The 101,390-nt window shown below is 45.4% G+C and overlaps 1 protein-coding gene and 1 long non-coding RNA gene across 5 annotated transcripts; one reads left to right on the top strand and one right to left on the bottom strand.

The window, feature by feature from the left end:
* Positions 1 to 5,682: 5,682 nt before the first annotated feature.
* LOC100910424 (uncharacterized) lies at positions 5,683 to 10,134 on the bottom strand. 3 transcript variants are annotated; one of them, XR_015628081.1, is made up of 4 exons: positions 8,907 to 9,982; positions 7,350 to 8,082; positions 7,067 to 7,100; positions 5,683 to 6,313 (listed from the first exon to the last, which is right to left on the bottom strand). It is a non-coding gene; the product is annotated as an uncharacterized LOC100910424 (long non-coding RNA). The 3 variants fall into 3 exon arrangements; XR_015628080.1 differs by lacking the exons at positions 5,683 to 6,313; positions 7,067 to 7,100 and adding an exon at positions 10,088 to 10,134 and having other exon boundaries at positions 7,148 to 8,082; positions 8,907 to 9,012; XR_015628082.1 differs by lacking the exons at positions 5,683 to 6,313; positions 7,067 to 7,100; positions 8,907 to 9,982 and adding an exon at positions 10,088 to 10,134 and having other exon boundaries at positions 7,148 to 8,082.
* On the top strand, positions 9,506 to 65,282 carry Pdcd6ip (programmed cell death 6 interacting protein). 2 transcript variants are annotated; one of them, NM_001029910.3, is made up of 18 exons: positions 9,506 to 9,846; positions 16,675 to 16,729; positions 19,070 to 19,139; positions 24,561 to 24,688; positions 26,397 to 26,550; positions 28,375 to 28,475; positions 30,710 to 30,826; positions 36,516 to 36,738; positions 38,169 to 38,292; positions 40,055 to 40,232; positions 43,172 to 43,283; positions 44,278 to 44,447; positions 54,442 to 54,690; positions 55,864 to 55,998; positions 56,960 to 57,054; positions 59,978 to 60,098; positions 61,004 to 61,194; positions 62,072 to 65,282. In NM_001029910.3, exons 1-18 carry the CDS (start codon positions 9,638 to 9,640, stop codon positions 62,244 to 62,246), a joined length of 2,607 nt encoding a protein of 868 aa, NP_001025081.2. In that variant the 5' UTR covers positions 9,506 to 9,637; the 3' UTR covers positions 62,247 to 65,282. The 2 variants fall into 2 exon arrangements, with proteins under 2 accessions (NP_001025081.2, XP_087419568.1); XM_087563442.1 differs by having other exon boundaries at positions 9,529 to 9,846; positions 30,695 to 30,826; positions 62,072 to 62,704.
* The last annotated feature ends 36,108 nt before the right edge of the window (positions 65,283 to 101,390 follow it).

Raw genomic sequence — 101,390 nt, 5'->3', positions numbered from 1 at the left:
CAGCTGACTGATAGCCATGTGGTGGGAGCTAGATGATGCTAAGTTCAACTCCTTGGTCGAATATTCCCTATTACCCATATGCCATGGGTCTCTCGGGTCAGGGCCGAGGGATGGAGAATGGACAGCTGCTGGTGTGGTTAGGCTACCACTGCCCTACACCATGTGGTCCTCAGGAAGATGTTTTTCTAACTGGATAAAATTGTCATGGAGGGTCTTGGAGCTGAGTTCACTACGAGCAAAAAAGTAACTGTGAGGCTTTATTGTCATTTTGGCTAGTTACCTCATCGTTATGGTCTGTATGTGCTCGGTCCAGGGAGTGGCACTGTTAGAAGGTGCACTGTTGGAGTGGGTGTGGCCTTGTTGGAGTGGGTGTGGCCTTGTTGGAGTGGGTGTGTCACTGTAGGTGTGGGCTTTAAGACCCTCATCCTGGCTGCCTGGAAGTCAGTCTTCCACTAACAACCTGCAGATGAAGATGTAGAACTCTCAGCTCCTGCTCCATGCCTGCCTGGATGTTGCCATGCTCCCACCTTGATGATAATGGACTGAATCTGTAAGCCAGTCCCAATTAAATGTTGTCCTTATAAGAGTTGCCTTGGTCGGGGTTGGGGATTTAGCTCAGTGGTAGAGCACTTGCCTAGCAAGCGCAAGGCCCTGGGTTCGTCCCCAGCTCCAAAAAAAAGAAAAGGGAAAAAAAAAAAAGAGTTGCCTTGGTCATGGTGTCTGTTCACAGCAGTAAAACCCTAACTAAGACAATCATCAAAACGGCAACAGTCATGTGACATGGCCACCATCTTGGTTAGTCACATTTTCAAGAGGAGGAAGGCCATGTCATTTTACCACTGTGAGGTATCAAGTGTAAAGTTCTCTGTGTAGGAACTTGCATCTACAATATATGAAAGATGCATAGAAACGAACAGGACAAATAATTTAAGAAAAGTCATGGGACTGAGTAAGCACTTCCTTAGGACTAGAGATGGCTCAGTGGTCAGAGGACTCGCCGACCTTCCCTAGGACCTGAGTTCAGTTCTTAGCACTGAACTTGAGGCTTTCAATTGCCTCCAACTCTGGCTCCTGGGCATCTGACCCCCTCTTCTAATTTCCATATGTTATGGCGCTGAAAACCAGGAGCCAACACCAAGATGCTGCAAGGCAAAGTTTGATCTTTAAGCTAGGCCAGACTTACATGCTCCTTTGGCAGGAAAATGAAGCAGCACAAACCAGAAGCAAGAGGACCCTTTTGTAACAAGCGAGCAAGTGATTAAAAAAAAAAAAAAACAACCCAGATTCTCACAGTTATTTTTATGATGGTGGGGAAGGTATATTTTACAAGTTTGTGGTCAGTTAACAAATCGTGAAACATTTTATGGCCAATCAATTCTTGGGACAACGAAAACAATTTACAATGTGTAATTCACAAGGGTATTGACAAAGAACCCATTTAAAAAGCAAACAAACAAGGGGACCACTAGCTAAGGGCACGATCAAAGTCCGACAATGTTTAACTAAAAGAAAAATGGAGCCAACAGTCCCTTAACCTACAGTGCCTGAACATGTGTGCACGAAAATCACACACAGACTACATGCACATAGACACATAATTCTAAAAGCTTTTTAAAAAGAAGATAAAATGGTCATCATGGAGACTGACAAAAGTGCTCAACATGTTTAGCCATCAAGGAAATAAGCAAACCCACACATAGTGGGAGACACCACTGACAGGAATCAGGACGGTGGTAATGGAAAGGTCAGGGTGGAGGAAGAGACTGAAGATCACTTTCACTTTCGGCTTTGTGATGAGTTCAAGGCCAGCCTTCGATGCACTTGACCCTGTCTCCAATCAAATAGAAAAAGTAAAAAAACCAAAGGAACCCGCTGATTGAATAGTCGGTGTATGAGGTATACACATATAACATGTTTGTATGTGTACATGGCATGCATGTGCAGGACAGAGGTTGATATCAGGTCTCTTCCTCAGTTACTTTCCACCTTATTAATTGGCATGCATTTCCTTTGTGTGCACAGACAGAAGTCAGAGGACAAGTTGGGGATGTCTGGTCTTTCTTTCGCCATTTGTTCCCTGGGTCTTGAGCTCAGGTTACCTTTGACTGTCACTATGGCAGTGGGTAGAACCACCTGGACATCGGGCTGGATTGTGTTAATCGGTGGGAAGACCAGTGTGTTGTGAGAGACAACGTGCTCTGGACAGGGGGGGTCCTGAACTGTGTGAGAAGGGAGACATCTTGATGAGCGCCAGCGTGCAGGTATTAATTAGTTGCTTTGACTGCTGTTGTTATAGAACTAGCTGCTTCAATTCTGCTACCTTGACTTCCCCACAAGGATAGACTGCGACATGGAATTGGGAGGGAAAATAAACCCGTTCTCCCCTATGCTGCCTTTGTCAGGGTATTCTATCACAACAACAGAAAAGAAACAAAGGTGCCTGGGTAACAGGAACCCCCTGGATGGCGGGAAAGAGAGGGTGTCTTGTCATCCGGGGTTTAGGTATTGTTGAAGCTTGGCCAACCCAAGAGTTGCATTTCCATGCAGGGTTAGGACACTGTGGCATGAGCGTCCCTCACAAACCCAGACAAGCATACGTCATCCTCTTGGCCCAGCAAAATGTGTACCCGGCCTTCCCACCCCACATCACTCCTTACCAAGGTCACTTACCCTCCTTCTCCTCCTGGGGAGATTCTGTTCTGCTTGTCTCAGTGTTTAGAAACAATGCTGGCCTTTCTGTTGGGGAAGGAGGAGGATGTTGATGCCAGGGAGCGTCAGCTGTTCCTTTAGAGCCACAGCTCCAGAGACTGCAGAAGTCTAAGACAATCTTGGTCATGCTAATCTTTCTACGTGTTCCTGGGCCTCTGCTCCCCCTTGTGGTTCAGGGGATATAGGACACACAACAAGAAGAATTTTCGCTGTTACTAAGATCTCTTAAGTACTGGTAAAAAGATGAACACCAATGGTTCAGGCTCTGAGATCAACAATTGATAAATAGGACCTGATGAAACTGAAAAGCTTCTATAAGGCAAAGGACAGTGTCATTGGACAAAACGGAAGCCTACAGATTGGGAAAGGATCTTCACCAACCCAACAACTGACAGAGGGCTAATATCCAAAATTTTAAAGAATTCAAGTAATTAGACAACAACAGCCTAAATAACCCAATTAAAAATGGGGTACAGAGCTAAACAGAGAATTCTCAACAGAGATGGCTGTGAAGCACTTAAAGAAATGTCCTTAGTCATCAGAGAAATGCAAATCAAAACAACTCTGAGATTCTATCTTACGCCCGTCAGAGTGACTAAGATCAAAAACTCAAGTGATAGCCCACGAGGATGCAGAGTAAGAGGAAAGCACCTTCATTGCTGGTAGGAGTGCAAACTTGTACAGCCACTCTGGAAATCAATTTGTCAGTTTCTCAGAAAACCAGCTCTACACCAAGACCCAGTTACACCACTCCTGGGCCTATACCCAAACGATGCTTCACCCTTAAGGACACTTGCTCGACTGTGTTCATAGCAGCTTTGTTCATAGCCAGAAACTGGAAACAACCTGGACATCTCTCAACTGAAGAATAGGTAAATAGAATGTAGTATGTCTACACAGTGGAATACTACTCAGCTATGAAAAGCAAAGACATCAAGAACTTTGCAGGCAAATGGATGAAGCTTGAGACTATCACCCTGAGTGAGGCAACCCAGACCCAAAAGGACATGCATGGTATGTGCTCACCTATAAGTGGATATTAGCCATAAAATATAGGTACCATATCCACGCTCCACAGACCCAGAAGCTAAAGAAGAAAGGAACAAGTGAGGATGCTTGAATCTCACTTAGAAGGGGGAATAAAATAGTCATAAGAGGCAGATGGATGGAGGGAGGGACCTGGGTGAGAGAGGAGATGGGGAGGGGATTAGGAGTGAGGAGGGACAGGAGAGATGGCCAGATGGCCATGAGAATGAATGGAAATCTGCAACTGTCAGGGGGGTGGGAAGGTGGGGAGCATCTCAAGGATCTGTCAGAGACCTGGGATAAGGGAGGCACCCAAGAATCAATGGGGATGACCTTAGTGTGCCTCACAGCATTGGGGATATGGATCCTGAAGGGGCCACCTCCTGTGACCAGGCAGGAACCCTGGGGGAGCTATAAGGTCACCAGCCCACCCACAAGGCTTTTGCCCCAAAACTCACCCTGTCCACAAGAAATTCAGGGGTGGAATGGAGCAGAGACTGAGGGCAATAACTGGCCCAACTTCAGACCCATCCCAAGGGCAAGCACCAACCCCTGACACTATTAATGATGCTCTGTTATGCACGGAGACAGAAGCTAGCATGGCTGTCCTCTAATCCTCTAAAGGGCTCCACTTAGCAGCTGACTCAGATGGATGCAGAGACCCACAGTCAAACAGTGAATGGAGCTTGGGGACTCTTATATGGAAGAGCTGGGGGAAGGATTGAGGGGACAGGAACTCCACAGGAAGACCAACAGAGTCAACTCACCTGGGCCCTTGAGGATCCCAGAGACTGAACCACCAACCAAAGCGCATACATGGGCTGCACCTAGGCCTCCCTGCACATAGGTAGTAGATGTGCAGCTCAGTCTTCATGTGGGTCCCGAACAGCTGGAGCGGGGTGGGGGGGTATTCCTAAAGCTGCCGCCTCTCCGTGGAATATGTTCTTCTAGCTGGGCTGCCTTGTTTGGCCTCAGTGGGAGAGAATGTGCCAAGCCCTGAAGAGACTCGATGTCTCACTTTCTCAGAGGAGAAGGGAAGGGGGATGGGGGCAGGATTGTGGGAGGGGGGACTGGAGTGGGAGGCAGTGGTCAGGATGTAAAATGAATAAATAAAAATAAATAAAAAATCATTACCGAGATGGGTGGGTGTGGCCTATGATCCCAGCACCCCTGTGGAGGCAGGAGGATCAAAGATTGGGGGTTATTTGCCAATGCAGAGCAATTCCCAGGCCCTCCTTGGCTACCTAGAGAAACTTTGTATCAATCTTACTTTCCCAAGGGATAATCAAATGGATTGGCTTTTTAAAGTTAGTTTTTTTTTTTTTTGGTTCTTTTTTCGGAGCTGGGGACCGAACCCAGGGCCTTGTGCTTCCTAGGTAAGTGCTCTACCACTGAGCTAAATCCCCAGCCCCTAAAGTTAGTTTTAAAAATCAGAATGTTTTGATGCTTGTGGGGATCTATGAGAGAAGCCAGATGCTGCAGGAGTTCCCCTCCTAGGTCTAGGGTCACAGTACCCCTTTGTGAATTCATGCCTGACTCTGTGATAGGCATGTTTTAAGTGCCTCCTTTCAATCTGGTCCCAGTAGTACTTCAACTCTTCCTCTTGGCACTCCAGGTGCGCTTTCTCGTGGGCTTAGCTGGGCAATCACATTTTGACACTGGTTGATCTCTCAAAGCGGCAGGCCTTAGAGCTGCCCCAGCAGCACGACATGTGTCTTGCTGGAACACTTTGCAAACTGCAACTTCTTTTGTAATCTTGCTTCTGTGCCCTTGTCTCATCTCGACCTGCATCACCCCAAAGCAAGTAGAAGAGAACGCTTTTGGTGGTGCACCCTTTATGCCAGCATCTGGGAGGCAGAGGCAAGTGGTTCTCTGTGAGTTCGAAGCCAGCCTGGTCTACAGAGAGAGAGAGAGAGTTCTAGGACAGCCAGGGCTACACAGAGAATTTCTGACTCAAAACATATTTATTTTCATTTTGTGTGTATTGGTGTTTTGCCTGCATGCATGTCTGTGTATCACATGTACACTTAAATAAGGGTTCTCAAATGCTTTGATCTCCACCACCCCCCCCCCCGCCCCTTCTAGGCCACTATCTAAAGGCAGGGGAGAAAAGATGGTAAATAGGGGATCTTTAGACCTATTTAAAACTTGCTCTTGGGGTTGGGGATTTAGCTCAGTGGTAGAGCGCTTGCCTAGCAAGCACAAGGCCCTGGGTTCGGTCCTCAGCTCCGAAAAAAAAAAAAAAAACTTGCTCTTGGCGGGTGATTCCAGGGTGTCATCAGGATACCAACAGTTCAGTTCAAAGAGTGTCACCAAACACGAATCAGTGGCAGCAGTCAGATCCAGCCAGGCCTTTACCAGATAGGCACAAGTCCTCGGAAGCAACCAGACCCAGCTGAAATTCAAGGCAGTTCTCTGCTGTGCCTCTCTCAAGGAAGTGAAGATCACCAAAGACGTGAGATTGAGGAAGCGTTGCATGGCTAGCAGTGCGAGCATCCTGTCACTGTCTGTCGGGCCCTCCTTATACCTTATACACATCACGTGTCCTCTCAGGGGTTTGCTTCAGCATCACATGAGTCTGCTCCAGCAAAACACCATGTGAGTCTGCATTACATTACTCAACCAGAAACTTCCAGTTCAACACACACACATACGCACACGTACACCCTCCACACACACACCCCACATACCACACACATACACACCACATACCACACACACTCCACACCACCCACCCACCCACTCACACACACACACACCACACACACACTATACACATACAGACACACACACACCCTCACACCACACCACACACACACACCCCACACACCACACCACCCACCCACCCCCACACACACATACACACATACACACCACATATCACACCACATACACACCACATATCACACCACATACACACACAGACACACACATACACCACACAGACACACACATACACCACATATCACACCACACACACACACACACACACACTCACACTTTTCAAAAATACAATCAATCTTTAAAAAAATATAAACAGGTAGATCTGGTGAGATGGTTGAGCAGGTAATGCAGTTGTCTCCAAGCCCAATGACCCGAGTTTAATTCACAGAACTCACATAGCAGTAGAACTGAGTCCCCCAAGGTGTCCTTGACCTCCACAGGCCAGACTGAAGACCTGAGCTGGGCCAGAAAGATTCCTACAAGTCGTCCTTTGACACACACACACACACACACACACACACACACACACACACTCGTTTACTCGTTTCCCCCCGAATTAAAAAAGTAAATGCGGGCTGGGGATTTAGCTCAGTGGTAGAGTGCTTACCTAGGAAGCGTAAGGCCCTGGGTTCGGTCCCCAGCTCCGAAAAAAAAAAAAAGTAAATGCAAATGAATAAATAAAATAAACTTTCATAAAATAAATTTCATTGTTAATGAACAAATGTAATGTATAAAGCAAAAATATTACATGAAGATAAATATAAGATAAAAAAATGTATGATTTTACTTCCAAAGATTGTAATCAGCACAACCTCAGGGTAAATCCTGTTTCATAGTCTGTAAACACACACATTTAACTTTTTAAAACCGAGATACTACTGCACACACACCATTTTGTGACTTGCCGTTTTCTTAATGACCTCCAAGGCTTGCATGGCAACACAACTTCATCTTATCAAATATTCCATGCTTTCGTTCCTCCTTCAATTGTGCTGAAAGGTGTTTTATAGCTTGTCTGTTCAGAATAGGATCTGGGTCAGGCTGTAATGTCCCTTAGATTTTTTTTTTCCCCACACAGCCATTGTTTCTTCCAGGATGATACATTGTTGAAGCTTATACACCAGTTATCCTCCAGAATGGCACAGAATTTGTTATTTCACCTGTTGTATTTCTTATAAATGGTGTGTTTGGCACTGGAGAGGTGTTCAGCTGTTAAGAGCACCAGCTGCTCTTCCAGAGGACACAGGTTCAATTCCCAGCCCCCACCTGCAGCTCATCTTTCTGAAACTCCAGTTCTAGGGGATCTGATTCCTTCTTCTGACTTCAGGGGGCACCGGGAACAAACATGGCACACAGACATACATGCAGACATAACACACAGACATCAAAAAATAATAAAACAAATTAAAAAAATTGCGTGTTTGATGGGAAGGCTTGATGGATTCAAGTTAGTTTTGTTTGGAATGTTTCATAGATGATATTGTTCATCTACATCTGCTCCATCAGGAGTGCTGAGGTGGGTCAGCAGGTAAAGGTGCTTGCTGCCAATCATGACCAACTGAGTTCCATCCCTGAGACCCACATGGTTGACAGAACTGACTCCAGAAGTTGTCTTCTGCATACCTGTAAATAAATGAAAGATAAGAAAAAATATAAACATTAAAAATATCAGACTTGGGGTTGGGAATTTAGCCCAGCGGTAGAGCACTTGCCTAGCAAGCGCAAGGCCCTGGGTTCGGTCCCCAGCTCCAAAAAAAAAGAAAAGAAAAAAAAAATATCAGACTTGTCCTCTGGGTGGCCTTCAAAAAACGTTTTTTGTATGTGCATTTGGAAGCTGGTCCCAGAGGAGGCCACAAGAGGGCGATGGGTCACCTTGAGTTATAGGTGTTGAGCGCAGTGCCTGAAGAGGGTGCTGGGGTCCCAGCTCAGGCTCACAGGCAGAGCGGCAAACAATCTTTTTTTTTTTTTTTTTTTTTTTGGTTCTTTTTTTCGGAGCTGGGGACCGAACCCAGAGCCTTGCGCTTCCTAGGTAAGCGCTCTACCACTGAGCTAAATCCCCAGCCCCGCGGCAAACAATCTTTAACTGCTAATCTATTTCTCCAGTTACAGAGGGAGGCCTTTTTAAAATATAAAAATAAATTGCCTAAGTACCACTGAGCGTGCTAAACAGATTCTATACATTGACTACAAGTTCCATAATGAACTTGTCAACTTCCTTTCATTCTAGTCTCTACTTCCCTTTTAAGTTCTAGATATGGGACACACGAGCTTTAGTCTGGGGGGCTCTTTCCACTTAAGTCCTCTACACCCGTGCCCTGCTTAAATGTCAAGGCATCTTCTCAAACTGCGAGTATTCTTCTTCTGCGAGTTCATCTTCTGGAAGAATGTATCTTAAATTATCTCGCTTATGCTATGTTCTTATAAGAGACTCCCATCTGTGTCCTTACCTGGCTGACTGCACGAAGTAGACTTTGCCTACTTTGGACTGAAGAGCTGCACACACAGTGGACCTTCAACGGTACATCACAATACCCCCAGGGCCCCAGAGTCTGACTTCATACGAGAAAGCATAACAAAGGAGTATTTCACCACAGGGCAGAATATATTGATCTAAAAATTAATTTTAAGTACTAAAAAAGGGAAAAATATAGTTAATTAAAAATATTTAAAAAATAAAAGCAGAATTTAAAGACAAATTAAAAAATATCTTTGAGCCAGGTGGTAGTTAGTGCAAGCCTTTAATTCTTGCATTGGGGAGGCAGAGGCAGGAGGATCTCTGAGAGTTCGAGGCCGGCCTGGTCTGCAAGTGAGTTTCAAGACAGCAGGGGTACACAGAGAAGCCCTGTCTCGAACAAATCAAGCAGACCAAACCACAACAACCAAAAGAATCTTCTTGAAAGTTTAATCATCGCAGGAAGCTACTGCCTGATCGCACCGCGCAGGCGCCACACTGGCTAGACCAGGTGAGCGACGCTTTGGTGGCACGGTCACGTGACCGAGCGGCGCGCCCCTCTGACTGCGCCTGCGTGGGGGCTCCCGGAAGTGGCCGGCTCCAAGCGCTGGCGGCCCAGTCCGTCGGCCCGTCGGTCCGCTCGTCCGCTGCCGGTGCCGAGCGCGCCTAGGCCGTCGTCGCTGTCCCTTCGTCTGTCCGGCCCGAAGCGGCGGCCGGGCGCTCACCATGGCGTCGTTCATCTGGGTGCAGCTGAAGAAGACCTCGGAGGTGGACCTGGCCAAGCCGCTGGTCAAGTTCATCCAGCAGACGTACCCGAGCGGCGGCGAGGAGCAGGCCCAGTACTGCCGCGCGGCCGAGGAGCTCAGCAAGCTGCGGCGCTCGGCGCTCGGCCGCCCGCTGGACAAGCACGAGGGCGCGCTGGAGACGCTGCTGAGGTGGGCCCGGGTCGCGGGGCTTCCTCCCAGCTCCCTTTCCTATCCTCCCCTCCCAGCGTCCTTCCTTCCCAGCTCTGCTTCCTCCCTTCACAGCCTCGCTCCGTTTCCCTCTCCCCGCGCCTGGCCTCTCCACTCTGACTCAGGCCAGCGGCGTAGGTGTGGTCAGCATTCTTTCCTGGTGAGAGGACTCTCGTAACCCTGTCCTCCCTTCCGGGTGGCTTCTGTCACCTAGACGCCTTACCTGGGAGGACGTCTGCCATGTAATGGTCTGTCTGGTTACAGCTGTTTGACCGGTTTTCACTTTTTGGGTGTTATAACTGAAGTCTTCGTTTTACAATCCCTCTTCGTGACTTGATTGGGCCACGTCTAGATTTCCTAATAATAGTTATGTAAGGGAAGGGAGAGAATTGGCACACTGAACCAAATGTCGGTGACTTATTACATTGTTCACTTGAAATAAGTCATCCTATGTTCAAAATAATCAAGTGACAGATTGACAGTTGTAAAAGTTAGGAGCTACAGTCATTTGAACGAAAACTTGAATGACATAATAGACCACTCAGACTGGCTACTTAAACTCTTTTGACCCGGGGGGGGGGTGTTGGGGGGATATGCACATGTGTAATACATTGGTTCTTTTTGCAATTGGTGAGAACCCCGGTACTTAATGATGAGAACATTTCCGTGGTAACTTATGATCCAATTTCCGGTAATCTGATCTTGTTTCATGCAAGAGACGCTGGTGGATTCGGGTGCAAGGTGCAGAAATTCTGGGAACCGTGATGACCAGAGACATCCCTTAGTTTTGTCATCATCTTAACCCCATGATGTTTCCTTCAGAGATGAGCTTTCTGTGCTGCGAGATGGCTGGCCGCTAACAGCCCTTAGCATAGGCATAACGGCTCCCAGCACTGAGTAAACTTTATCTGTTGACAGACAGCGGAGCCAGATTTCAAACAGTTCTCCCATTAGAGTTTTAAAGTGGATTTGCTTCAAAGTGCCTGGCTTTTGTAAAACAGGAGGGAAGTCAGCATAGTGCTTGTCCCTATGGGTGGTGTGTGTGGCCTGTGTGAGCTGCTGTCTCAAGGGCTCCATGCAACATTGTATCATTTGTTCCTCTAAGGCAGTGGTTGTCAACCCGTGAGTCACAGCCCCTTTGGGGTCGAATATCAGACACCCTAGGAGTCAGATATATACATTACCGTCCATGACAGTAGCAGAATTACAGTTAGGAAGCAGAGGGTAGCTAGTCGCTGGTGTCTGCTTGCTCTCGGAAGTACATAGCTCTTGTATCTGTCTCTCCAGGAGCAGCAGTTTTGCCTGTGGTCTAGTTAGCTTTGTGGCTCTCTCTCTTGGAGAGCTATAGCTGATCTTTTTGGAGTTTGCACCATGCTGGTCAGAAGCTTTTTGATTTCCACTGACTGATTGCTCTTCCCGTCACCTCCTATAACATGTTCTAAGGCAGCCATCTCATACCTCGTGATCATGTCAATGTGGAATATACCCGGTTTCTTCTCCCAACTAGCAACTCTGGTTTTGCTAGTGGACCTCAAGGAGGAAGAGGCTTGGGACAAAGGTTTCAGTATATTCTATGCAGTTATTCTTTCATATTTTCTTCTTTGCGTACTTTCTAGCAGGGGTCAGGATTAGGACTGATGGGTTGCCTGTTATTGTATGGCCTGCAGACAACACTTGGTTAGTTCTGAGTCTTGGTGGCCTAATGGTGTTCTGTGCTTACTCTGCGCTTTGCTTCAGTGCTTTTCCTGAGTTGGCTGGTGTGCCCACCAACCACGGCTATCTAGACTTACTGTGCTGCCACTCATATCATTGGTTACTCAGCTCAGCCATGCCTGGCTCCCCAGTGGACCCCCAGTCTGGGAGTTCACAGTTTCGTTCTCCTAGAGGAGAGGAGAGTGCACTAGAATTTGGGTATTGTTTGTTGCTGTGACAGACTACCAAGAAACACAAAGGGAGAAAAGTTTGTTATTGCTCATGATTTCAAAGGTTTTTGATCTGTGGCTGCTGGTTCAGTTGCTTTGTGCCTGGAGTGAGGCAGCCTGAGTGTGAGATGGCAGCTAGGAAGTTTCAGGGGATGGGGTACCCAGAGAGGAGATGTGCCCTCCAAAGGCATGCTGCCCGTGATCTTCATCCAGCGAAATGATACTTCCTAGTAGCCCATAGAACTCACCAGTGGATGAGCATTTCCTAATTCAGGCACCTCTCTAGAGTACCACTGGCAGGGGGCTAAGCCTTTAACAAGTCAGTCTTGGGGTGACACTGAATAGCCAAACTACAGCGGATGCTGGCTGTGTTGGCCACTTCCTGTCTCCTTTCCTGCAAACTGTCACATTTCAGAGAATGTATCTAGTTGACGAGACTTGACCAGCTGTGTGTCTTTAGGCTTGGGGTAGAGGTGGAGGCAGGGGCAGGGGCAGGGGCAGGGGCAGAAGTTTCTTTCTTGTACTTACACAGGTTTTGCATTTCCCTTTCACTAGCAGTCTAGAATATCCCTTTTCTGAAAAAGTTTATCCAGCTTGGCCTTACTGTGTGGCAGGTACGTCTTCAGGCCCTGTTGCTCCAGGCCTTGCTGTAGCCTCAGTAGGATCTAGTGAAGGCAGTATAGGCCCTGAGCCAGAGAGAAGGTAATTTATTGTCTTGGATGTATAATTTGTAGCCTGATGTTGAGCCCGAGAGTTGATTGGTGGCCAGATAATGCACAGCATCATTAAACATTCTGAACGTCACTTTAAGTATACTGGGGTTACTTTTTCGTTGCTATGATAAAGCACCATGCCAGAGGCAGCTTGGAAGGATTTATTTGAACCTATAGTTCTAGAGTAGTGGGTTTCAACCTGTGGGCGGTAACTTCTTTGGCAAACCACTATCTCCAAAAGTATTTACATTAAGATTCATGACAGTAGCAAAATGACAGTAACGAGGTAACATCAGAAATAGTTTTATGGTTGGGGTCACCACAGCCTGAGGAACTGTGGTAGAGGGTCTCAGCAATAGGAGGCTGGGAACCGCTGCTCTAGAAGGGTGAGTTTATCACCGTTATGTGGAAGCATCAGACAAGGCAGCTGGAGCAGCAAGCTGAGGGCTCACATCTTGAACCACAAGCTGGGACAGAGCACATAAGAAATGGTGAGAGGTTTTGAAGTCTCAAAGCCTACCCGGGAGACTTACTTCCTCCAGCAAAGCCACACCTCCCGGTCAACACCATCAGTGGGGACCAAGTGTTCAAATGCCTGAGACCATAGAGGACATCTCATTCACTATCACAACAGTAATCCCCCAAAGGTTTTAGTACTTAAAAATGTTTCCTAGGGATATGTAATCCAGCGTGTCTTTCCTAATCAGGAAGCTTGCTGACTTTATTTAATCTGTTTAATTCAAGTTTTGCTGGTACTCCATTGGTGAGGTTTACAGGTCCAGGGTCTGGCTTCCACCAGTGCATTGCTTCGGTTACGAATGCCTCTTTAATGTCCTTCAGTCCGAGTAGTTCTCCTCTTGTCATTTGAGCCTTGGCTTTCCTTCCCTTTTATGGTTGCTGGGAATCAAATGCAGGGGCTCAGCCATTCTACTCTCCACCTATGACTTTGGCATTTTTGAAGAACTCAGGCTAGTTTTTTTGTGAATGTCTCTTGATAAAGTGTTTTCTTCCCTTTTTTTCTTTTTTATAAAAAGACATGCTCTCTATGTAGCTCTGGCTGTTCTAGAACTTACTGTATAGACGAGGTTGGCTTTGAACTCACAGAAATCCTGAATGTTTTGACTGAAGGTATGTGCTACCATATCTGGCTCCTCTGGCCCCTTTGGTAAGGTTTTGTATCATTCCCTCGTGGCTTAGGTGTTTGTGCTAGGTGGACCGTGCTGTTTTCAGGGCATATTAGGGTGTGGTGCCTGCCATTCGATGACTTGGCTTTTTATGACTTGGTTGGGATACGTTTGGCAGGTCCTTGACCGTATAGTCGATGAGTAGGTTATATTCCTTAATAAACATTTGTAGAGAAACCACATCAAACTTTTATTATTACCGCTTTGTTCTGTTGAAGCTGGCCTCAAACTCTCTGTTCCTCCTGCCTCTGCCTCCCCAGAACTGTGATCACAGCTGCAGAGCACTTCCCCTAGCTCATAGCGATGACAGATTGTGTCCTGGGCTCTGTGTGTACAAGCTTTGACCATTGTTAGTGTCTACTGATGAATATCACCGCAGCCAGCCAGATAGGTACCTACCGTGGGAAAAGATTTACTACTTGTCATTACATGGTATGTGGCGCTAACTCCAGACACCTGCTTATTTACTTCACGACACTGTTCTTCTCCTCAGTGAATTGTGATTTGTCAGTGTGACTTATTTAGTGTGAGTGTGTTCATCAGGATGTGGTCGCATGTGTGCATCGGTCTGTGTGCTTGTGTGTACATTCATGTGGAGGCCAGAAGTCAACCTTGGATGCCATTCTTCTGGTGTATCCACTTGTTTATTTTCCTTAAAATTTGTCTGTCTGTCTGTCTGTCTGCCTATTTAACGCATATGGGTGTTTTGTCTGAGAATATGTCTGTGCATCACATTCATGCCTTGTGCCTGTGGAGACCAGAAGAGGACATCGGATGCCCTGAAACTGGAGTAAACGATGTCTGTGAGCCACCTTATGGGTGCTGAATCAAACCCAAGTCCTTTGGAAGATCTTCAGTACTCAGCTGTCGAGCCTCTCTCCTGACTTCCGCTCAGTTTTGAGACAGGGTCTCTCATTGATCTAAAGCTCATAGAGTAGGCTAGGCTGGACAGAGCTTCAGGGTACCTGTGCTGAGGTTATAAGTATGGGATCAAATTCTCCTATTTGCACAGCAAGCACTTTACTGACTGAGACATCTCCTCAACTCTTGTTAGATTATTCTTGGTGTGGCTACTAGGAGCTCCTTAAGACTAGTTTAGTTGCTTGTGGTTTGGTTGGCTTCACTCTTGGTTTTTCACATCCTCATCACTTTCTGGCCTGGTTCTTGTTTTCCATCCATTTCTTTCCAGTTAGTGTAGGAGATTATCTGGCCACTAAGTGTTCTTGTTCTGGTGAGGTGTCATTGCTTCAAGGCCCTCTCAGTGAATGTAATGTATTGTTCTTTTTGTAGTTGTTCTTGTTTATCTCTACAGTGTTAAGAAAATGAGTTCACATTGATACTTCCAGTCCAGTCCATAATTACAGTTTGTTCCAGCCCTGCCCCCTCCAGTATTTGGGATTCTTTCCTTTGATAGTGAGATAACTGGCCCCCATTAGCTTCTGTGTGCATTTAAGTACAGGCTCAGTTTGCTCAGTTTGCAGGCAAACATATTGTCATGCATGTTGCTCTCTGTCTCTCTTGCTTGCCTTCTTGAAACCTTCCCCGCAAGTATTCATTGGAAAGTTAGTCATGATGAAGGTGGTGGGGTATGGACAGGAATAAAGTGAAGGAGGAGGCCAGCCAGCAAGTCTAGCTTTGACCCTCTATCCTCCAGTTACTGGTTAAAGGCTCACCCTGAGTGTGGTGGCTTGGGTAAGGGTTGATTTACTGCATTATATGAAATACCGATTACTCTGTGAACCAAAGAACAAGAAGTGAGGACTTTGGGTTGGTGGACCTGAAATACATGTCATTTGTGAGCTTTTTGGGAGCTGTGTGTGTCAGTAATGATATGCCTAACCCGTCTGAAAGTCGATAGATGAGTTATTAATGGGTTGACTAGGGATGTGAACTTAGACATAGTGAACCTTTTTAAAATAGTGAGACAGGCTCTTACTATGTAACCACAGGTATTCTGGAACTTGCTGTGTAGAAAGAGCTGGCCTCACAGAGCTCTGCCTGCCTTTGCCTCCCCAGTGCTGGGATTAAAGGTGTGAGCTGTCATACAAGGCCAAACATAGCCATCTTAATAAAGTATTTTAAGAAATACAAAGTTTTCACGTAGGTGTTTGCTGACTTGTACTGAATAATGTGAGGTGAATATTTGTTCGTGGTGGTGAGGGTCCTTTTTCATTTTAGTCTAGCTCTTTAATGTGCATAATTTAGTGTGTGGTTTAAGGATTGCATCTAGTAACCTTAAAACAAATGATTAAGTTGGATTTGTGGGCCACTGTAATTGGGGACAAGTAGAGTCTTAGTAATAACCTATTACTGTGAAGAGATGCTGTGACCAAGGCAGCTCTTATTAACCATGGCTTGCTTGTAGTTTTAGTCCCTTATCAGCGTGGTGGGAAGTATTGCAGAAAGCAGGCAGCCGTGGTGCTGGAGAGGTGGCTAAGAGTTCGACATCCAGATCCACAGGCAGCCCGAAGAGAGACTGTGGCTGGCCTGGACTTTTGAAACCCCAACGTCTATCCCAGTGACACCACAGGGCCACTCCTCTTCCAACAAGGTTACACTTCCTAATCTCTGTCAAGTAGTGTCACTACTTAATGACCAAACATTCAAATCTATGAACCTATAAGAGCTGTTCTCATTTAAGCCACCAAAAATAGTTTTGGTTTATTCTTTTAATTTATTATTTTAATTTTATGTGTATGGGTGTTTTGCTTGCATGTATGTGGACCGTATGCATACCTAGTGCCCACAGAGACCAGAAGAGGATGTAGAGTCTAGAAGATCTGCTGGAACTGAAGTTAGAGATGGTTGTGAGCCACTAATTGTGTTCTGGATGGAACTCAGGTCCTTTGGAAGAGCAGCCAGTATTCTTAACCTCTGAGCCTTTTCTCCAGTCCCTCTCTCTCTGTCTATATATAAATATAGTTGGATTTATATAAATTCATCTCATTTTACTCTGCTAATAATTAGTCTTTCTATCTTTTTTTCTTTTAGATATTATGACCAGATTTGTTCTATTGAACCCAAGTTCCCATTTTCTGAAAATCAGGTAAGCTGTAAATTTTGCTATCAAATTGTGGTTGCAGATCACCCATTTCCTTCCCCTCTGAGTCTGTTTCATTGAAGTCAATGATGTGTCTTTACTATGTTTAGCCCTCTATGGCTGTTTTATATAAATCATAAGTTTTGAGTCTGTCTGATATGAATATTGTCCTTCTGAAGATTCTCCTGAGTTTTCTTCATGTCCTCAGTCAGTTTTGAAACTTGTATAGAGTGTTAGTCTGTATTTTATACTAATGGGATCTGTTCATAGATGAAAATAATCTGCTATTTTCACCCTTGACTTTTTTTTTTTTTTTTTTTTTGAGGAGGGTTGAGACAGGGTCTCTGGCTGTCCTGGAATTTACTATGTAAACCAGGGTAGCCTTGAACTCATGAGATCAGTCTGCCTCTGCTAGGATTAAAGGCCACCAAGTCTGGCAAAGCCTTTATTGTTTGTTTGCTTGGTTTTTGGTTTTGACACAGGGCTTCTTTGTGAATCTCTGACTGTCCTGGAACTAGTGCTGTAACCCAGGTGCCTGGCCTCTTCTTGTACTAATAGTTTTGCAGATGAAGTTATCATTTGTTGAGACTCCCTTTAAGGAAGTCCAGGGTGAAAGTGTGTGCATGTGTGGATGTGTTTGTGTGATGGCGGGAAAGGAGCCTGGAGTAGGTGAACTCAGAAGAGTCAAAGGCAGAAGCTGCTGGGAGCTTGGGGAATGGAGATGGGTGTGTGGTAGTTGTGTGTGTTAGGAAGTTATAATTCAGCTTAAAGATTTTTGTGTTGTATTTTGATGAATGATTTAAGTGAAACTAAGATCTTTCAAAGTTCCATATGGGTCAAACTTACTTTAGAATTAGGAAGAAAGCTAGGTGTGGTGGTTGCATGCCTTTGATCCCAGCACTTGGAAGGCAGAGGCAGGTGGATCTCTGTGAATTCAAAACCACCCTGGTCTACAGAGTTCAAGGATAGCCAAGGCTGTGCAGAGAAACTCTGTCTAGAAAAACAAAAAGAAGAGAGATAAGGAGAGTTGTAGCAGCTCCTCGTGCGCCCTCCCCCCCCTTTTTTTGGAACTGTCAATTGAACCTGTGGTTCCCAGACACTCTACCACAAGTTACATCCCCAGCCCTCTTTCTGCCTTTTATTTTTTTTTTTAAAGATTTACTTATTAAAGTATGTGGGTACACTGTATCTGTCCTCAGACACACCAGAAGAGGGCATCGGATCCCATTGCAGATGGTTGTGAGCCACCATGTGGTTGCTGGGAATTGAACTCAGGACCTCTGGAAGAGCAGTCAGTGCTCTTAACCACTGAGCCATCTCTCCAGCCCCCTCTTTCTGCCTTTTATTTTGAGGCAGGGCCCCACTAAATTGTGGAGGCTGGCTTCAATTTATGTAGCCCAGGTAGACCTTGAACTGTGATCTTCCTGCCTTCTGAGTAGCTGGGGTTGTAGGCCTGCACTCAGAGGCCCAGCTAGTCTTCTGTTAGGTGAAACTTTTGTTCTTCTCTATCATGTGTAGCTGACTCTCTACAAAGGAAGTATACTATATAACTATTACTCAGATCAAGAAATAAAATACTGCCTTATTGCATTTTCCCCCAAAAGCCATTGTCTTATGCCTTTAAAAAATATTTCATTAGTGTAAAATTTAAGCTTCACAGCTAGCATTTTGAGTGCTATTTCTAACTGTAGTAAGTTCATTAAGCTGTGTGGTCTTTGAGTCTGGTTAATTTTGATGTGCTATTTTTATTTATTTCCAAGTTTTTAAAAATAATGAAGCAAAATAAAAAATATGTATTTTAGGCCAAATGTGGTGTCATACACCTCTCACCCACACATAGGAGACAGATGTAGACAGATTTCTGTGGGTTTAAGACTAGCCTAGTTGTAGGGCTACATAGTGAAACCTTGCCTCACAAAACCCCCAAACGGACTGTATTTATTAGTGGTATGTGTATATATGATGTGTGTGGATGTAATGGTCTGCATGTGGAAGTCAGAGGTCACCTCTGGGAGTCAACTCTGTTCCCTCATCTTTGCATGAGTTCTAGGGCTTGACCTCATCTCGTAAGGACTGTGTGGCAAGCTCTGCCTCTGGTCCACCAGGAAACCTCACAGTGCTTTATTTCCTTTCCTTCTCTTTGTTCATAAAGACCACATAGAATAATGTTCTGAAATAACTTAGGTTTAGTACTTCACATGGGAAAAAAAGGTTCATAAGAAGGAAAGGGGTCGTTGGCTAGAGGTGGCAGCCACACAGGTTGGACTCTGTCCTCCTTACTGGAATTTCTTCAGGATTTAACCAAGTCCAAAGAGGTAATGTTTTGTTTCCTCTCCCTCATCCTAGATCTGCTTGACATTTACGTGGAAGGATGCTTTTGATAAAGGTTCCCTTTTTGGAGGATCTGTAAAATTGGGTATGTAATGGTTAATAAAAATTATAGACTTGATAAACATTTTTGCTGCTTTTAGATTTTTTTAAAAGTCTTCCTAGTAACTCCTTGTGAATACTGCAGTTTTTAAAAAAATCTCTTTTTCTTTTTTGACTTCACCTTCTAATCCAATGTAATTTCAAAATATTTGCAGAGCCCATGCCTTGCCAGACACTGTCCTAGTTACAAAGATGCATAAGGCAGTTGTGTCCACTTTCTTGTGAAGACAATTATCTCACTGAAATGTACTATGTACACATATGTATAGAATGCAGAATATGATGTTTTGTTCCATGAGAGACTACATGTATGATGGTGGTCACGTCTGATTGTTGTCTGGTGATGTTGTACCTGTCTTATTTCGTGTAACTATGTACATAACAACAAAGTGCTTAAAGGCTTATTTTTCACAATGTCTAGAAGTCATTGAGGTATGGCTGTAAAATCTCATGGGAGCCTGGATGAGCAAGAAGTTAACTTTACTTCTAGAAAGCAAGCACCGAGTTAGGTCTTGAAGGAGGAGTTTGTACAAGCATTATAACCACGGTCAGAAGGTGAAGGTGTTTAGATCAGTCAGCCTTAATTTCCTCATTTGAAAAATGGAAGCAGTATTTAGTTTATAGAGTTACTGTGTAGGTTAAAAGAGTGAAAACATTTAAAATCTTTAAATGTTTCATTTAAAAAAATGTTTGAGTGTTCATTAAGTATTAGCTATAATGAATGAATAATAAATAATAAATATTGTTACTATGTGTAAACTATATTTATATGCACACATATGATGCATATATTTTTATGAATGTTATATGTGTGTATTTTATATAGTAGATATACATTATATAAGATACAATATATGCTAATATTTTGTAATATATATATAATATGTACATAGATACACTTAAGTAAATATATGTGTAAACCTTTATAGGTGAGGAAGTAGGACTATTATATAATATTGTATACTATATGTTCTGTATAAAATGTGATCAGTGTGACAGTTACTATGGCGTAAACTGTAAGCTGACTGGGATTTTGAAGGCGATGGTGATGGAGCATAGATTGTAAGGAGTGTAAGGAGGTATAGATATCCTCTAGAATTTGCACCTTCCCTCTTTTCCTATTAATAGCCAGTTACTATCATACTGTGGACGGGGCTTCTTATGTATTATGGTACTGAATTCCCAGTAACAAAAATAAGGACAGACACTTTCATGGCTAGTTGAGTATATTAGCTTAGAAAAGTTAAGTGACTTGTGAAGGGTGTGTGGCTAGGATTTAAAGGAGCTGGGAGGGATGCAGAGAGCCTGCCTCTGAGACCAGGGGAGCAGACCACTGGGAGATCTGAGAGACGGTGAGTGAGACTAGGCAGTGTGGGTGCTCACAGAAGAATTGGCTTGGAAGAGCTTTTGCAAAGTGAAATTGACTGGCTTTGCTGCGTGTCAGAGGGAGGAGGAGGAGGAACAGCGGCTCGGCTGAGATTTGACTGGTCGGATCTTTAGTTTATGATAGATCTAATGTGGCTTTTCTGTTACCACCTCTGTGTAATCTTCTCTGACATCTGGAAATAGTAGATTTGAAGCTCAGAAGAGAGAGTTGTAGATTTGGTAACAGTTAATCATTAGTGGTAAAATTCATCCCCTCTGACTGATTATAGGCAAGAGCACATAAGAACCAGAACTGGAGTGAAGTTGACAGAAAGCATTTGGGCCGTGGAGGACCCAGGAAATGAAGTGTTCTCAGGTGGTGCTGTCCAGTGCTTCTGACACTTGGTTGTGTGTTAGAACAATCGGGGGACAGTCTAGTGTGTCGGTGCCACAGAAGGATTGATGGGTGGGACACGTGAGTGACCTGTCTCCAGCTGGCGGTTGTGCAGCCTGAGTTGGGTTGACTAAGTGGGGTTGAAACAGGTTGGTAGTGGAACGTCTGGAAGAATCGAGTGCTCTTCAGCAGTATCTTACTGCACACTTGCTGCTCGTGTGTCCACTTAGATGAGTAAGTTTCCATGCTGACATGTATGTGGTGGCGTGTTAAACTGCCCATAGAGCACCGAGTTCAGTGACCTACACCATAAGGGCCCTTTGCGTTGGGCTGCTAGGGATACTTGTAAAGAGCCTCTTCCCACTCCTCCCTGGGGCTCGCTTCCATGCCACAGGCTGAACCACATGCAGTGGGCGTCTGTGAAAAGATGTGTGCGAGTAGGAGTGTGCCCATAGTTATTGTGCAAACAGAAAAGTTTATTTCTAAGAGGTATGATAGTGGGTGATTTTAATTTTCCTTTCTTTTGTAATTGTAGTTAGTTTTTTTAGCTGTTGCTTGAACTTTAGAGAACAGTTATTATTTATCACTAGTTCTTTCCTTAACGCACACTTAGTAGAAGGAGAGAATAGTCAGTGCTTTCAAAAGCTGGTTTCAGGTTAGATGCTATAGGAGAAAAGTAATCAGAAATCTCTCAGATATGAAATAGTATGAAAATAAAATGGCAGACGACAGCCTGGGGTAATGATAGTTATGAGAAATTCAACAGCATTTATTGCTGGTCCATTCAGTTGTAACACTTAATTCTTCAGCTCTTGGAAGTTTTAAAAAATATTTCTTTGATCTCCCCAATCTGCCTCTCGGATTCTTTATTTCTCAGATGTTGATGGTTCTGAGTCCAGGCACACCGTCTACATTTTTTTTTTTTTTTAAAAGAAAATGCTAGTATGGGGCCGGAGAGATGGCTCAGCAGTTAAGAGCACTGACTGCTCTTCCAGAGGTCCTGAGTTCAAATTCCAGCAACCACATGGTGGCTCACAACCATCTGTAATGAGATCTGATGCCCTCTTTTGAGATGCAGGTGTGCATGTAGATACAGCACTCATACATAGAATCAATAAATAAATCTAAAAACAAAAAAGAAAATGTTAGTACCAATAACCTAGAAAACATCCTGCTTGGATTTTGTCCTGGCTACTACTCTGTAGCCCTAGGTCTTGGGAAGGGAAGGCAGGATGATGAGTAGCTTGGCCTTGGCTATCTAGAGTGCTTGGCAGCCTGGGTACCGAGTGTGTAAGGTGACAGCAGCCATAACCCTGTACTGTTGGATGCATCTTCTGCCTTCAGCTTTACTGCCTTAGAGTTTCTTTCAGGATGCCAGCTCTGATCTTTGACTTCTGGAGTTTTCTACACTTATTCTGGGCTCACTTTTTAATTGCCTTTGTTTTGAGATAGTAGTGCCTTATGAGAAGCCATGATCCACCTGCCTCCGTTTCCCAAAATGCTGGGATGCAGGTGTGCACCTCCCCACTTCCTTGAGCATTCATTCTTCTTTAGGACCCTCACACTATTTACTCTCGGTGTTACCTTGCTTCTATGCTCTTATTTAGAATTCAGTTGGCACAGTTAGTGTGTCTGCTGAGTAAGGAGGGTTGGGGACAAGTAGAGAACTGGCTGCCTTTGGAGAGATGCTGACTACTTCATGGTCCTCCTGTGTAGAGAGCTGTTATCCCTCTGGTTTGCTGTGATGGGTTTGCAGTGTTCTGTGTAGGCAGCCCTCTGAGAGTTTGACCTGATGATCAGTGTCTGGTAAACTATATATAAGATGTTGAATTACACTGTGATTAAATTTTACAAATAACTGAGCTATCGTAGATTAAAAGAATTGCTTTAAATTTTGATAAAATACACAGTCTACTGTCTTAATCATGGTAAGCATACAGTTCCAAATCGTATTAATCATTCTTACTGTTCTAGTTAGGGTTATTATTGCTGTGGTGAAACACCAAAGAAATTTGGAGAGGAAAGAGTTTATTTGGCTTATATTTCCAGGTAACAAGCCATCACAGAGGGAAGTCAGGATAGAAACCTGGAGGGAGGAGCTGATGCAGAGGCCGTAGAAGGGTGCTGCTTATTTGCTTGCTTCCCGTGGCTTGCTCAGGATCCTAGCCCAGAAGTGGCTTTACCCACAATGGGCTATGCCCTTCCTCATTAATCACTAACTAAGAAAATACCGTATAGGCTTGCCTACAGGGTGATCTCATGGAGATATTTTCTCAGTTGGGGTTCCCTCCTCTGATGACTGTAGCTTGTGTCACGTTGGCATAAGACTACTGAGCACCTTTCAGTGCTGTGCGGTCATCTTGGTCTAGACGCCCTCTCATCTGACGGACTGAAACCGTACTCATTAAACAGTAACTTCCCATCCCTCTCTTCTTGCTGGCTTCTGGCAGACCTGTTCATCCTCTTGTCTTTGAATCTTACTCTTGTAAGTACTGCATATTAAGTAGACTTACACGTCTGTCTTTCTAAGAAGTTGGAGGAAACAATGCATGGGATTGTCTTTTAACCATTTTGAAGTACATGGTTTTCATACTCCAAGGTACATTCACATTGTAAAACAAATCTCCAAAACTTTATCTTGTAGTACTTTATTCATTAAACTACAAACCTGCTGACCCCCATTGGTACTTTTGTACTTTGTGTCTCTAAGACTTGGACTCCCTTAAGTATTTCCTTAAGTGGAATCTTCAGTCTCTTTGTGACTGCTTATTTCATGTAAGGTTTGTCTTATGTTGGAGTATGTAGGTTCCTATCTTGGTGGTTGACTGATAAATACTTGGTGTATGAATATACATTATTTCATTTACACATCCATTGGTTGATGGCCACTCAGTTTGCTCTGAGTGATGCTGCTGTGAACATAGGTGTAGAAATTCCTCCATGAGACTCTGTGCAGTTCTTTTTGGCATATACCCAGGAAGGGGATTTCTGAGTCGCATGCAATCTATTTTTAATGTTTTGAGGCCCCACACACTGTTTGCGTAGCACCTGCAGCATTTCCAGCAAAGGCTGCTGCTCATTTCTGTCGTCATCAACACTTGTTCTTTTCATCTTTAAATTAAATCGCTCTATTGAAGCTGTGGGTTGTGTAGAGTTTTCATCAGAAAGGGGGGAGTTGGGAAGGCCATCCAGGAAGCACTGGCATTGACCCAGGATTATATGGAGGAAGGGGCTTGTTTAAAGTGTGTGAGTATGTGCATGCGTGTATGTGCACGCACAAACACGTGTGTGTGTGTATGTGTGTGTGTGTGTGTGTGTGTGTATGGGGTGGGGATAAAAATTTGAAAGGTTATGGAAAAATGAAAATGATTTATTTGAATTTAAGAAATAACATAAAAATAAGTTTTAAATTTTGAACTTGGCAATTGTAAAAATATGGGGACAAACTGTAGGAGAAAAATAATAATTTATCCATCCTTTGAGTTTTTGATGACAGATATAATGTGGGGATATGCAGTCAGCCTGCAGTAGGAGAGCAGGCAGGTCTTGGGAGAGTCTGTGGGATAGAGGCCATGCTATTACTCATTTAAACATAGTTTTCTTTAGAAAAAAATAATGATACACTTTTCCTTTTCACTTTTTTTCCAGCTCTTGCAAGCTTAGGATATGAAAAGAGCTGTGTGTTGTTCAACTGTGCTGCCTTAGCTAGCCAGATCGCAGCAGAGCAGAACCTGGATAATGATGAAGGACTGAAAACCGCTGCTAAGCAGTACCAGGTATGCAGAAAAGCAGTTTCTACACAGGGAGAACTGGGTTCAAGCAGTGACTGGCACTTAGGTGCTAGTTCTGCTTCTTCGTGACTGATGCGTCCGGAAAATGTGCTCTAAGCAACCGACCCTTGCTGTTGAAGAACACGTCAGCACTAACGCAGCTGCTCTCCAGCCCATGTCTGTTTTCCTCCCTGTGCACACCCACCCAGCACCTAGCACAGTGCCTGGCATGTAACAGAGGCTCAGTGAGTGGTGATTGGACAGCAAAGATGAACATGTGGAAAACCTCTTATAAATCGATGACTTCATTCAAGAACGGTTAGATATTTGTGTGTTTACTCAGGGCGAGTGAGGCATATCCAGACTCTTAAGTGGTGTGACAAAACTAAGAACTTTTGGCAAGGAAATAGTTAACTGTAGACTGTGGAGAAATCATGTTTGAATGTGGTCAGTGTGGTCAGGCCTGGAATGTTTTTAAGATGCTATCTTAGGGCCAGTCCTAGGCGAATATGACATGCTGTTTGTGACTTTATTATGCACTCAGTATTTATTTTTTGTTTCAGATAAAAGAACAATAAGTGATAGTTCCTAAAGTTTCATTTTAAAAAGTGTGCGTGCATGCATGCCTGTGCGTGCGTGCGTGCGTGCGGGCGTGTGTGTGTGTGTGTGTGTGTCTGTGTGTGTGTCTGTGTGTCTCTGTGTGTTTGAGCACGTTTATGGAAGTCAGAGTACAACTTGGGGGACTTAGTTTCTCTTTTCACCATACGGGTCCGGTGGCTTGAACCCAGGTTGTCAGGCTTGGTGCAGGCATTTTACATACTGAGCCATCTTGCTGGCCTCATAATAGTTTTGTTAATACCATGAATTTGAGTTTTGTCTGTGTAGCCTAGCAAGCTAACTCTCTTTAAAAATTCCAGAGTGATATTTCCTTTTTCTCAGCTTAATTTGTTTTATAAAAAGTAATTTTAGTAGTAACCCCAACAAAATAAAATTGGGAAGAAAAATATAAAGGGAAACATTCAGTAGAAAGTTCTGAAGGCCAGATAGAATGTCAGCACATTGCTGGCCCTTAGAGTGACATTGGAAAAGTCTCCTAAGCCTGCTATGCTTATTTGAAAGATGACTTGGCATGAAGACAAGAGTATTTCCATACTAAAAACATTTGTGTAGAAGCTGGGGGAATGCCTCAGTCATGAAAGCATTTGCCTTGTAAGCTCAAGGACCTGAGTTTGATCTCACACAACAAATGCTGGGCTTGGTGGTGTATACTTGTAGTCCTGTTCCCTGAGGCTAGCAGGCCAGCCAGCGGTCTAGCCTAATGGATGAGCCCTGTCAGCTCGCTCACACACACACACACACACACACACACACACACACACACACAGAGAGAGAGAGAGAGAGAGAGAGAGAGAGAGAGAGAGAGAGAGAGAGAAAGAGAGAGATTTGAATAGTGTTTTATCTTTCATCTGTGAAGACATGTGCCTAGTAAATTCTTTGATCCTCATTTACATTCACTTACTTTGCTCTCCCAAGTAGTCTTCTTTGAATCTTTGTTAAAATTTTGCAAAGACCCTATCAATGAATTGGGATGTATGGAATGTATGGAAATGTACCTATAGTTACCATCCTTTCAGTTGGTATGTAGATGATGTTTGTGTATGACAGTAGAAAATTAAGTCTCAATGTTAAAGAATCCTTTTTCTTCTTTTTCTAGTTTGCTAGTGGTGCCTTTTTACATATTAAAGACACAGTTTTATCTGCCTTAAGTCGAGAGCCTACTGTGGACATATCTCCAGATACTGTGGGGACCCTCAGTCTTATTATGCTGGCCCAAGCTCAAGAAGTATTTTTCTTAAAAGCCACAAGAGGTAACTCTAATTTCTTCTTTACTGCGTTACATGTGAAAACAAGTGCTAGGCTTTTATACCAAGATAGTGACTGGAACACCCAGCATGTTCTAGGTAGGTAGGATGCTAAGAGGTCGTTGGGTTCTGGAGCTCACTTCAGAGGGAGTTACCTGGAAGAAGATAGAAAGCTTCATGTGGCAGTGGCTGGTGCTCTGCCTGAGGGATGGCTGTGGGATCCCTGCATTATCAGGTTAGTTAAGAATGGTTTCTTTAAGAATTCTGTTCAAGTGTGAATGCAAGTGTCAGTGCTCTGCAGGTGAAAAGAAGGGACCAGACTCCTGGGGCTGGAGTCACAGGCACTGGGAGCAGTGCAGGGAGTTTTTCTCCATGTTTGAGTAGCAGATGCTCTTAATCATGGAGCCTTCAAGGATGGCGTCTTGAAGTAGTCCTGTTTAAACTAGATGTAGATGATAGGGAGCTATTCAGTGTCCTTGGTGAGCAGGAGGATAAGAACAGTCCTTGTAAAGGTGTGCTAGTCAATATGAAAGGTAGAGTAGAGACTGAATGTCTACAAACAGAGAACCTGAAAGTGCACAAGTACAAACACATCTTAGTTTTGTCTTAAAATGGCTGCTTAGTTAGATTTGGTGGCTCATGCCTGTAACCCTACACCTTGGAGGCTGATTGAGGGGAATGCCGTGATACTGAGGTAATGCCACGTCACCTAGTGTGTTCCAGAGTAGCCTGGCCAAGTGTCTGGAACTGTGTCCACAAACAAAACACACAGAAAGTTCCATATGTGGTGATTCATTTGTATAATCATAGCTGTTTGAGGCCATTCTGGACTACAGACTACTTTAAAAACTGAGCAGCTAGCAGTCATGGACCTTAACATGGCTTTACTTGGTAAGGCAGTGTTTTCTGGAGTGTTCACAGAATGTTATAGCTATCACCACTACCGTCTGTTAGGGCACTGTGTCTCCGAGAAGGACTGTTGGGACTCACTCCTTGCCTTGTTCACCAGTGTCCTTGACTTGTTCACGGAATTACTTGTTTACTTACTTGTTTAGAAACAGGTATTTATGGAGCCTTGCTGGCCTGGAACTCGCTATGTAGCCAAAGATAGCTTTGAATTTTTGATTTTCCTGGCTCTGTGCCCAGAGTGCTAGGGTTCTGTAAATTGGCATCATCATCATGTTTTGCTACCTATGGAATATTTTTTGTGCAGAAGACTAAATTTCATCACTATTGATTTCTTAGATGTATAAATTTTACTTTTGTCTTTTTTTCGTTTAAATGCATCTGTATATTGTAGATGATTTCTATCTATGCATCACTAATATGCTTGGTACCATTGGGTCCTAGGCAGTTAGGAGCTGCCATGTAGCTGCTGGAAACAGAAACTAGGTCCTCTGGAGGAGCAGCCAGCCAGTGTCCTTAACTGCTGAGCCATCCTTCCAGTCCCAAATGTAGACTTTTTTTTAAATAATTTGTGTCTATGTCATGGGGTTATGTCATTTATTCATTTATTTTGTTTTATTTGTGTGTGTGTGTGTGTGTGTGTGTGTGTGTGTGAGAGAGAGAGAGAGGGGGGGGGAGAGGGAGAGAGGGGGAGAGGATGAATATGTTGGAAAGGGGAGAGGATGTAGGCACATGTGTGCCATGGTGCTTATGATGTGGAGGCCAAAGGAAACTCTGAGGAGTTGGTGTTCTCCTTCACTGTGAGCTCTGGTGTGGAGTGCTGACTGTCAGAGGTGAGCAGGGCGTCCTTACCTGCTGAGTTTTGTTGCTGGCCCTTGTCTCATTTGTTTTAGTTGTAATGATCAGTTTAACATTTTATTCCAGATAAGATGAAGGATGCCATCATAGCGAAGCTGGCCAATCAGGCTGCCGATTACTTTGGCGATGCTTTCAAACAGTGTCAGTACAAAGATGCCCTCCCCAAGGTCAGTTACCGCCCTCGTGGATGGTCGGCGGTCGGGCATGTGGGGATATTTATGTCTGAGAAACAAGTTGAAGAGTATGTTCTAACAAATGAATGTGGTGTTTCAATGGAAACATTTGAAGAACAGCTTTTAGAATGCTGTTTAAGGTGCATGAGCTGCTCTGTTGGGGGACACCTTTCTATTTGCTCTTTACTGAGCTGCTTTTCCTGAGCTGAAGCTCTTTCTGGAAAACTCTGGCCACCTGTCTCCATCTTATTATCATTCTGGTTGTTGATAGTTTTGGGAGAAGCTTGGAGGTGGAGCATGTTGGTGACTCACATTTTAAATTATTATCCTGTTTTCTTAGGGATGAGCCTTAAAGCACAAAAACAGACATAAAGAAAGGAAAGAAAGCCTAAATGCATCTGTTTCCTTGGTTAGAGTTAGGTTTTCCCAGCAGGGATAGATGGCAGGTTTGGTTGCTAATGAACAGTGAAGGCAGGGCAGCTGTCCTGACCACACACTGCAGGAAGCATTGCTTCACTGTAAGCCTTTCTAGGGAGTGGGGAAGACTGTTCCCAGATGGCCTGTAGGTGACAAAGTGTGTACCCGGATGTGGGCATGAAGGATGTTTCAACTGCTCTTCTTCATAGTTGGGCAAGAACTTGGTTATCTGTGGTATTGGTGGTGTCTGTAGGAGAATCCGTGAGTTGATGTTATTCAGGAATCTTTATAAATTATGAAACCGCAGAAAACATAGGGTACAGTTCAAAGTAGACCTAAGGTGCTGAGCAGTAAGTACGTGAGCAGAGGAGGGCGAATGTCAAGATCTAGGGACTTAAGGCACACCAGGCTTGAGGCTGTTGCTAGGCACTTCCCAGCACTTACGATACATGAGGTGCCCCAGTTTAGAAGTCTGTCCAGGATCCTCCTGTGTTGCTGCCATTACTCAGACCCTCTCACTATGGGTAGTTGCTCAGTGCACTGTCACATCCTGTCGCATCAATAATTCAGTCCTGTTCCAGTCTGACCACGGTCCTGTCATCTCAAAGACTTGGACGCCACTTCTGCAGCCTGCCTGTGTCTCCTGAAACATCTTTACAGAGATGCTCCAGCCTTCTTGGAGTGCCGGCAGTTTTAGTCTGCAATGTCTGAATTTCTCTCTTCACTGAGTCTCCGTGGTATTTTATTATCCAGTTCTTATTGGATGTCCATAAGCAGCAAGTCAGTTCTGGTTCTAACTGGATGTCTGCAAGCAGTGGCTCAGAGTGCTGGGGTTTTTCTTTAGCAGACAGAAAACACGGTAGTAACTTGGTTCTTTTTTTTTTTTTTTTTTTTTTTTTGGTTCTTTTTTTCGGAGCTGGGGACCGAACCCAGGGCCTTGCGCTTCGTAACTTGGTTCTTAATAGAACACTTATATAGTGTATTCATTGGTTTTTAAAAATACCATGTATTTAACGAAAACAGTGAAATTGCAGGATAGGACTCGACATTTTGGAAGAGCCCCTAACAATATCATGACTTTCTTGATTTACGTTTGGATTTAAGTATATCAGATTATAGTGATTTCAAAAATAAATTAGGGCAAAGTTACACTGTATCATCACAGTAATTAGTGTATTTGTATGTTTGGGATATATTTTTGAGTCTGTAATACTGAAATGTTAATATTCATATGATACTAAGTCATTTTTTTATTGGCTACCATATCTTTATTCTAGTATCCTGGCATGTGAGTTTGTGTGAGAACTTACCTTACTGTCTTTTGTCTTTTAACCATGATGGCACAGTCAGCTCTAGAGCAGTTCATTAGTGTATGTGAGTAACGGTGCTGTAGGGCCTGAAGGCTGGGTAAGGGGCTAAGAAAGCATCTAAAGCTGGGCTTGGGATTCATCCCCACGAACTTCCCAACTTTCTAGTGCATGCCTTTCTTCCTGTAAACAAAATGCTGATTTTCTGACTCCATAGAATGAGCTTTAAAAAACCTGAATTGGCTTCATTTAACAGCTTAAAACAAATAAACAAACAAACAGACAGATAAACCCTAATTTTTTAACTGACAGAAAATTGAATTCACAGATGGCAATTCCTGCAAAACCAGGAGGTCTTCTCTGCTCACACCTAATGACTAACTGTCTAAACCATTACTGGGTGATTGTAATTTCTGTCTCCTTCTCCTTTCTCTTCCTGCATCCTTGTTGTCTGTGATGGTTTGTGTGGTTGGACTTTCCCCTGGTCAGTATTTTTATTTCCAGGAGGTATTCCCTACCCTGGCTGCAAAGCAGTGCATCATGCAGGCTAATGCTGAGTACCACCAGTCCATCCTGGCCAAGCAGCAGAAGAAGTTTGGGGAAGAGATCGCAAGGTTGCAGGTGAGTCTTCTGGCGATAAATGTTTAGGTGACATCCTTCTCCTGATTCTGCTGAGTGAGACCCAGGTTTCCCATATATTGTCTTTATCAGCAGAGGCAAGTGATGGCTTTATCTTTGTATTTTACCCACAAACATGCTTTGTAAAATCTTACGTGTTATCTAAAAATTGCATTTAAATTTTTATCCCGTTTTATTTTTTGTCCATGCTTATTTTAATGTAAAAGTATTCTAAATTAATTACTTGCTTAGCTTGTGTGGTAGGCTGGTAAACTGGAGGTTGTAACCCCACAGTTTTAGAGGGTGTGGGGTTATGCATTCTGGTCTTTTCCCTGTGAGATTCTTTTTTGCTTCTACACTGTGTGTATGGGGCAGGTGCCCTTGCTCTTGCTCTTGCTCGTTTGCTTGCGCTCTCTCGCTCTCGCTCTCGCTCTCGCTCTCGCTCTCGCTCTCGCTCTCGCTCTCTCTCCCCCCCTCCCACTCTGTGTCTGTGTCTGTGTCTGTGTCTGTGTCTGTGTCTGTGTCTGTGTCTGTGTCTGTGTCTGTGTCTGTGTCTGTGTCTGTGTCTGTGTCTGTGTCTGTGTCTGTGTCTGTGTCTGTGTCTGTGTCTGTGTCTGTGTCTATAAGCCAGAGGTCCATGTCAGGTGTCTTCTTCAGTTAAATTTTACCAAAAGGTGAAAAGAGAAGCACACAGCAAAGCCCTAAATAGGTAATATGCAGGACTGATGTCTTTCTGTCGTCTTCAGGGTAGCTGCTGTTAGGGACAGTAGCTGACTGATGGTTGCACTGACTGTGGATTGGACAAGTGTCAGCTTGCGTCCCAGCTGCCTTCACTAGAGTCGCTTTCCTCCTTTTCCTATGAGGGTATCTGCCATGTTCTTTGAGCTCTCGAGCTATGTATTGGGCAGGTTCTATCTGCCAGCCTGAGATTACCTAGTTCCCCAGCCCTCTGGTGTCTGACTGTCGACAGTGTGGCAAGTGAGCCCCGCTGAGCTCTGTACTGGGGTAGTGTGGTCAGGTTCAAACCCACTGAATGTTAAGTACTTTGGTAGGGGCATGTGGCCATGGATGGCAAAAGTTTGCTGGAGCATCAGAGTTTAGCTGCTAGGTCAGTGTCCTTGTGGGCAGGTACATGGCTCCAGAGAGTGATCACATGTGACCTCAGACCCAGGGCCATTCTCAGATGCTGAGTCAGCGTCCACCTCCCAGTACACTTCTGCCTGCAGGCTTGGACATAGCCTAGTGGTCTGGTTCTTTGGGATTACCTCTGAGGGTTGTGTCTCACTCTGTGGCAGCTTGACTTTAGGCTCTAACCTGTTGCTTCTTGTTCTCAGGCCTCCAGGGTAGCTCAGCTCTATAGTAGAGTTCTACTCAAGGTGGCCGCCAGCCATCATGGGTGTTGTCAAATGAAAAACTGGAGCTCCTCCCTCTACTGCTGACCTGTTCTGCTTGGGAGAGCTACTTTGTCACCAGATCCTGTGTCTGCATTTGAGACATTTGACAAGTGTGGGCTCCTTCTGAGGCAGGATTGGCAGTCTCTTTCACCAGGGTCCAGTCTGTCCCTGAGACCCCAGGACAGGAGTGGCATACTGTCTGACTTTTCTTGCTGCCCTTGAGTCCATTGGTCAGTTTCTGATACATTTCTTCTTTCTCTCTTTGGAAGAGCCTGTCTGTTTTTGACTTTTTAGAACACAGCAGCACTTTCTTTTTTTTTTTTTTTTTTTTTTTTGGTTCTTTTTTTCGGAGCTGGGGACCTAACCCAGGGCCTTGCGCTTCCTAGGTAAGCGCTCTACCACTGAGCTAAATCCCCAGCCCCACAGCAGCACTTTCTAACTGCCTTGCCTAGAAGCTTTGTCTATGTGTTTTGCTACTATGGTTGCACACTTAAAATTTTAGTTCTTCCCTCCTTCCCTCCCTCCCTTCCTCCTTTCTTCTCTCAGTCCTTCTCTCCCCATCCCCTCTCTTTTTTTGAGGCAGTTTTTCTCTGCATAGCCCTGGCCATTCTGGAAAACTCCTTTTAGATCAGGCTGGTCTTGAACTCAAGAGATCTGCTTGCCTCGTCCTCCTGAGTGCTGGGATTAAAGGCATACACCACCACTGCTTGGCTTAATTTAGTTTCTTTAGCATGGAATTTTCAATATTTTTGGGCAGTACTTCCTTAGTAAATTTGGAAAGTTATAATACACATTTGTTGTTATTTATTTATTTTGAGACATAGTCTTACATAAGGTTTACTTCACACTCACTATGTAGTTGAGGATGACTGTGAACTCCTGATTGGCCACTTTCTACCTCCCAAGTGCTAGGGCTAAGGTATTCCTCCTCTTCCCTTCCTGCTTAAACAGGGCTTGATTCGTGTTTCCTTATGAATGGATGGTTCAGAGTTGTCTCTGTGAGATACTTTTTATTTACATGTGTTGGAATATGACTGGCTTTCCTGGGTGGCCTTTGGTGGCTCTAGCACAGGCTCCTCTGCTTGATGGTGTGGGAAGGAATTGTCCTCTACACCCGTGCTTCCCATTCGAGTCTGTGCTGTGTTCTCCTGGTGTGTGCTCCTCTGCCTTCTCCCGCTTCAGTCCTTCTCTTCACCTCTGTCATCTGCTAACTCTACCTTCAGGACTGGGTAGGCTGACCCTTGCTCAGTGCACGAGGCCTTCAGTATCCCATCTTTTTTATGGATTCCTGTTAGGTTAATCAGTTGGTGTTGCTTTTGTCTGGGCTGCTTGTGTCTTACGGTGCCATCCATCCATTGTTTCTGACTTGCTCTAAGCAGTTCCCACTAAGGACGATGCTCTGTGCTCCATTCTCCATGTTTTCGGGATGCCTCGAATTAAGGTTCTGTTTGAGGAGCTGTTCAGTGAATTTGCAAATCAAATTTGATTTGCATGTAAATTTGTATTTTTCCTAGGCTATACCTCAGATCTTTGTATGTCAGTCCTCCTTTCTCTGTAGTTTCATATTGATCTTAGATGCTTTAAAGTGTAGCCTACATTTTGTGTTATTAAGAGTAGATCTGTTTCCTCTGTTGCTTCACATTTGGGGTCGTGCGCTTGTACTTGCTGTATGTATTTGTGTCAAGCACTACTTACGGGATATCAGTTTAGTAACTCTGAATGCGTCACCTATAACTGAGTTCTTTTTTTATACATGTGATTACCTGCTTGTCCAATTGCTTGCTGTGTCTGGGACCATGGTGATACTGGTGGCTTTCACTTTTCTGCTTCTAGGAATGTTACATGTTTATATTAAGCATAGTACCAACTTAGGGGGGTGAAGATTTTTTTTTTTTTTTTTGGTTCTTTTTTTCGGAGCTGGGGACTGAACCCAGGGCCTTGTGCTTGCTAGGCAAGTGCTCTACCACTGAGCTAAATCCCCAACCCCGAAAGGGCATCATCAGATCTTATTACAGATGGTTGCTGGATTTGAACTCAGGACCTTTGGAAGAACGAAGATTTTTATTATGTTTAAAGAACCGTGTGTCTGTTTCTGTTCTACTAAGATAACAAAAGGAAAGGGAACACCCAGCCAGGGTGATGGTACTTGCTGTCGAGCCTGTTGACCTGAGTTTAAGTCCCAGAGTCCATGTGGTAGAGGAAAGGACTGACTCCTGGAAGTTGTCCTTTGACCTTCCGGTGCACCTGTATGCATACACACACAAAAATAAATAAAAAATAAAGCTGCCAGGAGGTGGTGGCACACACACCTTTAATCCTAGACTCAGGTGGCAGAGGCAGGCGGATCTCTGAGTTTAAGGCCAGTCTGGTCTACAGAGCGAGTTTTAGGACAGCCAGGGCTATTCAGAGGAACCCTGTTATTCTCGTTGGGGTGTTACTGCTGTGAACAAACACCATGACCAAGGCATTTCTTATAAGGACAACATTTAATTGGGGCTGGCTCACAGGTTCAGAGGCTCAGTCCATCATCATCAGGATGGGAACATGGTGGTGTCTGGGCAGACATGGGGCTGGAGGATCTGAGAGCTCTACATCTTCATCCAAGGGCAGACAGGAGAAGGCTGGCTTCCAGGAAGTTAGGAGGAGGGTCTCAAAGTCCACCTCCACAGTGACGCACTTCCTCCAATAAGGCCACGCCCACTCTAAGGCCACACCCCTAATAGTGCTACTCCCTGGGCCAGGGACCACCATACTGCCATGAAAAACTAGAGAAAAAGGAGAGAGAGAGAGAGAGAGAGAGAGAGAGAGAGAGAGAGAGAGAGAGAGAGAGAGAGAGAGACAGAGACAGACAGGCAGACAGAGACAGACAGAGACAGAGACATACAGACAGACAAATGAACAAACCATCAGTCAGTTTTCTTGTCCTCCAGTTTTGAATGCTTTACCCATGAGTATTTCCTTTGGTCCTGCAATGAGTCAGTACCTCATGGTGCAGTGTGCAAACCATTTCACCTATGGCCAAGATGCAAGAGAGGGCAAGTAAGGAGCTGATCTCTGCGTCCTTCATGGAGCACTTCAGTGTCTGGACACCTTCTATGAAGCTGCCCTTCTTATGTTGGCCTCCCATGCTGAGGCCCAAGCCTTTGACTTCCTGAGATATTTGTCCCAATGATGAAAATGTGGTGCTTTATCTAAAGCCTTGACATTTTTAAATTTAAATTAGAATATTTCAGAGAATTATGTAAGCAAATAGTCTAGTATTAAACCACCATTTTATGTAGGGTAGTTTTGGTGTTTTAGGCTTGCTGTATCTCAGCATGGATCAAGTTTACACAGTTCTCTATGAGCCGAAAGGTCTGGTAAATTACACTGATTGTGCTTTTCAAGTCTTTTATCTTTTTTTTTTTTTTTTTTTTTTTTTAAAGATTTATTTTATTTATTATATATAAGTACACTGTAGCTGTCTTCAGATACACCAGAAGAGGGCATCGGGTCTCTTTACAGATGGTTGTGAGCCACCATGTGGTTGCTGGGAATTGAACTCATGACCTCTGGAAGAACAGTCGGGTGTTCTTAACCACTGAGCCATCTCTCCAGCCCCCCTTTTTTTTTTTTTTTTTTTTTTTTTTTAAACTTAGTCCCAGTATGGACCTAAACATTCAGCCAGGAATGTTAAAAATCTTTGACATGGACTGAGTTACCAGTAACTTATGATTTTTTACATGGCTAGTGTTTTATATGCAGAATTAAGAAGTTTTGTAGCTTATGATGGCAGGTGTTAAAACAAGTACTTGTTTCATCCCTGACAATTCTTTTATCAGAATTGTCAGTGTGGAGGGGCTGCATCTCTGATTGCTTACTCTGTTTTTGTTTTCTTCCGGAGCTGAGGACCGAACCCAGGGCCTTGGGCTTGCTAAGCAAGTGCTCTACCACTGAGCTAAATCCCCAACCCCTTGATTGCTTACTCTGTAGTTTGAAGACCTTTGTCTTAGGGCCCCATAAAGGTGTTCAGTACTTCTTAATTATCCTTAACGGTTGTACAGCTTGTGGGAATTACTTAATATCCAGCCTTCATTAGTGTCAGTTTATGTGGATTGGCCTACCTTTCCTTTCCTGCCTTGGCAGCTCATTTGTGGATTTACAGGGGCGTTTGCCCCTCTCTAGTCTTAGGTACTTACTTTGTCATGGAATTTCCAGGTTGTCCTGTCAAGCACAGCACTGGAAATCCTGGGAGCTTAAAAAAGCTTGGTAGAGAAGCCTTCACCTGTAAACAGCCTCTCTCTAATGCTTACTTTCAGCATGCAGCAGAACTGATTAAGAATGTGGCCTCTCGCTATGATGAATATGTCAATGTGAAGGATTTTTCTGACAAAATCAACCGTGCCCTGGCTGCAGCAAAGAAGGATAATGATTTTATTTATCATGACCGTGTTCCGGACCTTAAGGATCTGGATCCTATTGGCAAAGCCACGCTTGTGAAACCCACTCCAGTTAATGTACCCATCAGCCAGAAGTTCACGGGTATGCTGTTTTCCACATACACTGTAGTGCATTTGTGTTTTCTCCAGGTCTTTCCTTCCCTCCTCTCTCCTTTCTCTTTCTTTTCTTTGCACTCATAGACCCTAAAAGTTACTTATTTTCCATTTTTTTTGAGTTGGGCTTTCTCTGTAGCCCTGGCTGTCCTGGGATTCACTCTCCAGACCAGGCTGGCCTTAAACTCTGCCTGCCCCTGCTCCCCAAGTGCTGAGGTAAAGTGTGCACCACCACCGCTTGGCTTTATCTTCCCTTTTCCATGAAGAAAATGATGCTTTGGTGCGTCCTTCTTTTTTGTCTAGGTTGACCTGTGTGATTCATGTAAAGTCTTACATTCTCTTTCTAACAATTAGAGCATAACATTCATTTATGTTGTTTAAAAGAAATGTGGGAATAGACATGGTGCTGTGTACCTGAAGTCCCAGCACCTGGGAGGCTGAGGCCGGGGGCTGAGTTTGAGGCCTTGCTTGGCTGTAGGATGAGTGAGACAGGCAAACAAGCTACCAGCTACTGGACAGGAAAGTGTAGGAAAGTTAAAGGTGGTGTCTTCTGTGAGGTTTCTAAGGGGACAGTACGCGGTGAAGCATCTGTCACGTACAAACCATGTGGGATGTTTGAGACAGTTTTGGTAGGAGTAGGACTGGAGACAAGCCAGGCCATTCTGCTGAGGAGCATTTGTTATATCTGAAATACCGTCACTGTAATAAACACATGCTTGTTTATTCACTTCTCACCTGAGATCGAGGTTGCATGTCGTCCAGCCTAGCCTGCCTTCAGCTCACTGTAACCTAGGCTGTTGGCGTGGAACTCCCAGTTCTCCAGCTTTAGCCTCCTCGGGGTTGAGATTACAGGCATGAGCCCCCATACTTGGATCAATAATTTTTAAACCAGTATCTTTCTAGGGTAGGATTTGCATTAGATCAATGTTCTTCTAGCCATCTTTTGATAGTGTGAATATGTGTAGTGTATTCCTGGGCAGTGGCTGTTGAACTTATTTGTATTTAGTAGACAGAAAGCGTGCACCACGCGCATTGATTGCTAAGCATCCTAAGATGAGTGTTTGTCTCTCACGTCAGCCGTGTGGCACGGGAACTATGACTGATTTCCGTGCCACTGATGAGGATGCTGAGGCCCAGAGGGGGCTCTTCCCCAAGGCTGCAGGGCTGGGAGATGATGAACTGTGACCACAGTCTGCCTGTCTAATGGCAAGTGGGCAGTGCCACCAGATCCCTCATATGAGGACTTAAAACCTTAAGGGAAACAAAGGTTCAAAAGGAAGCGGTCACGGCTTCTGCCCACAGCGTGGTCTAGACGTCTTTCCATGGCTGCTGTTCAGTGTGGTCTTACTCAGAAAGTGAGTGGTCATTCTGTAGTTTGGGTCGGTTCTGTATCATTTACTTGGATCTTTCTTGTTTTAGATTTGTTTGAGAAGATGGTGCCTGTGTCTGTGCAGCAGTCCCTGGCTGTGTTTAGTCAGAGGAAAGCTGACTTGGTTAACAGATCAATCGCTCAGATGAGAGAAGCTACAACTTTGGCAAATGGGTAGGTGAACCTGGCTTTCAGAACTACTTAAAGGTTCTCAGGATTGTGTTTTGAATAATTTATGAACTGTTTTTTTTTTTTGTTTGTTTGTTTGTTTTTTTTTTTTTTGTTTTTTGGTTCTTTTTTTCGGAGCTGGGGACCGAACCCAGGGCCTTGCGCTTCCTAGGTAAGCGCTCTATCACTGAGCTAAATCCCCAGCCCCTATGAACTTTTTTAGTTGTTAGTTTTTTCTTTTTAGTTTTATGAGCTTGGAAATGAATCATGCGCGCGCACACACACACACACACACACACACACACACACACACACACACACACACACACAGTCACTCTTTCCTCTCTTGTAGTCATTTTATTAAAAAGCTTAGGTAATCTAGAGTTGGAAGGAATGGAATTACAGAAAAAAAAGTGAGAATATTTCACTCCTGTTTTGTATTTCAAGAGATTGATTGAGGCAAAAATGGGTGGAGATGAGCCCTTTAGGAGGCATGGTCCGGGCTGGTGAGACGGCTTAGCAGGTAAAGGTACAGGCTGCCAAGCCTTCCGCCTGCTCCTGGGACCATATACTGTGGCCGAGACTGTCCGCGTGCATACCCAACAAAATAAATGCATGTAATAAAAACTCGTGGAACTGGACTGTAACCCAATTTTTATATTGGATTAAGAAAACATTCCATGGGTTAAAAAATTAGGTATAATTTTCATATAATGAAATGTACTCATTTAAAATGTAGTTTATTCAGTGTGCTGAGTGCATGTGTAACTACTACAGAAAGAACATGACCTAAGTCAGTCCTCACGCTTCCCCCTCAGTGCCTCCGTCCTTAGTTCATGGCTACTCTCACATGCCTGTGTGCTCTGCAGTTTGTCATATATGTAACACTGTAGTGTGTATATCATGTCGTTCTTGTTTGCCACATTATGCACCACCTGGGCCACTAGAGCGCATGCAGCTGTCGCTGTGTGCAGCAGTCATTCTGTCCATTGCTGCCACATAGTACCTACAGGGTGCATCCCGGGGAGGAAGTCTTCGTTTTGGCTCATGGCTTGAGAGGATGTGGTAGGGCAGGTTTGAGGGTGGGAGCAGTTGGCCATGGTAGCAGGAACATGGGGTGACTGGTTATGGCGTGCTCACGAGGTGGAGTTGGGCCATGACTTCTGTAGCCTGTCCTCCACTGATCCACTGCCTTCACGTGGGCCTCACCTGGAAAGGGCCCCGCACTCCAAAGCACCTCCAGCTGGGATCAAGTGCTGAGGACAAGACCCAGGGAGGACTCAGCCCATAATACTCAGTATTTTATCATGTGACAGAATACTGTGGAAACTACCCGAGGGGGTGTCTTGGTTTCTGTTCTGTTGTTTTGATAAAGTACCTAGACAACAAAAGCAATATAAAGGGTTTATTTTGCTTCAGAACTACAGAGGGACAAGGGTGGGTAAGAGTATGGAGGGTCCCCGGGACTGATACCAGCTTTTATATGCTAGGTGCACTCCTACCACTGGGCTTCTTTCTACCACCCTTAGTCATTTATTGCCTTTTCAAAATTTAGGTTTTCCTGACATAGATCAGTGGGTGCAGGCATTGATCACTTGAGTTTGATCCCTCTGGCTATCTTGGAAATCACTCTGTAGACCAGCCTGGCCTTGAATTCAGAGATCACCTGCCTCCCAAGTGCTGGGATTAAAGATATGTGCCTAAAGTGACTGCTATTTTAAAGGCAGTGTAGACTTGCACATGACACAACTTGTTTCCTATTTTGCAGAGTACTGGCTTCCCTTAACCTTCCAGCAGCAATTGAAGATGTGTCTGGAGACACTGTACCTCAGTCTATACTTACCAAGTCCACAGCTGTAGTCGAGCAGGGAGGCATCCAGACTGTCGACCAGCTGATAAAAGAGCTGCCTGAGCTGCTACAAAGAAATAGGGAAATATTAGAGGAGGTACGTTTGGAAAGACACCTTCTCAAGTAGAAACTGTTCTCATGGCGTCCACTAGGGCTCATGGGTTTCCGGGGCGGGGAGCGCTCCGTGCCTGTAGGATTAGGACTCATGGGTTCCAGAGGGGAGCACTCTGTGCCTGTAGGATTCAGACTCATGGGTTTCTGGGGGGGAGCACTCTGCCTGGTTGAGTCACTGTGCCTTATTTGCCTTTTAGCTTCAGGAAGAATTCCACTGAGGAACAGTGAGCCATTCTTACGGGAAAATACATGCGTATTAGCTTAATTAATCATACGGCCATTGATTGGTGCATACTGGTGGGAATCAAACAAACTGTTTAGGCTTAACACTTCATAATTAGTCATCTCTTTTGTGTATAAACATTAGGCTCTGTATTAGATATCAGGTTTTGTTTTTGTTCATGGTTTTTTTGTTTTTGTTCATGGTTTTTTGTTTTTTTTTTTGTTTTTTTTTTCGGAGCTGGGGACCGAACCCAGGGCCTTGCGCTTGCTAGGCAAGTGCTCTACCACTGAGCTAAATCCCCAACCCCCTGTTCATGGTTTTGATTCTGCTATCCAGGCTGGCCTATGTAGCCAAGGATGACTTTGAACTTCTGATCCTCCTGCTTGCACCTCCTGAGCTCTGTGATTACAAGTGTGTACCCTCACACCCAGCTTATGCAGCGCTGGGGACTGAACACAGTGCTAGGCAAGCACTTTACCAACTGTGCTGCAGCCCCAGACCTGGACTTCAGGTTTCTTAGTAAATGTGGAATCACACTTTTCCTGAGTTAAGATTTTAAACTAAGAAGTGAGACTACTGTAGGTTTTACACATGCACTCATTCATGTGCACTCGCACCCTGTCCTTGTATCCCATGGCCCATGTTGTGTTTAATGTTGAATGAGGTTTGACCTGAATTCATGTTCCCTGTGTCCTTCTTTGAGCTCTGGGTTTAAAGCGAATTTTTCTAGGTAGGGTTTATGGCGTTTTGTTTTGTTTTGTTTTTTAGCTATTAGAAAGGTATTAAACACCCGACAACTCTTACACTCAGTGTTTTCTTTTTGTGGGTATTTTTCTTTCTTTCTAGTTTAAAATAATCTCATGAAATTTTGGCAGGCCTAGGAGTAGTTGGGGATGATGACCTTGAGCCTGATACCCCTCCCCCGACTCCTGCCAAGGGCTAGAAGGACAGATGTCCATCACTGACCCTGGTTTATGACATCGAACAGGCCTTTGTGCAAGCTAGGCTAACATCTTCCAGCTGAGCTACTTTTTTATTTTAGTTTTAGAATTTAAAAACTGTATTCTTTGCCTGTTTCATACATGTATGTCATGTTTTCAACCCCAGCTCCAGTGCCCCTCCAACCTCTCAGACCACTCCCATACTTACCCTTCCTACCTTCACGTTCTCTTGCTCTCCCCATCCTCCAGTAAGTCCAGTTAGTGCTGCTAGCATGCACATGGATGCTATCCGTGTAGACAGCCCATAAGAGCCCACACCACAGAAGGAAAACACTGCCGCCCCCCCCCCCCCCCAGCAGCCACCAGCTGCTGGTTAGGGTGGAGCCTGGCGAGCTCCTGTCTTGGTCACTGTTGTCTCGCTGTGAAGAAATGCCTTGACTAAGGCAGAGAAAGCATTTGGTTGGGGGCTGCTTACAGTTCTTGAGGGTCCGCTCGTTATCGACTTGGTGGGGAGCTTGGTAGCACTTGTAGTGCTAGAGCAGCAGCCGAGAGAGCTATCCTGATCCATAGAGAGCCAACTGAGGTCTGTGTGGGCTTTTCACACCTCAGACCCTTGTGACACACTCCTCCAACAAGGCCACACTTCTGAGTCCTCAAATAGTGCCACTCTTTGATGACTGAGCATTCAGATATGTAAGCCTTAAGGGGCCATCCTTGTTCAAACGACCCTAGCCCCTCTCCTCTCCATGTGGGAATGTTGACTTTGAACTTCTAATCCTCCTGCTTCCATTTCCTGAGTGCTGAAGTTACTGGCGCTTGACACTATACTTGATTGCTGTCCTGTGGGGTTGTTGTTGTTGTTGTTGTTATTGTTATTGTTGTTGTTGTTTTGAGACAGGGTTTCTCTGAGTAGTCCTTTTCTGGAACTCACTCTGTAGACCAGGCTGGCCTAGAACTCAGAGATCCGCCTGCTTCTGCCTCCCAAGTGCTGGGATTAAAGGCTTATGACGCCACCACCATGCTTACTATACCTATTTTTTATGTGGTGCTAGAGACTGAAGCGATGGCTGTGTGCGCTCAGCAGGCACTGTATCCATCGAGATACAGTTTTCTCTCACCGAGAAAGAGAATAGCTACCCTTAACCCTGACTCTGACACACACACACACACACACACACACACACACACACACACACACACACACACACACACACACACACCCCATCTAGTACTTTGCACCTGTTAGGCAAGCTCTCCACTACTACTGAGCTACCTCCCCAGATCAAGTTTCTGTCATGTTGTGACTCAGATTTCTGCAACAGAAATGTACCATTTTGTGTACTAAGCTGATGTGGTAGCTCACAACTATAATGTCAGCACTTAGAAGGCAGGAAGATAACAGATCTGAGGCTAATAAGGGTTGTATTCTGAGACCATTTCCAACAGAACAAAATCTGCACAGCAGTCAGTTAGTGGTATTGAAATACTTCCTCCTCATTAGTTGTCTTCCTTTACTGGATATGATCATTAAAAACAATAGCAGGCCTGGTGGCTTATACCTATAATTCCAACTCAGGGAAATGAGTTTGAGGCCAGCCTGCTCTACATAGCCAGTTCTGGACTAGCCAGGTCTATGTAAGAGACACTCATAAAACCAAACCATATGAACAACCCTCTCAGACCTTATAAACAACAACAAAAATGTTTGAAGTTTCTTTTTTTAAAATGATAACAATGATTTTTGTTTACTTTCCTAAGTCACTAAGATTGTTGGATGAAGAAGAAGCAACTGATAATGACTTAAGAGCAAAATTCAAGGACCGGTGGCAAAGGACTCCATCCAATGACCTGTACAAGCCTTTACGAGCAGGTAACCATGGCACAAATGAGCTGCGTGAGAGGAAGTTCCCCTTTATCCAAATAGTTTTTAAAGTTAGACTCAGTTGTAAACTCATCTTTTTACTTGTGTGTGAATAAGGAAAACCCAGGCACTTATCCTTAGCAAAGACAAACAGTAGTGAGTAATGACGCTCACGTAGGTTCACTGACAGGCGCAGTTAAGCTAATCACAGAAATCTCGGGCTTCTCCAAGCACCATTTTAAAGACATGTGTGAAGTGATATTTATGATCTGGTAATTCCCTTTTGACTTAGTAGTGAATTCTAGGTGATTAAAAAAATGAGCCTTAACAGCTACTTTGAAATAAATTATGCTTTTTAAGAATTTGATTATCAGACTGGAGGGATGACTCAACAGTTAAGAGCACTGACTGCTCTTCCAGAGGTCCTGAGTTCAATTCCCAGCAACCACATGGTGACTCACAACCATGTGTAATGAGACCTGATGCCCTCTTCTGGGGTGTCTGAAGACGGTGACATTGTACTTATGTACAATAAATAAATAATCTTTAAAATTTGATTATTAAGATTTGTGCTTACAATAAATGTCTTCATTTTAGCTAGAGATTTATATTTCTGTTAGGTATCTCTGAAAGTGATCCTATTTTTCTTTGAAGTGAGAGCATTCCTTGAGAGAGGAGTACTTTTTCAGTGAGTTTTACCCTATTTTGGCATGAATGATTTTTTTTTTTCTGTATTTATGAGTTCTAGAAAGAAACTGGACAAATGTCTGTTTTCTTTCACTGGGCAAATGTTAACCAAGTGACTACAAATTACTGTACCCTCGCTTCGTAAGTAATTGTGTCTTTTATCCTAAATCACAGCTGCCCAGATGGATAGAAGTTGAGGTCTGTTGTCTAGTGAGTTAGGGCCTACAGAAGGGAAGGAAGAGCAAACTGAGGACCAGAGCTTTAGTAATCTAATCAGCCCTGTCAGCCTGCTGAGTTCTTGAAACTCTTTCTCCAGAGGGAGCCAAGTTCAGAGCCGTTTTAGATAAAGCGGTGCAAGCGGATGGACAGGTGAAGGAGCGCTACCAGTCCCACCGAGACACCATCGCCCTTCTGTGTAAGCCAGAGCCGGAGCTGAATGCCGCCATCCCTTCTGCTAACCCAGCAAAGACCATGCAGGGCAGTGAGGTGAGAAGGGAGAGCTTGAGAAGGCGGGTGGTCCTGTGTTCATGGGACTGTGTTGAAGCTGCTGTGTAGAGACCCGCCGGGGTCTTACTGCCACTCTAACACAGCCGAAGGGGGCTTGAGGTACTGCTTCATGGTAGACCACTGCTTAGCTTGGACCAGGCTTTGGGGTTGAATCCAAGTACCAAACACTCATGTCCACTCACAGGCACATAAACACACATAGAAGTAAATTAGGGTCATTATTCAAAACTAGTGATCTATGCATCGAGTGGTATGGAGTTATTGATTAATCCCTGTTGGGATTTTCATTTGTTGAGTTACTTTTGTGAGCTGGTACTTCATATGCTAACAGTGTTTAATTCGGGTTTTGTAAAAGGGGGGGGGGGGCTTGGAAAGGACAGAAACTTCTTGGGGTGAAGAAGACGGGCCTTCCAACCATAATTTCTTTGTTCTTTATGATTTTTCTTTTGGCTCCCATCATGTTCCACATGGGGCTGGATTGAAGGGGAAAGTGGCAAGGTGTGCATGTTAGTAAATGGGCAGCATCGGGATGACATTGCTAATGATGGTGGAAAGAGAAAACCCCCAGATCCTCTGCCTGGGGAAGTCTTAGAGAGCAGAGAAAACGCAGGCAGAGTGTAGTGGTGGCCGTTGTAAGGTAGGTTGCATTGCACTAGGATAGACGCTCCCCACTCCATAAGAAATAAGTCCAGGCAAGCAAGGAACACAGTGTATTGAAAGGTCCATTTCTAGACACAGTAGATTTCTAGAGTTGTTAATAGTGTTCTTTATTTCTCTTTGTATAGAATAATTTTATATATTCTAGCAAGACTTACTGTGTGATATAATATGTTAAGTGCTTCATAAAATTAGCAAACGAATCTAGCCTTTATTTATTTCAACTTGTTGTCCAGCACGGAACATTAGTAATATACAAGATGACAATGATTGGCTACAAGTTTATAAACTCCGCAGGAAAAGCATGAGGGCTTGCTGTTGGGGTTTAGACAGGAGTTGGGAGTCTTCTTGGGATGTTGGCACACTTGTGAGAACAGAGGTAGAATGTGATCACATGTGAGGCTCCTCCATGGCTGAGTTTGTCTGGTGTATGAGAAATGGTAACGGGTGGAGAGCAGAGCAGGCCCCAGGCAGCAGCGCTCACCAGCAAGCTCAGCAGAGAGGAAACCAGGGCGGCAGGAGTGGTGACCAGGAGTGCTAGCTGCATGCGAGGGCAAGGAAGCTGAAGGAGGATAGCGCAGGGTACGGCAACAGACTGAACCAGGGCCTGGTGCGTATTACACGGGCATTCTACCACTGAGCTGCGTCCCCAGCTTACCCCCAACCCCTCTTTTTTGAGACAAAGCCTTTCTAAATGCCCAAGTGAGTCTTTAACCTGCAACCCTTCTGTGTCTGCCCTGGCAGAGGAGGGGATTGAATTTCGGGCCTTGTGCATGCTGGGTAAGCGTGTTATTACAGAGCTACAGAGCGGCATCTCCAGCCCTTTGCAGCTTTTTTTTTTTTTAAATTTTAGAGAAAGCTACTTGTGAGACATACCTTCCTTATTCCGTTTGGTGTCCTTTTTTTTTTTTTTTTTCCTTTCCATGCTGTGATTGAAACCAAAGGTTTGTTAAGTTCTACAGTCCCAGCCCATTGGCGTTGTATTGATAAATTTATATGGCTTGATTTCCCTTTAATGGAAAAATAAAATCGTTTGTGCTAAGCAAAATCAGAACTAGTAAGCCTTCATTTTTTGGCATTTTAGTTTGGTTTTTTTTTGGTAATTTAAATTGTTAATTTATATTAAGAGGCCTTTTGATATTCTTTAATGCCATCGCACACAAAAGTAAAGTCTTTTATAATCAACATTAAATTTTTGTATTGAAGCTGGATTTCCTGACAGAGGTGGCAAGAAAATCTTTAGCACTCTGCTAATTAAGACAAGCATCATGTGCTATCAAAGCTATTTCAGACTTTTATCATGAAATTTGATGATAGTTTACCCAGAGTGTTCATGGTAAAACTTTGCCATTTGAAAGCCAGGCATGGTAGTGCATGCCTAGGTAACGACTTAGGTAGAGACTTGTGATCTCTCTGAGTTCAAGGTTAACCTGGTCTACAAAGAGGGGTTCAGGTTAGCCAGGATATATGATGAGACTCTGTCTTAAATATGTGTGTTTCTTGCTCTTTTTCTTTGCTCTCTTTTCTTTGTTTATTTTGACTTATTTCAATTTGGTTTTGTTTGATTTTATTACTATTCCTTAGATGCCTGTGTTTTTAAGGAGAAATAGAAAGGATATGGATCTGGATGGACAGGGAGGTATGGAGGAACCAGGAGGAATTGGGGGAAGGGAAAAAGTAATCAGAATACATTGTATGGAGAAAAAAAATCAATGTTTTTTAAGTCTTAGAAATATTTATTAGCTATTTCTCTTTTTTGGTCTTGAGAATTTCATAGATGAGTACAGTGCGTTTGATCCTATCTACAGCTCTGTCTACACGCCAATCCTTCTCATGTCCCTCCCCAAAGCACCTTCTCAAATTCATGTTGTCTTCTGTAGTTAGCATCACAAATATGCATATATATAATTAATGTTTCTAATTAGTGTTTTCTAATCCATGTAGTTCATGTAAGACCGAAAATGTCGGGCAGATACACAATAGCGTTCTTTTTTCCATTTTTTTCTTTTATTAAAAAGACTCTTTTCGGAATATATCCTGATTACAGTTTCTCCCCTCTATTCCTCCCAGTTCCTCCCCACCGTTTCTTCTTCTTTCTCTCTCACTAGAAAACAGCAGGCTTTAGAGACAATAGCCAGGCATGACTGACAAACAGATACAGTGAAGTCAGGCAAGGACTGTTATGACAAATAGATACAGTGAAGTCAGGCAAGGACTGTCGTGTTGAAGTTGGTCACGCAGCTCACTAGGAGGGAAGATTCCTAAGAGCAGGCGCCCGGTCACCAGGGTCACCGATCTGCTTGCCTCTCAGTCAGGAGTCCCAGGGGTCGCTGTGCTGAGGGCTGGGCTGAAGACCTGTGCAGACCCTGGGGCCTGTGCTTGCTGCTTCTCCCTGAGCTCACATGCACCGTGCTCTGCTGACTTGAGGGTCTCGTTCTCCTGGCGTCCTCCATCCCCTCTGGCTCTTAACAGTCTTCCCCTCCTCTTCTGAGGGAAGGGAGGGATTTGATGGCTTTCTCCACATAATGTCTGGCTGTGGATCTCGTATCTACTCTCCTCTGCTGCCAGAGGAAGTCTCTGATGATGAGCGGATAAGGTACCCATCTATAAGAATAGCATAATATCATCAGGAATCACTTTAAAAATCTATTTCCTTTCTTAGAAACTTTTGATTCTTGATCAGTTTCACATCATGCACCTCAGTCCCACACAGCTCTCTGTCTTCTCATATCTGCCCTTTGCCCTTGCACCCCCCCCATAAAACACACACACACACACACACACACACACACACACACACACACACACACACACACCCCAAAATACAAAGCAAAGACAATATCTTTGTAAGGGTAACTTTAATATAAATGTACACAGTAAATATAGCAACTATGTTTCCTATCCTAGCTGATTCCCCAATCATGACACACAGAGTCAAAAGATTTATTTAATCAAGTTTTATCTGGGCAATCATTGATCATTTTTGATCCTCTAAACTAATCTGGCTACTTCCCAGCCAAAGTCCTGAGATACTTGTATTTCAGTATTGGTCTGGCCCTCTGGGCTTCAGTTAGCTTCTGCCTTGCCGTCCCTCTGGACCCCTTCCTCATGGCTGAATCAGCCTTCTTCTTCTCTCTCCTTCCCTCTCCTGGCTGGTAGAAGTCCCACCCTATCCTCTCTTCTGCAGCAGTTGCCTGATCAGCTTTGATTGGCCAGGCAGAGGGTAAATGAAAAGTCTCTTCATCAATGATCACTGGGGCCTTGTCATAAAGAGCTGAGCATAAGTCTGGAAGAGGCCTCTCTACCAGCCCCTCCACACTTTCGGCACTCAATCCAACAGACCAGATTTTGCCCCATCCTGGGCTCAGCCACCCCCTTCCTGCCTGATGTGTAGGGGAAGTGTGGGCCTGCAGACCCTTGTTCATTGCGGTCCCCAACAGCGCCTGGGTGTACAGGAGGCTGGGAACCACCATTCTCAACTCCTTGAGGTCCCTGGTGGTGTCTGGGTACACAGGAGATAGAGAACCACAACATCTGTCCCAACTTCCCGGCTGTTTCTCCCTGGGGAAACAGAGACTGGGACCCCATCTCGGATTGTGTTCTGCCTCCCCTGAGCAACATGCTGTCGGTGCTCCAGCATCACAGGGAGAGGCAGGCATGCCGCCCACACGTGACCATTATGGAAGGACCATTAAAAATACAAATTCCTGGTGTTTTTAAACCTGCTTCAACCTTACCAGGAATTCTGTCTGGCGCCACGGTGTACCCCCCCACTCAAGCTGTTCCGCTTCCCTCTCTCTTCATCTGTGCACCACACACTTTCCCTCTGCAGTGGCTCCCTCTGCAGGCTGCCACATGGCTGCTGGACCTCTAGGTGACATCCTCTGTTCTTGCTGGAAGGCCAGGTCTGTGGGTGACATCATAGACTGCAGGTCTATCTTTGTTCTGTGCTGCACTGTCTGGATTTGATTTGATTTGACTTGATTTTTATGAGTCCTAGGCATAAAAGAGCTTTGGCCACCAAGCCAGGCACCAGGCTAAGATAAACAAAGGACTCTGTCTCTAACTGATATAAAAAGACCACCAAGGTGTCTCTTATTGTTAGGTTTCTATTTTCTTAAAAGAGAAAAACAAAAAACAAAAACCTAACCATTTGAAACAGTTATTGAATTGATAAAGTTTTGTGACATATACTTTTTCAGAAGCCAAAGTTTGCTGATGGAGATATTTTTATGTTATCATGAAGAAGCTTGTTGTCTGAAAAGTGTTCAAACTGCCGGGGCTGTACTCAAAGGTCCTTCCGCTGGATGCTTGGGGCTACCACCTGGCCTTGTGCATGGGAGCCTGAGACTTTGTTTTGGGCCTGCCAGGCCTCACCCAATGGGATTCTGGCCAGAGGAGTGGGTATCTCATTAAAACAAAACAAAACAAAACAAAAAACAAACCTTCATGGGGGAGTACTGCCTAAGCTATGCTTTCTGAGCGGCTTTTCTCCTGTTCCCCTTCCTCTTTTAAGACGGTGTCTCATGTAGCTCAGACTTGCTGTGTAGCTGGAGAGGACCTTGGACTTCTGACCCTTCCGCCTCTCCTTCAATCCTGGGATTACAGTTGTGCTCACCACTGCTGTGTCTGTGGGACCTGAGCCTTGCACATGGTGCCACGGAAGTGCAGATGCCACTGGAGGCCAAAGGCATTGGAGCCCCTGGAGCTGGAGTTGGAGACAGTTGTGAGCTGCCCTGTGTGGGTGCTGGGCACTAAACTCAAGTCCTATGGAAGAGCAACAAGCACTCTTAGTTTCTGAGTCATCTCTCTAAGAGAATGTTTATCAGCAGACATTGAGAAGGCTGACTGTAGACCAGAGGTGTCTTGTGTACCCGTAGCTGTACTGAGCATGGCGGCCCTCATGCAGGCAAAGCTTCCAAGTTAGCTGTGCTGAGTCCTGTTTCTCTGTTGCTGTTTGTACCTTATATTACCTTCTTTGAAGTAAAGTGACAGACTGAGTCTGAGAGCTGACTGGGAAGCCGATAGCTCCTCATGCCGCTAGTGTATTTAGTGCTGTTAAGGCCATAAAGGCTTCCATAGTCTGAGACCCAGTCTGAGACAGACCTTGTGGGCCCAGTCACCTCTTGGTTTGATATAACATGTAAGCTAAGAATGGTTCTTATGGGCTTCTTTCCATTCATTCATTCATTCATTCATTCATTCAGTTTATATTCTGAACACAGCTGCCACCTCATGTGTTGCCTTGTCCCTACCACCCCCCATTCTTTTTTTTTTTTTTTTTTTTTGAGGAAGATGAAAAGGTTTATTTCTCTCTTTTTTTCTTCATTGTTTAATGGATATTTCTTATTTACATTTTAAATGTTATCCCCTTTCCCGGTTTCCCATCATTTAAACCCCCTATCCCATCCTCAACCACCTGCTTCTATGAGGGTATTCCCCCACCAACCCACCCCTTCCTACCTTCCTGACCACCCCCCATTCTTACAAGCTTTAAATGATCATGAAAATGGAGACTAATGGTTCATGATGTATGGACATTATGTGATATTTAATTTCAGTGTTCATGAGTGATTTTTGTTGTTTGTAAAACTTAGTCAACTCAGTGATTTATCTGCTTTCTGAGCCTGCGTCTATTCCTCACCCGTCCCATAGACTTTATTACTCTGTAGAGGCTGGGACCTCTTGAGCCTGTTGCCACAAGTCACTGTCTCCTTACGTCGAGAGGAGCACTGGCAGCTTGTGGGGATTCCTCCTAATCCTTCTGCTTCTTGGTTCTGTGCTGTGGCCCTGACCTGTTAACTCCATCCTATCCAAGGACTTGTTTACATTTGTATTTTCTTTAAGGACTTTTTACCCTACCATGCCTTTTCCTTGTCTCAGATCCCAGCCATTCCTCCGTCCTTGCCGGATCAGTCTGTTGTCTGCTTATCAAGTGAAGGGAGTCACTAACTGGAATGGTAGTTAGCGTAATTGACACAGTAGCTCAGAAAGCTGTCCCACATTTGATGGAACAGTAACTGCTGGCAGCTTAATTTAATAAAGTAATTCAGGCAGTTCTTTTAAAAGCTGATTACATGCAGATGTATTAGTAACGACAAACTTAAACACCTATAATATCAGCACTCGGAGGCTTGAGAGTTAAAGGCCATCCTGGACTACATGGGACCCTGTTAAAGAAAGATCATATAATGGCAGCTACTGAAAAGAGAGAACTAAGTAAGTGCATTAGACCTCTGTGTATTTTGATATGATAATGAGTGTGAGCCTCAAATTAGAGTATCTGAGAGTATTTAGACAGTGGTGGTTGTTGTGGTTGTTGTGGTTGTTGTGGTTGTTGTGGTTGTTGTTGTGGTTGTGGTTGTTGTGGTTGTGGTTGTTGTGGTTGTTGTTGTTGTGGTTGTGGTTGTTGTGGTTGTGGTTGTGGTTGTTGTGGTTGTGGTTGTGGTTGTTGTGGTTGTGGTTGTGGTTGTTGTGGTTGTTGTTGTTGTGGTTGTGGTTGTTGTGGTTGTGGTTGTGGTTGTTGTGGTTGTGGTTGTTGTGGTTGTTGTGGTTGTTGTGGTTGTTGTGGTTGTTGTGGTTGTTGTGGTGGTTGTGGTTGTTGTGGTTGTGGTTGTTGTGGTTGTTGTGGTTGTGGTTGTTGTGGTTGTTGTTGTTGTTGTGGTTGTGGTTGTTGTGGTTGTGGTTGTGGTTGTGGTGGTTGTGGTTGTTGTTGTGGTTGTTGTTGTGGTTGTGGTTGTTGTGGTTGTTGTGGTTGTGGTTGTTATACTAGCCATTCGTCTGTGCAAGCACTTCAATCCATTTTTCTCGTTATCCACTTTCTTAAAATTAGGGCAGGATCAGGCAGACTGAACTGTAGTTAAGCTAGTGTGGGCGCCCGTTAATCACCGGGATAGCACAGAGGCCCCTGTGACACGAGACCAAGAGCCGGCTGTCTTGGTCTGTATGTGGTGTTCACACAATCATAAATCAGTTGTTTGAAACGATATATTTCAGAGACTTGGGACCATGGCATTTTGAAATAACACAAGACTTGCCAAGTGTAGGAACTTGTCGTTATTTCCATGGTTAGAAAGTGATGTGCATGAAAACCAGGAGGTAGGCTGGCTTTCTCGGTAAATAGAGCTGGTTTTAGACCCATTCTGAGAAACCCTAGGGCTCTTCCCACAATCTTCACTGCTTGTGTGCAGTTTGTCACTGGGGAGGAACCTGTGTCCATATGTGTCCCTTCCATCAGCTCTTACTGGTAGCTCATAGTGGGGGTGATTCTCGCCATCATTTAGACCTGCTGTTTGGTGAGAGGATCTAAGTTGAAGTTTCTGTGCTGTGTCCGAGACACACGGTTAGTCATCAGACAGTGGTGCTCCAGCTGTGGGTCCTAGCTGGCTTGCCCTTCTGCAAATTTCCTTTTCTCTCCAGCTTACTCCTTTTTGGCTGATGAGATGTGGGAACTGGGATCAGGAAAGGGTAAGGGAGGCAGAGTCATGGACCTAGGGACACAGATTCCGGAGACCATCATCGACAGCAGCAAGCATTTTATACAGCCTTTTGACCAATGGGCAAACTACATGAGTTCTAGAGTAGCCAGCCATTCCATTGGCTCTGTGGGGAGGTAGTGGGCTGTCAGCACCTGAGGGGACTTTCTTTTTTTTTTTTTTTTTTTTTTTTTTTGGTTCTTTTTTTCGGAGCTGGGGACCGAACCCAGGGCCTTGCGCTTCCTAGGTAAGCGCTCTACCACTGAGCTAAATCCCCAGCCCCCTGAGGGGACTTTCTTAAAGAGGGGGAACAGCCACTGCCTAGTTCCGGGCCTATTCTGAGGTTCCACTAGTTTGCTAGGACTCTCTGTTTTGTGTCACTCAGTGTGCCAGTGGACATGGGCAGTTATACTATTACAGTGGTGGGGAGGCCTCCCTCATTGCCCACCGGACCCCATCCGCAGTGAGACCTGAGGATGGTACCAGCTCGCCTTTCCTCCCTCCTTCATTCTCATTTCCTGTTAGTCATGCAGTCTGTACAGAGATCTAAAATCAACTTAGTCCATTATCAACTTTAGTGTGCTAATAGGAAATTCAATAATTTTTTGTGGTGCGTGCGTGTGCAAACACATGCTCACATGTACAGGAGCACGCGCTTGAGGTCAGAGGTTGCCACTGGGTATCTTCTCTATCATTTCTCCTCATTCTTTGAAAGAGGACCTCCCAGTAAGTCTACAGCTTGGCATTGTTTGGCTTGACCGTTAGCCCCATAAGTCCCTGTGTTCCTCTTCCGGTTCCTCTTCACTTCCTGCTGGGGTGGGGTAGGAGCCGAGAGTGGTCACAGGCTGTGCTACTGCTTCTCACCTTTTCTTTTTAAACATGGCACTGGGGATCCAAGCTCAGGTCCTAATGTTTACCCACTGAGCCATCTCCCCAGCCCTCCCACTATATAGATTTTCTAACATTTTAAACTTACAAACCCTACTTCACTTTGCCAGATAAAATTATGGCACATAATTAGAGAGGTAAGTTTAAATTCACTAAATAAACAGAACTTTAAGTCCTGATCTGTTTCTGATTTTTATCTTAGATTTCCAAGCTTCTATGTAGTTCAAAATGTGTGCAGTTTGCTGTCAACCGTAAAGCTCGGGCGCCAGCCTGCACAGTGGGCTTGGCTGGCCCTGTGTGGGGAATCACAAATGTCGAGTGCCAGGGAGTGGTGGGTGCGTGGTGCAGATGCTTGGCCATCCGCAGGGAGTTCTGTTGAACACTTTGTATGGGTCCCCGTGGTCTTTACAGTGGCCCTAAAAAAGGACTATTTCCATCTTGCTGTGGACCTTTCAGGGACTTACCTTCCCTGGTCATTTTTTCCCCCTTTCTCTCTTCCTCCCCCTCCCCCTCCCCTTTCCCCTTCTTCCCCCTTCCCCTTCCTCTTTTCCCCCTCCCCCTATCCTTTCCTTCCCTTCTCCTCCTTCCCCCTTTCCCTTCTTCCCCTCCCCCTTTCCCTTCTTCCCCTTCCTCCCCTTCTCCTTTCTAGACATGCTCTCTCCGTGTAGCCTTGGCTGGCCTGGAACTTACTGTGTAGTTCAGGTTGAAATCAACAGTTATCCACCTGCCTTTGCCTCCCAATGCTTGGATTAAAGGCGAGTAAAAACAAACCTAGCCTGGAATATTTCCTCTGCAGTAACTGTTTGACAGGCCCATTTATTTTCAGTACTAAAGTTTTATGTTTTGAATGTATAAAAAATGGTGAGAACCCTGTCTTCAGGGGTTGCGTTCCTCAGTCTGAGCTTTGTCCCAGGGATGCCCTACCATTGACCATGGATGTGTTTGTTGTTTAGGTTGTAAATGTCTTAAAATCCTTATTATCAAATCTTGATGAAATAAAGAAGGAAAGAGAGGGTCTTGAGAATGACCTGAAGTCAGTGAATTTTGACATGACAAGCAAGTTTTTGACAGCTCTGGCCCAAGATGGCGTGATAAATGAGGAGGCTCTTTCTGTCACTGAGCTGGATCGGATCTATGGTGGGCTAACAACTAAAGTTCAAGAGTCTCTGAAGAAACAGGAGGGACTTCTAAAAAATATACAGGTAAATTTTTTTTTAAATTGGAGGTATATGACAGCCTATGACCATTAAAAAATGTAAAAGTGAAAGGACTCACAGAATAGAGCATGGTATGTCTGTAGAGTTTACAAAAATCAAGGGCTTTCAGCTCAGGCTGGCCTAGAACTAACAACTGTCACTGTGTGTCTTACCTTTGTGTGTCTTCCTCCCAAGTGCTGGGGTTCAAAGCAGTGTGAGCTCTCGATGGCTGAACATCTCTAGGGTTGGCTGTACTTACCTGGGGTATGACCTAAGCTCAGTTCCCTGCACTAGAAACACAGCCACCTCTGACTGACTAGGGGGTGGCATGCTGGTGAGAAGGCCTTGTTACTTCAGACAAGTGTTTTCCAAATCACTTGTGATGTTTCCTTTTTAGTTTTCTTGCTATGTGTAGGGAAGAATCAACATTAGTTGGGCTCATCAATGCCTTCAGAATCATCTGGCTAATACATAATTAGACATTAGCTGTGCATTTGCACATCAGTAGTTTGTACTGACAGGACTCGAGACTTTGCCTTTTTATAGTGAATGTGCAGAATTTTATAGTAGTATAAAGTGTTATCAAATAAACAGCTTTTGTCTGGGTATTTTTGTGTTATAGAATGATAGAAGTTGGTAACTTACTGATTATATTTTTATATCCATTGGATTTGTGATATTTTACTTAAGAAAAAAGTCAAAGCAGTGTACTGGCATGAAACATTGCCCGTATTTCTTGTAAATGTGCAGATCAGCAATCATGATTTCTTAATTGAAAAGAGAGCAGCACATTGTTGTTACACTTTTGTCCTGGGAGATGGAAGCCTGAGGGCTCAATCGTGTTAGACATCTGCTCGCCTCTGCCTCCCCAGTGTTGGGATTAAAGTCATGCGCCACTACACTCCATTCCTATTATAAATATTTTGATTGGCTATCAGGATGGCTCAGGGGCTAAAGGTGCACGTCACCAATCCTGAGGACCTGCGTTCAGTCCTTATGTGAAGGATTCCATGTGGTGGAACGAGAGAACCAACTCTTGAAATTTGTGTTCTTACTTTTCGGATGTGTACTGTGACATACGCATACCTACACACACATGTGTATGCAATAAATAATAAATGAAAAAGTATTTCAAGCTGAATTAAATTTATAAAATACACATTTTGTTTGTTTACAAAGGTCTCACACCAGGAATTCTCCAAAATGAAGCAGTCTAACAGTGAGGCCAGCCTGAGGGAAGAGGTCCTGAAGAACTTAGCGACCGCGTACGACAACTTCGTGGAGCTCGTAGCTAACTTGAAAGAGGGCACAAAGGTATGCGTGCGCGCATGAGACTAGAGCTGAGATGTACAGAGGGGGAGGAAGGAACGTGGCTGCTGCTGCTGGTCCTTCCAAGTGACCAAGCTTCGTGCTTTTGACTTGGTGTCAGGCTTGTAGAGGGGGAACTCTCAGTGGAACGTTGAAGGAGGCGCTCTATGGAGAGGTACTGGCTAGCGTATTGCAGGGAGCAGGAATCCGAGCTGTCCGGAGCCAGTGATGACATCTCAGTTGGGACTGATGTGTGGTGGAAGGAGGTGGTGAGGACAGACTTGGAGCCTGCCTGAGTATCAGAGGTAGATTCTGAGTACTTTTTTGCTTTGTCCCTTAAAGGGTTTAGAGAAATGCATTTTTATCTTTCTGATTATTTTGCTTTTGAGACAAGTGATTTTTAAATTTTCCAGATGCAAAGTTCCTTTTGGTTCTTAACTCTGTGGTGGTCACCGAGTGCAGTCACCTTGGATAAGACGCTTGTCCTCACTGTGCTCTGAATAGACAGCAAGTACTGTGCCGCCTGGGGTGGTGACAGTGAGGTGACCGTCCCTAGGGCTCAGTGCTTTGTTCAAGCAGATGTCCCGAGGGCTTCTCTGAGAGCCTCGGGCATTACGGTAGTGGGGCCCGCATTGGAGTTATGCAGCGTGAGTGTGGGTTCACAGTCATCACTTAGTAGCTGGCTTTTGTCTAAGGATTGGGAACATGTTCACAGTTATAAAATTTTAACTTCCCGTCTTGTAATGTTTAGTGTTAGTATTCTTCCGCAGACATCCTCTCATTACTTTTATTTTCCTTACCAATCTTAGGACATAGTACTAAGCTACTCAGGTGATTGTATGAATGCGTCTCCCGTGCGTGATCTCAGCCTCTAGTTTCAGCAGCATTGATCCAAATTATTGTTAGAGTGCATTTTTTCCTAGATTTAAACTTTTACTTATTATCTGTATTTTTTCTTTGCTTATAGTTTTACAATGAGCTGACTGAAATCCTGGTCAGGTTCCAGAACAAATGCAGTGACATAGTGTTTGCACGGAAGACGGAAAGAGATGAGCTCTTGAAGTGAGTTGGTTTTGTGTCAGATCCTACTGTGGCCCTGTGTTTGGGAGCCGGCTGATGCTGGCGCAGCCGCTGCCCTTCTCCTTCCCTCTGAGTGTTTCACAGTCATAGGGCGTCCTGATCTGGGATGAAAGAATGGAAAGGAGAGAGACCGAGGCTGAGGAAGTACAGTGGGGTGCAGAGGGGAAGACAGTGAATAGTTCAGAAGAGAGCACAGTCCCTTTTGCAGGAGCCACTGTGAAAGCGGGGCCTTGACCCATATTCACACAGAGATTTAGGAACTGTTGACGAACAGCTTAAGGGGGAGAGATTCATACTTGGTACTGGACTTTTCATTTGATAACCAGCACACTCCCCTGTGTAGAGAAATTTCACTTAAGCCTATTCTCTCTCTCTCTCTCTCACACACACACACACACACACACACACACACACACACTCTCACACTCTCTCTCTCCCATATATATACATATGCATATATGTATGTATATATAAACACAAATGCATATATATATACATACACACATGTATATGCACACATATATACATATATATATGCACTCACCTGTAGATAGACATCTTCATATATCTATATACATATTTAGGAAACGTATACAATTGTATGTTTCTGGATGGCTCTTTCATCCCTAGCATTTGTTTATCCCTTCCCTAAGCCTTCCTCTCCTCACCCTCCCATTGCCCTCCATCCTTCTCTCTCTCCTTCTCTTTGTCTTGTCACCTGTGCTGTATTATCCATACGTCCCTTCAGATCTTTCTTCTCTCTCCCCGCAGTGGCCCCTTTCTAGTTTCCTGCCTTGTGCAGGTATTCCAAGTGAACACAGAAATCTAGAGTGAGAACATTCAGTATTGGTCTTTCTAGATCTGGGTGCCTTCAGTCAGTATAATTAATTGTCCAGTTATGACTGACCATTTGCCTTCAGATTTCCTACTTTCACTGTTAATTGAAATGCTTTAATTAAAGGCAAAACATTTGGAAGAATGGAATGTTTTTGTTTTTACTTCAGTTTCTTTTCACAGGGTATAAAGCACCAGTGTCAGTGGCTATCGTTGGAGCAGTTGTGGCGGTTTACTTTCTGTGTTGTACTTTGTTGAGCTCTGACAGTAGCTTTGACTTATATCAGTAGTAAGGCATAGGAAATTCTCATTGGCCCACAAATATGCTAATTACTGGAGTTTATTAAGGGGGAAGTCTTATGTTAAGTCTTTGTGGTATATGTATATATTTTAGATCTTTCAAAGTCAGACCTTTAGAATATTATTATCGACTACAAATTCCTCATTTATATAGTGTTTGCTTACATTAAGCCCTTACATCGATTTCTTTCATTGAAGAATATAGCTCTGATGTATTTTTCACCTTGGGCCCTTTTTGAGAGGAAAGTGTGGGTGACAGGTGGGAGGGGTGACTGTGATAAGGGTGACTTTGGCTTCAGGACTGCTGGTCCCACTGTAGCTATTGATCCTGCTCCAAGAAACTGATGGCCACGATGTGTCACTGAGTGTAGACCTTGGGGTTTAGTGAGGCTTTTGAAGTTAATTCCAATATACTGAACAGACTTGGGATTTGAAGAGACTTTAAATCTGTCTCTTAATACTTATGTATTTTTTTAGTTACATATCTTTTGTGAATTTACCCTGGTGACAGAGTATATCAGTAACATAGTACCTTGGTAACAGAGTACCCTAGTGATAATGTGCCCCAGTGACAGAGTGCCCCAGTGACAGAGTGCCTCAGTGACAAGAGTGCCCCAGTGACAGAGTGCCCCAGTGACAGTGCCCTAGTGCCCTAGTGACAGTGTATCTCAGTGACAGTGCCCAGTGACAGAGTGCCCCAGTGACAAGAGTGCCCCAGTGACAAGAGTGCCCCAGTGACAGAGTGCCCCAGTGACAGAGTACCTCAGTGACAGTGCCCCAGTGGCAGTGCCCCAGTGACAGAGTACCTCAGTGACAGTGCCCCAGTGACAGAGTACCCCAGTGACAGAGTACCCCAGTGACAGAGTACCCCAGTGACAGTGCCTCAGTGACAGAGTACCTCAGTGACAGTGCCCAGTGACAGAGTGCCCCAGTGACAAGAGTGCCCCAGTGACAGAGTACCTCAGTGACAGTGCCCCAGTGACAGAGTACCTCAGTGACAGTGCCCCAGTGACAATGCCCCAGTGACAGAGTACCTCAGTGACAGTGCCCCAGTGACAGAGTACCCCAGTGACAGTGCCCCAGTGACAGAGTACCCCAGTGGCAGTGCCCCAGTGACAGTGCCCCAGTGACAGTGCCCCAGTGACAGGCTACCTTAGTGACAGGTTACCCAGTGACGTTGTTATAGTATCTTTGAACATAAAATAGCTCAGTGCCACATGTCTTTAGGTAACTGGTTGAGAATTTCGCTAGGAATTTACATAATTATTTGCATAATTAGTGCCCATCTTAGTTTTACTCCTTTGCTGTTTGTTTGAGGGAAGCTTTCTGCTATACAGCCAGGGCTACCCCACACTGTGCTCTGTCTGCCTCTGTCTCCTTGGTTCCTGGTTTTATTTTGTTTGGACACTGGTGTCATATCATGATTGAAATGTTGGCTCCGTGACTGAATGGGCTGTAGTATTTTTGTTTTGTAATTACCTCTTATTAGACAAGAAGCAGTCTTCTAAGGAGACTGTTTGCCTAGTTTATACACTCCATATTTGAGTTGTAATTAAGATGTCTGAAAGATCTACCCTCTTTGCTAGTTTTTAGAACTATTAGGCTATAACTTCGTTTTGCTGCAAGAATAGACTTCCTTTCTAGGCGAGACTGAAAACACATTCTAGAATACTGATCTGATTTGGAGGCACTTTTACTTCATGTATGAAGAAAACAAACAAAGTGACCTGGGTGTTTGTCATGGTGTCAGACTAACCCTGTCTTTCTCAAGGGATCTGCAGCAGAGCATTGCCAGAGAGCCCAGCGCTCCTTCTATCCCTCCGCCAGCATATCAGTCCTCCCCAGCAGGGGGACATGCGACAGCTCCAACTCCAGCTCCAAGAACCATGCCGGTGAGTAGGCCAGGTCTTCCCTAGGCCAGGTCTTCGGCAACGGGTTGGCAGCTCTGAAGGCTGGCTGCAGTGAGGAAACTGGTGGTCCCGCCTCTGACCAGGCCCAACCTTTTGATGCCTTCAGTGTGTAAACACAGCCAGTACTCATGAGTTCTCTTGCGTGAGACAACAGCTTTAGAATGGACTTTCCCTTACAAGGGAATGAAGTGCTGGAGACAGATGCCCAGCCGTGTCCTCAGTAATGGCTGCACAGACCTAGAGCATGCGGTGCAGACTCTGGGACCCCTGGGAGACCGGAGGGAAGTGTAGATGAGAACAAACAATTCACTCTGGTCTTTGTGGAGTGAACCTTGATTTGAATTTGGTTCACAGAAGCAGCCATAGGAGACCTTTCTTTCAGGTGCCTAGGGAATCTTGGACCCCCTGGGTATTCTCTAGTCCTAGGGAACAGCTTGATTGTTCGGCTGATATGCTGAGGGCTGCTGTCTGGAGGGCTTGCGCTGTAAAGACAGCAGCTTCCGGTGGCTCTCCAGAAACACAGGAGAGAAAGGAGTGCTAACAGTCACAGAGTTTCACCGCTACATATGCCACTGAGGGTTTTAGAAGTTTTCACAGGTTTGAAGACTTTTGTAAAAAGAATTTGGGGCCTGACAGAAGTAGTGTGTCTGACTGTTGGTGGAGGCAGTGTGTGACTAGATGTCAGCACCAGGAAGAACTGTGGGTCTTCACAGATGTCGAGAGAGCCTCTACTCAGCCGCATGCTAGCGTAGAAAGCTGGTATCTAAGAGTGGCCGGTGAAGGAGTATCTGGTCGAATGTTCACACTGCCGTCTGCACTCTGTTGGTTTAGTTCTCCACTCTTTGAGACCCATACTTCACATTCTGTCACTCTTGTCTCTCTTCCAGCCTGCTAAGCCCCAGCCTCCAGCCCGGCCTCCACCTCCTGTGCTTCCTGCAAACCGAGTTCCTCCTGCTGCTGCCGCTACTGCCCCTGCAGGGGTGGGGACTGCTTCAGCAGCACCGCCACAGACCCCTGGCTCTGCTCCCCCTCCACAGGCTCAGGGACCACCGTATCCCACCTATCCAGGATATCCCGGGTAAGCAGTGGCACCCTGTGTCACTAGGGATCGAGTAATTTCTAGCTGTGACTAATCTTTATGGCAGGTTTGTCCCTTCTTTCAACACAGATTCATGAATTAGCCATGTCAACTTGCCCAGAAATTAAAGATCATGTTATAATTACTTGTTTGAGTAGCTGAATAGCTATTTACTAGGTGTCTAGGATATATATTTTTATTTTTTACATCTTGTATTTATATAAATATATCTCTTCTGTTTGAAATTCAGTATATATTTTATGGCTGCCCTTATTTATATGAAGCAAAGACAGGCCTTGTTTATATACTGGTGCTTGGAAATCTCAGTATCTAATAAACAGATGAATAGAAACTTAGACAGTTATGGGATACATTCAAAGGTTAGCCTTGTTTTGGGGGCATCATTCATTAGTTCATCTGTCTGTCTATCCATCTATCCATCCATCCATCCATCCATCCATCCATCCATCCATCCATCCATCCATCCATCCACCCACCCATCGTGGTTCTGTCCTAGAAGAGCAGCTGGTTCTCTTAACTACTTGCCATCTCTCCAGCTCCACAGAGAAACATACTTAGAGAACTAGATTGCCTCGTTAAAACGAGCTGTCTCTGTCTTTATATGCTGTTAATAGTTGGATTCAACATTATTATTTCCTGGGTAGTGTTAGAAGTGTGATATTCTTTTTAATTAATGGTAGGAATGCTTTTTCTCTGTGTATCTTGAAAGAAGACCTTTGCCTCACTCCTCTTCCTCAGAAGATTGAAACAGAGGAAAGTGGCTCTTGGTGAGCGCTGACTCAAGTAGTGACTGTGTGTCGCACTCTGGGGTCTGGTTTACCAACCAGTGTTTTGTTTGTTTTCTTGTCACCATCAGGTATTGCCAAATGCCCATGCCCATGGGCTACAACCCCTACACATATGGCCAGTACAATATGCCGTACCCACCGGTGTATCACCAGAGCCCTGGACAGGCTCCGTACCCAGGACCCCAGCAGCCTACCTACCCCTTCCCTCAGCCCCCGCAGCAGTCATACTATCCACAGCAGTAATGCCACCACGCGCTGCTGGTTCAGATCAGAGCGACAGGACAGCGGCTGCCACCACGCTCTAAGCCACACTCTGGCCACTCGAGAATATCTCGCTCTCCTGATGCCTGTGGATGATTTCTGTCTGTGGATAAAACCGAAGGCTGGGCCCCACCTCCACATTTGATCGCACTTGTGAGATTCTGCTGCTGTTGCAGCATAAACGCTAGCTATGATAGCAATGGAAAAAATTACAGTTCCATAAAACGCTGAAAATGACAATTAAACCTGCAAGTGAAACCTTTGAAATTAGCATACTTTATAAGATGAGGTTGGGACAAGGATGGCTTAAATACTGATATTTAAGGAAAAAGTTTTCTTTCTCTTGGTTTATTGATTTAGTTTAATTTCTATTATGATATTTTGCATAATCAAGGCATTGTAAATCTTATAATTTAAAAATAAATTACTTACGAACAGTTGTCATTGTTATGGTTTGTCCTTGATTCTCATTGCTGTCTGATTCCTTTCTGGTGTTAGCCTCTCCTTTGTATGTTCACAGGCTCCGTGTACTGTGTTGGACTGCATGGACTGCAGACTGGCAGTCAGGTGAGGGCTGCCCTGAGAGCCCAAGCGCACCAGCTTGTCTGCCATACTCTCCTTAGTCAGTCCTGTTGACACTGATTTTTAAAAGTCCTATAATGTGGGAGACACACACAATTGTTACCAAAGATTCTTCAAATAAATATAAAATTTAAAAGTATGTATTTAATGTTTTATTATTAGATTTTCCAAGAAAATGATGCAAATTCTGGTAATAATTCACTTCCCTTACCCATAATCCGGTCAAAGTGAGTAGTTTTAGCCGTACAGTGCCAGGATGTGTAGAGCCTGGCGAAAGCTCCTGTGCCTTTCTCGTCCTTGGCTCCATCTACTCTTGTCCTGTGATGGTGACTGTGCGCAGTGTACTGGAACAGATCTTCTTAACCCTTCTTTTCAAATTTCATATTATGATTTTTTATTTTCTGTGGTTCCTGGAAGCTGAGGTTATTCTGTAATCCAGGAGCATGTAAGACAATTGGTGGGGCTGCGTGCAAGCCCCAAACAGTGAGGTCTCGGGGGCTCTGCCTGTGCGAGGCTCTTGTCCAACAGAACAGGCGTACAGACAGATTTCCTAATCTGTGTTTGTCTTCTAAGTTTAATGCTGACATCTTGTTTCTCATCTCGTTTAAATGATACTGTCACTTAGTCCTCATTGCTCTCAATGACAATTCAGGCTGATACTTTCAAATGTAAGACTGAAGATACGATTGTACAAGGGAGTAAACTGGTTTAAATGTGTGTATTTAAAGCTCCGTGCTTTGTTGTATGCAGAAAACACAGACCAATCGCCGGGAATGTGGACATTGGCTTAAACCTCGACAAAACGTAACAAACGTGCCATTGCTCAGCTCCGTGCTCCGCGGTACTCGGTGTATGAGACAGTGTATTTGAATCCTCTGTAAATGCATTTGAATTTTATATTCTCCCCTCCTGAGTTCTTATACTGACACGAGACATCCCCCGAGTTAGGGAGCTCCCAGACTGCTAGTGTATTCCTTACTAATGCAAAACAACCACCAAAAGAAAAAAATAGAAAAAAGAAAAAAAAAGTGGCCTGAATATTCTCTTGGGGAAAGGGGGTTGGAGGTCTAACGGGAAGGGCAAGTGCATCAGAGAGCCAAAGGGAGGAGGGGTCAGGCCGGCGGCCATTTCCTCCTGCCCTGTGCTATGCTTCCAGGCTCACAGCGGACAGTCAGCGGGGGAGGGCCCCTTCCAGTTGCCTCCCAGCTCAGCTCCTGAGGGAAGCCTCTTGCCAGGTGTCTCCCCCTTCACGCTGCTCAGGATGCTCCGGTCTCGGGTCAGGTGCCCTTACCCTGCAGCGCCAACTTTGCCTTCCTAGGCCTGTTCGGTTTGCTGGCCGGAAGCCTCCTCATGCGCCTGTTGTCTAGATGGCGTCCCTCACCATCAGCACACCCTAACTGTGCTCCGTTGGCTGTGCTCTTTAGAACACACTGCAGAAGTTAGCACGCACGATGGCTGTTTACTCGGAGGTAGAAGGTTCCACTCTGGCTTAAGTATGTTATCCCGTGTTTATAATGAGACTTTCTGCAACCTTCTTAAGTGGAGGTGCCTGTCCCCAGGCCATGTATGTTGGCTTTTTAAGCCTCTTAAGAAGTGGATTACCTGCCAACTACTGAAGCTTTGTGGAGACACCAGTCAGAAGAGGGGAAACCATCCAACTTGGATTTCCTGCCCCCAGCGATGGATGGGTGGCTTGACTACTCAGTGTGGTGTCGGTCTCTGAGCTGAAGAACCGTTTCTTTGTTCTTTGGTCCCTTTCTTGATTGAGTGGTCGCATGTCACGCTGCATAGCAACCAGTCTCTGAGACCCCGAGTCTGTACCCCGGCACCTTTGCAATTATGTCCCCCAGTATAACCCACCTCTGTCCCAGCCAGCTACCTTTCTAGCCAAGACAGATTCGCGGTATCTTTTTTTCCCCAATTGAGATTTACAGTTTGTAAATTTGTGTACATTTCCTAATTTCATGAACAGGTAAAATAGTAACCAGGCCTCAGTTTGCTAGTGGGAGTTTTTAAGTCCGTGACTAGTATGTCTTGAAGCCTTGCTACAGCCCTGTGGCCTGTCACTTCTCAGACGTGCAGTCAGTTGACCCATAGTGTGGAACCGGGCGCAGCTGGGCACGGCCTTCCAAGAAGAGTTAAAATTGCTGGTTTAAGTACAGACTTTAGAACTAAATGGAAGAGCAAAGAAGGAAAATTATATTTTTAACAAAAGAGAATATTCAGGCTTTATTTCTGGTATGAAATTTATATTTTTAAAGAATATATATCCTATATTATCACACCGGAGACTTTAGATTCCTTTCTGGTTACAGACATTGCTGGTAGTTGGATTCTATTTTTATTGTATTCATTTATTTCTCTTAGGGGGAAAATTGTAAAGAAACAAAGATTCCGGATGAATGTATCCTAGAAATAAAAGTTGAGAGATTCTTACTTCTGTGGAGTACGAATTCTTATTTAAAGTGTTTCTCCTCGAGCTTCAGTTTCTCCGACTGCCTCGACGATCCGTGGATTGGGCAGCGACACCCTCCGCCTAGTGTGTGAGAGTGCAAAGGAAGCCCCTTGGTTTGTGATAGCTGCCTAGCGCATGGTTTAACTGTACGGGCACACGGAGGCTCTCCCACACAGTGCATTTTCTTCTCAAGACCTTTTCTTGGTCTAACTTTGGGGGAGGTCAACACGATCACCACAGTATTCACTTAGTTGGACAAGGGGTGGTAATGTGTGCTCCTCTTCTCTCCCCTCTTTATTTAATGCACGTTGGTTATAAAAAATAATGCATGTGATTATGGCATTTCATATATGTATATCACGAGCTTTGATCACACACACACACGCATACACACACACACACACACACACACACACACGTGCGCGCGTGCCCTTTGTGTCTCCTCCAGGATCATGATCCAGCTGCCGTGAACAATGCCACAGCAAGCATGGGTTCAGGCACTCCTTCGGATGCTTAGATCTCCCGCGCACATTCCCAGGAGAGGGACAGGGTGTCAGATGGTGGTTCTATTTTTATTTTCTCGAGTTCCTTTTTCACAGCACTTAGGCATTTACAGAAAGTTGAGCAGAAAGCACAGGGTGTTTCCATGTCTCTCCACCCAGCTTCTATTAACATTTTACATGAGTGTGGTTAATCCCCTATATGAATGCATCAGTACTCACACGTTAACTAAAATTCAGAGTTCACATTAGGGCCCATTTCTGTCCCGAAAGATAGTTTTGCCAAAAGCATGTGTATCCACCATTACAGCTTAATACGCAGAAAAGATTTACAGTCTCCCAGGTCCCAGTGTGTCAGCTACTGCCCCTCCCTCTTTAACTCTTGGTGACCCTTGGTCTTCACACTGAAGAGTTGGAATCATAGTCTACAGAAAGCCTTTTGAGGCTGTTTCCTCCCTGAGTCCTCATGGCGCAGCAGCACAGTGTGTGGATTTACCAGGACACATCCCGGCCCAGGTATCTACTCCTCTCTAGACAGATGTTGGGTGCTTTTAATTCTTGAGAACCAGGAGGAAATGTTCTTGTACAAGTGTGTGTGGCCATACAGTTTCAGAGTTACATTGCAACTTCTGGATAGACCGTAGACTGCTTTGAAAGAAACTCTCTGTTTCCAAAGTCTCTTTACTATTTTGTATCCCACCAGCAATACGTAATAGCTCCTATATTTCCCATTGTTGTCCGTAGTTATGTGATCTGTCGTTGGAATATGTGTGTGGTGGTAGGCCATTGCTTTGGACTCATAATTCCCTGAAGATGCTGATCATCCTCTCATTTTAAAGAAGATTATTTTGTTTTATGTGAGTGTTTTGCCTGCAAGTATATATGTGCACTACACGTGTGTGCCTATTGGCCATGGAGGCCAGAAGAAAGTGTGGGATCTGGAACCGGAGTTAATGATGCTGCCAGCCATTGGGTAGGCCCTGGGGATTAAATCCAGGTCCTGTGCAAGAGCACCCAGTGCTTCTACCTGCAGAGGCAGCTTCTGAACTGAGTTCCTTTCTTACTGAGCTTTAAGGATTCTGTGCATATTTTAGATATAGTTCCATTGTCAAGTGCATTTTGTATCTCCCCACCTCTCTCCAGTTTGGTGGTTTGCTTTATTATTTTGCTAACCTTCACAGTTCAATTATTTATCTTAAAGTGAGCATTATAGAAATATGCCATATCCATTGCAAAGTTAAGAAATCCAACATTTAAAAACTATTATAAGAGGCCTCGGAAATAAGAGCATCACCTTCTTCACACACCTCCTTTGCACACCCCCTTCACATACCTCTACACGCCTCCTTTACACACCTCCTTTGCACACCTTTACACACCTTTTCGTGTGCCCCCCGCCCCAGTCTGTATTCAACCTACTAGCATGTTTTATTTGTGTTGCTGGGAGTTGAACCCTGGGCTTCAGACATGCTAGGCAAATATTCTACCACTGAGCTGAGGTCTCTATCTCTCTTACGTGGCTTTTGGTTTCCGGCAAGGACACAGATCCTGCCTGATCTGTGCGCTTGACTCATTCTTGCACACTGTCCATTTTCTCTCAGTAATTACTTAAAATTGGTACCGAAAGGTTCCTCAGACCCTTGTCATTTATGAGTCTGCTTCTATTGTTGCGTTTGTCCCTCCAGACTCTGCCTTTTAGCATGTATCGTTGACACTGTATATTGGATAAAGGGACAGAAATGGAGCACTGTAGGATCAGGGTTAATGCTCGTTTGACTTGGCCACTGGTTACAGTTTATCGTGACTGTTGAGTCTTCATTTTTTTTTTCTTTTCTTTTTTTTGGAGCTGGGGACCAAACCCAGGGCCTTGCACTTGCTAGGCAAGCGCTCTACCACAAGTCTTCATTTTTAAATCACTATTATTTATGTGTATGTACATGTGTTTATGTCTTCCCAAGGAGGCCAGAGTGGCATTGGCTTCCTGAAGATGCAATTCCAAGCAGTAGTGAGTTACTTGATGTGGATGCTGGGAATTGAACTTGGTCCTCTGCAAGAACAATATGTTCTCTTAGCCAGGGAGCCACTTACATACATACATACATACATACATACATACATACATACACATACACATACATATATACACATACACACATACATACACACATACATATGCACATACATATATACACATACATACATACATACATACATACATACATACATACATACATATTTTAAGTGGCTTTGCTTTCCCTAGGAGCACCTTAAATTAGACCTCAGATTACCTCAGTGGTAGCTCTTTATGGCCATACCATACAGGAGCACTCTTGGTGTGGTAAGGTGACCACGTGGGTTAAATGTCCTGAGAAGACCCTGGGTCTTAAGCCTGTGACCCTGAGCTATGATCCCATCCTGATTTTCCTCCTGCGAAGTCCTAGGATAGAAGGGGCTGGGATTGGATGTATCCCCTGTAAGGTCCACTCTGCTAGAATAGAGTAGAATGCAAAGGCAGCCGCTTCCTTCCTCCTGAATCCATGAAGAAACTCTCAAATGAATCCTGGAGTAGATGTCATGGAAGCTGTGTGTGTGTGTGTGTGTGTGTGTGTGTGTGTGTGTGTGTGTGTGTGTGTGTAGCATGTGTAGGTAAATGCATGTCTAAGGTTTACCAATGCTGTGATGAAACATGGTGACTAGAACGACCTGGGGAGAAAAGAATTTATTTGGCTTACACTTCCACATCATTGTTCATCATCAAGGAAAGTCACGACGAGCAGTTAGGCAGAGCAGGACCCTGGAGGCCGGAGCTGATGCAGAGGCCATGGAGGGAAGCTGCTTACTGGCTTGCTCCACATGGCTTGCTCAGCCTGCTTTCTTCTAGAAGCCAGCACTACCAGTCCAGGGATAGCACCACCTACAATGAACTTGACCCTCTCACATCCATCTCTTGTTTTTTAAAAAATGCCCCACAGGCTTGCCTACAGCAGAATCTTACGTAGACATTTCCTCGGGTGCAGTTCCCTCCTCTCACATAGATGATTGATTAGAGCTCATGTCAAGTTGACATAAAACTAACTAGCTTAGTGTGGTCAAGCCCACGTGCCTTGTGTTCTGTGCAGGTCAGAAGTCAATGCTGGGCGTTTTCTTCTTTTGTTCTCCAACTCTGATTCATTTTTTTATTGGATTTTCTTTATTTACATTTCAAATGTTATCCCCTTTCCCAGTATCCTGTCCATAAGCCCCCTATCCCATGCTCCCTCCCTCTGCTTCTATGAAGGTGTTCCCTCACCCATCCACCAACCCCTTCCCGCCTCCCTGCCTTGACATTCTCTTACACTGGGGCATCGAGCCTTGGCAGGACCAAGGGTTTCTCCTCCCATTGGTGCCCAACAAGGCCATCCTCTGCTACATATGCAGCTGGAGCCATGGGTCTGTTCATGTGTACTCTTTGGATGGTGGTTTAGTCCCTGGGAGCTCTGGTTGGTTGGTATTGAAGAAGGACTGAAGCACGCTTTGGTTATCCTTCTTCTTGAACTTCATGTGGTCTGCGGATTGTATCTTGGGTAATCCAAGCTTTGGGTTAATATCCACTTATCTGAGTGTAAACCATGTGTGGTTTGTGTGTGTGTGTGTGTGTGTGTGTGTGTGTGTGTGTGTGTGTGTGTGTGTGTGTGTGTTTGGGTTACCTTACTCATCTATTTGCCTATGAATTTCATGAAGTCATTTTTAATAACTGAGTAGTACTCCATTGTGTAGATGTACCACATTTTCTGTATCTATTCCTCCGTTGAAGGATATCTGGGTTCTTTCTAGCTTCTGGTTATTATAAAGAAGGTGGCTATGAATATAGTGGAGCATGTGCCCTTGTTATATGTTGGAGCATCTTTTGGGTATATACCCTGGAGTGGTATAGCTGGTTTTCTGAGGAACCTCCAGACTGATTTCCAGAATGGTTGTACCAGTTTGCAATCCCACCAACAATGGAGGAGTGTTCCTCTTTCTCCACATCCTCGCCAGCATCTGCTGTCACCTGAGTTTTTTATCTTAGCCATTCTGACTGGTGTGAGGTGGAATCTCAGGGTTGTTTTGATTTGCATTTCCCTGATGACTAAGGATGTTGAACATTTCTTTAGGTACTTCTCAGCCATTTGATATTCCTCAGCTGAGAATTCTTTGTTTATCTCTGTACCCCATTTTTAATAGGGTTATTTGATTCTCTGGAGTCTAACTTCTTGAGTTCTTTGTATATAGTGGATAGTAGTCCTCTATCTGATGTAGGATTGTTAAAGATCCTTTCCCAATCTGTTGGTTGCCATTTTGTCCTAATGACATTGTCCTTTGCCTTACTGACACTTTGCAATTTTTGAGGTCCTATTTGTCGACTCTTATCTTAGAGCATAAGCCATTGGTGTTTTGTTCAGGAAAATTTCCCCAATGCCCATGTGTTTGAGGATCTTCCCCACTTTTTCTTCTATTAGTTTGAATGTATCTGGTTTTATGTGGAGGTCCTTGATCCACTTGGACTTGAGCTTTGTATAGGGCAATAAGAATGAATCAATTTGTATTCTTTTACATGCTGACCTCCAGTTGAACCAGCACCATTTGTTGAAAATGCTATCTTTTTTCCACTGGATGGTTTTAGCTCCTTTGCCAAAGATCAAGTGACCATAGGTGTGTGGGTTCATTTCTGGGTCTTCAATTCTATTCCGTTGATCAACCTGCCTGTCTTTCTCTCTGTACCAATACCATACAGTTTTTTTTTAAATCACTATTGCTCTGAAATATGCAGCTTGAGGTAAATGATGGTGATTCCCCCAGAAATTCTTTTATTGTTGAGAATAGGTTTTGCTATCCTGGGTTTTTTGTTATTTCAAATGAATTTGCAAATTGCTCTTTCTAATTTTATGAAGAACTGAGTTGGAATTTTGATAGGGATTGCATTGAATCTGTAGATTGCTTTTGACAAGATGGTCATTTTTACAATATTAATCCTGCCAACCATAAGTATGGGAGTTCTTTTCATCTTCTGAGATCTTCTTCAGTTTCTTTCTTCAGAGACTTGAAGTTCTTGTCATACAGAACTTTCACTTGCTTGGTTAGAGTCACACCGTGTTATTTTGTAACACTTGTGACTGTTGTGAAGGGTGTCATTTTCCTAATTTATTTTTCAGCCTGTTTGAGTAGAGGAAGGCTACTGATTTGTTTGAGTTAATTTTATATCCAGCCACTTTGCTGAAGTTGTTTATTAGATTTAGGAGTTCCTGGTGGAATTTTTGGGGTCACTTAAGTATACTATCATATCATCTGCAAATAGTGATATTTTGACTTATTTCTTTCTAATTTGTATCCTTTGACCTCCATTGTTGTCTGATTGCTCTGGCTAGGACTTTGAGTACTATATTGAATAGTAGGGAGAGAGCGGGCAACCTTGTCTAGTCCCTGATTTTAGTGGGATTGCTTCAAGTTTCTCTCCATTTAGTTTGAGGTTGGCTACTGGTTTGCTGTATATTGCTTTTACTATGTTTAGGTATGGGCCTTGAGTTCTTGACCTTTCCAGGACTTTTAACATAAAGGGGTGTCGTATTTTGTCACACGCTTTCTCAGCATCTAATGAGAGGATCATGGGTGGTTTTCTTTGAGTTTGTTTATATAGTGGATTATGTTGATGGATTTCCGAATATTGAACCATCCCTGCATTCCTGGAATGAAGCCTATTGATCATGATGGATGATCGTTTTGATGTGTTCTTGGATTTGGTTTGCAAGAATTTTATTGAGTAATTTTCTATTGATATTCATAAGGGAAATTGGTCTGAAGTTTTCTTTCTTTGTTGGGGCTTTGTGTGGTTTAGTTATAAGTGTAATTGTGACTTCATAGAAGGAATTCGGTAGTGCTCCATCTATTTCTATTGTGTGAAATAGTTTGGACAGTATTCGTATGAGGTCTTCTATGAAGGTCTGATAGAATTCTGCACTAAACCCATCTGGTCCTGGGCTTTTTTTTTGGTTGGGAGGCGTTTAGTGACTGCTTCTATTTCTTTAGGAGTTATGGGACTGTTTAGATGGTTAACATTGGTACCCGGTATCTGTCTACAAAATTGTCCATTTCATCCAGACTTTCCAGTTTTGTTGAGTATAGGCTTTTTTTTTTCAAAAGATTTATTTTTATTTATATAAGTACACTGTAGCTGTCTTCAGACACACCAGAAGAGGGCATCGGATCTCCTTACAGATGGTTGTGAGCCACCATGTGGTTGCTGGGAATTGAACTCATGACCTCTGGAAGAGCAGTCGGGTGCTCTTAACCGCTGAGCCATCTCTCCAGCCCGAGTATAGGCTTTTGTAGTAGGATTTGATGATATTTTGAATTTACTCAGTTTCTGTTGATATGTCTGCCTTGTCATTTCTGATTTTGTTAATTTGGATACTGTCTCTGTGCCCTCTGGCTAGTCTGGCTAAAGGTTCATCTATCTTGTTGATTTTTTTTTTTTAAAGAACCAGCTCCTGGTTTTGTTGATTCTTTGTATAGTTCTTTTTGTTTCTGCTTGATTTATTTCAACCCTGAGTTTATTTCCTGCTGTCTACTCCTCCTGGGTGTATTTGCTTCTTTTTGTTCTAGAGCTTTTGGATGTGCTGTCAAGCTGCTAGTGTATGCTCTCTCCTGTTTCTGTTTGGAGGCACTCAGAGCTATGAGTTTTCCTCTTAGCACTGCTTTCATTGTGTCCCATAAGTTTGGGTATGTTGTGCCTTCATTTTCATTAAATTCTAAAAAGTCTTTAATTTCTTTTTTTATTTCTTCCTTGACCAATTTATCATCGAGTAGAGCGTTGTCCATGTGTATGTGAGCTATCTGTCGTTTTTGTTGTTATTGAAGATCAGGCTTAGTCCATGGTGATCTGATAGGATGCATGGGATTATTTGTCTTCTTATATCTGTTGAGGCCTGTTTTGTGACAATGGTCAATTTTTGAGAAGGCACCATGAGGTGCTGAGAAGGTATATTTTTTTGTTCTATAAATATCTGTTAAGTTCAGTTGGTTTCTAACTTCTGTTTCTCTGTGTGTCTGTTTAGTTTCTGTTTCCATGATCTGTTCATTGATGAAAATGGGGTGGTGAAGCCTCCCACTATTATTACGGGAGGTGCAATGTGTGCTTCGAACTTTAGTAAGGTTTCTTTTATGAGTGTAGGTGCCCTTGCATTTGGAGCACAGATATTCAGAATTGAGAGTTCATCTTGATGGATTTTTTTCCTTTGATGAATATGAAACGTCCTTCCTTATCTTTTTAAATAACTTGTGGTTGAAAGTCTATTTTATTTGATATTAGAATGACTACTCCAGCTTGTTTCTTGGAACCATTTGCTTGGAAAATTGTTTTCTAGCCTTTTACTCTGAGATACTGTCTGTCTTTGTCACTGAAGTGCATTTCCTGTGTGCAGCAAAATGCTGTGTCCTGTTTACGTATCCAGTCTGCTAGTCTATGTCTTTTAATTGGGGGAATTGAGTCCATGGATGTTGAGAGATCTTAGGGACCAATCATTGTTGATTCCTGTTATTTTTCTTGTTAGAAGTGGAATTATGTTTGTGTGGCTTTCTTCTTTTGGGTTAGTTGAAAGACTACTTTCTTGCTTTTTCTAGGATGTAGTTTCCGTCCTTGTGTTGGAGTTTTCCATCTATTATCCTTTGTAGGGCTGGATTTTGGGAAAGATATTGTGTAAATTTAGTTTTGTCATGGAATATCTTGGTTTCTCTATCTGTGTTAATTGAAAGTTTTGCTGGTTATAGTACCCTGGGCTGGCATTTGTGTTCTCTTCTTTTCTTTCTCTCTCTCTTTCTTTCTTTCTTTCTTTCCTTCTTTCTTTCTTTCTTTCTTTCTTTCTTTCTTTCTTTCTTTCTTTCTTTCTTTTTTTCCCGGAGCTGGGGACCGAACCCAGGGCCTTGAGCTTGCTAGGCAAGTGCTCTACCACTGAGCTAAATCCCCAACCCCGGCATTTGTGTTGTCTTAGGGTCTGTATGACATCTGCCCAGGGTCTTCTGGCTTTCATAGTCTTTGGTGAGAAGTTCAGTGTGATACTGATAGGTCTGCCTTTATATATTACTTGACTTTTCTCTTACTGATTTTAATATTCTTTCTTTGTTTTGTGCATTTGGTGTTTTGACTATTATGTGACAGGAGGAATTTCTCTTCTGGTCCAATCTATTTGGAGTTTGGAGTCTTCTTGTATGTTTATGGGCATCTCTTTCTTTAGATTAGGGAAGTTTTCTTCTATGATTTTGTTGAAGATATTTACTGGTGCTTTAAGCTGGGAATCTTTGCTCTCTTCTACACCTATTGTCCTTAGGTTTGGTCTTCTCATTGTGTCTTGGATTTCCTGGATGTTTTGGGTTAGGAGCTTTTTGCATTTTGCATTTTCTTTGACAGTTGTGTCAATGTTTTCTATGGTATCTTCTGCCCCTGAGATTCTCTCTTCTATCTCTTGTATTCTGTTCATAATGCTTGCATCTCTGACTCCTGATCTCTTTCCTAGGTGTTGTCTCCCTTTGTGATTTCTTTATGGTTTCTATTTCCAGTTTTAGATTGTTTTGTTCAATTCCTTCACCTGTTTGTTTGTGTTTTCCTGTAATTCTTTAAGGGATTTTTGTGTTTCCTCTTTAAGGGCTTCTATCTGTTTACCTGTGTTGTCCTGTATGTCTTTAAGGGAGTTATTTATGTCCTTCTCAAAGTCCTCTAACATCATCATGAGTTGTGATTTTTAAATCAAAATCTTGCTTTTCTGGTGTGTCAGGGAATCAAGGGCTTTCTGTGGTGGGGGAACTGGGTCCTGATGATGCCAAGTGGCCCTGGTTTCTGTTGCTTAAGTTCCTGCTCTTGCCTCTCACCATCTGGTTCTCTCTAGTCTTGCTGTCTCTGACAGTGGCTTGACCCTCCTGTAAGCCTGTGTGTTAGCACTCCTGGGAGACCAGCTCTCTCCTGGTGGGATCTGGGTACAGAGAGTTGTGGCACAGGATCTGCTCAGGGCACAGACAAAAACTGGCAGGATCCTGTCCCAGACTTCTCCTCAGTTCCTATGACCTGACGTCTCCCGGTGGGTCCTGTGGAGCAGAAGCGTTGGTCTTACCTGTGCTCTCAGGTGTGTCAGCACTCCTGGGACACCAGCTTTCTCCCAGTGGGATCTGGGTATAGAGGGCTGTGGCACAGGGTCAGTTCAGGGCTCAGGCAGGGACTGGAAGCTCATTTTGTAAATTTTATTTTTGTCGGAGTAGAAGAATCATGGCCCCGAGAAGATAGTGTCTGGGCTTGGGATATGGTGGAACTGGGCTTGCAACATGATTAAAAGTTAAAGTTTCTAAAGTTTCTCTTTCTTTGGAGTTTATTTATAATCTCTCATGAGTAGCTTTTGTTCCTATCCACTTGTTCGTCTGTCTGTCCATCTGTCAGTGAGACCATCTACCCACCCATCACTATTTTCCCATATCCAATCACTCAAAATTATTTGTTTGGGCCTTGGGATGTATATCCGTTGGTAGAGTGCGGGCCTAGTGTCCACAGGCCATGGGTCTAGATATGCAGTAGGGCACAAAGCTATAGCCTATAATCCCAAAACTCAGGAAGTAGAGAAAGGACGAGAAGTTCAAGGTCATCCAGGGTCATCGTTTGGCTAAGGAGCAGGTCTGAGATCCGCCTGGACCACTGTTGAGACCCTCTCCTTGGAGACCTCCCCACACCCACTTTTTTATCTTGCCAGGTGTAGTGGCACATACATTTGACCGTGGCACTTGGGAGGGAACAGACGAAGATCTCTGTGAGTTTGAGGTCAGCCTGGTCTACTCAGTGAGTTCCAGGACAGCCAGAGCTACACACAGAAGCCTTGTCTCAAAGCAACAGCAACAAAAACAAACTAAAAGGGAGAGATAGATAGATAGATAGACAGAATATATCAAAAGTAACCAAACTAAATAATTGCATGCCGACAGATTACATATATTCTAGGTTCCAGGGATATTTCGGCTGCTTGGTATTTGCATTTTTTTTTGGTTCTTTTTTTCGGAGTTGGGGACCGAACCCAGGGCCTTGCACTTCCTAGGTAAGCGCTCTACCACTGAGCTAAATCCCCAGCCCCGGTATTTGCATTTTGAGCAAGAGTGAGGTTGAAGGAGAAAGCTTGAAGGTGAATACTGTATTAAAATGTGTGAGGCAAGTATGATAACCTCTATGGAAACCCCTCCCTGTGTGGAGGAGTCATAGGTGCAAGCGGGAGCTGGTCTCTACGTCTAAGAGTTAAAGATAAGATCTGCCGGTGTGTGTGTGTGTGTGTGTGTGTGTGTGTGTGTGTGTGTGTTTGTGTCATAGTGGTATTTGGACGTTCTGTCATTCTTTCTGTGAGGTGAAATGCTCACAGCCGAGAGGACAGGGTTTGTGTCTATCCAGGGCAGCGTGGCACCTGCACCACTGGCTGGCTGTGTGAAGATCCAGCGATCACTAAGACCGTTTCTCACCACCCCAGAAGATGTGCTTCAGGGCTGGAAGCCAGATACTTCAGAATGTTTCTCAGTCTGTGGGCTTAGCTCATAGCCACTTCCTGCATCAGGCCATGTCCAGTGGCAGAAGCTTTTACTACTGCTAGTGTGTGAGCATGTGTGCAATGGCTCAGGTCTGGAGGGCAGAGGACACCATGTGGAGTTGTTTCTAGCCTTCCACCTTTGTGTGAATTCCAGTGATTGAATTCAGGTCAGCCTTGCACAGAGAGCGCCTCCAATCTTTGACTCGTCTTGCTATCGAGGAAGACGTATTTCTGCTGTGCAAACTTGCACTTTGGTCTGATGCTTCCACAAAGCTGATTCTGATGTATCAGTCAAGGGAAAGGGGGAGATTGCGGCCACAGCTGCCAGAATTCACTAGTCTTTTGGGTGTGGAATAAGAAGTGCAATCCCACAGATGACCACAAGATGGAGACATCTCACAATGTATGTTTCAAGACCTCGCAGCAGGGATTTCTTTATTCTTCTGGCCTCTTAGCCCTTGTTCTAAAATTGGTTCAAGTTTTCCTTAGAGTTAACAGTGTGATTGGAGCCCTGTGATGAGGCTCTGTGGTGGCTCCCCACCAGGAGCTGAAGAATTCTTGTCTTGTGAATCCAGGAAGGATAGATGAAAGAGTGGGGTCCCCAGGGCTAGGTGAGAACATGTAGGTTAGCGTTCACAGCGCTCCCTCTCCCCCTTTTCCCACCCCCCCCCAGTTCCCCGCCCTGTGCTGCTGCCCCGCGCATCCACACCCACCCTAAACTTTGCAGATGCAGCAAGCGGAGAAGATACTTATTTTGTTATTCTTCGATGAACAGGCATATAGCTGCAGGGTTTCTGTTAATACAGTCTCTCTCTTTTTTTTTTTTTTGGTTGTTTTTTTTTTTTTTCCGGAGCTGGGGACCGAACCCAGGGCCTTGCGCTTCCTAGGTAAGCGCTCTACCACTGAGCTAAATCCCCAGCCCCAATACAGTCTCTTAATGTGGGTTAAGACACTGCAGGTTTCACAGCACAAATATGTCTGCCTTGATAGCAAGACGGATCAGGGACTAGGGGTGCTTTCGGTGCAAGTTGACCTGAGTTTAATCACTGGGAACCACATAAAGGGTGTGTGTGTGTGTGTGTGTGTGTGTGTGTGTGTGTGTGTGTGTGTGTGTGTGCCTGGGCTGGGAGGGTGTGAAGGAAGGGTAGGAGAACATTCTTAATGGACGTAGGCTGTGATATTGCACTGAAAACCTGAGGACCGGGCCAGGCTTTCTGCTTGGTTTTACTGTTTACCCCTAGGGCTGATTTTAATGGGAACAATTTCACATTGTCCCTTGTCCTTTGGCTACCTCAGCACTTAGGTCACCGTCTTTATTGCAGGGCACAGAGGAGAGGTCTCAAAGCATCTAATTGCAAAGGGCAGCAGCCACTTCCACAAGTCAGCGCCATTTGTTCAAGGGAACAGCTCTGCAAAACCTGCTTGGCCTCAAGTAGGTCAGGCTGAGGAGCAGCTGGGTGTCTGTGTACGAGGCATCTGCTCAGAGGGTTCTGAAAGCAACATGCCCCAGTCGCCTGGTTCTCTGACCCCAAGGTCTTTTGGGCACCCCATCTCAACCTTGTGTCAATTATAAGCCATGTTTCATTCATTCATTCATTCATTCATTCATTCATTCATTCATTCACTCATTCATTCATTCATCATTCACAAAGCTATTGAAAGCTGTCCTCCCCAGACTCCATCCCAGATGCTGGAGCCCCAGGAGAGGGAGAGGACCTCTCAGAATGCTTGGGACACGCTGGGGAACATGTGAGTCCTCTGAGACGTGCCTACCGGTCGGTAACTTACTGTCTTTTCTGAGCTTCAGGTTTTCCTGCATGTAAAACAGGAGTAATTTTGTTACTAACAATATCACCGGCCTCACAGGATAACAGTGGGAGAACGTTAAACAGACTGTGTTCACAGTGTACACGGTCAGCATGGGACCCTGCTGTGGGAGGTGGCTTGTCTTTGAGCAGGTGCTCAAGGTGGATTGTTGTGGCCCAGGGTGAGCTGCTACTGTTCCCTGCTTTGCTGGATGGCACTGGTGTTTTAAACCCAGTGAACCTCATAGGCCGCCCTTCCCTGAGAGGCCCAAGACTGACTTTGTGAGCTGACAGTATGACGAATCGTTTAAGGGCACAAGCCCTCGAGCTGCCTGGTCCGTGGTAAGTCCCAGTCGGACAATTACTGACTGCAAGCTTTAAGCCAGCCACTTAGGGTCTCAGTGTTTCAGTATCTAACCTGTAAAGTAACGGCAGCTTTCTGAATACAGCAGTTATGAGCACTTAGAATGGACCCTGGTGGGTCTGCTGTGGTCATCCCTACTGACGTTCTAGCTAACTTGTGAATGGTGCTCTGGTGATAAACTTAAAGGCGACTAGACAGGGTAGACCTGTGATCTCACATCTCTGGATGCTGTTTCCCGGACACTCGGGGGTGGACTGAAGATAGAGCGGGCGGGAGAGCGGGGCGGGTAGTGGTGGGGTCGTAACGGTAGGGTTGTGGTGAGGATGAAGGCGAGGCGGTGAGGAGCTGGGGGTACCTCTGCCAGGGGGAAGTGTCCAGACTGAGGAGGTATGGGTCAGGGAGGTACCTCCAGGGTTGGAATCTCTTCACTCACTGTCTCGGAGGGCTCATGGACGTTTGACTCTGTGGTACTGGACCCCTGATGTAGTAGTTCTTCATGATGGTAGGGACCTGTGGGGGAGGCTGTTCCCTTAGCTCAAGTTCCCCGAACTTCCCCAAACAGCACAACCAGCTTAACGCGTGAGCCCCTTTCGGGACACATTTTAAAGTCAGAGCAAAACAGGTGAGGGAGGTATTGGGGGGTGGCTGTGAGGGTGACTGACGGATGGTCACCTGGCTTGATGTGGTCCGGGGGTTGGCAATGGGGTGTTGGTGACAGGATGAAGAGGGATTGGTGTGTGGAGGAGGAAGGCTGGGGTAGTCGTTGCTGCAGCTGTGGGAGGTGGTGTGGGGAGGTAAGATACTCCTTCTCTCAGCTCTGTGGAGGGCATCCTTACTGACCAGCACCACAGGTCACCGTCAGGAACTGACGTTCCTCCAGCTACTCAGGATCTCAACTATCTTCTTAGAGGTCCTGGTCTGTTGGCCACCATACCAGTTTCTGATCATTGCCTAATACCTTGCCTCATTCACTTATGGACATTTTTACTAAAGTAATTGATCAATTAATAATCTTTTTTTTTCTGTTTTTGTGTGTATATATGTTTGCAGGCATGTGTGTGTGTGTGTGTGTGTGTGTGTGTGTGTGTGTGTACGTACACGCAAGTGCCCTCGCGTGCATGCTTATGTGGAGGCACAGTGTTGGTACATCCTGTATCTCACTTCCTCCTTATTCATTGACGCAGGTCTCTCAATCAAACCCAGAGCTCACCGATATGGCTAGTCTCAATAGCCAGCTTGCTCTGAGGATCCCCTGTCTCTGCCTTCTGGAAATTCAGGCAGACTATCCCACCTATCCCACATTTATGTGGATTTTGGGGGACCCAAACCCCAATACTCATGCTTGCGTGGAAAGTGCTTTAGTCTGAGAACCATTTCTGCAGCCCTGTTATATTTATAAAATTAAAAAAGATAGTTATTTTATGAGTATGGATGTTTTGCCTGCATCTAATCGTGCGCACCATGTATGTTCCTGGCGCCTGGGAAGGAGCTAGGTCTCCTGGAACTGGAATTATGGGCAGCTGTGTGCAGCCCTGTGGGTGCTGGGAATCAGACCTGGGTCCTCTGCAAGAACGGGTGCTCTCAACGGCTCTTCTTCCCACATTTATTTTATTTATTTTATAGTCTCATCTCATACTCTCTATTTCCCCCCCCTCTGAGAAACCACAGCCATTTTAAAGATATTGTTCAACTATTTCTTACAACACGCCTTTGATGTGGGGGTCAGGTACAAGACCCTCACTTTACAGGTGACAAAACTGAAGCTCCTCTCGGGGGCTCATATTTCATAAGCAAAGTGACTTCTGGTTTGCAACCCTTTCCGGGGCTGGTGGAATTCATCTTTGTTGGAGAAAAAGGCCGTTTGTTACCTTTCTACCTCCCTCTGTTATGGAAGGGAGGACACTGGGAACAGCTGGGTTTTTGTCCTTTCAGGGAGCCGGGTTGCGGGTTGGGTGGCTTTGGCACCAGTGACCTGGTTTCCTCGCCGACTGGGGTGGGTGCTGAGCTGCAGAACAGTGGGGACATAGAGAGGGGCGTGCAGCTTTTCCTTTTAAGATTTTTTTTTCTGTTTGTGCTGCCCTTGCCAGCTCAGGAACCATTTTGGAGAGAGAAAAGAAAGAATGTAAGAAAGAGAGATTTTTTTTTTTTAAAAAGCCCTAAACACTTTTGTTATTTTTGATCACTCAGAATTTTTTTTTCACTGTTGGTAAAGCTGAGAGAAAAAAAGATCACATTTTTCCTTGGTGAGAAAAGCTGCAGTTTCTTCCTGTATGCCTTTGAAGAGAGGGGTCCACCGCGGTTCCTGTCCTTGGAGATGGTGTATTGTTGAAGCGTGGAGCTGTGACAAAGGGAGTGAGCCTTTGTGGTGGCGTTTCAGCGGAGAAAAGGATGAAGGGTCCGCACACAGGCGGGCCAGGCATTTCCAGCAAGCAGCATCCTCAAATGCTAATTGCGCATGTTAAACAGAAGCCATAGGCTCCCAGCAGCCTCTCCGGCCCTATTTGCAGATGTTTTACGGAGGTGTTTAAGCCTTAGGACTCTTCTTTTCTCCCCCCTGGCGAAAGCTCTTGCTGTTGCCCACTCGTTAACTTGTGTTCCCATTAAGGGCCTGAGATTGCAGTTCTCTGCTTCCAATAAGCCGCCAAGTACCATCAGGGGGGACACTGGCGCCTCGGCGGGGGTCTCCGGGGTTGAACAGTGTCATGGCAACTTTGCAAATGTAAAAAAACAGCGTGGAAGGTAAAACACACACACACACACACACACACACACACACACACACACACACACACACACACACACACACCCAAGGGATCCACGTGAAATGCTGAGTAAGCGCAATTTTCTTCCCTTCCTGTCCTGGGCTTCCGCAATCAGGAGCCCCGTTGTGGCACTTGGTTAAGATCCTCAGAGGCCTGGCAGGAAGCTCTGTGATGTCTCAAAGGACTCCTGGTGCGGCCTGCTCTGCGCTCGCTGGCCTGGGCTAGCCGCCTCAGCTGTCAGGAAGGAATAACCCAGACCCCAGGGAAGGAAATCTGGGGCCCTGGTGGTGGTGGTGGTGGTGGTGGTGGTGGTGGTGGTGGTGGTGGTGGTGGTGGTGGTGGTGGTGGTGGTTGCACACCCCGGGAAGTGTAGGGCACTGCAGGGTGTGCTGCACTGGACTGTGTCAAGGTGTTACTCTGTGAGGTGGGGCAGCAACAGATGCCAACAGACATCAACTCCAGCCTGGGCCTGGAGTCAGGCTTGGGTTCCTAGCTTAAGCCACTGAAGGAAAACACGGTGTTTGAGGAAAGAGGGGCCCGAGTTTACGAAGTAATCTGGGTGCAGGACTGAGGGGGATTGACTAGGGTGGTTTGGGCTCTGTTCTCGGTTAGTATTTCAGGAAGTGGGGCGATTTGTTGGGTAGGCATCTTGCGTTAGTCACACTCCTTGCTTTAACCTACAGGCCTGGAAGATGGGAACTCCCTGGAGCCATTGCTTGGAGAGGAGCAGTAATGGCTCACATTAGTCAAGAGAGAGGAAACCTGGGCTTCTCCCTCTCCCTCTCCCCTCCCGCCCTTTGTTCAGTTACAGGGTGGTTTTCTTTGTATCTTTTTGGACTCCTCTTACCGGGTGGTTTTCTTTGTATCTTGTTGGACTTCTGGGTCGATGTTGGTATTCCCACACAGCTGTGGGTCTTGGGGGCAGCATGGTCTAGCCGGGAGCAGCAGGTTGACTACCAAAAGAAACACCTCAGAGATGCTCTCCCCTCAAAATGATGTTCTCCGTCAAAATACCGGGACCTGGGACCGGAGAGGCAAGTAGGAGTGTTCTGGATCAACTGGTGGCATTGAGTATCCCAGGAGGCAGTGGACAAGAGTAGGTCAGGAATGAGGGTGTGTGGAGAGTTGGGGGTTCGAGGCCAAGGAGTCAGGCAGGGCCGGCTGGTGAAGGACTGGCAGCTTTGTTTGAGTAAAGAGTCTTCAAGTTCTTCTGAGTGCTCCTTCGGCTCACAGCAGCCGATTGGCAAATGTTAATCGAATTGGAATACCGGATACTGAATCACACCCCTTCTTGTGTATTCCGCCTTTACTTATACCCAGACCAGAAAGAAAAGCCGTGTGTGCGGGAGGCTCCCACCTTCTCTGGAGAGTGGATAGCCCTGGCACTCAGCGGTCACTCGGCAGTCACAGAGATGGAGGGACTCCTCCTGTACAATATGGGATTCCATTGCATTTTACAACTGTGACCCAGAAGCCACAGCGGCGTGCTTCAAGGGTCTTTCTTCTACTCGTCCCTCTCAGCACCTCCAGACGTGCCCCGTGCCAACACCCAAGCTGCTGCCTATTATTAGGCAGTACGTGTCGTTAATCCCAGCCCTTAGGAAGCAGAGTCAAGCAGAGCTCTGCAAGTTGGAGGTTAGCCTGGTCTACATAGTGAGATCTAGGTCATCCAGGGCTAAAATGAGAAACTGTCTCAAAAAAACAGACCAGAACAAAACAGACAAAGCAAAGTGACAGCAACCTCCACATTGAGACATGGGCCTGTCATTAAAGATCCATCAAAAACTCTGCTTTGTTCCTCCTCAGTGTTGGGAACCCAGTATCCTGATTGCAAGGTAAGTGCTTTGCCACTGGGCTCTAGCCCCAGCCAGTGGCTGTCATCTGCAGACACAAATCCTGCATCAGATCTCGCTCACTGTCAGGACAAAATAAGCCGTTCTCGGACTGGAAAGTGAGGAAACCATAGGTCACAAATGGGACTTAGGACGTGCTGTCCAAAGACTGTCAGCAGAGCTACAACTCCAGCACCTTGTGCAAGTTTTTTGGTGTGCGTGTGTGTGCATGTGCGTGCATGCATGTATGTGTGTGCATGCATGTGCGTGTGCGTGCGTGTGCGTGTGTGCATATGTGCATGCGTGTGTGTGCGCGTGTGTGCATGCATGTGTGTGTGCATGCATGTGCGTGCGTGTGCGTGCACGTGTGTAGATTCACACGTATGTAGAAGCCAGGCACTGAGCTCAGGCATCTTCCTTAATTGCTCTCCACTGTATGCTTTGAGACAGGGTTTCTCACTGAAGCTAGAGCGTACTGACTGGTTAGACCGCCTGGCCAGCAGACTTCAGAGATCCACCTACCTCTGCCTCCTTAATGCTAGGTTTATAGGAGTTTGACCATGTCTGAACTTCCCATGGGCCACAGATTTTGTGGCAAGCACTCTACCCGTTGAGTTATTTCCCCAGACCCTTGCATATATATTTGTTGTTGTTGTTGTTGAGTTGGGAATACTGCCTCTTCCTGGCTCGCTTTCTGGGCCTCAGCAGATGTTCCTGAGGCAGTGAACACCTCCCAGGGTCTGCGCCATCTTGGCCCTTTGAATCAATGGCCTGAGATTGCAGCCACTTTGGTTAGGGGCAGGAAGCTGTTGCAGGTGCCAGGCTCTGAGGGCATCAATGGGGGGGGGGGACGGTGCCTGCTTAGGAAGACTCTGCTCATGACTGAAGTGACAGGAAGGGTCACAAGGTCCACCCTAGGGCTCCACTGCTGAGGTGCTTTCCAACATACAAGTCCAGTGTGACTTTCTGTCCTCACAGGGCAGAGAGGTGCCCTTAGCATGTTGTTGTTGTTACAGGAGGGGACAGTAAGCTGGGATGGGGACTCTCTTCTTGCCAGGTCAGTAGGGACTGGGATGGACACCTACAGATACAGGTCATGCTACAGAGCAGGTCCTGGGCCTGTGGAGCTCTGCTTCTTCAGGGTATCCTCTCCTGTTGTCTAGGAAGACAGGGACAGGGGTGACCTCAGGAAGGAGGAAGGCTTGATCTGGTGCAGATATCTGGGAAATTTCTGGTTAAAAACAAAAAGGCTCCCTACATGAAAGGATGCTTGGCAGATAGGTATGAGTGTCTCTGATGAAATAGCCACAGGGGTGCTGAATGGCACTGTGTGTGGTAACAGAGGCCGCCCGGCCACACTGTCCTTGGCTAAAGTGTCCAGGAGGGTTCTGCTTTCTCTGCTTTGTCACTTTGAATTCTCACGACAGGCCCGAGAGGCAGGAAGCATTCGGGTTCGCAGGAACCCGGGCACAGGAATGTTGAGTGACCTAGCCGAGGTGCTCCTTCAATAAGTAACCAGGAAAGCCTGGATCGTGCGTTTTAGATTTAGAAGTGGGTGGTGATGCCAAAGACTTGCTTATCAGCCCTGTCACATAGCGGTCAGTGGTCACTGCATGCTTACTCTCCACTGAGCCCCACCCCCATTGATCATCATGGCCTTCAAGTCTGTGTTCTTTGACACCCCCCCCCCCCCACTTCAGGAACGAGAAAACCAGACACTGCAGAGCTGCTGAGAGAGGGAGGAGGCAGGAGCAGGATGGAAGGTAGGCCTCAGATCTGGAAGGGACCACGAGACAGCCACAGAGTCAACACCATCACTAGGCAACACCCCATTGCTATCTGGGGACTTCTCTTTGATCCAGCTCAGGGGTCACACTCCTTGAGTTCCATAGTTTTTCCCTGTCAAGGGGCAGGAGCTGTGTCATCTACTTGTCTTGGTTTCTTCAGTGGCTGCCGCCTGATCTGGATCACACTGTAGGCTGTTGGCAGCGATGGGAAGGATGGGGAAAGCCAGTCTCAATACGTACAGTTCCCCGGGATTCCTTGGGCCTGCAGAATGTTTTCTGTCCATGGAGTTTTATCTTTTCCTGGCTGTGGATACTAAATCTCACCCATCGCCTGGTCTGCAGACCCAGGCAGCAATCGTGATGGTCAGTGTCGACTTGATTTGGCTATGGAGTCCTCAGGAATTTGGTCAGACTGTCCACAAACAAATAGATGTTTTTAAAACAGAGGCACATTTTGTCTAGTCAGTCATCTCTTCAAATGTCTGCAGTGAGATTCCATGACTTCCAGAGTTTTTTGGAGCTGCAGTCTGTACTCCATGCCCTTGGGGTGGGAGTGAGTGGCTTTTCTCCATTCAGGTACAGTGAGTGACCTTGGCATCCTGGACCTTGGGATGGTACTTACTGTTCTCTGTCCGTTGGTTTTGGGGCTACTCATGCTCAGGGCTGGCCACCCCCTAGAGGATGGTGAGAGGGTTCACCATCTCTAGTGATGTGTGGCAGAATGTAGATCTTGTCTTTGAGAAGTTCTCTGCCGTGGGCTTTGAGATGTGGCTTGTCATTTCCCTGTATCTTCCTGGGGATTCTTGAGCCATTTTTTTCAATTTCCTTGTTCTACTCTTGCTCCTGTGAAGCGAGGTCACCTCTGTTTCAAGTCTCTTACTGAACGCCTTTGTGCTCTGGCAGAACCACACCACATGAAGTTATTTCAAGGGAGGTGGTCATTCTGGGTTGTTATGAAGGTCTCTCTTGTAAGTTTAGAACCAATTACGGCAGCAGGACACCACCCTAAGGTGCTGGTTGGGTTGACAGAAGCAAGGGCTTGGCAGGGAGAATAACAAAGCTTGAGGCTTATGGAAGATTTAGAACTTACTTGATTCAAAAAGCTACAACCTATGCTCTAGGATCCTTCAGAGCCCCATGGAGTGCCCTGAAAGACCAACACAGGGAGGAGAGGGAACACTTTATATAATGGGACCAATCTGCAATATTGTTTTTAAAACTTTTGATAAAGGGTCTTCTGTAGCCCAGGCCGGTCTTGAACTTGCAACACAGTTGATAATAACCTTGAACTTCTGATCTTCCTACTCTTACCCCCTGAATGCTCCAATTATGGGTAGGCCCCATTACAAATGGTTTCTGCAGCACAGGGGATTGAACCCAGGACTTCACGCTCTCTGCCAGCCAAGCCATGTGCGAGGCCCTCCGCAGTGTCACTTGGAGGAAACTGATGTGTAGAGCTTTCTGCACGTTCCTCAGCCGAGTTCTCCTCTCTTACATCCAAGGCAACCTCAGCTCACTGAGAGTCATTGGTGGCAGAGATGGGATTCGGACTCAGGTCATATGTTATGTAAAGTCTGTCTGTCTTTCTTTTCTTCTTTTATTTTTTTGCTTATGAAAATTCTAACAAAGCCATGCATGTCACCATTTCTGCAAGTGCATAAAGCACTGTGCTAATGCATGGATTGTGGGTTTTTTATTAATTGCATGCCCCAGCCATGAGTTTCATTTGCTAAGAAAAGTGTTCGGAATGTTTATCACTTGGAGTTTGAAATTGTTGTTATTATTATTGTTATTATTATTGTTATTATTATCGTTATTATTATTGTTATTATTATTATTATTATTATTATTATTATTATTATAACTTAAGGAGCACAAGGTAAATTGAACAAGCCTATGAAGATGTTCAGTTTTTTTTTCACACACAGAGAATTGAACCTCTAAAGAAAATGTCCTAATGGGGTTAATAAAGGCCAGCATTCCTCAGAGAACTGGGAAATTAATCTGCCGGTTCAAACCTCGGAGGGGTTAATGGAAAGTGTAAGGCAACGGTTGTGCATATTGAAGTGTCTATAAATAGCTCAAAGCCCTGAACTGCCTCCCGAAGCTGCCACAGCTTCCTTATTAACTCCGGCAGCTGCGCGCCATGCTAGGATGAGACTTGAATTCATTCCAGGTGCATCCAGGAGACCCCTGCGGAACCTCTCATCCATGACCAAAGAGAGGGGTGTGGGGGCAGGTGGCAGGATGCTTGGTTATGAGTGATGTGCAAGGTCCTCTTACAGTGAGTGCTGATGGGTGTGTGTGTGTATGTGTGTGTGTGTGTGCATGTGTGTGTACGTGCGTGCACGTGTACACGTGTGTGTGCATGTGTGTGTACATGCATGCATGTATGCACATGTGTGTGCATGTGTATGTGTGTCCGTGTGTGTGTGTGTATGTGTATGTCCATGTGTGTGTGTTTAAGATGAGAGGGTAGAGTATGGTTAGAGTATAAAGCTTTACCTGGATGTTAGAATCTTTTTGTTTATTCAGTATTGTGTGTGTGTGTGTGTATGTATGTATGTATGTGTCCGTGTGTGTGTGCATGTGTGTGTGCACATGCATGTGGAAGCCAGGGGGAGACATGAGGCACTATTCATACTATCTGGTGCAGATTCTTCACGGCCTGGAACTTGCCTAATAGGCTCGCTCACTTGCTAGCTAGTCCCTGCAACCACCTTGTCTCAGGCTCTCCAACGATGAGATTTTGAGTGTGTGCCATTTTGGCTTCTCCCATCTCTTTTTTAGAGTGTGGACTCTGGGGATCAAACTCAGGTCCTCAGGATTGCGAGGCAAGAACTTCCTTAACAGGGTCGTCTCCTCACTCCCACATTCTTCACAGCAGGATCTTGTAGAGCAGGGCATGCAAGCCCCAGACACTGACAGCTTCCTGCCCCTGGCTTTTCATGCCAGAAGTCCTTCCCCCACCAAGGAGGGCAGGTAACCTGACTCAGACCATGTCTCCAAAGAGCATGGGTTATCCTCACTAATCCGATAGCTACCCTTTCCCTGCAGTTCTGAGGTGCCTGTCGTACCTGGTGTGTGTCTCTTCTGCTGCCTTGCGATCCTCGAGAGAGCAGGGGCTACCTCATTAGATTTTAACGTGCCCAGTTCTTGTCTAAGGAACTCTGCACAGTGTAGGTGTTCAGAAAACTTTTTCAAGTGGATTGGCTGACTGAAAGAGAGCTTTCTTAGGAGAAACTATCCAAGAGCCAACTTTTTCTACAGAGAGACAAGAGAGGTCATAAGAAGATTTTTTTTTTTTTTTGAGATAAGGTGTCCCTATACGAATACATGAATTCACATGAATTCACACGGCTGGCCTTGAATTCACAGAGACCCAACTGCCTCTGCCTCCCCAGTGCTGGGTTTAAAGGTGTGCACACCATCCTCGGTGGGAAGAAATTTTGAACAGAAGCCAGGAGACAATGGTGCCTCAAGTCTATTACGGCCACCGCCTCCTGTGAACCTGAGAAACACTTTGAGTTACTACTATCTTACGTCACAAGTGACTACGCCGAGGCCCTAGGACACTGGGTCAAGGCCTTTCTGCCCAGAGGCCTGGACTGCACCTTGGTGTGCTTGGCCAAAGCCCCAATCCTATGCGAGGCAGCTGTCTTTGTGTGGCTGCCTTGGGATAATCTGACAGGAATAGAGAGGAGGCGTCTTGGGCAGGTGTTTTGAGAAAGGAAAATGGAGTCATCGCTTGTTCTTTTGATGTGTTTTCCACCATGAGTCCCCTCCTTGGTCCCCAGATGCCTTGCCGCTCGGCTCCAAGCCATGGCTCCCTGCCTGTGAGGCAGCAAGGATTCTGTCCCCATCATCATGGTGGTAGCCGATGGCACTGGACAGAGCCCAAGAGAGTCACCTAAGCCTCAGCTCCACTCAACCACTGCCCAGAGAGCAGCAAAGCAGGCCTGGAAGCAGAGGGGAGGCAGGAAACTGGACCCTGTGTACAGGCAGATGACACAGTCTCTGGCCAAAGGCTGTGCCTCAGCTGGGCTGCTGAGAAGGCTCTGATGGGTGGGTCTGAGGAGGCAAGAATTAAGCAGAGATGGGAAAAATACAGCAGGAGACCAGGATGCCTGCAGAAACAGACTATGGAAAGACATGATGCTTATTAACCAGACACGGACGAGAGAGGGAGGGAGGAAGGGAGGGAGGGAGGGAGGCGTCAGCCAAGTGGATGCGGAGAAACAGAACATAGACCTCATCCCAGGAACTGTTTTTAAGCCGCGGAGTGTCAAGAGATGTTATTTTTGTATTTGTGACATTTTGAGCTGCAGCCACTTACAATTTAAAAGGACCAAAAAGAAAATCCTCAATCAACCTAACTCATCCTTAGGACGGGGGAAAGACACAGTGCTTAGCTGCTGGCTGCTGTTTTGAGGGTCCCGGAGACCCCCCTAGAGTATTTAAGAAGCCAGGCTCACAGTTCAGGGTCCCTTAGTCCTCCATGCTGATGTCAGAACAGGAGGTGAGGCAGGACCAGGGCTGTGCACCCGAAACTGGGATCAGATCAGGGCAAGGATGACATCGTTAGGAGGTAAAATCCTGGGACAGGAAGGTCACATCCAGCACTCCTTCCAAGGACTTCCAGTGCCTGGCGGGGTCCGCATAGTCTGAGCCCTGAGGGAGGTCTGGCTTATCCCTTTGCTCAAGGTTTTGATTGATCTCAGATTTAATTTTGTCTTCCAGGCATTTCTGACAAAGCTCCAAGCAGGAAAACAATATTAGTTTTCTTTTCTCTTCACGGGGAAAAAAAAAAAGGGTAGGACCTTGCAATCATTTTCTTTTGTGAGAGAGGATGAATTAAGATGTCTGTGGGCAGGAAGGAATAAAAGATGATGGTAGCTAGGAGGAGGTTGGTAGGTCTTGAAGATTGCCCAACTGTAGCTGCCTCAGCCAAGCAACAATAGTGCACTGGTTTTTTAGTTTTTTGTTTTTGTTTTTGTTTTTTGTTTTTGTTACTTTGACACAAAGTAAAATCTCCTGGGAAGCAGGTGCCCCATTTGAGGAACTTCCTCCACTGAACTGGCTTGTGTGCAAGGATATGGGGGGCATTTTCTTGATAAATGGTTGATGTGGGTGGGGCTAGCTCACTGTGGGCGGTACCGTCCCTAGGCAGGCCAGCTGTGTATAAGGAAGCAGGCTGAGCAAGCAAACTGAAGAACAAGGCAGTTAGAAGCATTCCTCTATCCTCCTTCCAGGTTCCTACCTTGGTTTCCCTCAGTGATGGACTGTGAGCTTGGTTTCCCTCAGCAGCCTGTGAGCTGAAGTTACCCTTCCCCCTCTGCTGTGATGGACCCAACCCCGTAGCTTTTAGATTTTAAGACTATGCAGTAGGAAGGAAGTAGATGACTTTGTAGCTTTGGAGTGGAGAAGCCACTGAGTGCTCAGAGCTGCTCAGAGCTCAGTGAGCTGTTGTAGGAGCTTGGAAGATAGGACGGGGAGCAGCGAGAAGACTGGAGGCCTGGCTTGGGAAGTTTCAGATCGATGTCTCAGAGTCCTTTAAAGACCTATTGGGACCATTCGTGTGATGTTTTGAATTAAGAATCTGTAACTTTTGGTCAGCTTGGACTGAGAAATCAGCTGCGACCGCACACAGAGAGGTCAGCATTACTGGAATGAAATCTCCTGGGGTTTATTCAGCCAGAGCCATCGCTTGGACTGCTGTGGTCTGGAGAGAAGGCCAAGGCGGCCTCTCAAGTTGGTAGCCAAACTTGGTAATCTGTAAGTGTCTCCAACATGGTGCTGGCTTTGAAGGCAAGGAGGACTCATGGAGAGCAGCTGAGGCTTGGCACGATGTGGCAGGGATGGAGTTCCTGTAGAGAGGTCAGGAGGCAGTAGGTGATACTGTTTCCATGGAGACCCCAGCATACTGGAGATAGGGAGACCACTAAGGACAGTGACTCCACCCAGGTGTGGTGTCTGGGTGACAACTTGCACATGGTACCGATGGCAGATCCAGAATGATGGGGCTACCTAAGCCCTTAGGAGCTCAGAGGACGGTGAGTGACTCTCAGACTTCAGACACTATTTACACTGTTGCGGTATTTGACGCAGTAGTTAAAATGGAGCAAAGTCAATAACTTCCTCCCTCCCAGTTCCTTACACTGTCAGCAAATGGGACCTCAGCTTGGGATCTGGGTAGGATTGCCCATTACCCACCTCTTCTGGAAGAGGTGTCACCCGAGGGAGCAAATGTCTCCCAGGGCCAGGGCTGACTAGTTTTACAGCAGTTGAAAGCAGAGGAGCAGAATGCCTGCTTATCAGCTCCCCCCACCCTTCCTGGCCTGTTTTGCACAGGAGTCTGCTCTTTGGGTTCAGAAACACCCCTCTCTTGTAATATCTGTCATCATATAGACCGAATCCACAGTAAGAGCAGAGCAATAAGGGTAGTGCTTTCCTTTGGCTCAAAGCTGAGGGCTCAGTGCTACACACAGGGCTGTTCTGTGTGTTCTTTCTCACGGGGCCATATGGTTTCCTACCGAGGCACAAGAGGTTCTGACGGATTCAGTGTCTTCCTCGAGGCAGCATGGAAAGTAGCAGTCAGACGTCTACCTGCAAGCTCAAACTGTTCTTAAACTGCTGGTGTCGAGGCTGGCTGGGTCCAGCAGGCTGAGGTCCTGTGGAGTACGCAGAACCCAGTGCTGTTCAGAGTCTGAGCTGAGGTTCCTGCATCCCCAGCCGGGTTTCTAGCTCTTTGCTCAAACTGGGTCTCAGCTGGTTTGTTATAGACACAGAACCTCGGAACCCTGACTACTGCATCAGAATCTGCACTTTAATCAATCAACTACTATTATTATTATTTCTGTGCATATATCTCTGAGGATGTGTGTGTGTGTGTGTGTGTGTGTGTGTGTGTGTGTGTGTGTGTGCATGTGCATATGAAGGTCACAGGACAACCTCAGCTGTCCCTCCTCAGGTTCCATTCACCTTGTAGTTTTTGTTTATTATTATTATTATTATTATTATTATTATTATTATTATTATTATTACACCGTAGCTGTCTTCAGACACACGAGAAGGGGGCATCAGATCCCATTACAGATGGTTGTGAGCCACCATGTGGTTGCTGGGATTTAAACTCAGGACCTCTGGGAGAGCAGTCAGTGCTCTTAACCACTGAGCCATCTCTCCAGCCCACCTTGTAGTTTTGAGACAGGGTCTCTTTCTGGCTTGGGAACTTGCGGAGCAGGCTGGCTGCTCAGGGGGCTCCAGGGATCATGTGGGAAGTGGTGAGCATGGACTGCTATGCCTGCTTCCTTCCTTCCTTCCTCCCTTCTCTCTCTCTCTCTCTCTCTCCTCTCTCTCTCTCTTTATGTTGGTTCTGGGACTCGAACTCAGTTCCTCTTGCTCCAAAGCAAGCACTTTATCAGCTCAGAATCTGCATTTTGATTTCCCTCCCTTCCTTCCTTCCTTCCTTCCTTCCTTCCTTCGGGGTTTGGAGAAATCAAACCTTGGGCCTCATGCAGAGCAGGCAAGAATCCTACCACCGAGAACATGCTATAGAATGTGCATTTTAACAAGATCTTTTTGTGCACTTGAAGAATCCAAGCGCCGCTGCAGAGGGGTCCTTCTGAAAGGAAAGGCTGCAGGCTAGCTGCGGGGGGGGGGGGCGTCAGGGCCACAGCAAAAATGCTTCATGCTAGAGTGTCCCCAGAAATAGGACTTTCCCTGCAAGGATGGACAGAGACAAACTTACCCCTTGCATTCATTTCCAGGGCGAGGAGTACTTTAGCTCCTGGGCTCAGTGGCTGTGACAGTGTGCGCACACTAGATGGCAATGGAAGGACATCGGAAAGAAGTTTGTTAGGCCCGTTGGTGTTGCTGTTTAGGGGTAAGACAGAATGATAAAGCCGCACGGGGTTTGGGGGCAGCTGAGCACAGCTGGGCCGTGAAGGGAGATTGTTGCGGAGACTTACCAGCAAGTCTGGAAGGCTGTTCTGTGGAATGAGAGAGTTGGGCATCTGTAATTGCTTCTTCTTTTTTTCTTTTTTGGCCTCTAGCTATGTTAAACACACACTGTTCCCCACAGGGAGGGGCATCAGCAGCTGGAAATGATGAAGCTACAGAGATGAAGTGTGGGTAAAAAGTTCCCCTGTCCACTGGGTTCTGCTCCCGGAGGTCAGGGGACGTAGCCGCCAGACAGTTTGCAGCACCAGTGTCAGTCACAGGCAGGCTGCAGGGACGGAAACATCCTTCCTCACCATGCACAGGACCCTTGGCATGTGCCTGCGCGCCTCTTAGATGTTGACTACTGGTGCCTTGGGCTGACAGACTAGAGGGAGAGTTGTTAGTTATAGTTCCTCCATGTCCACATAGTTTGCTGACCAGACTTGGAAAATAATATACAGGTTTTCTTTGGCTCTCAAGACTCTCTATTCTTCATTCCCCCTGGGGGTCCAGTGACAGCTATGTGAGAGGGGCTGGACTCCATCTGTGGATGCAGGAATTTGGCTTTGAACAAAAGGCAAAGGAAGTCTCGATCAACCCCCTGAACTGTGGGGTCACCTTATTAAATGTGGCCTCTCATTTTAAAGGACTTGTTTTTATTTTATGTGTGTGGACCTTCTGGCTGTATGTGTCTGTGCACCACGTATATGCAGTCCCCTTGGGGGCCAGAAGAGGGCGTCAGATTCCTCTGGAACTGGGGTTACAGATGGATGGGAGCTTTGTCATGGGAGCTGGAAATCAAACCCAGATCTTCTAGAAGAGCAGCCAGAGCTCTAAATTGCCAAGTTACCTCTCTAGTCCTAAACCCGGCCTCTTTATCTTATGGTGCTTGGTTCAAGCAGGTCTATTTGGTCAGTGGAGATAAGAGTTTGAAAATTCATTTGGGAACCCATTAAAAGAAAACCAACAGAGGAATTCCAGACTATTTGATGGCAGTGCTGTCTGAAATAAGGGGGCAGATAGATACAGGCACTGGTTATAGAGACCTCAGTGGCCAAGGTTAGACACTGATGGTTTTTTCAAGTGACTGTCTGTCTTTAACTGAAATTGAGACCTGGTGAGACAGCCGATTCTGTGGAAGTCTGCAGGCCATCTGCAGTAGGGTTGTAGATTGTAAGATGGGTGTGAGAACATGTCCTAGCTGTGTCTTGTCGGAAGCTCTGAGAGCTCCACTGTGCTCATTTTAGCAGAGCCAAGACAAGCAGACATGTGCCAGGGTCTGTCTGAGGACTGAAGACACAGGGGACATGAAGCACAGGTCTAATCCGTGCTGCTCCTCCCTCCCTCTCTCCCCACTCCCTCCCTCCCTCTCTCCCTCCCACAACCCTTCCCTTCCTCTCTCTTTCCCTCCCTCCTTCCTTTTCTCCGTCCCTCCCTCCCTCTTTCCATCTCTCCCTCCAACCATCTACCCTTTCCTTTCTCTTCCTTCTCTTTTAAACTTGCCTTCCTTTCCTTGTTAGGTACACACTCTACCAACTGGGCTACAACCCCAGCCTCTCCTGACTCTTTTCATAGAATTCTGAGCTGGGAGGTGGTGGTGTGCACCTCTGATCGAAGCACTCTCGAGTTTGAGGCCAGCCTGCTCTGCAGATTGCGTGCAGTAAAAGTCAAGGCTATACAGAGAACCCCTTCTCTGAAAATACAGCACAAATAAACAAAAACCAAAAAAAAAAAAAAAAAAAAAGAAAAGAAAAGAAAAGAAAAAGGAAAAGAAGTCTGATGCTATTATAAGTCCCAAGATGATTTTTCACGTTACCAGGCGAAGATGACGAGCTCAGGGACTCCAAGGACACAGTTGATCACTTCTGTCCTTCCCCAAAGGAAAGCTTAATACAAGACACGTACTTTGAGACTTTAAGAGGAAAGTTCCTATTTTACTATAGTAACTTGTACTCTGAGAGAGAAAAATAAACTGAACTAGTTAAACGTTTTTTAAGTCCCCCACACCCCCCACCCCAGTCTGAGGACATATACTTTCTGCTACAGAAAAGCTCAAAAGCACTCTCAGGAAGGCGCTGTCCAAATGACACAATCATAGTTTGCAGTGGGCTGTCCCAGTTCTTCTGGTTCCCGGTTTTTGCTCTTTTGTTAGGGTATATTGCTTAAGTTTTGTGGATAGAAAGAAATGGCGAATTAGCAAACGGATGTGGCTAGAGAACACAGGCCCACACTGACAGGCAATGATATGAAAATCCCATGCAAATTGGACCCGGTTCCTCCTCAGGAGGCCAAGGCTGGTACTGTCTGTTGCCCACTCCTCTGGTCTCTGCTGACCTACAGGGTGAATTAGAGGTCCGACATCAGGCGCCTGAAGTTTGCATATAATTGGGTTCTAAAATCTTACATTTTCTTCACAAACACTGGCATCTGCTGCTAATTAAAGTATCAGGGTATAATTATACCCTTTCTTATTAGTAGATATGGAATCTGACGGTTGCTTAGATACACAATAAGCAAGTGCAGATTGCGTTCTGCGCCCTTCACAGGCTGGAGAGAGAGAACAACACAGTTTTCGGAGGCTGCGTGTAAATGAGTGTTGTTGCCCAGAAGATGTTAAGATCTGAGTTACGTTCGGTAAATTTGCCTTCAAACAGATGTTCGGCCCCGTCTCAGCTCTGCGGTTCGAGTGTTAGTAGTTTGCTTTTGTTTCCACAGCTCAGCCCGCTCCGTCCTGTATGCTAAACACCAATCAGAAAACCTTTCTTTCCGACCTGCATGTTAAACACCAATCAGAAAACCTTTCTTTCCGACCCACCCACAGTTCAAGCTGTGGCCTCACTAAGAGCAAGGCCCCAGGAGAGGGCTTTCTCAGGGCGTTCTGGAGTCAGGTGAGAACCACTTGGCACAACACGGGCCTTGTTGGACCTGGCTTGGCTTTGGATTGTGTTCAAGACCCACTGTGTGCTCAGTGGTGTGGATTCCATGTCCTTTTGACACAGTCTCTTTTCCTCTTTGGACTGGTCCTCTCACATTTCCAACAGAGGTCTCCCTGACAACCATCAGCTCTAGAACATCTTTTCTGGATGGTTGGCCTACTTCCCAGCATGCAGCGCGGTATAGAATAGTAGGAAGCTGCTGAAAGCTAGCAACTGGGGAAAGTGAACTTTAGAAAAGCATTTTTAATTGTATGTATTTTTTTTTATTTTTCTTATGAACCTCACACATGAGTTTATATCGTTTCTATCTTCCTCTCTCCCCACCCTCCAACTCCGCATTTGTCCCCAACCTCAACTCTTTTGCAAACTCATGACCTCTTCTACTTTTAATTATTATTGCTCACAATCTGGGAAATGTTGGTATTTCAACCCCAGAATTGGCTATTTATTTCTCAGGGTATGTGTTTGCTTAGATGAAGGCTTTGTCCTTTCATTATCTTTACTGCTGTAACTATGCTGTATATATAATAATTCTCTGCTAAGTTTATTTAATGTTGCTTCTCAGTATTCGTGTTTAGGGATGACGACTTGGGACTGAACAACCTAACAAGGGTCTTTTCCCTGGAAAAGACTGATTCTCCTTCTCTTAGCAGCCATTAGTTGCCCGAGGTGAGGCTTGTTATGTAGGGGTGGGGGCTGCACTGGCTAGTTTTCTGTCAACTTGACCCAAGCTAGGGTCGCTTGGGAAGAAGGCGTCTCCGCTGAGAAAAAATGTCTTCATCAGATTGTTTGGTGGGCAAATCTGTGTGGTGTTTTCTTGATTAATGATTGATGTAACCCACAGCCCATGGTGAATGGGGCCAACCCTGGGCGGGTGGTTCTAGATTGTATAAGAAAGCAGGCTGAGCAAGCCACGGGGAGCAAGACAATGAGTAGCATCCGTTCATGGCCTCAGTTTCAGATTCCTGCTCTGACTTATGGCCATGAAGGACTGTAAGATATAAGAGGAAATAAACCCTTTCCTTCCCAAGTCGCTTTTGGTCATGGCTTTAGTCACACACACGGTGGCACATCAACTTGTACTGTCATCGAAGGTCTTGTTTAGGTGACCATATTGTTAAGATTTTATGGGCATGTCTCTGGCATATACAGAAGGCTCCATAGAAGACATCCTGTCCCTCTGGCTTTTTTAGTCTTCTTCTCTTCTCCCACAGTGTTCCCTGAGCCTTAGGTGTAGAGGTCGTTTGTAGATGTGGTAATTGGAGATGGACATCAATGGTCAGCTGTCCTCTACATTTTGGCCAGTTTTGCAATAAGACGGACCCCTGATACTTTAACACGCGTTTTGCCTTGGGGAAGGCTTGTATTTCAGTTTTGCCTTGGGGAAGGCACTGGATATTCATGTCTCAGAAGATTATGCATTGGCTACAATGAAGACTTAGCAGGCTCCTGGGATAAATTCTGCCTGCCAACCTGGTTTTATGTGGAGTGGGAGCTAGGAACGTGCTTTTCAGTTTTAAATGGTTGGGGAGAGACTAACATTTCACAACGTGTAGAAGTTACACGAGACTCGCATTTGCTGTGTGTAAGTAAAGTTTTATAAAAACAGCTATTCTTACCAATTTACATATTGCCTTATGGCTGCAATGGATCCGAGGGGTAGCAAATGAGACCCTTGGTCTGTGAAGCCTATAATATTTACTCTCTGCCTCTAGATCAGGAAGATCACTGCCCAGGGTTAGCCTTTAAGCCCGGGGCTGGTGGTTGGAGGAAGGAATAAGATTTTGGCGAGGTTGAGGACAGGGTGGCCAGTGTAAGGGCCTGACAGGAAGCCTGCAGAGTACTTCTTCATTCTTGGCGGATGCACCAGCCCCAGGAGTCCACGTTTGCCAGCAAAGGACGAAGCCACAATCACCTCTCTCTCAGTCTCTGTGCTACTCTGACTCAAAGGACGGTATCTGTCATTTCTTCCTCATTGCATTCCCTAGTCACAGATGTCCTTTCCTTGTCAGACATGAAGTTTGCTTCCCAGACAGTGTTTGGGTAGTAAGTCTGTACGTGTGAGTGAGCGTGAGTTGTGGTTTGTTTTGGAAGGCAAACATCTCCCGTCTTCGGCCATCCAGCCGCACACAGCAGCCTTCCCTGCATCTTAGCCCCCAAGGCCGTGTTGAGCCCCACCCAGTGGAAGCCATAATCTTCCTGTCTCTAAACTCCTCACCAGGATGGAGCCCTTTCCTTCCAGTGAAGTGCCTCTGTGATTAAGCCTGAAAGGGTGCAATCAGCCTAGTGAAAACCTTGATAATCCACTTGATCCATTCCAGTTATCGGTCTGAATCCCAGAAGGCAGCCACCGCCTAGGCTGGAACTTCATTTCTTTGGGGTTTGCAGGAGTGCCCTCTGAGCCTATAACACCGCCTCATTCCTCTGTTATCCATCTAAATTCTGAATTAGAGTCTAATTTCCTTTAAACTGTATTGTCTGGACTGGCTGAAGCCTTTGGCTTCCTTGTTTGGACGCACGCCCTTGCACACACGCGCGCGCGCACACACACACACACACACACACACACACACACACACACTACCTAGTATTCGCTGGTGATATATTTAAGGGGCTAGGCTTTGCATTGTGAGTGATATTGAGGGATTAGTACTGTTCAGCTTTGGTAGGAAGGGGCTTTGAAAAATCATAAGCAATATGAAGGTTTCCTTGGCTTTGCAAGGGTCAGCTAAATAGAGCTCCCTGCAGGATTGTTAGTCAATGACCCGGTCTGGAGGGCTTATTTTCTTAGTTTTAGTTTAAAAAAGTCTCATGTCTATGGATGTTTTGTGTGTATGTATGTTGGTGCACTACCCATGTGCAGTACCCAAGAGGGCCAGAAGAGAACACCAGATCCCCTGGAACTGGAGTTACAGACAGTTGTGAGCTGCCCTGTGGGTGCTGAGACTCGAACCTGGGTCCTCTGCAAGAGCAGCCAGTGCTGTTAACTGAGAAGCTGTCTCCAGCTCACAGAGAGTTTTGTTTAAAAGAAACGTGGGGAATGGTTTATGGGAAGAGACGACACGTTTTTCTTCTGAAATCATCGCTATTGTTTGTTTTGTGCTAGATGCTTCTCAAGTTGGTTAGCTTGCTTTCTCTTCTCCTTCCCCTACAGACTATATGTGTGTTTCACAGAGGAGGAAGGGTTGCCAGAGAGCATGTAGATAGGAAAGGACATGAACAGCCATGAAACTCAGGTAGGTAGTGGATGCCACTGTACTGTATCTACCCTTTGGAATGACGCTCCAGTCACCTCATACTCTTAAGGTCAGAATTCTTGAAAGAACCAAAATATAAGGAAGTTAACAAATGAGACTGCTGTATGTGTGGACCCAGCTGACCTGAGATTGCTCATCATGTAAAGGACCATGCAACCTCCTGTTTCCCTCCGTCCCTCCGTCCCTCCCTCCCTCCTTCCCTCCCTTTCTCCCTTCATCCCTCTCTCCCTCCTTCTCTTTTCTAACTTCCTCCTCTTTCCCTCCCTCCTTCCTCCCTCCCTCCCTGCCTCCCTTCCTCCCTCTATCCCTCCTTCCTCCTCTTTTCTAACTTCCGTTCTCCCTTCTTCCCTTTTTCCCTTCCTCCCTTCCCCCTTCCCTCCCTCCCTCCTTCCCTTCCTTCCTTCCTTTTCTCCCTCCATCCCTTTGTTCCTCTCTCCTTCCCTCCTTCCCTCCCTCCCTTCCTTTCTCTTTTTGGTGTTTGGAAATGGGGTCTTGCATAATACAGGCTGCCCTTGACTTTGCCTGTAACCTTGAACTCATGACCTCTCTGCCCCCCACCCCCAAATGCTGAGACCATAGGTGTAGGTGTGTGCCTTTATACTGGCCTCATTTTACATTTTAAGGGAAGGATTATCTCTTTGTAAGTGAGGCTGGCTTGAAAGGCATGCTCCTCCCGTGTCAGCCTCTGGTGTGCTGGGATTACAGGTGTGTGTTGCCAAGGCTGACTGTCTCACATTTTATTCAGCTAAAGGTTTTCATGCTTCTTCCTCTTAGACATTAAACCATAATTGTAAAAGTAGGGCTAAATCTTTAAATTAAAGTGTATCCATTGTTTTTCTAAATTCAAAATCTGAAAGGGAGATATATAAAGAAATATGTAAAGAAAAATCTATAAAGAATGTAGGGTATCTACCTTGGGACACTTCTCAGAGGTGTCCGTCTGGTCTATGCCAATATGACTGACTGCAAGTGGGATCCCAGTTTCTTCCCTCCTTGTCAATACCTTGTTGTTTTGTGACTTTGCTGGTTCTGCCCTTGAGAGCTGAGTTTGGTTCCTTAGCCCGCGATGTAGCCTGGTCTTTGACAGCCTATGTATGGTCAGTGGAACTGTGACCAAGTGACAGTTCTGAGCCTAGGTGCCATGGGCTTCTTTTCTTTCCCTCTGAAACGGGCTAAGCTTGGAGGAAAAAGACCACGTGGAGCAAATGGTCCAAGTGTACATGGATGCTGTGACGATCGAGGATGCTGGACGTGTGTGATGAGGAGTTAGAAATCCAGGGTGAGCAGAGGAGGGTGTGGCAGGAAATGAGGGGGAGGGGTGTCTGGGAGTCTGGTCAGCCACAAGGGGGAATTTCACCTGTAGAATAGAAATGGTTGAATACCTATGCAAATTATCAAATAGATGCAGGTATGAATGACCAAACACGGAAAGTGGTTCTTAGCAGATGAAAAGGGTTGCAGATGCTTGCAAGGAAACTTGTCTGGGACTTGAGTCAAACCCCATGTTGCTCAGTGGCGGGCTCTGCCGACAACAAGCAGAGTTGGAGAAGGCCAAGTGGGCGTCTTAGTTAGGGTTCCATTGCTGTGAAGAGATACTGTAACTAGGGCAACTCTTAGAAAGGCAAACATGGGGCTGGGGATTTAGCTCAGTGGTAGAGCGCTTGCCTAGCAAGCACAAGGCCCTGGGTTCGGTCCCCAGCTCCGAAAAAAAGAAAAGAAAAAAAAAAAAGAAAGGCAAACATTTAATTGGGGCTGGCTTACAGTTTCAGAGGTTCAGTCCATTATCATCGCGGTGGGAAGCATGGCGGCATGCAGGCAGACATGGTGCTGGAGGAGCCGAGAGTGCTACATCTTGATCTGCAGGCAGCAGGAGACTGTGTGCCACCCTGGGCATAGCTTAAGCATATATGACCTCAAAGCTCACCTCCACAGTGACACACCAACAAGGCCACGCCTCCTTCAACAAGGCCACGCCTCCTTCAACAAGGCCACGCCTCCTTCAGCAAGGCCACGCCTCCTTCAACAAGGCCACGCCTCCTTCAACAAGGCCACGCCTCCTAATACTGCCACTCCCTATGGGCCAAGCATTCAAACACACGAGACTATGGGCACCATACTTATTCAACCACCCTAGTGGCAAGTCCCGATTTCCTGCTGTTTTCTCTTTGGATATGGGATTCTCCGAGGAGTTCTTGTATTGATTGTTGACCTCTGACACATGCATGGAGGGGTCACCCAAAGTCACATGGTGATGACCTCTGACACTGGTGTGGAAAAACACACAAAGCGGTGATTCCAAGTAGCAGATTCCAGCCTGTCTGCTCAGCAGCAGTGGAAGTGGACATC

The sequence above is a fragment of the Rattus norvegicus genome, chromosome 8 (genome assembly GCF_021556685.1).
Source record: "Rattus norvegicus strain SHRSP/BbbUtx chromosome 8, alternate assembly SHRSP_T2T, whole genome shotgun sequence".
NCBI classification, from domain to species: domain Eukaryota; kingdom Metazoa; phylum Chordata; class Mammalia; order Rodentia; family Muridae; genus Rattus; species Rattus norvegicus.
The sequence above is the reverse complement of the archived record's forward strand: the minus strand, read 5'-3'. Positions and strand labels throughout refer to the sequence as shown.

Coding starts and splice junctions, on each gene's coding strand:
- Pdcd6ip (XM_087563442.1), top strand. CDS start 9,638: ATGGCGTCGTTCATCTGGGTGCAGCTGAAGAAGACCTCGGAGGTGGAC. Junction 9,847..16,674: donor GCGCTGGAGACGCTGCTGAG/GTGGGCCCGGGT, acceptor TTTTTCTTTTAG/ATATTATGACCAGATTTGTT. Junction 44,448..54,441: donor AGACCATGCAGGGCAGTGAG/GTGAGAAGGGAG, acceptor TTTGTTGTTTAG/GTTGTAAATGTCTTAAAATC.